Source organism: Salvia miltiorrhiza, chromosome 4 (genome assembly GCF_028751815.1).
Source record: "Salvia miltiorrhiza cultivar Shanhuang (shh) chromosome 4, IMPLAD_Smil_shh, whole genome shotgun sequence".
NCBI lineage: Eukaryota > Viridiplantae > Streptophyta > Magnoliopsida > Lamiales > Lamiaceae > Salvia > Salvia miltiorrhiza.
Genome location: NC_080390.1, coordinates 11,335,586 through 11,479,764, shown reverse-complemented (window position 1 = coordinate 11,479,764; position 144,179 = coordinate 11,335,586). Strand labels below are relative to the sequence as shown.

The 144,179-nt window shown below is 39.2% G+C and overlaps 3 protein-coding genes and 5 long non-coding RNA genes across 10 annotated transcripts in view; 5 read left to right on the top strand and 3 right to left on the bottom strand.

The window, feature by feature from the left end:
* Nucleotides 1-3,418: 3,418 nt before the first annotated feature.
* On the top strand, nucleotides 3,419-6,431 carry LOC131022718 (uncharacterized). Its single transcript, XR_009101399.1, has 3 exons — nucleotides 3,419-3,672; nucleotides 5,634-5,697; nucleotides 6,205-6,431. It is a non-coding gene; the product is annotated as an uncharacterized LOC131022718 (long non-coding RNA).
* Nucleotides 6,432-14,384: 7,953 nt separating this feature from the next.
* On the top strand, nucleotides 14,385-17,397 carry LOC131022717 (uncharacterized). The gene is made up of 3 exons (XR_009101398.1): nucleotides 14,385-14,638; nucleotides 16,600-16,663; nucleotides 17,171-17,397. It is a non-coding gene; the product is annotated as an uncharacterized LOC131022717 (long non-coding RNA).
* A 35,069-nt stretch (nucleotides 17,398-52,466) lies between these two features.
* LOC131022716 (uncharacterized) lies at nucleotides 52,467-54,539 on the top strand. 3 transcript variants are annotated; one of them, XM_057952230.1, is made up of 3 exons: nucleotides 52,467-53,360; nucleotides 53,487-53,576; nucleotides 54,366-54,539. In XM_057952230.1, exons 1-2 carry the CDS (start codon nucleotides 52,539-52,541, stop codon nucleotides 53,532-53,534), a joined length of 870 nt encoding a protein of 289 aa, XP_057808213.1. In that variant the 5' UTR covers nucleotides 52,467-52,538; the 3' UTR covers nucleotides 53,535-53,576; nucleotides 54,366-54,539. The 3 variants fall into 3 exon arrangements, with proteins under 3 accessions (XP_057808213.1, XP_057808212.1, XP_057808210.1); XM_057952229.1 differs by having other exon boundaries at nucleotides 52,468-53,360; nucleotides 54,311-54,539; XM_057952227.1 differs by having other exon boundaries at nucleotides 52,469-53,360; nucleotides 54,314-54,539.
* A 785-nt stretch (nucleotides 54,540-55,324) lies between these two features.
* Nucleotides 55,325-60,626, bottom strand: LOC131022715 (protein DETOXIFICATION 44, chloroplastic). The gene is made up of 13 exons (XM_057952226.1): nucleotides 60,165-60,626; nucleotides 59,847-59,968; nucleotides 59,216-59,365; nucleotides 58,960-59,090; nucleotides 58,354-58,489; nucleotides 57,876-57,972; nucleotides 57,672-57,772; nucleotides 57,195-57,358; nucleotides 56,914-56,985; nucleotides 56,681-56,797; nucleotides 56,109-56,204; nucleotides 55,912-56,033; nucleotides 55,325-55,834 (listed from the first exon to the last, which is right to left on the bottom strand). Exons 1-13 carry the CDS (start codon nucleotides 60,449-60,451, stop codon nucleotides 55,771-55,773), a joined length of 1,659 nt encoding a protein of 552 aa, XP_057808209.1. The 5' UTR covers nucleotides 60,452-60,626; the 3' UTR covers nucleotides 55,325-55,770.
* Nucleotides 60,627-77,008: 16,382 nt separating this feature from the next.
* Nucleotides 77,009-79,412, top strand: LOC131022714 (uncharacterized). The gene is made up of 3 exons (XR_009101397.1): nucleotides 77,009-77,117; nucleotides 78,528-78,611; nucleotides 79,213-79,412. It is a non-coding gene; the product is annotated as an uncharacterized LOC131022714 (long non-coding RNA).
* An 8,062-nt stretch (nucleotides 79,413-87,474) lies between these two features.
* LOC131022713 (uncharacterized) lies at nucleotides 87,475-89,880 on the top strand. Its single transcript, XR_009101396.1, has 3 exons — nucleotides 87,475-87,583; nucleotides 88,993-89,076; nucleotides 89,678-89,880. It is a non-coding gene; the product is annotated as an uncharacterized LOC131022713 (long non-coding RNA).
* A 23,694-nt stretch (nucleotides 89,881-113,574) lies between these two features.
* Nucleotides 113,575-122,700, bottom strand: LOC131022999 (uncharacterized). Its single transcript, XM_057952538.1, has 2 exons — nucleotides 122,456-122,700; nucleotides 113,575-114,271 (listed from the first exon to the last, which is right to left on the bottom strand). The coding sequence occupies exons 1-2, from the start codon at nucleotides 122,698-122,700 to the stop codon at nucleotides 113,575-113,577; spliced, it is 942 nt and encodes a 313-aa protein (XP_057808521.1).
* Nucleotides 122,701-143,811: 21,111 nt separating this feature from the next.
* Nucleotides 143,812-144,179, bottom strand: part of LOC131022711 (uncharacterized) — a 979-nt gene continuing 611 nt past the window's right edge. The window contains exon 2 of the long non-coding RNA XR_009101395.1: nucleotides 143,812-144,107. This is a non-coding gene — a long non-coding RNA (uncharacterized LOC131022711). The remainder of the gene's footprint in view (nucleotides 144,108-144,179) is intronic.

The window sequence follows — 144,179 nt, the reverse complement described above, 5'->3', positions numbered from 1 at the left end:
CAAAGGAATGCCATGTTAAAATGCTATCGCACTCGTCTGGGCAGAAGAGAGAAAGAATAACAGAGGGACCGGATACGCGGAAGAAGGGGAAAGTGGGCGAAGTACATGCCCCGGCAGAGGAACGACAGGAAATGGCAGGCCTATTGAAAGACAGGGACAACACAAAAAAGACCGCACTGGTTTCCACCAGCGATGTTTGCAACATGATTAAGTTATTTCCAGGGAAGGAGGGCTTCCAGACCAAAATTGGGTCTTCTATGAGCGATCAGGTCAGAGAAGAGCTCATTAGCTGCCTGCGGAAAAACGCGGATGTGTTTGCATTTAGCACCGCTGATTTAAAGGGAATAGACAGAGGGCTGGCAGAGCACTGCCTTAACGTGGATCCTAGAGTTAAGCCAGTGAAACAATGAACGAGGAATTTTGGGGCCGAGAAGGACGCTGCAATCAGAGAGCAGGTCCAAGGGCTGTTGGAAGTAGGGCACATTGAGGAGGTGCAATATCCAGAATGGATTTCGAATGCTGTGATGGTACCAAAGAAAACAAATACTTGGAGGATGTGTGTGGACTTCAGAGACTTGAACGCTGCTTGCCCAAAGGACCACTATCCTCTACCGAGGATTGACCAGCTGGTGGATTCCACTTCGGGATGCGCCTTACTATCTATGATGGATGCATATCAGGGGTATCACCAGGTAAAAATGAATAGAGGAGACATTGCCAAAACGGCCTTCGCCGTCTGTTGTGGGGTCTATGGCTGGAGGAGTATGCCGTTTGGCCTGAAAAATGCAGGGGCCACGTATCAGCGAATGATGGACAAAATCTTCAAGAAACAGCTCTCTAAGAATATCTCAGTGTATGTGGATGACATGCTCGTTCGGAGTATCAGGGCGGAGGACCATGTCTCTGACCTGGAGGAGATCTTCACTGTTGTTAGAAAACACCGGCTCATGCTGAATCCAGCGAAATGCACCTTTGGGGTCACAACAGGGAAATTCTTGGGCTACAAGGTTACTCCCGCAGGGATTGAAGTCAACGCGGAAAAGGTCAAGGCCATTATGGAAATGACACCACCCAGAGGGATCAAAGAAGTGCAGACTCTGAACGGGCGCATCACTACTCTGAGCAGGTTTATCTCACGGTCGGCAGAGCGCAGCATGTCATTTTTCAAAATCTTAAGGAAGGGAACTAAGTTCCTATGGACAGCGGAATGCCGAGCAGCATTTGAGGATCTCAAAGTGTATCTAGCAAAGCTCCCGACTCTGACCAAGCCGGTCCCGGGAGAAACATTGTATCTGTACATAGCAGTGGGGGAGGACGCAATCAGCTCTGTGCTTATCAAAGAGGAGGGAAGTCACCAAAAACCCATCTACTTCGTCAGCCGAATCATCCAGGGTCCTGAGTTGAATTACACAGAAATCGAGAAGGCTGCTCTGGCGGTCATGGTCACGGCAAGAAAATTGAGACCCTATTTTTTATCACATCGGGTAGTGGTGCGCATTGCTCTACCTTTTAGACAAGTGTTGGGGCGACCGGATTTGTCGGGAAGAATGGTCAAGTGGGCCGTGGAGTTGGGGGAGTATGACGTGGAGTATGAGCCGAGAACGGCAATTAAAGCACAAGCTTTAGCGGATTTCATACAGGAAACAACTCGCCGTCCTATGCCAGAGTTTTGGGTTGCTTTCGTGGATGGGTCAGTAACAAAGGAGGGATGTGGAATTGGGGTGTACATTACTTCACCAGGTTATGGGACATATCAATTCGCCATCAAATTCACCTGCCGGCTAGCCAACAATGAGGCTGAGTATGAGGCTGTGGTCAGAGGGGCGCATATTCTGTCGGAACACAAGGTTGAATGTGTCATCATCAAGACGGACTCCCAGTTAGTAGCTCAACAATTGTCAGGGGCTTATAATGTCAAGGATCAGCGGATGAAGGCGTACCATTGCAAAATCAGCGAGATGAAACAAAAGTTCATGGAGTTTAAAATCGAACAGATTTCTCGAGACGAGAACACAAAAGCGGATTTATTGGCGCGCATGGCCAGCACGGTGGAACAAACGTGGAATGATGAGATCATTTTACTTTGTGATACCAGAGAAATGGGGACTTCACAGGTTTTCTTAGTGGAAATCAGGGACGACTGGCGGGCTCCAATTATACACTTTCTTAAGACAGGGGAGCGGCTGAACAGAGAATCCAATCAGAGGGCTCGCTACGAGAATTACTGTTTAATCAATGATCAACTCTACAAACGATCTTTCACCCAACCTTTGTTAAAATGCTTATCTCCAGAGGAGGCTAACTTTGCTTTGAAAGAAATTCATGCAGGTTGCTGTGGTGGTCACACGGGATTCCGGGATCTCGTACGCAAAATCATTCGGGCAGGGTTTTATTGGCCTAACATCAACAAAGAGGCCAGGGAATTCGTCCGCAAGTGTGAGGCTTGCCAGAGACATGCCGGGAGAATCAACACTCCAGGAGAAACTATGGGCGTTATGTACGCTGCATGCCCATTCGACAAGTGGGGCATTGTAGCACCCCGTACTTTTCCTCATGTTGTGAGATAGTGTCTTAACACTAATAAGAGTACCGAGATGTCGAATTACGAGACTATTTTTTTTTTATGAGCAGATAAGACGGATTGTCTTTTAAATAGAGATACGAGTGAATAAACCGATGATGGAATTAGAGTGATGAGATTTGAGAAATGAGTTGAGATAGAGATGCTGATTGATTTTAAGCTGAGATTTTATTTTATTTCCAACTACCGGGAATAGAGTTACCGGATACTGATTTATTAGAGATTGACTGTCCTATTAAGAAAAATAGGAATACTGAGTTGGAAATAGAGTCGAGGAAGAAAGAGTGAGAATCTTCGATAAATAGAGTCGGTCAGAGAGACGTCTAGCTTATTTGAGCCTGCCGACTATTTTGATGTGATGTTATGTGAATTTACATGACTGAATGATTATGTGATTTTCGTGATGTGTGTCACTGTGACCGAGTTATTATGATTTTTATTTGAGACCTTAGCACTTGGAATTTTTATTAAGTTTACAAAGCAAGTGCAGTTTATTTTTATCGAGAAATCGAATGATGCCGGTTTATGAAAATTTTTCCGAGCATAATATTTTTTTAAATTATTTTTCTTCCTACGAAGAGGAATATTATATATATGTGAGTGCACTAATATGAGTGCTATAATTATTATTTTGATCACCTTTCTCACACTTTATTTTAATTTCCCATACCATATGTTATATGCCTAAATTTTGCTAAGTATAGAATTGAGAGAGTAGAGATTTAGAGAGTAGAGATTAAGAGAGTGTAGAGATTTAGAGAGAGAGAGATCAAGGCATTAATGCCAAATATTCTCTAAGATTCACAAATCTTTCCAAAGATTAGCCAAATCCTTCTATATCTTGCAAAGGATTTTCCTCTCTCTTCTCCACCCCATTTTCGATCTCTCTCCCTCTCCCTCATCTCTCACTTCACTTCCACCATTTTTCCTCCATTGATGAAACCTTCGAAGCTTCACCCAAGTATGCCAAACACATAAATCACTACTTAAATCCTCCATAAACACATCCTATTAACTTGAATTCAAGAGAATCCTTGAAGGAAGGCTTCAAGACTAGAGAGAGAAAGTTTGAGTTTTGGTGAAGAACTTGAGTAAGTAATCTCTATATTTATAGATTAGACTTGTATGATGATATATATGAGTATACTTGAAGGATTGGAGCAAGAAATCACCCCCTCCCTTTTTCTTCATAATTTTCGAAAATTTGGGTGTTCTACCCTTCAAAAATTTTTCTTTTTCTTTCCTTGAATTGAGGTGAGAAAAATGATCTATGTGATGTTTGGTAATGATTTGTGTGTGTTTTGAAAAGCTATGCTTTGTGATGTAAAAATTTGGTTGAGTTAGTTTACCCCAATTTGGAATTTTTTTGAGTTGATGATCAAGGTGATGAATTGATGATGAATATGAGTCCATGAGATGTATATGATGATGATTGATGGATTAAATTGAGTATATGATGTCAAATGATGATTTTGATATGAGTTAGTTTACAAAAATTTGGGTTATGTGTATATATATGCCCTTATATGTAAATTGATGGTATAATTATGTGAGTTTATATGACTAAAATTGATAGATATATGATGAGATTAAAGATCCATGTGAGTTTATAAAATTTCTTAGAGTTTAGTTTAATAAAAATTGGGACTTTCTTGTATATATGTCTATTAAGTGTTTTGGCTTAAAATATATGTTTTTGAGCATGATATTAGTGTTTTATTATGTATGATTAAGTCTATTGTTAACTAAGTAAAAATTTGACTTGAGATGGTTTATGAGAATTTTTGAGTTTTCATATTTTTAAGAAGTCGATGATTGATAAAATGTGGTCTATTTTGATCTATGACCATTATGTGAAAGATGTCATGCTTTTGTTGAGAATTTTATGTTGATATATGAGTTTTTCACTAGAGTTAGTTTACATGATAAAAAGGGAAATATATGTGAAAAATGAGTTATATGAAGTATGAGGTCATTTTGAATGATTGAGTGTTTTAAGCATGAAATTGAGAAGAGGATTTACTTGATACGTTGTTGAAACGTTTCCCTTGAGATTTGAGTTAAGATGTAAAAGAGGAGAGTTAATTTGAGTATGATGAGTATTTTAATGTTTTTGAATGTTTTTGAGTGTTATATGTGTTTAAATTGAGCTTTGATTGGTTTTCCTTGAAGGAATGTTAATTTGAGCATTTAAGAGTTTGAGATGAGTTTTTGATGATTTTTCGTAGGCTACTGACCTACTGTGATCGACGGTTTGTCGATGTCAAAAAGCTTTGAAAATTTTACAGAATGTCCCTACATGAGTCTTGAGCACCTCTGTAAAATTTCAAGTCATTTGGACTTGATTTACTATTTTTATAAAATGCAAAACCAAATCTGCACATTTCTGCCGAGAATTTCAGAGAACAGGGGACAAAGTCATTCATTTCAGTGACTTCCTGTGTGATCTAGCTTTCCAAATTTTTATGGTATCAACCTTACTGTATGGGCTAGATATCCACCAAATTTGAGCGCAGTTTGACAACGTTTACTATTTTTGAAAAATCAAACTTTTCGATTGCTCAAAACTGCCGAATATGGTAGACCGTGGTAAAAACGCCATATCTCCCAAACCACTTGGAGTTTCTGACTCTACTTTTTTTTAAATGAAACTAGACTCAAAGACCTTTCTTTTGGTATGAGTCTGGAGTCCAGGGGATGTCGGAGGCAGAACGTGTTAAAGTTTGAAGTCGAGTCTGTGTAAACACAGAACATGTCTTGATGATGTTTGATGGTATTTTCTTATGTGCCTTATGTGATTGTGTTGCCTAAGTGTTTGAATGAGATTAGACGAGTCTTATATGAGAGATGAACCGAGACTTAGAACCATGATTTTCTTGAAACCTATCCTTGGACTTAAGGATTTGAAATGAGTGAAGAGTTTATGTAGAGTTGGTTAAGGAGATAGAATATAATATAGAGCATGAGTTGAGGCATGAGTTTTTGTCGTTGAGTTTCTAATCGGGATTCATTTTATGACATGAACCTTCGATGATGACGATGATCCCTGAAGACACGAGCAGAGCAAGGAAGTAAGTAACTCCACTTTGACGGGAGTTTTTGAGTAAGGTCTTCAGGTGGGCAATATTTTGAGTATATGTTTATCATATGAGCTTTCTAAAATGATGTAATGATGTTAAGAACTTATCAAATGCTTTGAGATAAATGATGTTTGAGAACTGTTTGACTTGCCAATTTTTGATGTTGAGCTTGTGTGTTACCCTCTACTGATGAGACGAATTCGGTCCTGCCACAAGCGGGATTTTGTGCACAGAGGTGACTGTGAGCCGTCTTCGGGTCGGCCGGTCACGGTACTTGAGAGGGAGGCCTACTTCTCAGTACCTTTGATGATGAGTAGTGGATGTGGTACATACATGATGAATGTTTAAACTGCGCAGTTACTTATTTATGATGTTGATTATGAAAACTGCATGCACAGATTCATTGATACTAACTTATTTCTGTGTATTGCTGAGATGTGGCAAGCTTCAAACTTATAGCTCTAAGAGCGCCTTTCTTGTTTTTTGGCATTTGCCCACGGAGTATTATATACTCACGCCCTGCATGTATTTCTAAATGTGCAGGCTAAGCGAGGAGTGAGATTGGTCTGGTGCTGGTGGGGGATCGTTAGATGACGTATTTACTTTATCGTATTTCCTTTTTATCGATAAAGTCTTGATGTGAAGTTACTTTAAATATGAATCAAGTAATATACTCACGGTTATGTGTCTCCATACATGTAACTGGTTCGCCTTTTGCTGCGATACTCTGCATATTATGTTTCCTTATGAAAAATAAGCTATACCTGTTTTGTTTTTGTTCGTGAAATTCCTGATAATTAAAAAGTTACAATGACATTGACGATTTTACCCTTGGGTTCAATTAATAATATTTTTCTTAGCATGCTTTGATGTGAGCTTCCGCTTGATGTTCGACCTACTCTTCTATTCCTTTATTCTTTAAAAATAGTCGTATCGATACTCGTACCCCACTATCACTAGTGTAGGGATTTCGGGCTGCGACAGGGTGGTATCAGAGCAGGTCATCTGCTCTGAGTCTATTGCTTGACTGAGTTGAACCTTTGTTTACGGGTATCTTTTTAACTTGAGTACTAGTCTAATTTGAATTCTTAGGCTAGTTTGAGGGAGTCAGTTTGAAACGAAACCCCAGCACCCCATCTCCTCCGGCTTAACGAGGTAAGAGGTTGATGTTGTTTCTTATTGCTTTTCTGTTAAAAGCTGAGTTTGGGTTACTAATGAGTTATGAATTGTTTTGATGATGGAATTATTTGAGATGATGGAATCTGATATGAGGCAGTTGATGTGGAATATGAGGAGGAATGTTGAGGCTAATATAGCCGATGCCCCACCGTACCAAACGAGGACGAGTATGTTGTTGATTGAGATGTACCAAGTAAGTTTCGTCATCCATTTTCTAATGGATATGATGTTTTATATTACAGGATGCCGAGTCATATCGAGACAGCGATGCAGCGATGGTTCAGGGAGTATATCCCGGACGAGGATGACACCTTGGGTGAACTTCTGGCCCACTATCACCGACGATGGAGGAGGGCTATTCCCTATGGGATCGATGGCGCGGAGGCCATTACGCTTTTGATTCCACTACTGCCACTTTTGTGGCGAGACTGGGCGACATCTTTAGTGCCCCAGTACGTAGATACTACCTGGTTGGAGGGCATCAGGTACGGAGACCTTAGTGGCTTCATCGCGACGCTGAGCCACCGTTATTTTGCTCATGGCGATCCGCCTTCACCGCCGTATGGAGAGCTTGAGGGACCAGCCCAGGGAAGGGAGCTAGTTGTTGTGCCTCCACCTCTCGAGGAGCCGATTCTGATGGCACCTCTACCCCCAGCTGATCCGATTTCAGTTTCTCTCGAGTCTGATGATCCAGAGCCGATGGTTTTCGAGCCGTACTCACCTGGGATTGAGCGTGATCCGTTTGCGTTTGTATCACTTATTCCTTCTCCCAGTGCTGATTTCCCGCCTTGGGAGTTGACACCGGCGACGACACCGTTGCCATTGCCACCTGTTGAGTTGACACAGCCGATTGATTCTACTGAGTCTGAGACGCAGCATGTTCCTTCCGATCCATATCCGAGGGTTGCCCCGTTGCCTGAGCTTGGCACTTTGGCCTTCCAGACGTACATGCACCCGATTCTATATTCATCGTACCGAGACGCTCAGGAGGGAGGATCTCGGCCGGCACGCTCCGATAGTGATGAGGAGGACCCCGAGGAGGAGACTCCAGAGATGACGGTCGGCTATGGTTGGACTCAGCCACTGCAGCGTCAGACTACTGCCGATGGAGTTGATACGTGGATACCTATTCCTGAGACACCTGTCTATACTCCGATAGTGGATGAGTCAGATTATGACAGCCCGTATTGATTGAGGCGACGAGCTGGATCTCGAGAGATGATGCCTAGTGATTACGTATGTCTTGTAGACGCGTATATATGTATAGGTGCATAGTTGTTATATATATATATAGGTAGAGAAGCATAGTATAGTGTGTATGTGTGTATAGCCTAGATCTATATATGCTTAGTATGTATGATGCTTGTATAGCCAGAGCATCATTTTGGAGTTAGGACTTTTGTGCATAAGACTTCACTTTTGTAAAAGACCTCGATAGAGAGGCAATTTTCCATATATAGATATATACAAGAGATGTTTATGATTAGTGAGTTTCACTATCTTTAGCAAAGCTTTGAGAATGATGATGATGCTGATGCATGATGAAAAATGAGAAATAGAGATTGATGAGAATTTCGAACGATGATAGACGAGAAATAGACTGGATGAGAGTTTTGAGAACTTTGAGATCACAAATGAGATATAGAAGTGAAATAAGAAACGAGGATTTGTATTTTGTAAAGACGAACGGTTAGTTTAGAGATCGATAGTTATATAACTCTTTTTCCTTTTGTAGTATACCTCCGAAAAGAAGAGGGAACCAAGCATAAACCGAGAAGAAGATGAAGAAGATGAAAAAAAAAGGAACAGAGAAACCAACCGTTGAGATAATACGACGAGAGTTAGAGTTTTCATCGCGATTTAGGGACACGACCTTAATAGGACGAACGTGTTATGGAGACTTCATGGGATGCATAGATACTATTGACCAATAGTACTTTGAAATAGAGGTACTTTCACCGGGACCGCGCGTTTCATCGCTAGAGTAATCATGAGAGTAGACTTATTGAGTCCCTATCCCGCTTGGTCGTATTTAAATTTTTCTGCATCCATTTGAACTCCAACAGGAGATGAACTATTTCCTAATGAGAAAATTTTTCCAGATCCACTGTGTTTGAGCCTGAGCCGTTTGTGTTGGAAATCCTTACCCCTTGCTTAACAGTGGACAATTTATTCATTTTCCACTTAGTGGATTGTTTCTATCTTCAGTATTGATTTATTTCTATCATATCATATCTCAGTTTTTGTTCTAGATTTTGTTCTAGCTTTTGATCTTGCCTTGATTGTAACTTCTTCATTATCCTTGAAATAGCACTGGCTATTATGGAATCATTCCATTACTTGAGCTCGTCTTGTTCAAAATCAAGCATTTTTATTCATCACATCCTATTACCCTACCACATCCGACAAGAACTAGGAATGTCTAGGTAACTAGGATGGTATAACAATAAGAGTGTTTGGAAGAAACACGATATATGGGAGCAGCCATAGAATATAATTATTACGGGACGAGCATAACTTTTCGATTATGGATTCTCTTATGTTAGCCAAGTATGCAATAAGCTAACAAATTCGAGGACGAGAAGAAGTGATGCTAAGCCAGAATAGGCAATAGCAGGTTCAAGAAGATCGAGATGATGGGTTAGAGCAGATAATGTTTTCCACGATAGTAGACTGGGATGACGACTAGTATAGATGTAGCATCGTCGTAATAATAGGGGATGTTTTATTTTCGTTACGCCCCGCAATTAGTAAGAGTTCTCGAAAGAGAAAATTTTCTTATATGTCTATATGACGATGACCAGAGAGTCTCTATGCTTGAGTAGAGTTTTGAGCTGATGTTGCATAGATAGACATGAAATATGTCTTTGACGATGAGTTATGAGAATTGAGAAAATAGTATGATATTGAGTAAGAGTCTTATGATTCGTGAGTTATGAGAATTAGTTCTAAGGTTGATATATGTTCCCTTAGACTTTTACCGAGAAAGAGAAACCGATCAAAGAAAGAAATAGAGTTGATGATATGAGATAAGGTAATAAAACCGTAGCTGAATACGAACGCCAGTTTTGCGACTTGGATCGGTGTGCCACATATCGAGAAGAGATGAATGAGAAGATGTCAGTTTTGTTTCGATCAGGTTTGAGACAAGAGGTATGAGACGATGTAACGAGTCAGAATGCGGTTATGTGTACTGAAGCATTAAATAGAGCGTTTGATATAGAACTGGCCATACAGCCAAAGAACGTGATATAAGCTTCAGCACCCCGAACGAATTTGAGTACGAAAATGTGCAATCCATCCTTTCCTGGATGCGGGCAAGAAGAAAAGAGAAAATGGGACGACCGAAGTCAAGACCCCAAAAAGCCGTGGCAGAGTCAGAATGCGCCACCACAATATCAGAACTGAGACAAACAGCCTTATGTTGGCCCAACTGCCCCAGAAGCAGTAAACTTTCAAGGACCGCGAGGGTTATCGCCTTGTCAAAGAGAAATAAATTACATCTGAGAGAATGCAAGATGAGACAGAATAGCTGTTACACCTGCGGAAGGGTCGGGCACTACTCGAAACAGTGTTCGAATCGCCAGCAAAGTGGAAGCGGATGACGACCGAGTCAGTTTCGGCCGCAACTCAAGACGATGAAAGGAATCCTACCGCCACCTCTACCACAGCGATAACAACCAGCCTATCGACCACAACGATCAAAAAGACAACTACCAGCCCCGCAGGCAAATCAACCGCATCATCAGAGACTGTTCGCGCTTGAGTAGAAAGCACCGGACAAGAATCGAGGAATCGTGACAGGTAGGCAAGTCGAAGGGTATGCCTGTAGTAGTTTGTTCGACACTGAACGTAGAGACTGTTCCACAACCTCTAAAGAGTAGCCATACCCATAGACATAATTATTACGGTTTTATCCGTATGCCCTAACTTAGAATTTAAGTTACAATCGATTAAGCTCGAGATTAGAAATCTGAGACTGATGCATATGTGATACTTGGATATAAATGTGAGGAATGGACTGGTTAGAAGAAAATCGTGCGAAGATACAATGCACGGAGAGACGAATATATTTTCAGCCATTTGGCCGAGAACCAATTTCCTTCATTGGTATTGAGAGAAAATGGAAGAAGACGCCGATCATCTCGGCACTACAAGCAAGAAATCTCTTGCGAAGAAAAGATACAACCGCGTACGTTGTATATCTGAACCAGAGAGACGAATCTAAGATAAACGTGGATGATGTGTCAGTTGTACGAGAGCATAAAGACGTTTTTCCCGAGACTCTACCGGGATTACCCTAGGCCGAAAGCTTGAGTTTACGATCGATTTAGAGCCTAGCGCTGTACCCACGTCGAGAGCAACGTATAGAATGACCCCGCTGAGTTGCAAGAGTTGAAGCTGCAACTACAAGAACTTCTAGATATGGGTTTCATTCGACCCAGTGTTTCCTCATGGGGAGCACCAGTTCTTTTGTTAAAAGAAGAATGGAGACTTGAGGCTGTGTATCGATTATCGAGAGCTGAATAAAGTGACGTTAAAGAGTAAGTATCCGTTACCCTGGATCGATGATCTGTTCGATCGACTACAAGGAGCGAGCACTTTTTCAAAAATTAACTTGAGAACGGGATACCATCAGCTAAAGATACGATCGGAAGATATTTCCGAAGACGGCATCGCGTATGCATTATGGCATTACTATAAACTCAAAGATGTTTGGAAGATATGTCTTTCAGTTTGACGAACGCCCCGACAGTGTTCATGGATCACATGAACCGCGTTTTTCGCGAGTACCTAGACAAGTTCGTGTTAGTCTTCATAGACGATATCCTGATTTACTCGAAGAGTAAACGAGAACACGAAGAGCATTTGAGAATCGTATTGGAAAAATTACGAGCTGAAAAGCTTTAAGCGAGGTTAGCAAATGAAAGTTCTGGCCTGAAGAAGTCAATTTTCTCGGCCATATTGTTTCTGCGAGAGGAATTAAAGTGGACCCAGCGAAAGTCCAAGCGGTACAGGAGCAGAGATTGCCAACCACACCGCACGAGATTCGCAGTTTTCTGAGATTAACAGGGTATTATCGACGTTTTATTGAGGGCTTTTCAGAAATCGCTAAGCCATTGACGCACCTGCTAAAGAAAGAAGTCAAGTCCGTCAGACGGACGAATGTAAGCGAAGTTTTCAAGAGCTGAAAAAGAGGCTCACAATAGCCCAGTGTTAGCTATTCCAAAAGCGGATCAAGAGTATGTAGTTTATACTGATGCATCGAGAAATGATCCAAGATGTGCACTGATGCAAGAGTGAAGAGTTATAGCGTATGCTTCGCAACAGCTGAGACCACACGAGATGAGTTATCCGACGCATGATTTAGAATTAGCAGCCGTAGTGCATGCTTTGAAGATCTGGAGACACCATTCCTACGGAGTACGGTGTGAGATGTACACCGATCATGAGAGTCTCAAATATTTCTTTGAGCAAAAAGATTTGAACATACGACGAAGAAGATGGCTAGAGTTGATGAAGGACTACGATTGTGGAATAAATTATCACCCTGGGAAGGCTAACGTAGTAATTGACGCGTTGAGCAGAAAGAATCAGGGAGAGTTAGAATTTCTCCTTACTCGAGAAGAGAACCTAATCGAGGAATTCGAGAAGATGAATTTGGAGGTAGTAATACCACCACAAACGACAGAAATAATAATTTCTGCGCTGAACGTTACCCCTGACCTACGATCGAGACTGGTCACAGCCTAGAGAGTGGATGAGAAGATGGAAAGTTTGCGAATAAAGATTCGAACCGAAAAAGTAGAGAATTATGAAGAGATGTCAGATAATGCCTTTTTGTTTAAAAGAGAGTGTGTATACCCGATAAAGAAGAGTTGAGGAATGAGATTATGAGCGAAGCTCATGACACCCCTTACACCACACATGCGGGCAGTATAAAGATATGCCAAGACTGAAACGACACTTTGATAGGAGAATAAGAAGCGAGAAAGGGCATCTTTCGTAGAAGGATGTTTAACGTGTTAACACGTGAAGGCGCCACTTTGGCAACCTTATACAATTATACCTATTAGAGACTTCCACAATAGAAGTGAGACCACTTAGCCATGAATTATGGCATCGATTAGCAAAATCGAGAAAAGAAAACTCAACAATTGAGTAATTGTGAATAGATTCTGTTAATGATAGAAACGATGATTATGTGAGTTTTTCCCTATCTCGGGGAGCATGTTATTTTCGAGTTAACAAGAACTCAAACCGAGATATATAGGACCTTATGATGTATTAGAGTAAGTAGGCCGTGTAGCCTATAAACTAGCGTTGCCTCTGAGCTTCGCGAACGTCCATGACGTTTTCCATGTTTCTCAATTGAGAAAGTTCGTGTTTGATCCAAAACACGTCATCTATCAAGAAGAAGTGTCCCTGGAACCAGTTTTGAGTTACGAAGAGATAGACCTGATGCTATGCTGGACTGGAAGATTCAATAATTGAGGGACAAATCGATTCCTTTGATGAAAATCCAATGGAGATATTATAGTCAAGAAGAATCAACATGGGAAGTTGAAGAGAAGATGAAAGAGAAGTACCCAGAGCTTTTTCCCGAAGAAGAATGACTCAAATTTCGGGACGAAATTTTTTTTAAGGGGGGTAGGATGTAGCACCCCGTACTTTTCCTCATGTTGTGAGATAGTGTCTTAACACTAATAAGAGTACCGAGATGTCGAATTACGAGACTATTTTTTTTTATGAGCAGATAAGACGGATTGTCTTTTAAATAGAGATACGAGTGAATAAACCGATGATGGAATTAGAGTGATGAGATTTGAGAAATGAGTTGAGATAGAGATGCTGATTGATTTTAAGCTGAGATTTTATTTTATTTCCAACTACCGGGAATAGAGTTACCGGATACTGATTTATTAGAGATTGACTGTCCTATTAAGAAAAATAGGAATACTGAGTTGGAAATAGAGTCGAGGAAGAAAGAGTGAGAATCTTCGATAAATAGAGTCGGTCAGAGAGACGTCTAGCTTATTTGAGCCTGCCGACTATTTTGATGTGATGTTATGTGAATTTACATGACTGAATGATTATGTGATTTTCGTGATGTGTGTCATTGTGACCGAGTTATTATGATTTTTATTTGAGACCTTAGCACTTGGAATTTTTATTAAGTTTACAAAGCAAGTGCAGTTTATTTTTATCGAGAAATCGAATGATGCCGGTTTATGAAAATTTTTCCGAGCATAATATTTTTTTAAATTATTTTTCTTCCTACGAAGAGGAATATTATATATATGTGAGTGCACTAATATGAGTGCTATAATTATTATTTTGATCACCTTTCTCACACTTTATTTTAATTTCCCATACCATATGTTATATGCCTAAATTTTGCTAAGTATAGAATTGAGAGAGTAGAGATTTAGAGAGTAGAGATTAAGAGAGTGTAGAGATTTAGAGAGAGAGAGATCAAGGCATTAATGCCAAATATTCTCTAAGATTCACAAATCTTTCCAAAGATTAGCCAAATCCTTCTATATCTTGCAAAGGATTTTCCTCTCTCTTCTCCACCCCATTTTCGATCTCTCTCCCTCTCCCTCATCTCTCACTTCACTTCCACCATTTTTCCTCCATTGATGAAACCTTCGAAGCTTCACCCAAGTATGCCAAACACATAAATCACTACTTAAATCCTCCATAAACACATCCTATTAACTTGAATTCAAGAGAATCCTTGAAGGAAGGCTTCAAGACTAGAGAGAGAAAGTTTGAGTTTTGGTGAAGAACTTGAGTAAGTAATCTCTATATTTATAGATTAGACTTGTATGATGATATATATGAGTATACTTGAAGGATTGGAGCAAGAAATCACCCCCTCCCTTTTTCTTCATAATTTTCGAAAATTTGGGTGTTCTACCCTTCAAAAATTTTTCTTTTTCTTTCCTTGAATTGAGGTGAGAAAAATGATCTATGTGATGTTTGGTAATGATTTGTGTGTGTTTTGAAAAGCTATGCTTTGTGATGTAAAAATTTGGTTGAGTTAGTTTACCCCAATTTGGAATTTTTTTGAGTTGATGATCAAGGTGATGAATTGATGATGAATATGAGTCCATGAGATGTATATGATGATGATTGATGGATTAAATTGAGTATATGATGTCAAATGATGATTTTGATATGAGTTAGTTTACAAAAATTTGGGTTATGTGTATATATATGCCCTTATATGTAAATTGATGGTATAATTATGTGAGTTTATATGACTAAAATTGATAGATATATGATGAGATTAAAGATCCATGTGAGTTTATAAAATTTCTTAGAGTTTAGTTTAATAAAAATTGGGACTTTCTTGTATATATGTCTATTAAGTGTTTTGGCTTAAAATATATGTTTTTGAGCATGATATTAGTGTTTTATTATGTATGATTAAGTCTATTGTTAACTAAGTAAAAATTTGACTTGAGATGGTTTATGAGAATTTTTGAGTTTTCATATTTTTAAGAAGTCGATGATTGATAAAATGTGGTCTATTTTGATCTATGACCATTATGTGAAAGATGTCATGCTTTTGTTGAGAATTTTATGTTGATATATGAGTTTTTCACTAGAGTTAGTTTACATGATAAAAAGGGAAATATATGTGAAAAATGAGTTATATGAAGTATGAGGTCATTTTGAATGATTGAGTGTTTTAAGCATGAAATTGAGAAGAGGATTTACTTGATACGTTGTTGAAACGTTTCCCTTGAGATTTGAGTTAAGATGTAAAAGAGGAGAGTTAATTTGAGTATGATGAGTATTTTAATGTTTTTGAATGTTTTTGAGTGTTATATGTGTTTAAATTGAGCTTTGATTGGTTTTCCTTGAAGGAATGTTAATTTGAGCATTTAAGAGTTTGAGATGAGTTTTTGATGATTTTTCGTAGGCTACTGACCTACTGTGATCGACGGTTTGTCGATGTCAAAAAGCTTTGAAAATTTTACAGAATGTCCCTACATGAGTCTTGAGCACCTCTGTAAACTTTCAAGTCATTTGGACTTGATTTACTATTTTTATAAAATGCAAAACCAAATCTGCACATTTCTGCCGAGAATTTCAGAGAACAGGGGACAAAGTCATTCATTTCAGTGACTTCCTGTGTGATCTAGCTTTCCAAATTTTTATGGTATCAACCTTACTGTATGGGCTAGATATCCACCAAATTTGAGCGCAGTTTGACAACGTTTACTATTTTGGAAAAATCAAACTTTTCGATTGCTCAAAACTGCCGAATATGGTAGACCGTGGTAAAAACGCCATATCTCCCAAACCACTTGGAGTTTCTGACTCTACTTTTTTTTAAATGAAACTAGACTCAAAGACCTTTCTTTTGGTATGAGTCTGGAGTCCAGGGGATGTCGGAGTCAGAACGTGTTAAAGTTTGAAGTCGAGTCTGTGTAAAAACAGAACATGTCTTGATGATGTTTGATGGTATTTTCTTATGTGCCTTATGTGATTGTGTTGCCTAAGTGTTTGAATGAGATTAGACGAGTCTTATATGAGAGATGAACCGAGACTTAGAACCATGATTTTCTTGAAACCTATCCTTGGACTTAAGGATTTGAAATGAGTGAAGAGTTTATGTAGAGTTGGTTAAGGAGATAGAATATAATATAGAGCATGAGTTGAGGCATGAGTTTTTGTCGTTGAGTTTCTAATCGGGATTCATTTTATGACATGAACCTTCGATGATGACGATGATCCCTGAAGACACGAGCAGAGCAAGGAAGTAAGTAACTCCACTTTGACGGGAGTTTTTGAGTAAGGTCTTCAGGTGGGCAATATTTTGAGTATATGTTTATCATATGAGCTTTCTAAAATGATGTAATGATGTTAAGAACTTATCAAATGCTTTGAGATAAATGATGTTTGAGAACTGTTTGACTTGCCAATTTTCGATGTTGAGCTTGTGTGTTACCCTCTACTGATGAGACGAATTCGGTCCTGCCACAAGCGGGATTTTGTGCACAGAGGTGACTGTGAGCCGTCTTCGGGTCGGCCGGTCACGGTACTTGAGAGGGAGGCCTACTTCTCAGTACCTTTGATGATGAGTAGTGGATGTGGTACATACATGATGAATGTTTAAACTGCGCAGTTACTTATTTATGATGTTGATTATGAAAACTGCATGCACAGATTCATTGATACTAACTTATTTCTGTGTATTGCTGAGATGTGGCAAGCTTCAAACTTATAGCTCTAAGAGCGCCTTTCTTGTTTTTCGGCATTTGCCCACGGAGTATTATATACTCACGCCCTGCATGTATTTCTAAATGTGCAGGCTAAGCGAGGAGTGAGATTGGTCTGGTGCTGGTGGGGGATCGTTAGATGACGTATTTACTTTATCGTATTTCCTTTTTATCGATAAAGTCTTGATGTGAAGTTACTTTAAATATGAATCAAGTAATATACTCACGGTTATGTGTCTCCATACATGTAACTGGTTCGCCTTTTGCTGCGATACTCTGCATATTATGTTTCCTTATGAAAAATAAGCTATACCTGTTTTGTTTTTGTTCGTGAAATTCCTGATAATTAAAAAGTTACAATGACATTGACGATTTTACCCTTGGGTTCAATTAATAATATTTTTCTTAGCATGCTTTGATGTGAGCTTCCGCTTGATGTTCGACCTACTCTTCTATTCCTTTATTCTTTAAAAATAGTCGTATCGATACTCGTACCCCACTATCACTAGTGTAGGGATTTCGGGCTGCGACAGGCATCAACATAGTCGGGAAACTGCCCACAGCACCAGGGGGCAAATGCTTTCTCCTTGTAGCGGTGGACTACTTCTCTAAGTGGGTCGAGGCTGAGGCCGTGGGGAAAATCGACGAGGTGACTGTGGAGCGCTTCATTTGGCGAAATATATGTTGCAGATTTGGAGTCCCAAGGATCATTGTGTCGGACAATGGAACCCAGTTTACAGGGCAGCGAATCGCGGATTTCTGTGACCGGATGGACATCACCCAACGATTCGTCTCGGTGGCTCATCCACAAGCGAACGGTCAAGTGGAGCTGGCTAACAGGACAATATGCGATGGGATTAAGAAGAGGCTGAATCAAAGCAGAGGCAAGTGGGTCGAGGAGTTGGACACTGTACTTTGGGCTTACCGCACTAGCCCAAAGACAGCCACTGGCGAAGCACCATTCACTCTGGTGTATGGATCTAACGCGGTGATACCAGCGGAGCCAAGGTTGGAGTCATATCGGATTACAACCTACAACACTGAGCACAATGCTGAACTCCGTCGAGCAGAGCTGGATTTGGTGGAAGCACAAAGGGATGAGGCCTGGGTCAGAGCAGCAAAATGCAAGAGCATCATCAAGGCAGGATATGACAAGAGGGTCAGAGCGAGGAAATTATCCAAAGGCGACCTGGTCCTTAAACGAGCTGATGCATTAAAGGCAGTGGGCAAGTTCGAAGCCAATTGGGAATGCCCGTTCATCATCACAGAGGTCTTGGGTGGTGGAGCATACACATTGTCGGATCCAGACGGTAGAGCTCTCCCCAGGCCATGGAATATCAACACTCTCAAAAAGTTCTATGTATAACTGCTACTCAGCAGGAATGATGAAATTGTAGACCGAATACTCTTTTTCCCCACAGGGGTTTTAACGAGGTTCGGGGCCATGATATCAATAAAATTGGATACGTGGTTCTATGGAATTTCCCGGTGTTGTCTCATGTATTTTTCATTATCGTTTTTTCAAATTGCATATTTTACTTAACATGTTCATGCAGAGGCATTGCACATGTCACCAGAGGGGGGAGTAGGGTGTATACCCGTAGCCCCCAATTTACAAATTCAAAATTACTTCTCAGCAAGTCAAGAGAAAGGCAGAGGGATGCTATCGTAAGCCGCGAAAGTTGGTTGCACCCCCAGGGTCTTCCATGCTCCGCGCAGAGGGATGCTATCGTAAGCCGCGAAAGTTGGTTGCACCCCCAGGGTCTTCCATGCTCCGCGCAGAGGGATCATGTTGTCACCAGAGCAGAGGGATGCTATCGTAAGCCGCGAAAGTTGGTTGCACCCCCAGGGTCTTCCATGCTCCGCGCAGAGGGATCATGTTGTCACCAGAGCAGAGGGATGCTATCGTAAGCCGCGAAAGTTGGTTGCACCCCCAGGGTCTTCCATGCTCCGCGCAGAGGGATGCTATCGTAAGCCGCAAAAGTTGGTTGCACCCCCAGGGTCTTCCATGCTCCGCGCAGAGGGATCATGTTGTCACCAGAGCAGAGGAATGCTATCGTAAGTCGCGAAAATTGGTTGCGCCGGCCAGGCCCTCCATGCTCCGCGCAGAGTGTTCTCTTAACCGTAAGCCACGAAAGTTGGTTGCACCCCCCCGGGTCTTCCATGCTCCGTGCAGGGTGTTCTTTTAATCGTAAGCCGCGAAAGTTGGTTGCACCCCCCGGGTCCTCCATGCTCCACGCAGAGGGTTACTATTTAATCGTAAGCCGCGAAAGTTGGTTGCACCCCCCGGGTCCTCCATGCTCCGCGCAGAGGGTTACTATTTAATCGTAAGCCGAGAAAGTTGGTTGCACCCCCCGGGTCCTCCATGCTCCGCGCAGAGGGTTACTATTTAATCGGAAGCCGCGAAAGTTGGTTGCACCCCCCGGGTCCTCCATGCTCCGCGCAGAGGGTTACTATTTAATCGTAAGCCGCAAAAGTTGGTTGCACCCCCCGGCTCCTCCATGCTCCGCTCAGAGTGCTCAACCTTGGATGGGAAGCAGCAAAGGAATGTTTGGATGGGAAGTAGCAAAGGAATGCTTGGATGGGAAGCAACAGCAAAATCCTCGCCAGAGGGTTCAGCAAAATCCTCGTCAGAGGAGTCAGCAAAATCCTCGCCAGAGGATTCAGCGAAACCCTCCTTAGAGGAGTCAGCGAAATCCTTGCCAGAGGATTCAGCGAAATCCTCAAAGCAGGAGTCAGAAAGATCCCAGAGAGGAAGATCAAAGAAGCGCTTGGAACAAGCACATCGGGCCAAACCAAAGACGTGTCCAGCTGAAGAATCATGACTCAACCTAAACACCTCTAGATTGACTTGCAATAGAACAAGGACATCCTAGTGATGGTAAGTTGACCCAGTGTCATCTCTCAAGGAAAGTCTTTAAAGGCTTCTAATTGTATCGCAGGAAAAAAACAGTAAAGAAAGCAATAAAGGTTTGATTATTAAACTAAAACTTAGAATTAAAAACTTAAGTAAAAACCGAACTTAAAATTAAACTAGGCGAATTAAACTATTAAACCCTAGGCAAGATTTTAAAGAACTTAAATTAAACCTAACTTAAGAAATTAAATACTTGTAAATTAAAAACCAACTAATCTAGGCGTGAAACTAAAGTGCATAATTTAAATTGCATAATTAAAAAGAAAGCATAAACATGAATGAAAAACGTAAACATGATTAAACAAAATAAATTGAATTGAATACGAAATACCGTAAACGTCTTGAACGTGTAATTGTGTCACGCAATCACAATCCAAGAATTAAAACTAAACAAAACTAAATTGAAATCTAACTTAAAGCAATAAAAACTCGAACTAAGAAAGCAATGAAATTCCTAAGCTTTGGATGCCAACAAATTGCAAGGTGGCGTCTAAAACTAGGGCAAAAGATTGTGTATCTGAAAGAAAAACTAGGTCCTATTTATAGACTTCGAATCCCTATGGATCACCATGGAAGTTGCCATGCAAAGAAAAATTCTAAAGGCAATAGAATCGTGCAAAATAAGGCAACTTCCAGCTGGATGCGCGCTTCTGGAAAACACTCCTACTCTCGCCAACTTCGCAGCTCTCACCAAAGGAATGGATGATTTCCCTGACCTCGCCAGAGAAATGGTTTGCCAGCGGAATGATGATCTCTCTGGCATTCGCCAGAGGAACGGTGAATTCTCTGCTATCGCCAGAGGAACGGCGATTTCTCTGGCTTCTCTGACTATTGAGCGCTAGACTTTACTTCTCTGATGCTGGCGCTTCTCGGCAGAGGAATAGGTGATTCCTCTGCTCCGGCTTCTCGATTCCTCTGACTAGCGACTTCTCTGACTAGTGACTTCTCTGCTCCTCTGGCGATTGGTTCCGCTGCTCTGGCTTCCGCGCGGGGTTTTAGCTCTGGCGCGGGCCTTCTCGGTTCTGGCACGGGGGTTTTGCTTCTCTTCCATGCTAGAGCGTGCACAAACACACGATTCTTAGCCCAAATTCTCCAAGATTTGCACTCTTCATCTCGAAAACTTAAATCTCCTGCAAGGCATAAAATAGACCATAAAACGCACCAATTTCCAGAAGATTTAACTTAAAATAAGCACATGCAAACCCCTAAAATTAGAACAATTAGGCATAAATCAAATCACAAAGACTTCAACAAAAACAGAAAATCATACCATACTTTACAAAAACATACATCATAATGGGAAATCCGGGAATGCAAGCTCAACATCAACAAGCAACAAAAATAACACAAAGCACGAGGGAAAGCAGGAGTAGCACAAAAATCCAAAGGCGAGTCAAATGGTGAAGAAGTTTCATTCAGAAATGCCAAAAAGACAAGCTATACATCAAACGCCAGAGATAGGTATTAAGTTTTTACAAATTAAAAAGTTACAAGAATGTTCGTCAAGTCAAAAAAGGGAGATTAGGGCCATCAGGGAGGAGGAACGGAGGAGTCTGGAGCAGTATCAGAGGGCTTGGAGGCAGCAGCAGCAGAGGGATCCGGGACAAGGGCAGGGACAGCAGAAGACTTGGGAGCGGTGGAAGCTCCACCAGAGGAACCACCTACCTCAAGCACCAGCAATGTCTCGGAGAATTGCACCGGGGGCAGACGTTGCTCCATGTTCAACAACTTTATTGCCTCAGAAATATACGCATCCTTGTTTTGATACAAGGCATAAAGTTGTCCCACGGCGTCTGCTGAGGAGGCAGTATCCTCGAAGGCGGAAGCCTTCAAGCCAGAGGGCAGCGGGGGCTCCATGCGGAACTGAGCAAAGCTGTGGGGGCCAGCGCCAGATCCGCCCCTCAGTTTTTCCACAAATTTGGCCAGAGTTGCGCAAAAGGAGGGCTGGTACTTCGGGGAGAAGAACGCCGAACCAGGATAAACCCCAAAGGCGAATTGGGGGATGGCTTTATTCAAGACCGGGTACCACCACGCGGGCTTCGCTGGGGCCTTAGCATCAATCCCCAATAGCCTGTTGAGGTCCTCGTCCTTGATATGATCCATCAAGGCCCTCATGTCCAGAGTCGCGATCTGCTCCTCTGACGCTCCTACCATCTCCGCCGCTTTCGTGGATATCTCTCGAATAATGTGGGCGAAAATGGGCGCAAACCCCTCCAGGTAGTCGGGATGCTTCTGGAAAGCTGCCAGAGTGCCCTCCAACATGAAATCCAGGAACCGCTGGCCCTGGGGAGAGACAAAGAATTCCAGGCGTTGGTCCCTGGCCCCCAATGCATAACCCCGCACCTGGGCATTTTCACACGCCTTTTTCCACTGGCGGCAGGTGTCGTTATGCTCCCGCTGGTACGTCTCCCGAAATCGGGTAAGGTTGTCGTAACCCTCCTTTTTAGCCCTGGCCAGCTCAGAGACCAGGGACGCCTTTTCCACTTCTAGCTCAGCGACGCGAGCCAGAGAAGCCGCAGCCTCCGCCTCAGCCTTGCTAAGACGCTCCACTACGCTGGCAACGTCGTCGTCACGCTTGGCTATGGCCTCTTGCTCATTTTCTCTCTCCTTTTCCAATGCATCATAATCTTGGATGCACTGGATGGCCCCCCAAAGTCGGGACTCCACCTGCAAGAAGTAAAGCGAGTAATGGCAGACCAGAGAAATAACTTTTCGCCAGAAAAATCAAGAGGTTAGTAATTTAATCTTTAAACAAAAATATAAAGTGCAGGATACCTGAAGAGCCAACTGGCCAAGATGGCTGGCCAGAGTCTCTCGTTTCAATTTCCCTACCACCTCCTTGTCCTTCGAGTGGACACGGGCAGATAGGGCTTCAACAAACTCCTACCCCGATAGATGTGCAATCGGACCAGGAACAATCACCTCTGTCTCCTCAGCAGGAGGGGCTACAACCTTGCCTTTACCCTTTCTGGTAGCTCCTGCCCCACTAGCAGACTTCTTCGCGGGCTCCATGGACTTGCCGGCCTTCTTCAGGCCCTCTTGTTTTTCCTTTTCGCCCACAGAGATCAGAGAGCCCCTCTTCCTCTTCTTCGTGAACTCGGGAGTGGCGATGTCTTGGGCTGAGTTGGGAGAAGGAACTTCGTCAGTAATGTCCACAACAAGGACATCTTCTTCACCAGCACCGGATACCCCACCGGCGCCAGAACGTCTGCGCCTATGAATAAGGCCACTGACATCAACCTCCGGATCCTCTGAGCTGAATGTGCGCAGGGCCTCCACATTCTTCCCCTTATCAGGGCGAAAGCCCTGGGAGGGGGTGACCATCCCAGAAGTCGCTGTCATCGGGTGAGAGGTGTCCACCTCGGGCATGGCTGGTTGTTCTGAAGGGCCCGTACGGGAAGCAGAGCCTCCCGAGCCACGTTCCCCGCTGCGAGTGGGAGAAGCAGCGGCAGCCAGATCTAGCCCACACTTGGTCCTCCAAGCCATGTCTGCAAATAAAAAATTCTACACTGTTAGAATCAGGGTAACCAAAGTCAATATATTTTCTAACACATATTTTTTACCTATTGATGCCTTTGGATACAGGGGAAATAAGCCATTAGCTGCCAAAGCCGAATTGTTTTCGGCAAGGTATCTACAGGATAGGGGCTCGACATCATTCATGGCATTGAGTCGGGCTATAACCCCTAGGTCAAACTCAGAGGGGGCGCCCGGAGAAGCTGGCTTATAGGTGGTCCGAGGGCTGTGCCACTCCAGCTCCAGAGCGCCATGATCGCGCCAGGAGCCAATAAGGGTGCGCACATAGCAGTATTGAAATAAAAAATCTTTGTCATAAGAATTCAAGGAAGAAAGGAAGGTGGTGGGATATTTCTTAAGGCCAGCAAAACTATACAAATGGCTGCCTTGCATGCGGAGAGATTGGGTCTGAAAAAATAATTTGGCGGTGTTTCCAACACCGTGGGCGCGGCACAGAATGTGGAAAGCGTATAGTCTCCGGATGGCAGAGGGGGTAATCTGGTAAAAGGGAATGCGGTAATGGTTGGAGACATCAACCAGGAGAGCAGGGGGAGGAAGCCTTAGGCCAGCGTCGATCTGGGCCTTCCAAATGGCCACCGTTTTATGATCACGAAGTTTTTCTGGGGGCGTCGAGGCTTTGGAGAAGGCCATGAATTTTAGGTCTTCGGGACGACGACATTTGGCTTTTATCTTCTCCACCGCCGCGACATCAAGGCAAGATTCGGGAATAAGTTTAGGAAGTTGGGGTGCCTTTTTAGTTCTCTTTTTAGGCCTGAAGGGACTTTGAGTAGCCTGAGAATCGTATGAGGCGGAGGGGGAAGGAAGGTTTACGGGATCCTGGGGGTGGGGAGAGGAAGACGAAGAACCTTGGGGAGAGGGAGAGGGCGACCGCGAGGGTTGGGGAACAGAAGTGGAGGCCATTGTCAGAATTTTTAAAATCCTAGGGTTTCTAACACGCTCAATCAGAGCACCAACAAATCTCAAAACTACTTACACTAAACACAAAATATCGGGAGAGGAGGATACGCGAGTTACCTAGGTCAGAGAAAGATCGACGGTAAAGACTGGAACGGAAGGGTCGCAGAAAATACGCCGGAACATGGAGAGGGTCACCGGAAATCGCAGATGAAGGAATTCGGAAAAACTGAAGAAGATGAATAGTGGAAAGTAAAAATTCAAAACTGACTATGTAACGTACGCGGGCAGCTATCAGTATACGGGATGAACGACGCGTGGCCCTAAGAAGCAATCGACGGTCGAGGATTTCTACGGGAGGCGAAAGGACGCGAAGGCTAAAAAAATAACCTCGGGATACGGAAAAAGCACTGTAGAAGGGGCAGGCATTTAATGCTGATGACGTCATCCACGCGGGCGAATCCTCTGACTAGTTGCACCATTCCAGAGCAAACCAGTCAGACCAGATGGGGGAATAGCAAAAATTTCAAAGAGAAATTTACAGGGCTTACCTTTGCTTTCTTACAAATATTAGAACTTTTATGTCTTCATGATTTGCAGGGATCAAGGAAAACAGCACATCGCTGGTCTTAACATTACTTCGCTGGTTGAACACGAAGAATACCCGGTTCAACCAGACTAGAGGGGGGAGTAGTTGATGAGGAGTAATATATGTACAGCAGAAGGAATGCTTTCACCAATGGAATCACGGGAAGCAGCGAGGTAGATTTCATCAAAAGAATCATACTCGCAGAAGAATCATCCTCACCAGAGGAAGCGCACTCGCCAGAGGAACCATCCTCGCCAGAGGAATCATACTCGCCAGAGGAACCATCCGCACCAGAGGAATCTCGCTCACCAGAGAAGTCACTTTCACCAAAGGAGTTTCGCTCACCAGAGAAGTCGCTTTCACCAGAGGAGTCTCGCTCACCAGAGAAGTTACTTTCGCCAGAAAGAATCAACAAAAGCACGGTGAAATCTCCCGCGTAAAGACAAATTTACCATCATACCCTCGACCACGCAAGGTGCATGCGTGGGCACTGATTTTACTATTTTTCCCTCCTATGTAATCTATAAATAAGCCCTGAGCTCGTGCTTTGTAACTTACGTTATCTATAATTCTCAATACAGCAACAGTTTTCTCTTGTGTTCTAGCATTCCAATTACGTCTTTGTTATTTTTCGGTCGATCAAACTAGGTATAATCCACATTTATTTAATAATCTACCGAAAAATCTCTACCCATCTTTCTGTATCTCACCACAGGGCAAAAATAGGAAACACAAAAAGAATGAAGAAGTTAAAGCTTCAATCAGAACATGGTACCTGGACAACGGCTGCTCGAACCACATGACGGGCTACAAAGAATATTTGATTCAATACGTTGATAAAGCTGGATCAAAAGTTGCATTCGAAGACAACTCAATAGGCAAAACAAAAGGCTATGGTGTACTCGACATGGGTAATGCTAGTATCAGTAATGTTAGTTGTGTTTCTGGACTAAAACATAATTTGTTGTCTGTGAGTCAATTTTGTGACAGCGGATTCGCAGTGAAGATCAAAAAGGATGAATTCATTGTGAGAAACAACTAGAAGAAGGTGGTGCTAAGAGGAATCAGGCAAGGAAGTCTCTACGCCGTATCATGGGAAGATAGCCCGCCTGAAACTTATCTCATCAGCAAAAGCAACTCAGAGCTCAATTGGCTATGGCACAGAAGGCTCAACCACCTCAAGTTCAAGATGATCAACGAACTTGCTAAACATCAACTGGTAGAAGGTTTAATGTAGCTACTTTGAGGAACAGGAGATATGACATCTCTGAAAAGGTAATCACCAAAAAAGAAGGGCCTCTGCAGAGAAAAGGACGATCCTGAGATCTTTGCATTTAATGCGGCTATATTTCTAGAGTACGTGGCTTCCTTTAAACTTTAGAGGTTTAGTCCGAGGAAGAATGTTTAACTGATACTTGACTTTAGTATCAGTCCGCTAAATCCACGTGGCTCGCATTAAATAATCAGTCGTAACTGATTCTTAGACTGGTTAGTCAAATATCAATATTTGACTTTGCCTTAATCGTCACATCAGTCGGCAACTTCAGTCTTCAGTCCTCCAGCTTTAGTCTTCAGTCTTCAGAACAACAACTTAACTAGAAAAGAACTCTAACACTTGAGTTCGAACAGTTCTAGTCTATTACAAGGAAGGCCTACTGATTTTGGTATCATCAAAACAAGGAATAGGATATTTCATTAAGTTCCCAACACTTTTGTACGTCGAACTTCTAATCATTATCTTATCTGAAGCTTGTTATATGAAATTTGTCTATAGTTTGCGAAACTGGAGTCAAGTTCTAAGCATCACTCATTTGGAGCTTGAAGACCGGAGTTGAGTGATAGGCATTATTTCATTTGAAGCTTCAAATGTCGAAATTATGTTATGAGCATCATTTCGTTTGGAGCTTGACAAACCATTTCTAATTTTGTGAGCATCGTATTGTTTATAGCCAAAATACTCGTAAGACCATAACTGGCTTGTGAGTATCATCTCGTGTGGAGCTTGAAAGACTATAACTGACTTGTAAGCATCATCTCGTCCATAGTTTTATAGATTGGAGATGAGTTCCGAGCATCACTCATTTGGAGCTTGAAAGACCGTACATAAGTGCTAAGCATTATCTCATTTGAAGCTTAAAGGACCAAAATTTAGTTATAAGTATCATCTCGTTTGGAGTTTGGCAACCCACTTCTAACTTATGAACATCATATTGTTTTAAGCCAAAATTGAGTTTTGAGTACTGATGCGTCTTCGACTTTTGGGCCATTTGGCCCTATTTTTCTCTTTCTTTTGTTTTGTTTGAGTCGTCTTGGGGAGAAAACAGGTTTCAGGAGGAAGAAGGCTCAGTCCAGGGCATATGCACGAAATATGGTCAGAATGGGCATTACCGGAACAAAACTATCCAAACTTCCAGAAGTGAAACTTATCAGGAAGAGAGCTCGGCGAAGTACCCCTCAGAACCATTCGAGGCGCGAGAATCTCCGAAGTGTACCACCTGGTGTGAGGCTAACCGAAGGAAGCAGTTGGTAAGGCCATTACAGCAGTCGCAGTCAGCATAGATGAGCTATATATGAACCAGGAAGAGAGCTCGACGAAGTACCCCTCAGAACCATTCGAGGCGCGGGAATGTTCGAAGTGTACCACCTGGTATGAGGCCAACCGAAGAAAGAAGCTAGTATGACCATTCCCGTCAACAGCAGTCAGCAGCTGGAGCTATATATGGAAAGACGTGTGGAGGAGATTGCATGGAAGATTCTGGCGAATTCTAGCAATGGAAGGATCTGGAATAATGTGGAATCAACAACAAATCCGCTGGAGATCCATTATCTATCAAATCAAATCAAGGATCAAACTAAATATGGAAAGAAAATAATCTGCCAGATTTGGTCTGCCGGCTAGGGTTTGACCACTACTGAACTGCTATTTAAAGACCAACATGTGTGGCTGCCAAAAGAGGGGGATGAACGAATTTTTACACTTACACATCAGTTTTTAGTGCTCTTCTAGACTTAGACTTTTGTTAGTTCACCAAGAAAATAATTTACTTTGTCATTTTACGTTTTTCGCACCAAACACTTTATTTATTTTTCGTATTTCAATTGCGTTGTGACGAACAAAGCCAAGGTTGTTGCCTTAGGTATTTTTATATCAAGTATTTCAAATTTCCTTTCATTCATGTGTTCATTTTATTTTGCATTTATGTTTTCCATTATGTGTGAGTAGTTCCCTTGGTGAGGTTTAAGGGATGGAAATAATTGTTGTCAATATGTAAACATTCGTGAGGCATTTGTTCTTTCGGTTGAGTCTCGTGGTTGCAGACGGATCTGTGCCAAACCATGGACAGTAGGGGCCTAACGGGTGATCTCCGTTCGATAAAACGCTGTTCGTGTCAAGCAAAGGCCAGGGTATACCAGGGCGTGACAACCGGTATACCCAAGACCGAGTAGCTGAGCATCGTCAACAAAAGGCGTTGTAGATCCGGAAGGTGGGGAAAGGATTGATGGGATACACTGTCCTTCCTCAGTCTTGGGCTTCTCTAGAGACTATCCATCAACTGTGACGAGGCATAAAGCCATGGTTATCAAACGAGGAAAGCAATCTCGGCGCCGTAGCATGTCTATGACTGGTCGGCTGACAAAGCCGGAAATGGTTGTGTCCAGGAGGCATGTGTCACTCAAAGTGCGGAGTTGGGGACCTCGGGAGAGAAGGTTGGTGAGGGTCATACTTGGTGAGTAACGGGTATGACTACCATCTAAGGAGAAGTGAAGTACTGCCTTATGACCGGGGAATGTATGACCTTCGGACCAAGTGACCACAATGGGATCAACCATCCTAAGTGTGAAGTATAGCCTCTTGAAACGCCCCAATGTCTTTGGGCCACGCCTTGAGTCTATACGGATCATGGACGGATCATCAGTATGCCTATGACCGAAATAAATATTGACAACAGTTATGACCTAACCGTAAACTTTACCCCTTGTTATATTTGATCTTTGTTTAAGTTTACTTGTGCAGATAAACAGGTTGAGACCGTGACAACTCAATTTGTGCACCCGAAGAGTAAAGTAGTTCCTCACTCTCCGTGGGATCGATCCTATACTTGCTGCTAAGACTGTTCTTTGGTTGCGAGCAATAGGAGCGTGTACTGTCCGTCTGGGGCATACACAAATTATTTTTGATACCGCGCGCCGGGCGACGGGCGCGCGTCGTCGTATCAAGTACGTCTCGTATGAAATTTGATAGATCACTGATGCGTCTTCGACTTTTGGGCCATTTGGCCCTGTTTTTTCTCTTTATTTGTGTCAGTACAGGTCTGTCCAGGGGGAAAACAAGGTTGTGGAGGAAGGAAGGTCAGTGGAGCAGAAATGGAGGAAATGCGGTCAGAATGGGCATTACCGAGCCCAGATTGCTAAGTCATGCTTACCAGCATGGAGCTTCGGCCAACAAGTACCTCTCCAATTCAACTTGGGGCATGGGAACCTGGAGCAACCACCTGGTATGAGCCACACCGATAAGAGCAGTCCGTCTGATCGTTACCAGGAGAAGCAGACAGCTAGAGCCATAAAAGGAAAGGTCAATTTCGGAGATCTCGAAGAAACAAGTGGAAGAAAGAAGAAGAAACTGGAAGGATCGAAGGAATGGGAAAGGTTGACTAAGTTTGCAGCTGGACGCCATCTTCAATCAGGATCAATCAAAGATCGAGCTAATTAAGGAAAGAAGATCCCAGCGAAGATTTGGAACCGGCGCAGCTAGGGTTAGGCCTCTACCATCCGGCAGTATAAAAGACTAACGATGTGCAGCGTGCACAACTTCTTGGCACCCAAAAAACTCTTGTTTTACTTTAGTTATCATTTTAAGTTCGCCGTGTGTGTCATTCAAAACAATTTACATTTCCGTGATTTCCCCTATTTTAGTGTGTGTTTTCACTTTGGAACAAGTTCGAGGGCTTGAAGCCTAGGTACTATTTATCTATTTCAGTATTTCTTTTCGCTCTATCATGTGCTCAATCCATTTTACATTTATGAATTATGTTATGTGTGAGTAATTCTTTAGGTGAGGTTTTAGGGGTGGAAGTAATTGTTGTTGACATGTAAACATTCGTGAGGCACTTGTTCTTCCGGTTGAATCTCGTGGTTCCGGAAGGATCTGTTCGAAACCATGGGCAGTAGGGGCCTAACGGGTGATCTCCGTTCGGTAAAATGCTATCCATGACAAGCAAAGGCCAGGGTATACCGAGGTACAACAATCGGTCTGCCCAAGACCGAGTAGCTGAGCAGCGTCAACAAAAGGCTTTGTAGATCCAGAAGGTGGGGAAAGGGTTGATGGGATACACTGCCCTTCCTCAGTCTTGGGCTTCTCTAGAGGCTATCCATCAACTGTGACGAGGCATAAAGCCATGGTTATCCAACGAGGAAAGCAATCTCGACGCCGTAGCATGTCTATGACTGGTCGGCTGACAAAGCAGGAAATAGTTGAGTCCAGGAGGCATGTGTCACTAAAAGCGTGGAGTTGGGGACCTCGGGAGAGAAGGTTGGTGAGGGCCATACTTGGTGAGTAACGGGTATGGCTACTATCTACGGAGAAGTGAAGCACTGCCTTGTGACCGGGGATTTTGTGATATTCGGACCAAGTGACCACAATGAGATCAACCATCCTATATATGTGAAGTATAAACCCTTGAAACGCCCCAATGTCTTTGGGCCACGCCTTTGGTTTGTATGGATCATAGGCGGATCATCAGTGTGCCTATGACCGAATGAATGTTAACAACAGTTATGACCTAACCGAATAACCTCACCCCTTTATTATTATTGATCTTGTTTATTTATTGTGCAGCGTATACAGATTGAGAATTGGGACACCTCAGTTTGTCGTAGGAGAACAAAGTGGTTCCTCACTCCCTGTGGGATTCGACCCTACACTTACCGCTAAGGCTAAGTTCTTATTGTGAGAAGTAGGAGCTTGTATTGTCTGTACTGGGCATACACATGTATTTTGTCCGCACCGCACGACGGGTGTGTGTCAAAATTGGCGCCGTTGCCGGGGAGTGACGCGCAGCAATTTTGTTCTCTCCTCACTCCATTTTCCGCTACTGGTGTATGCGTGGAACTCGTAGAGCTGTAAGAGCATTGGTGTTTGATCCTGATATTGATCGTACAGAAAGACGACTGCGCGCAGGAGCACGAATAGCGAGACGCGAAGCTATGGCAGAGGCTGAACAAGCAGAAGCCGTACCGGAGCAGACCCTCCGACAGTTGGCGTACCCAACTAACCTCAACCTGAGGCCGAACGGAATCACCCTACCCGCAAATCTGTTCGCACCTCGTCGGTATGACATGAAGCCCTCACTGCTTCAGATCTTACCGAAGTTCAATGGATACCCAGGAGATGACCCTCATACCCATCTCCAAGATTTCGAGATGACAATCATGCACCATTCAACTGATGAGCAGCAAGAGTATGTCAAGTTGATACTCTTCTCTTTTACCTTGGTGGACAACGCTAGAAGATGGATGTATGACCTACCCGAAGGCAGTGTCACTACATGGGCACAACTGCAACAGGCCTTCTTGGAAGAATTCTTCCCAGCAACACGAGTGGAGCGGATGAGATGGGATATCCGCAGCATCAGGCAAGATGGGCTAGGATCCTTCTACGAATACTGGACGAGATTCAAGAGAATGTTAAGCAATTGCCCCCATCACCAAATCTCTCCGGAAGATCAGGTGGAGAGCTTTGTAAAGGGCATGCGGAGGAACGATCACAGTCTAGTCCTAGCAGCCTGTAATGGATCATTGATGAGCAAAACCCCGCTGGAAGTCTTCCAACTGTTGGGCACCATGGCAGAAGAATCACGCGATGAAGGGCATGAAAGGAATCTGGAGAAACCAAGGAAAGCTGAAGAGAAGGAAGGGATGTCTAATCTGGAGAAAACTATGGAGAAGAGCATGAACGAACTCAAGGAACTTCTTTCGGGATTGACTATACCCAAGAAGATTCGCCAGTGTGGCCTTTGCGATGCCACTGGACATCAATCTAAAAATTGTCCAAATTTTGGTGAGGATATTGTTGATGTCAATGCCATTGGAGGACATGATGGGAATCCACGGAAGTACGATCCTTATGCAAATACTTACAATCCTGGGTGGCGAGATCACCCCAACTTTCGGTGGAAGCAAGATGGTCAGCCCCAACAGCAGAACAATATGGGCGCACCAGTGCAACGTCCTCAGTATAATCAGAACCAGCATCAACAACAGTACCAGTTAGGACCACCTCAACACCACAACCAGAATCAGCAACAACCTCCTTACCAACCTCCACATCGGAGAGCACCTTGAGAAGAAGCAATTGAAAGCATGGCTAAGGAGAGCGAGAAGTTTCGCAATGAAATTCGTGCCGGTATGAACCAAACTAACCAGCAAATTAGTCATTTGACTAAGGCAGTGGCCAAACTAGAGGAGAACGCTGGTAAACTCCCAGCCATGGGAATCAACCCCAGAGAGCATGCCCAAGTGGTACTAACCGAGTTTCCTGAGGGAGAGGAGAAGGAGGAAGAATTGTTAGCAGAAGCTGAATTGCTTCGAGGAGGCTGGAATAAGAACGGGAAGGGTCCAACTGATGAACAAGCTGGAGGTAGCAATCCAACAGAAGCACCCTACCCGGGACGCTTGAAACAGAAAGCTAGAGAGAAGGAAGCAAGTGAAATGATGAAGATGTTTCAAAAGGTTGAGTTGAGCATACCTTTACTCGATGCTATCAGGCAAATCCCCAAATATGCCAAATTCTTGAAAGACCTTTGTTCAAGAAAAGTCAAGATGGAGGAAGAGGTCCGCTACGTGATGGGAGAAAGTGTTTCGGCGGTGATCCAACGGAAGCTACCCACTAAGCGAAAAGATCCGGGGATGTTCACCATTCCATGCAACATAGGAGGAACAAATATGGATAAGGCAATAATGGATCTGGGAGCCTCCATTAATGTGATGCCATTGGCTGTATACAAGAGACTGAATATTGGCGAGATGAGGAACACCCGTGTGGTCATACAGTTGGCTGACAGGTCCAACGCTTACCCTGAAGGAGTAGTGGAAGACGTGCTGATCAAGGTTGGAGATCTGATTTTCCCAGCAGACTTCTATGTTCTAGATACCGGACCTGAAACTGGAGAGAATGCCATACTATTGGGAAGGCCGTTCATGATGACCGCCGGAACCAAGATCGATATGAAAACCGGAATCTTGACATGTGAGTTCGACGGAGTTCAAGTAGAATTCAACATCTATGAGACCATGAAGAGGAAACAAGCAATGGAGACGGTGGACATGGTCGATGTATTTAAACCCTTGGTGCAAGAACAAAGAATTACTTTTGGTTCCAGGGATACCACAGAAAAGGTGATTCAATATGGTCTGACTGATCGGGATGCCGAACATATGGAGGACGAGGAAATGAAGGAAGCCATCATGGAACTCTACTCTCTCCGAGAAAGCACCTTAGAAGCCGAGGTGGAGGTAGACCAGAAGATCAAGGAATTAATACAGGAAGTCTATCTAGCTGGGGGAACAGAGACAAGCAAACCAGAGTTGTTGGCTCAGTATGGGCAGAACAAGAAGCTGCTACCTTCAATCCAGAAAGCACCCGTTTTGGAGCTCAAGCAATTACCTAAGCATTTACAATATGCTTATCTGGGACCAGAAGAGACGCTACCAGTTATCATCAGTTCTGATCTAACTGTCGTGCAGCAAGACCGATTGGTCAGAGTATTACGAGAGAACAGGGAAGCCATCGGTTGGACCTTAGCTGATATAAAAGGCATCAGTCCTACGGAGTGCATGCATCACATTTACCTTGAGGAGGGAGCCAAACCCGTTCGAGATTCTCAAAGGAAGATGAACCCGATCATGAAAGAGGTAGTGCTGAAAGAAATTCTCAAGCTGTTGGAGTTGGGAATCATCTATCCCATATCCGATAGCCAATGGGTGAGTCCAGTCCATGTCGTACCGAAGAAGTCAGGGATACACGTTGTGGAGAATGATCAAGGCGAGCTTGTGCCCACCCGATTGCAAACTGGATGGAGAGTTTGCATTGATTACAGGAAGCTGAATGATGCAACCAGGAAGGACCACTTCCCACTACCCTTTATCGACCAGATGTTGGAGAGATTGGCCGGTAATGCCTTTTACTGTTTTCTAGACGGATATTCTGGATACATGCAAATTTTTGTGGCACATGAAGACCAGGAGAAAACCACATTCACCTGTGTGTTTGGGACATTTGCATACCGAAGAATGCCGTTCGGACTATGCAACGCACCGGGAACTTTTCAACGGTGCGTGATGAGCATCTTCTCCGACCTATTGGAGAATTGCATTGAAGTCTTCATGGACGACTTCACCGTATATGGGAACTCTTTCGACATATGTTTGAAGCATCTAGAACTCGTCTTGAAAAGATGTGTGGAGAAGAGCCTTGTCCTCAATTATGAAAAGTGCCATTTTATGGTAAGGGAAGGAATAGTGCTTGGCCATGTGATTTCAGAAAGGGGAATTGAAGTGGACAAAGCGAAGGTTGATTCCATCGCCAAATTGCCTTACCCGACTACCGTAAAGCACATACGGGCTTTCCTTGGCCATGCAGGTTTCTACCGGCGATTTATCAAAGATTTCGCCAAGATTGCCCAGCCTATGACCAGACTTCTTCAACAAGATGTGCCGTTTGAGTTTGATGATGATTGTAAGGAGGCATTCACGATTTTGAAAAACAAGTTGGTGTCGGCCCCCATTATTCAACCGCCGGTGTGGGACTTACCGTTCGAGATCATGTGCGATGCCAGCAACCACGCCGTTGGAGCAGTACTGGGACAGAAGAAAGGCAAAGAGAGTTGCGTGATTTATTACGCATCTAAAACACTGAATCCAGCACAGTGCAGTTATACCACTACTGAGAAAGAACTCTTGGCGGTGGTGTTTGCCATAGAGAAGTTTCGTTCCTACCTTTTGGGAATGAAAGCGGTGGTCTACACGGATCATTGATCACTATTTTTATTAGCAACAAAAATACCGCAACTAACACGGTGTAATCGTAGTATAAACAGTAATCGGATATCGTATCCACAGGGATTGTAACACGAAATCACTTTATCTATTTCCTACACAAACTTTCACAGTATGCAAGTAAAACGAAATTGAAGGTGACTATTGAACTAAATTAACTAATTAAAACTAAAGAGCATAAAAACTATGACGATTAACTCAAATATAAGAAAAGTCTGACCCTAGGGATGTATTTTCACTAATCAACTATATGCACTCAACCTATTGATTCAATTACCAATTTTAATCCAACCCTGATGAAAGATCACTATGTTAATCACAAGCGTCTCTAACGACCACCTATGAATGTAGATTAATTAATCCCTTTTCGCATTCAAGACTCCAAGGAATACATTAACTCCCAATAGCACATAAAGAATAGCTTCCTATAGCTTCACCTATCGCATTCAAGACTCAAGGCTAACACTATATCATGCATTCCTGAATCGGCTGAACAATTATCACATTCAAGACTCAAATTGAACAGCTAGACATGTAAATCATTGATCAGATAATTCACAAGAGATTAAGCACCAGGAATCATGAATCATAAGTTGGAGGGCAAATTGATATCAATAAATCAAAAACACATAATCAATCAGCTATATACAAACCCTAGGTTCAGATTAAAAGAATTAGCCAGACATAATAAAATCAAACATAAACGTAATTAAATTGAAAGCAATTGTAAAAACAAATTATATAAAACCCGTAATAAAACGATTGTAGCGACTTGAATCTTCAATCCTGATCCAAGCCTTGAAAACTGGAAAGCTAAAAAGTTCTAAAGCTATGAAACTGAAATATGAAAGTTGAGAACTGAAAAACTAAAGCTGGGAACCCTAGATAGGTCTAAAGAGGACCTATTTATAGTCTTAGGGTGAAAAACCAAGTTCTAACCCGAAAAGAATTCGAAAAAACGTAAAAACGCGGAAGAAAACAAAACACGCGGACAAATCGGCGACCCGTTCGGCGGTCGCCGTTTTGGTCGCCGATTTTTGGCCATTTAACCCTTGAAAACGGCGATCGCCGTTTTTCCATCCGAAGAGTAAATGTCCAACAGAGATTTCGGCGACCTGGCCGGCGGTCGCCGTCTGGGTCGCCGTTTTCCCTCTTTAAATCATCAAAATTCGGCGGTCAACGCCCTTTGACCGCCGAGTTGCTCCTTTTCCGTCCCGACTCCAGAATCTTCGTCTTTTCTCGATTTTTGGGCTCGAAACTCTCAAAACTCTTTTCTCCAACATGTTCCTTACACTCCATGCTCCAATATCACTCAATTCTGCATCCAAACAATCAAAACTACACCCAACCGTGAAATCTCGAAATAATAGCAAATGAACTCCAAACAATAATAAAACGGGTGTAAAATTGACTTAAACTACAGAATATACACCATAAAAACCATGCAAAATGAGTGTTTATCAATCATGCCGCGTTGAAATATTTGATGGCCAAGAAGGAATCCAAACCTCGACTCATCCGGTGGATCTTGCTACTACAAGAGTTCAATATAGAGATAAGGGACAAGAAAGGAGCTGCGAACCTCGTAGCGGATCATTTGAGCAGGTTGCAACTGGAAGAAGATGACGGTATGCCCATTACCGATACCTTTCCAGACGAGAGACTATATTCCATGAGCATCCTAGAGGAAGAAGAAGAACTGTATGCTCTAATCAAGCAGGAGCCCTGGTATGCGGATATAGCTAACTATCTGATTACCAAAGAGTTACCATCAGGATTGACAAGATTCGAACAACGGAAGTTACTCGTGCAAGCACGATATTATTACTGGGAGGATCCATATCTCTGGAAGACTGGAGCAGATCAAGTCATACGGAGATGCATACCTGAGGATGAGCATGCCCAAATTTTGGACATGTGTCATGGAACAGCAAATAGCGGACATTTTGGAGGAAAGCGCACGGCCCACAGAATCTTGGAGAGTGGATTCTACTGGCCCACCATATTTGCGGATGCAAGAAAATAGGTACAGAGCTGCCCGAAGTGCCAGATGACTGGAGGTATTACCGCAAAGGATGAAATGCCACAAGTTTCGATCATGCCGGTCGAAATTTTCGACGTATGGGGGATTGACTTTATGGGACCCTTCCCAAAGTCAAAGAACTACGAATACATTTTGGTGGCAGTGGATTACGTATCAAAGTGGGTTGAAGCCAAGGCAACCACAAGCAATGATGCTCATACCGTGGCAGGATTCCTGAAGGAACAAGTGTTCGGGAGATATGGTATACCCAAAATTCTAATCAGTGACCAAGGGTCTCATTTCTGTAATGCCATTATCAGAGCACTAACCAAGAAGATGGGGGTGACACACAAGGTCACCACTGCATATCACCCCCAAGCAAATGGCCAGGCCGAGATTTCCAATAGGGAGATAAAGAGCATCCTGGAAAAGGTGGTGCACCCCAACCGTAAGGACTGGAGTGACCATTTGGGGGATGCGTTATGGGCATACAGAACTGCTTTCAAGACACCCATTGGAATGTCCCCGTTCCGCTTACTTTATGGGAAAAGATGTCACTTACCTGTGGAAGTTGAACATAAGGCGTACTGGGCAATCAAGCAAATCAATCTCAGTATGACCCTAGCTGGAGAAGCAAGAAAGTTGCAGTTGAGTGAGTTGGAAGAACTTCGGTTGGAGGCTTACGATAATGCGGTGCTCTATAAAGAGCGAACCAAAAGGATCCATGATGCCAAGATCAGGAAGAAGAAATTCTTGGTGGGACAAAAAGTCCTACTTTTCAACTCATGCTTCAAGATGATGGCTGGGAAGCTTCGTTCAAAGTGGTCAGGACCATTCGTGATCAAAGGAATCTTTTCAAATGGAAGCATTGAAGTATATGATCACAATGGAGTTGATACGTTCGTGGTGAATGGGCATCGCCTAAAGCCCTATCATGAGCTTGCTGAAGTAGGAAAAGAGAAGGAGGAGTGCCACCTTCTCGACCCTGAATACGAATGAAGAGTGAAGGAAGGTCGAGCTCAAGACGAGAAACAAGAGCGCTTGCTGGGAGGTAACCCAGTGTGGTTACTTCGGTATGGTCTATACCGAATTTTCTTTTTCTTTAAAGTTGTTTTGTTTTTGTTTGGATGCACTAACATGCAGGAAAGTCGGGCCGAGATAATTTGGAAAGAGGCCCAGAGGTTGATCCAAGCCCACTTTGCGTTGCAAAGTGTATAGGTGGAGAGTTAGGGATTGGAACGGTCTGGAAGAGGGCTTACAGAGGGAGATGACGCGAGCATGTCAGAGGCAGGCGGCGATGTGACTGCAACTCTTTGGTTTCCGCAGAAATTTGAATTTCAAATTTTGGCCAAGTTTTTTTATTTCCTTAAAAATTCTTTTTCTGCCATAACCGTCACACTTTCCATATTCAAAGCCTCAACCCACGATCTCCTTCCCCACAAACCCTAACCTCCGAAAAAAAAACTGCGACACCACGATCACCACTCGCCTCAAACCCTAAATTCCCATAATTACCGATCCTCCTTCTTAAAGACCAACCTTGCCTCCAAAAACCCCACAAAATCCGAAACTTCTGCACAAATCCTAAGTATTTTGATCTCTGCAAATCGCAATGGCCAAAACCAAAGGAGGAGCAGGCTCCGGAAGCAACCAACCGCCGAAGAAGAAATGCACCAAACTCCCACCTCCAAAGCGTACCACAAGGCAAACCGCTTCGGAGGAGACCTCCACCAAGTTTACTGAAGATCCTTTGCTGACGATCCAACCCGAGGACAAAGGGCGTGCCGAAGTCCTCCAACAAGAGGAACAAGAAATAGCAAGAGCAACCGCCGAGACGATGCAACCGGAAGAAGGGGAGCCCGAGCTCACCCCTCCTATGAAGAAACCAAAGAAGGCTCAGGCGAGCAGAGCAACTCCGGCGCGGTCCACTGTCGCATCACCGCCTATTCAAGCTCAACCGCAACCGCAAATTCCAGAAACCTCCGTGCAAGAGGGAAGAACAGCTTTCGAGGATACGGAAGAGGAAGAACAAAAGAAAGCGGAGGTGGAGAAGAGCGAAGAAGAGAAGGTGGACGAGGAAGAGGATGATGAAGCAGAGGAAGTTGAGGCCGTTCAGGAAAAGGAAGTAGAAATCCCGACACCCCAGAGCAAGAGACCCGGAGTAAAAAGGAAGTTAGATGTTGCCAAACCCCCACTACCAGTTAAGGCCAAACCGACACCGGCAGGCAGTAAGACTCGAACAAAAACTGAACAGAGTAAGAAACCAAGGAAACCCACTGCAGCCGAAAAAGGGAAGGCCAAGGAGATGGAGGAGCCAATGGAAGTAGACCCAGAGAGAACTGAGACCGTGGATAGCTCCAAATCTGAGGAGGTTTTGGCGCCAAAGAAACCCACCTCCAGTACAGCCACTACTGCAAAGCCACAACTTGCAAGGCAAAAGGGGCTGATACGCACCACTGCTTCAGGAGTGGTCATACCGAGAGAAAGCCAGAGGTGTGGCGTCCTACAAAACAGAGAAATTACCCCTTGGTATTTTCTGGTCACTGAAGCTTTGGAGGATTTGGGGATCAAGGAGAAAGTAGAGGGTTATTTTGAAGGGATTGGTTGGAAGAAGATACTGGAGTGGAACCCTAAAGCATACCAGAAGTTGACGGAGGAGTTCATGGGAACTGTCGAGTTTAAGCCCAAAGGAAACTACACAATTGAGACCCCAGGTACCTTGCGGTTCCAGATGCAAGGTAGGATATTCCCGCTCTCGATCAACGAGCTGAATATCCACCTGGGGGTGATTGAAGCCACAGAAATCTACGATGAGGAGTACAAGCAGGCAGAAACCATAGCCACACCGGAGTGGAGGAGTCGGATTGACCATTACTGGTCACTGCTGTCTACCGGAAGCAAGTATGTCAAAAACATCAGCAAATCGAACGAGATCAGGGATCCCGCCCTGCAGATCTGCCACAGGTGGCTGGCCTACAACATCTACGGCCGGCTGGAAGGTTCCAATGTGGTCACCCAACAGGAAGTCTTCCTGTTGTGGTGCATGATGGAGAGGAAAAAGGTGAACTTCGGGCTCACCGTGGCGCTTCAATTTCAGTATGGGGTAACCCATACCAACAAGTACCTCTCGCTCTGCCCACTGGTGACCATCTTGGCAGAAAAGCTCATTAAGTTCGATACCAAGAGCTCAGATGATGCAGCCCTGGCCGAAAGTCGCTTCCTGGACTTGGGCAGGTTCGTGCGTTGGAGGGTGGTCGAAGCAGACGAAGGCGGGAGATACCGTTTGGTGTATCCTGAGAGAGCAGCAGCAGCTAGACCAGAACCGAGGAGACCACTAGAGCCAGAGGGACCCCGCCTTGTCAGCAGCGAGAGCGTAATGTTGTTGGCGGAGATGAAGGAAGTGAAAGACGAGCTGCTGATGCTGAGTGCGGAGATCACAACCCTGAGGGAGGCTATGGAAGCTGGCTTCAAAGCAATCATGGACCGGCTGAATGCGGAGGCAAGGTCCTCCGACCAAAACGACTAAGTTTTTTCCCCCTGAACTCGTAGATTAGGTTTTATTTTATCTTTTGTTTTTCTTGTTTTAGTGTCTGTTTAATCTGTTTTTGAGTCGAGTCTACTTGCATTGTTTGATGGTGAAAGATTGTGCATGCTGATTTCTGTTTTGGTATGATTGGTGGATTGAGTTTGAAATGCATGATGGTAGTTGTGAGGATACTGAGAATACCCCACCGGTGAGATCAGGGCCAAATTAAAAAAATGCATGTTTATGAAGAGAATTTGCTGTGACTAGGAAATCCAGACTTTGTTTGAGGACTCATTTTGCTAGTTCATGACTTGTGTGATTTGGGCACGATTCTTTGATTTAGGGCCCCAGATTTTTCTTTGATATGCAATGTGAAAAATAATCCCTTGTATGCCAACTTGAGCCGAATTCATTCTTTCTTGAGCTTTGTTAATGCTATATCTAGGAGAAAGAATTTATGAAGTGAATAAAATGGTGAACAAGGAATTACAGGAAAGAAAGAAAATCTGGGCACAAAAAAAAATTGTATAAAAATTATTGCCCACAAAGAATCCAAGGAAAGATGAGCCCCATTGAAAATGGGGGAATAAAGGGTTAGTTGTAGCTATACTGAACGTGTATATTGAGTAAAGGTGATACTGAAATTAGCCACTGAACCATATATACCTCACCTTAGCTCCGTATGCCCCACTACAACCCAACAAAGACCCTTTGATGAGTCATACTAGTGTGCTTAACTTGTAGTCTTCAATCAAACTCTTAGAGGAACTAGCACAACAAATTATGAGTGTAAACACTTAGCCCGGTGCTTGAGCGAGAAGAGAGACTACCATCACACTTTATGCATGTTCATTACTCTGGTTTGTGGTTTGTTTGAACTGAATGATGCATGTTGGTATGATCTGACCCTGAAATCTATGCAAGTTTCGTGTCTCTTAGTTTTATTTCTCTTCTTTCTACCTTTTCGTCCGTGTCTTCTGTGAATCCACCTACATACTTGAGGGCAAGTATGCTTTAAGTGTGTAGGTGTGATGCGTCTTCGACTTTTGGGCCATTTGGCCCTGTTTTTTCTCTTTATTTGTGTCAGTACAGGTCTGTCCAGGGGGAAAACAAGGTTGTGGAGGAAGGAAGGTCAGTGGAGCAGAAATGGAGGAAATGCGGTCAGAATGGGCATTATCGAGCCCAGATTGCTAAGTCATGCTTACCAGCATGGAGCTTCGGCCAACAAGTACCTCTCCAATTCAACTTGGGGCATGGGAACCTGGAGCAACCACCTGGTATGAGCCACACCGATAAGAGCAGTCCGTCTGATCGTTACCAGGAGAAGCAGACAGCCAGAGCCATAAAAGGAAAGGTCAATTTCAGAGATCTCGAAGAAACAAGTGGAAGAAAGAAGAAGAAACTGGAAGGATCGAAGGAATGGGAAAGGTTGACTAAGCTTGCAGCTGGACGCCATCTTCAATCAGGATCAATCAAAGATCGAGCTAATTAAGGAAAGAAGATCCCGGCGAAGATTTGGAACCGGCGCAGCTAGGGTTAGGCCTCTACCATCCGGCAGTATAAAAGACTAACGATGTGCAGCGTGCACAACTTCTTGGCACCCAAAAAACTCTTGTTTTACTTTAGTTATCATTTTAAGTTCGCCGTGTGTGTCATTCAAAACAATTTACATTTCTGTGCTTTCCCCTATTTTAGTGTGTGTTTTCACTTTGGAACAAGTTCGAGGGCTTGAAGCCTAGGTACTATTTATCTATTTCAGTATTTCTTTTCGCTCTATCATGTGCTCAATCCATTTTACATTTATGAATTCTGTTATGTGTGAGTAATTCTTTAGGTGAGGTTTTAGAGGTGGAAGTAATTGTTGTTGACATGTAAACATTCGTGAGGCACTTGTTCTTCCGGTTGAATCTCGTGGTTCCGGAAGGATCTGTTCGAAACCATGGGCAGTAGGGGCCTAACGGGTGATCTCCGTTCGGTAAAACGCTATCCATGACAAGCAAAGGCCAGGGTATACCGAGGTACAACAATCGGTCTGCCCAAGACCGAGTAGCTGAGCAGCGTCAACAAAAGGCGTTGTAGATCCAGAAGGTGGGGAAAGGGTTGATGGGATACACTGCCCTTCCTCAGTCTTGGGCTTCTCTAGAGGCTATCCATCAACTGTGACGAGGCATAAAGCCATGGCTATCCAACGAGGAAAGCAATCTCGACGCCGTAGCATGTCTATGACTGGTCGGCTGACAAAGCCGGAAATAGTTGAGTCCAGGAGGCATATGTCACTAAAAGCGTGGAGTTGGGGACCTCGGGAGAGAAGGTTGGTGAGGGCCATACTTGGTGAGTAACGGGTATGGCTACTATCTACGGAGAAGTGAAGCACTGCCTTGTGACCGGGGATTTTGTGATCTTCGGACCAAGTGACCACAATGAGATCAACCATCCTATATGCATGTGAAGTATAAACCCTTGAAACGCCCCAATGTCTTTGGGCCACGCCTTTGGTTTGTATGGATCATAGACGGATCATCAGTGTGCCTATGACCGAACGAATGTTAACAACAGTTATGACCTAACCGAATAACCTCACCCCTTTATTATTATTATTGATCTTGTTTATTTATTGTGCAGCGTATACAGATTGAGAATTGTGACACCTCAGTTTGTCGTAGGAGAACAAAGTGGTTCCTCACTCCCTGTGGGATTCGACCCTACACTTACCGCTAAGGCTAAGTTCTTATTGTGAGAAGTATGAGTGTGTATTGTCTGTACTGGGCATACACAGGTATTTTGTCCGCACCGCACGACGGGTGTGTGTCAATCACCTCTGACTTTTTAACATTATCTCGTCTGAAGTTTGAAAAATCAAAAGTGAATTTTGAGAATCATCTCGTCTAAAACTATAAACAAACACATATATAGCGAAAATGCTTATAAATCAATTGGTCAATTTATATTGTCATTAATTTAATACAACAGATAATTTAGCCACGTTGAATAAATAAAAAATTTATGCAGATATATCAAGATGAATTAGTTTTAAATATATTAAGTATATATATTTTGATTTACTTTACTGTAAATTCTTATGAATTTACAAGTTAGGTATATATATATATATATATATATATTTAATTAAAGTATATAATAAATAAGCAAATTCTTAAATCTTCAATCCACAATAAATATAAGTATTACTTAATTTGAAGAAGTATTTTCTGCAATGAATATCATAAAGAACTGCCTATACGATCGGATGAGAGATAAATAAATGAATGATAATTTAATTGTATATAAAAAGAGATTTTTGATAGTTGATCATGCAAATATTTCCATCAATAAAAACGCATAGATTTTAATTCTATATACTAGTAATTTTTTTAACGTATTTCATATTTAATAATATGTTTATATTTTGTGCCCCCACAATAAAATTTTTCTAGATCCGTCCCTGGTGATGAGTGGTACTTAACGCAAGTTTGGTTTAATTAATCAACACAAAAAAAGGGTCAGAATTTAACGACTTGAAGGCAGAGCAAGTTGCAACATTTTAATGTAATAAGCAAAAAAATAAATCTCTACCAATATATAACGTGACAAAATGGGAATCAAGAGGAAGCTACAACTACTGAAATGAACCTGTCCTTCATCACATTCAATACAGACCCTTAAAATGTGATACAAACAAGAATGAAATGATACATCACATTCAATACAACTACAACTTCACATGTCACTCATTTCTGCATCTTAAATAATTCAAGAAAACTGAGAAATTACCTTAGTTCTGCGTTCTGCCGGAGACGGGAAGAGGCGGGCAGCGCCGGTGGGCGGTGGTGGCGACCGCGCGAAGAAAGAAAGCGTCGAGGGGGTGGCGACGTGCGAGCGCGAGGCAGCGGAGACGGGCGGGCACGATGCAGCGTACTCTCAGGCGCAGCCGCGCAGCAGTCAGCAACGTCTTTCACAGCAGCGTACTCTCAGCGGCGGCGACGGGCCGGCGCGGGGCAGCGGCGTTGGCGGCGAAGTCGAGAAGGGAGAGAGTCAAGAGACAATACTTAGGTCAGCAGGAGGCAGCAGCCAACAGGAACGAAATAGACGAAAAATTAGGGCTAGGAGGAGTTTTGGGGGTTAATTCCTAAAATCCTAAATAAAATTATTAATTTTAATTTTATAATGTTAAATCTGCGGGTAATGCGGGTATCCGCGAGTATACCCGAGGGTACCCTCTACCCGCAATTTTTGAGGATGCGATACCCGCACCCGACCCTCCACCCGAATTTTGCGGGTATCGGGACGGGTGAGGGTATACCCGATACCCGCAACCCGATTTTCTACATCAAATAATTGAATTTTTCAACCCGATTATTGGTTAATCCAGTTAAACCAAGTAAAATATTTAGTTCTAAAAAAATCAATAACAACTAATTCGTACTGTAGTTGGTTGGTTTGATTTTATAATAAAGAACAAAACTAAATTATTTGATCTTTCTTAAATATAACTGTTTATTGGCCAACTAAACATCTTCTTTATAATAAGATAATTTGACTAATTAATTAATTAGTTGACCAAATAAATAGTTATATTTTTTTATCAAAATTTTTAATTTAATTTGACTAATAATAATTTAGCCAATAACTAAGTTTGTCAAACATGAAGTCCCTATATTAGAACAATGAACTAATAAATTTAATTTTTATTAAGTATGAATTTTAATACGCTTATCATTGATAGAATACGCTTATAAAAATTGATTTGCTTTACGTAAACTAATATACTATGTGATATTCAAATTGCATCATTTTATTTAGATTTTTAATTCGTAAAGTCTAATGAGAAATTGATGTGTAATTAAAAAAATCTGGTTAAAGATTACAAAATATATTATTCAATTTAGATTTTGAATTTGTAAAGCTTTATGAAAAAAAGATTTGGGATTGAAAATTTGTTTAATAAAAATTGTAGAAAGTATATACTTTCGTTTAGGTTATGAACTGAAAAAAGTATCAGAAAATTAAATATGAGATTCAAATTGCATCATTTTATTGTTATAAATCGAATTTTTTATAGATTTTACATTTGCTAAAATATAGTAAAGCTAAATAGTGATTATAGAATTAATAAATATAAATAACATAAGAAAAATATAATTTATTACGTCATTATTTTAATATATAAACTCACATTATTCATTAAACTTTTATTTGCCAAAGTAATAATAGATAAGTTAAATTATTTTTTAATAAGAATATAACTATTTTTTTGGCCAACTAAAAGTTAATTGACCAAATTAAATTGGCGCTGCAAATATATAAAGGATAAGATACTACACACAAGTATTTATATAGGCTTTAGTCAAGATGGAGTTTGATTAAAAATCAATGTGGGATAAGAACTGTATAATACTACATACAAATTTTCATAGTTTAATTTCATAGAATAATAGTCACCATCTTAATTGATTGAACTATGATTGAGGATGAATATAGTGCAGTCAATATGTTTTATTTTTTAATATAACTAATAGAAGACATAGTATATAAATAAAATGAATAACAAAATACAAAAAATCAAATTCAAATTTTATATTTAGATATTGTACAATTGATGAAACTCATATTGAAATTACAAATCCATACCCGTAATAATTTGAAAATTAAAAAATATATATTTTACTATATGTTTTGATTTCGGACCAATTTATAGTAATACTCACAATTACTCAACTTTATTTAAACTTATAAAATATCTAGATAATCAAATATAATCTCTGCCTGAATTGATTTAATCTCAACCAAATTTCAAACAATACAAAATAAATATTTAATATAAATGCATAAATAATAAAGGATTAAAAATGATGACAAATTTAAATAGAAATATCAACTAACATGATACTACAAACTCTTGAATGCGTATACTAAAAATTTTAAATAAAATTTTCTATTTTATTTTTCTTTTCAATTCTTTGATTTTTGTCTAGAATGTATAAAATTAAAACTACAATTTCTAATACAAAGTATCTCAAATTAATATATTCTCTTGTGAAATCGAAGTTGAATCTTATTGTTTTTTTTTATTAAGTTATCTAAATGATTAGGTCTACTAAAAGTATGACGTGGGACCTAAATTTTTTGATGAATAAAAAAAAATATAAACTTAATTGTGACATATTTTCACCATTACTATTTTTGTAATTATTTTTTTAATTATATATATTTTAAAGTCTAAATATATGAATCTACCCACTTTGATAATATGTCTATAGAAACTACCCACCCATATAATATGTCTATGGAAAATACCCAAAGTACAATTGATGTTGATAGGTAGGCATTGAATTTTGCAAAAGTTCTTACACCTTTCTTACACAAGGACAATTGTGTAAGAAAATGTGTAAGATAGGTAGTTAAGAATTGTTCAAAATCTGAGAAAATGACATTAATTGCTAACTCACGTCACTTTCATGCACTGTAGGTTTGAAAAATTTGAAAAAATAGGCTACGTTTGTGCGTTATAAAATATCAATAAGCAGGCAAAAAATTTCCTATTTATGTATATTGTGAACAAAAAATATTTTAAAGCCAATGGAGTAACAAGCCTCCCATAAACCCTAGCCGCCTGCATAAGCCTCGGGGTATTTTCACGCGCGGCTTCTGTAGGAGGCTAGGGTTTATGGGAGGCTTGTTACTCCATTGGCTTTAGAATATTTTTTAGTTGACAATATACCTAAATTTGAATTTTTTAGAATTTTTATTAATGTTTTATAACCCACAAACGTGCCCTCATTTCGTATTTATTTTTTTATATATATATTTTCTAAAAAAATACATATGAGTGATCCAAAATGATGATATTTATATAAATAATTAAATAGATATAATCGAATATATATATATATATATATATAACAAATACGAAATTAGGGCACGTTTGTGGGTTATAAAACATTAATACAAATGCTAAAAAAATTCAAATTTAGGTATATTGTGAACAAAAAATATTCTAAAGTGAACAGAGTAACAAGCCTCCCATAAACCCAAGCCGCCTGCAAAAGCCGCGCGTTAAAATACCCCGCGGCTTATGCAGGCGGCTAGGGTTTATGGGAGGCTTGTTACTCCATTGGCTTTAGAAAAAACAATTTGTTCACAATATACCTAAATTTGAATTTTTAGCATTTTTATTAATGTTTTATAACCCACAAACGTGCCCTCATTTCGTATTTATTTATTTTATATATATATTTTCTGAAAAAATACATATGAAAGACCCAAAATGATGATATTTATATAAATAATTAAAATGACCCAAAATAATTCACGGATATATATACTGGAAATAATTCACAACAAATAAACAAGAGGAATCCACATTGATTTGTAGTAATCCACATTGGAATAAAAAAAAGATAAATGTACGCCTTTTGAGATAGATTGGACAGCTCAAGCTCATGGGTTTTGCAAACAAGAATTTGACCCAATGAGTACAAGAGGAATTCACGGCTTTTGTAATTCACGGGTTTTGAAAGAAGAATCTCACGCCCACAGGATGCAAAACCCGACGATTGACCTCACGATCGAGGTTGGTTATTTTCTGAAGCAGTTTTTACATTTAATCATTTTTTTTACTTAATACTAATATTAAAATATGTGCAGGTTGTTGATATGTACATGATGACGTTGAGGCATAGGTTGATGGCGCATGCTGACTTGATAGATGGGATTGATGACAGGACCACTGTCATATTGGATACAGAATTCTTCGTAAGCATTAATTATTCTGCGCTTACAATCAAATATTCCATTAATATAATGGTTTTTTTTAAAACAGATATATTTGGAAAAGGAATTCAAGATCCTCATGGATGCTGCTTGTGCAATGTTCCCCGATAAGAAAGAAACAAGGATTTTGGAAAGTGACATGCCTTATAGTAACTGGCTCCCGCACCCCAACCGCTTGTATGCAGTGTATGGCCAACGAACCTCGTCGACTCAAAATGATTGGATGGATGCCACACAGGTACTCATATATGCCTACATTATAAATGCTTTCGAAGCTGTTGATCAATGAAGTGTTAACCAATTGTATTTGCATGTGCATGTCATTATGCCTATATTGATAGACGACCGTTTCATTACCTGTAGAGTGGATATGCTCACGGGTATCTGTGACGTCTTCGACGCTCAGTGGTTCAAAACGTTGGCGCAACCGCGCCGGACCCTGCTGATCCAACTGAAGCCGCTGCAATGCCTTTTTAGTAGGCTGCTTGACGTGGCTTACTGGTTTGAGAGGACGAGGATTGTCCATAACCCAATAGAGAACCTCAGCTGGCGTAAATTGAACATCTGCTACGCCGATATGGCTGAAGTGTTTCACCAGCCTGACCAGTGCAGCTCTGGTGTCTATGCGTGCATGTCTGTGGAGCATTTGATTTCAGGGCCGCCGAGCATTACGTGGGGCGATCAGCATGCCACTGACTATAGGCGCAAGATAGGCAGTAGCATCTACGAGTTTTGCGTACCATTAGATAGTTGATTATGTAGTTTTGACATTTTTATGACTATTTTATGAAAAAACAATCCTAGTTGCATGATATTTGAATATCTGTAATTCAATATTTCATTTCACTTTTTTTATCAATTGCATCTTACATAAAACTGAAAAATAAGCTCAAAACACCAACAAGCCTCCCAAAAATGAAGATCCGGATGCATAAGCCGTTGACCAAAACGTCAAAGGCTTTTAGCGCCGGCATATCATTTTTGGGAGGCTTGTGGGTTTTTTCAGTTTTATGCATGACAAAGGCTTCTTAAGTTATATTATGTCATGTACTCAACTTTTGTTCTAAAGATTATATGTTTGTCAAATTTCTCAGTCATAATTACAACTCATAGTTGTCATGACATGTCAATGGTGGTCATAACTATAGAAGTCTAATTTCTATTTACAATTTGTAAAATCTGAGTGTTGAAAAACTTCTAAAACATCATAAAAACTCCAAAACTCCAACAAGCCTCCCAAACATTTGTGTTCGCGATCACTAGCCGCCCGTAAAATTATGAACGGCTTTTGCTCGTGCACTCAACTTTTTGGGAGGCTTGTTCAAGTTTTAGAGTTTTTATGTTCCCTTACATATGTTGCAATTGCTGATCCAAAAGAAAACCATTTATTATCCTTCATGAACATATCAATTAATCCAATAAGTGTGAATATCTGTAATGTTATTTTTCACTTGGGTATCGATTGAATCCTATATAAAACATGTAATTAATATGAATTAACCAACAAGCCTCCCATAAATGAAGGTCCTTCGGCACAAGCCGTGAACCAAAAAAGACAAAGGCTTGTTCTTAAGTACTATCATTTTTGGGAGGCTTGTTGGTTAATTCATATTAATTCCATGTCTTACACATAATAAAGGTGTAATAAGGTATTTTTAATCCAAATGAATAACATTTATCGTACTTAATAACATCAACATAAACTAAATACAATAGGAAATTCATCTACTCATCGCCAACCGTACCCTTGCATGCTCTACGTGTGTGACCAGACTTGTTTAATATCTTCATAAAATACTTTTATTATTAAAATAATAACTTATTTCATAAATATAATGTAAAAATAACGATACATATGTTATAAAATATCAATATGAAGGCAAAAAAAAAAATATTTATGTATATTGTGAATAAAAATAAAATTACAAAGACAACAGAGTAACAAGCCTCTCATAAACCCTAGCCTCTTGCAAAAGCCGCACGTAAAAATAACCCGCGGCTTATGCAGGAGGCTAGGGTTTATGGGAGGCTTGTTACTCATTTGGCTTTAGAATATTTTTTTTTACAATATACATAAATAGGAAGAATATGAGATAATCACCATGAATATAATGTAAAACATGCTATTTTCATTAAAACCAACATACAATCAAACATGAAAACGATAATTTATACGAAGAATATGAGATAATCACCTTTTGAGGCAGAAATTCAACACAAATTGCACCACCTCTCGCAAAAAACCACTTCTCAAATCTTTAGGGATCTATTCTTCAATTTCTTCTCTAAATTCACGAAAATCTATGAGTATTTGAATTTATGTTTTCTCATTCACACATGCAGCCTTTATAAGGACTAATATTAGATTCCTTAGTACAAATTCACGTGAAATGTATTGTTCATTTAGTACAATTCAACCTATTATTTCATGTGTAATGGAATGCATGCATAAAGTGAGCATTAAAGCCTCACTACCATCCAACCTTTTGCAGAGTCACCTTCTCTTACATTTCATGTCAGCATGTACTTTTTTCCTGAAAAATTAACAAAAAATAATACAAATACAAAATAAGGATATGTATGTTACGATGAAACATTCGTGACAATACGAAAAATTACAAAATAATATATATTGTGAAACTAAAAAATATTTCCTACCTAGCAGACCAACAAGCCTCCCAAAAATCGTTCGCCGAAATCACTAGCCTCCGGTGAATTTACACGAGGCTAGTGACGCCGGCTAATAGTTTTTGGGAGGCTTATTACATTTTTAGCTAGATAACATTATATTGGTTCAAAATATATGAGGTTGGATATTTTTAATTGATAATTTCCTATTATTTTATGTGCAATTCTATAATTTTATGTGTAATTCTATTATTTTATGTGCAATCAAATCATAGATAAATTGAATATTATTACCCCACTATAATACAAATTTTGGCAGATTCACTCTCTCTCATGTTTCACATCTATGTGTACTTTTTGTACTATAAAAAAATGAAACTTAAAATTTATAAAAATAACGATACATATGTTATAAAATATCAATACGAAGGCAAAAAAAATAATATTTATGTATATTGTGAACAAAAAGAAAATTACAAAGGCAACAGAGTAACAAGCCTCCCATAAACCCTAGCCTCCTGCAAAAGCCGCGCGTGAAAATACCTCGCGGCTTATGCAGGCGGCTAGGGTTTATGGGAGGCTTGTTACTCCATTGGCTTTAGAATATTTTTTGTTCACAATATACCTAAATTTGAAACTTTTTTCCTGCGTATTGATATTTTATAACGCACAAATGTAGCCTATTTTGTCAAATTTTTCAAACCTACAGTACATGAAAGTGACGTGAGTTAGCAAATAATGTCATTTTCTCATATTTTGAACAATTCTTAACTACCTATCTTACACAATTGTACTTGTGTAAGAAAGGTGTAAGAACTTTTGCAAAATTCAATGCCTACCTATCAACATCAATTGTACTTTGGGTATTTTTCATAGACATATTATATGGGTGGGTAGTTTCCATAGACATATTATCAAAGTGGGTACTTTAAAATCCCACCCTATTTTAAATATGTCATTTTAAATCTAATAAATTTATATTTTGCAGCCGTTTAATTTATATTATAAAGAAAGTCATAGTTAATTAGTTATGTGACAAACACACAATTTTAATTCACTTGATGGATACAAGAATTTATATTTTATAGTATTCAAATTTTCCCATGATAAAGTTTAATATAATATCAATGTGGGAATAATGAATGTCTAATGTAGGAATGATGAATGACCTTTTATTTAGGTAATGAATTGCTAAAATTTAATATGTTTTTAGGAATGATGAATGACCTTTTATTTAGGTAATAAATTGCTAAAATTTAATATGTTTTCAATGTGAGATAAAGGATTTAAGATAGCAAAGAATAGTGAATGGAGAAGATGCCACCTATAATTGAGGATGAATGTGGTGTCGTCAACATGTATTCTATTATATAGATAATAATATAAACATCTCATTAATTCACATGGGACATTATATAATGATTTCAAATTTTCAATAATAAAGTATTAAAAAAAAAAAACTATTTCAATTTTCATCGCTTCAAAAATCACACACACAACACACAGTAGCGAGCAAACCAACAATGGACGTTCCGATCGACAAAATCCAGATTTCCGGCGCGTGCCTAGCTTCCCTCCTCCACCGCGCCTCCTCCGCCATCGGCGACACCCACGGCTATCTCTTCGGCCACGCCGCCCTCTCCATCTCAACCCCCCTCTCCGACCACCCAACCGCCGAAGCCCCCACCTCACTTCTCACCACCACCATCACCTCCTTCCTCTCCCTTCCCTCCCACCTCCCCCTCCCGCCGCCGCCGCCATCCGCTGCCTCGCTCCTCGGCTGGTTCTCCGCCCGCCGCAAAACCCCCCTCCGCCCCTCCCTGAAAGACTCCACCGCCTCTCTCTCTCTCTCCTCCTCCCCCTCCCTCGCCATTACCCCCCAAAACTCGACCCTCTCTCTCCCCCCATCTCTCTTCCTCCTCCTCACCACGCCGTTTCAGGATCAGCTGATCCACACACACGAATACAAGGCGTTTCGGTACAGTGGCAGCTCCTTCGAGCCCAAGAGCTTGTCAATTGTCAACATCGGGCCCTCCTTTCGATCGCAATACGATTCCTTCAGCCCTAATTCGCAGTTTCCGATGATGGATTGCGAATTAAGGGGTCCGAATGCGATGGTGGAGGACGAAATCGACGAGAGCTTGGCCGGAAAGAGGGATCAATTGAGGAACCAGAAGCAGCTGGATCTGTGCGCGGTAGGGTTTGAAATTGGGCGGCTGGGTAAATTGATGGGCTCCGAAGCGGCGTACACGGCGGAGATGGAGGATTTATATGACAAAATGTTGGCCAAAATCGACGCCCTATCGAAATTGGTGGAGCAGTCCAATGCTAAAGTTCTTGAGCAGGTGATGAAATTTCAAACTTTTTTGCATCAATTGAATTTCTGGAATGTTAATATCAAGCTACTGAAATTTCGAGATGGATTGAGGAGAATGCTGTTTGATGTAATATTAGGGTTTTATATTGTGCAGGAGAATCGTAATATGAGGTTGAGGAGCAGAGTTGCTGGTTTGGAATGAATTTCTTCCATAATTCTGTGGTGATCTGTTTTCATAGTTGAGGTAAAATTATAAGTTGATGATTTCAGCTTTATTTCTTTGTATGTTTTTCTCTTTGTCTAATTTATTGTTCTTGCATAGCATAGTTGCAGACTTGCAGCATTCTCATGGAAAAGATTGCCATTTTTGTTAAGTGTTTTGAGATATTAGGGATAATATATGTAACCATTCAATATGTAAATTGGTCTGCTCCAGAATTATCGGCTTGTTGACGAATGTTGTATAGATTTTATCTTGATTTTATTTGCATGCAATCATAGAGTGTTTTCCCACAGTTTCCATAGATGCATCTATTTAAGGATCATACCATAACTTGGAGACTTTTGGAAGCTTGTCTCAGCTGAGCGTGTCAAACGAGAAATTATTTAGTCGTTGAGTCCCAAGAATATTAAGTTCCCTTTATCTATAGCTGGAGTTTACTGTGAAATGAGACTCTTATCAAGATTTTAGTTTTACCTATTTTCCTTGGATTGCTTTCCATCTTAGCCTTTTTGCTTTCTGTTTTTTCCTTAGTAGGAGTAATGTTTGTGCTTAGGAATATGCATGTCGAAATCAAACTTGTAGTTCGTGCATCTAAATCTGAAAATCTTTGACATCTCTTTGTAATTTATCCTCCCTAAAGAAGGGTGAAATCTAACCGCAATAAGTTGTCACTATGATAGTCTAAAGTTTTGATTCCTCGCGCCAAATCTTGTTTGTATTGTGTTATTCACTCCTTTTTCCGGCTGTAAATGTAGCAGTTTTGTAGATTGCCTGGGAAGCTTTAAGGAGGATGAACTTTTTTTGTTGCAGCGCGACGAGATGTTTATTGTTGCTGTTTGCTGATGAACCACCTTAGATGAAACTCTACCCATCTCTGTTCCTCCTTTGATGTATATTAGTAGTGAAGGTGTTTGTGTAACGTACTTGAATCTTCTGAGATTTAAATCAGAAAATCAAAATATGGGATGAGGGATTTTCCAGATATCTATTACTACTAAACATCTGTTGGTCTGATTTCAATAGGGAGTTTATGCATTTGATGGACTACAGGATGAGCATCCATCGTTTATTTAGGCGTTGTGGACATATTTCATCTAGTGTAGCATCTAAGCCGGAACAATCTGACTGGTCATTTTCTTATCATATTTTTCCTTCATGCTCATATGTGAATATAAGTTTGATCTAATTGTATATCCAAAAAATAATATTTAAACTTGAATAGTTTGAATCAAATATCATGACTGATAGTGTATACTCATCACCATTTAAGTTTTTGCACAAGAATCTATACTAATAGAAAAAAAGCCTAAGGCATAACTTGTGGATTGCCTATTATTTTAAGGTTATTTTACATATTATATATTTATAAGAATATATTACTCCCTCCGTCCCGCGAAGCATGACACGTTTGAGTTCGGCACAGGAATTAAGGAATTGTAGATTAGTGTTTTAAGTGTGTAATTAATAAAGTATAAAATTGATAAAGTAGGAGAGAGAAGGTAATAAAAGTGATAAAGTAGGTGAGAGAATATAATAAAGGTGATAAAGTAGGAGAGAGAATGTAATAATTATTGACAAAAAAGGAAACGTGTCATGCTTCGTGGGACAACCTAAAATGGAAAGTGTGTCATGCTTCGCGGGACGGAGGGAGTAATTCATTAGATATTACACTAAATCTATGTGATATATATATCTATAGCTATTGGTAAGGCTTATAGATAAATATATCCATTCAATAAGTTATCCAATAAAAGTAATGAATTAATAGATTTTCTAAAATAATAGATTATCAAATAAAATAATACTATTAATTACACGTACAACGTACGTTCTTTCTGCTAGTATAGATGAAAAGAATTAACACTTGAGAGATCAAGCCTTGTAATAAAAGTGATACGGCTGCAAATATTCATTCATCCTTACTCTTCACAATCCCCTATCAAAACTGTGCCAAGTCTGGGAACTCGTATCCTTAGTCGTTCGACGATGCACCCAAATGGATGGTTTGCACCCTAGATGCACCTTAGTTTCATCACATTGTGGTAAGTCAACTAGGGAGTCGAAGATCTTGTACCTGTATCGATATGTTCATATGTCGCCCCTGCGAGCCGCCCTGAGGAGAGAACTCGGGGTTGGCTACTCATTCTTATGTTCGTTCTGTCTGAATAGTGGGGTCGTCTGAATACACGGAGACTTGGAGAGGATTTCTGGCAGTTTAAGTAGTATCCTTCTCGGTGTCAGACAAGAGCAATCTCCATGGTCCAGTTTTGGTGCTTATCCTAAGATCAACAAGGAACTCAACACCCTTCGAATGCCATAGGTTCGACTAATAGAATAGAAGATATATATAGTTTACCTGGTGATTCCAGCTGCCACTCGCAAAGCCATAAATAGAAATAGTCCACCCCATACGCCTGCAACGCCATACGAAGGGGCAGCTACCAGTATGAAGGCTGAGGAGATCAATGCTACAAACACCTGGAAAAAAAACATGGGTCCAATTAGTCTCTTATAACCATGAGTGGCAAGCATCGAGTAATTTTGCAGCATTACCATGGAATATGCAGCAAATCCAAAGTCTGAAACCCCATAGTATAGCCCGTCAAGAACAAAAGCAATAGCATTCAACGGTTGAGATGTAGCAACAAACTGTATCGTCAGGAAGGAGGGGGAAGTAAGTGACTAGGCTCATGTTCATTTTGGAAAAGATTAACCTGAGCTCATATTTATGACATCATCAACAAATATACCACCTCTGAATATCACACTAATGAATGTATTAGTATTAGTTCACAATAAGTTTAGACCATTCAATCAGATATATGCATGCATGCTTCATAACACTTGTGTCAGAATAGATGTACAAGTCCTCTGCTTTAAGGCCAAGGAATGATCGTTTTTCAGACTAACCAGTTAAATCACTTGTGACTACAACGCCCTAATAATATGTCTCTTTCTAATTTATGATGTTACCCGAGCCAAAACCAAGGCTGCAGAAGTGCAAGGAGTACGTCTAATCAGCATGCTAGAAGGCCATATTCCATTTCCCCCGAGCAAGAACGTGTAATGAATACAAAATCAATGTGAATTCATTTACAATTATTTCAGTCGTGGCAGATTCTCACCAAGGTTCCAGATCTTGCAATCCCCAAAACTTCCTCATCAGTGCTAAACAGACTGGAGAGTGCACCAAATCCAAGATACAAAATTACAGCCAAAGCTACTCCCATTATTAAGCCGATCTGTTTTAAGTCACAGACATTGAAAATCAGTGAAGTAATCACTTAATGATAAATAGAGATATTGATTGCAAGACATACACAAATATTTATGCAAAACTGAGAACAGAGTACTGAACCTGTAGGACTTTGTATGTCACCTGGCGTGCCAAACCATAGCTCCCTTGGGAGTAGTCACTAGCAAGGAGAGTCTGCGAGCAATGTCAACAAAGGAGAAGAAATTAAGGCAAAATAACAAAAAAAATGACAGCTATGATATCATTTCAAAGACTTGTATTATTTTTAGGATTGTTACAATTGTGTGTGTGTGATAGAGAGACAGCAGAGAAGAAGCAATTAAATCATGAGAGGTTTCCCGTTTCTGTAACTAACCCTATAATTATTAATTCTCATTAGTTACCTGACCAGCTAGTGCTAAAGCATCATTTAGCAAAGATAAAGCCAACCAGACTTCAAAACAGATCTGAAAGCCAGCCATTTGTATGGGGCCCTCTCGTGCTGCCATAGATGTGGCGAGAGTTGTGATTGTAAGGACTGCTACTGTTCTGCCAGTCAGAAGGGCACCTGTGCATTGAAATTAAGAGCTCATCTCCAAGCATGCTAATTGAAACAAAATTACATGTCTCCGACTGATTTTAGTGTAGCACAGGCATAGAATTTTAAGTTCCAATATAATGCTGATTTTATTTGTTTTGTGATCAAATTTCTTTATCATCAAATGATGAGCTATGTCTCAACTTTAGAATATGGAGCATTCATTGCATCTCTTACCGGCTTTCGGGTACTTGAAAGACATGATTGGAATATATATACTTCCATTACTAGACGTCAAGCAACATGTAGTATAACCATAGATCTGCACATTCTTAGGAATTACCAGATTTAAGATACTTAGCAACCCTTTGCCCACTAATACTTGGAGTAACAAGCAACAATTTGTCACTCAGCTTCCACAGAAGTATTAGAGCTGTCAAGTACCTGTTAAAGCCATACATGGAATTCATGTGAGCTAAGGAAAAGTCTATTTTATCATACTATGTTTTATGCAAATATAGTGATAGTTTTACCACATCTGACGTACTCAGAAGTCACAGTAGCAATGGCAGCACCACTAATGCCAAAACCAAAGTAAAATATTAAAATTAGATCCAGGAGTGCATTGAGTAAATTGCCAGCAACTGAAAAAGGTAGAAATAATTAAGGTTAGCAAGATATACGAACTGTAGTTTTGGACTACAGACAAATTAAAATTGTAGAAGTCATTGAATCATAGTAAAAGCATTAATTCATTTACCAACTCCTGCTAGAAGGGATGATGCTTGGCCACCTTAACTAGAGAGGAAGGTGGGGGTTCAAATCGTCCCCCACCTCCACTTTCAATATGTCAGAATCCCTTTATTTTCAATTAAAATAGTAAACCAACTATCGGGCCAAAATTACTAACTTTTCAGTTGAGAAGTGGGTGAATCTTAAGTAATTTTTTATGTTCGCAATATGCCTTAATGGAATGAAAAGAAGCAGTTGTAGCATGTAACAAACTATTTGGATGTAATACTTGCCAACAGCATACAAAGGCGTCTTTGTATCCTTGAACCCGCGAAAAGCTCCTTGAGCAGCTAGAGCTACAACAATTGGTGGAGCACCAAAGGCCCTTAGTGCAAGAAACTGTTCAGCTGGCACACGCATTGGTGAGTCCTGTAGTACGCCAAATATGAGTGAGGTTAGCCATACAGTCTGCTCTAGACAATGATACATAAATCTGAAATAATCAAGTAGAATTTATGCAAGAAGTACAGCATCCATGGTGCTATGATTTAGGAAATAAAAAATGACCAATGAACAAATTAAGGAGACTTCATTTTGTGCATGTCCTTAGTTATGATGAACAAGAACAGATATGATCAAGTATTCCGCCGGAGATCATCATCATTAACATGAGAGATGTGCCTGACTAAGTTGATCTTGCTAACAGAGAGGTCCTATGGAATGCATATTTAACAGACTCTTACTTCTGTTAGAAACTTCTTGTAAGAAGAAATCAACTCTGCTATGCTTTCAAGTAACATGTAAAAACTATCACAAAATTATTTGCTGAATGGAAATAAAGAGAGATATAGGGACCCAATGCCCATAGCAGAGTTTTCGGTTAGCTAAAAAAGACATACAACAGGTATACCCATGGTATTCATTAAAAAGCTTGAGCCCATGAAGAGCGCAACAGCTTCAACGACGCCAAGGGCAGCTGCAAGCATTATAGCATTTGATACTGAAGGAAGAAATATCTTGTTTTGTTGCTCTGCAGGCAATCAAACGAAAAGAACCGAAAAGGAGGGGAAAAAGATCTGTTAGAAGATGAAAATACATCATACCTATAACATGATCATTGTAGATGCAAGATAAATGCACTGATAAAAATAGTACCTTTGGCAGTTTCACCCGCAGCCTTTAAAGCAGATGCCTGCTCTTCAGCAACAAAGGATGTTGTGACATTGAGCAGCGGGACATTGAATAGTTTAGAAACAAGGTTAAAAACAGCACCCGACACACCAACTGCAGCCAGTTCAGCAGATCCTGAATAACATGACAGATAAAGTTAGTCTTACTTAAGCAAGGCATTCTAGGAACAACCTAAACTTGATTTCGAAGTCCTCATATAGCACTTCTTCCAATCCTGGATGAGGGATCACTTGTAGGAATGACATAATGCTAATGCATGTTCTACACAACCAAGGAACCATCGGGTTTTAATCTCATTATGACTTGGTCGTTCGGAAGAGCACTCGATTTTACAGTTCTGGGAATGTAGGATGAACCACAACTGACATAGTTCAGATACAAAAGGGAAAGAGAGAGATGCAGCATGCAAATTTTCATCTCTCGATCTAATAGTCGAATAGCCTCAATAACAACAAGTCAGCAAACAAAATGCAGCATATATATCATCATATGCAGTCAAAAGCAAATAAAATGAAGGCCTAGATACTAAACTCAGGCTACATGAAGTCGGGATAAGCAACAAAACACCAAATATCAAATCAAACAGCAAAAGTACCTATATGACCAACGAAACCAGTATCAACAAGTGAAGTAATCGGGTCAGCTGCAAGAGCCAGAGCTGCAGGAAGTGCAATCGAGATAATTTCCATACCAAGTCCATCTAGTCTAATTCCCGCCCTACAAAATCACAGTGCACAGATAAATAAACAATGTAGAAACTTCGAAGAAGTGATTGAAGGCTATCAAAAACAAAATAATTTTTACACACAGCTGCGGATTAATGTATGTCAACAGCAAAAACACCTAATCTCGAAAAGAGACTAAGCATAAGTTGCATAACATAATTAAAATCAGCATCAAAAAAGTTAACTACCGAAGACGATGCATAACGGAGGAAAACAAATTCCGATCAGGATACGGTTCCGGATCCGAATCATCGATTCGATTTCCTTCAACCGGCGGCTTCGGCTTCTCCGGCATGGTGCTCGGATTTTTATTTGTTGATGATTTTGCGACCGTTCGAAATCGAATCGAGCCATAGCCATTGGCGCATTTCGTCGAGCACCTGTAGTGAATCGGCGAGTGGTTGTTGGTGCTGTAATTTGCATGAATGGAGAAAAGGTGGCTGAGTTGGTGCTGCGCAGCAACACCAAACGCCATAGCTGAAATAAGCGACGAAGAATTTTGCAGTTTTTGTATGAATGAATCTCGGATTCAGAAAGCGGAAAATCTATGAAGATTGAAACAACACAGTATTGAGTTTTTGTTTGATTATGTGCTCAAATTTTTAATGGCTGTGGTAAGAGCTCAGTTGTGAAATATCTCACACTTTTTCTTTTTCTTTTTTCTTTTTTCTTTTTTGTGAATATCTTCCGCTTTTGCTGGAACTATTTGGAGCTTACTAAGCCACAAAAATATGTAAATAACACTAATTAATTTCCAAAATTTAAAACTTAAAAATTAGTTATATCAACATGCTCTAATTATTCATACCTGCCCAGCCAGGAGTTGTTTTAAAAAATGATTTTCTTTTTATACTACCATGTTATATTGATTTCTCTTGATGTATTAATTATTTATTTATATTGTTGTTAATGTTTAAACTTAATTTAGCAATTGATATTTAATTGTTAATGTTTTTACACCCCGTGCAATGCACGGAAAATATTTTTTTTATTTTATATTTATATAAAATTGATATCAACTCAATTATTATATTTATCAATATAATAAACAATTAATTTTAATTAAATATATTTGAGTTAAATATTGAAAAAATAAATAAAATAAGAAAAATTCACAATACTAAAAATTAATATTATGAAAAGTCAAAAAAGTTACTCCGTAAGTTGAGAAAATAAAAATGAAAATAAAATAGAAAAGAAAAGAAATGAAAAATAATTTTAAAATGTAATATATTTATTTAAAGATTAACATTTTAACATTTAAAGTGTCATTTGTATGTTGAAGTAGTGTAATTGGAAAGTCGGTTTCTCAATGAAACTGATTTCACAGGAGTTTTGTGTTTTAATATAGTATAGATTCATCAATTGTATTAATCCTATATTACCTTTTCTTTTTTTCTTTAACCAATTGTACATTTTCTTATAATTAAAATTTCATGTCATTTTCCCTCTTTAATGATGAAACTTTTTTAAGATTAAAAACATATAGTAGTATAATTCACTTCATAAAGAAAAGAATACATATAACTTCATTAAATTTTGGTGCCTCTTTTTAAAAAATAAAAGAAAATTAAAAATAAATGGTGCTTCGGTTTTATTGCTTGGATTATACCTCCTCAACCATACACTAATCTATATATTATATAAAAGAGCAATATAACGGTTATATTCTTCCGCCACCTTCTCCCTCCAAATTTTTAAAATTTGTGATTGAACGAATTTTTAGAAAATCATGATGACAGCTAGCATTTTAAAAGAATTTGTGCCTAAGTTGCAGAATTTAAATTTTTGCGCATATTTTGAACAATTATTTTGCAACACCCACGATTTCATGATTTCCACTAAGCCATATCTTTTTAAATTTATATCAATAAAAATATTAAATGTGACCATTATACCAATTAAATTCTACGATTAATAAAAATAATTAGTAAATTAAAAAAATAAATGTCTTTGAAATTTATAGATTATCTACTTTAGATCAACTAATTTAGAGGTCTACCTTAATTTATAAAATAATTGAACTTTGTCAAGGAATTTGTTCTCTATTTGTTGTAAGGTTGTAACAGATAAAACTTCACTATGCACCAATTTTAGTTTGTTTATTGGGAAACGAAATCTCTAAGAAGGTGATTGGTATGATGGAATGCAATAAGGGTAGAATGAAATGGAAGTAGGAATGGAATAAGGGTGGGAAAGAAATGACAAATCTTAGTGATTCCTATGCTTGGTATGCACAAATAATACCAAAGGAATGGAATTGTGATTCTTTGTTTAATTCAATTCCTATAATTGGTAGCTAGAAATAACGTTTAGGAATGAAATGAAATTATTTTATTTTATAATATCAATCCATGTATATTGGTGAAGAACAGAATCATTCATACCCAACAAAGTTAACAAAACAGTCGAAGAAAGAACCTGAAGTGAGGATGGTGTTTTAACTCAAACGTTTCTTGATGAATAATTCTTCTTTAGATACAATAGGTGTTTCAATATGAGTGTGCTATCAGAGAGTAAAATCGGAATCCTCCCTATTATTACAGACTCGGTATTTATAAGTGATGAAAATAAGGGTACAATTGTCTTTTATTCCTTCGCACATACTCGATCATGCACGGTATGATTCTGGTGTCACTATCGCAGTTCCTTGCTTTAACGGACTTGCAGCCTTTCACTTTTATCAGAAGGTAGTTGTGAGGATCTGCGCAAGCATCTCCTCAGTAGGCAACGTAGTCTTTCTCATATGGCTGTGTAGATACATCTCCGAGTAACCGTGGAGGTTGAGTTCCTCAGGCTGCGCTGTCTTTAGTGGTGAGAGTTGAATTCCTCGGGATTGCACTGTCTTTAGTGGTGGGGGTTGAGTTCTTCGGGTTGCGTTGTTCTTTAGTGGTGAAGGTTGAGTTCTTCGGGCTGCGTTGTTCTTTAGTGGTGAGGGTTGAGTTCTTCGGGTTGTGCTGTCTTCGGGATAGACTTGTTTTCACACCTTTGGTTCTACTTCCTTACTTGCGCTGTTAGTTCTTCAATATGTACAATAATCAACATAGGAAGTGGATATCATTTAACTATGAGGTGCTTATTGACTCCTGCGAAGGTGAGGATCCTATCCCTCATCAGCTACTCCCCCTAGTCTATGAAAATAAGTGAATTTTCAATATGAATTTTCGTAGACGGGAATTACTAACCTTGCCAGCGCAGGATTATATATGCACAATTGTCCCATCGCATTTAATGCTCTGACATTTTGCCTCCTCTAGAGTCTCCGTTTGTCCTTCCTTGCCTTTTGAAATGCTTTGATCTCGTCCCTTCATTTGTAACCGCCAACTCGAGACACGATCTGGGCCATTCTTGTCACATCACACATTCCCCTCCCCTAATCATTTCCCTCTCTCTCTTCTTTTGGAAACCTCCTATAAATATTTGAACTTTCCTTCTTCCCTTCTTCGTTCTTCTTCTTCCTCCTGCTTTCCGCCATTGACGAATTATTTTCTTCTGCTCTTTACGATCCTCCGCCATTGTTTGCTCCGCTCCTTACTCTTCGCCCGACTACTTCTGATCCCAGGTACTAGGCTTTCTTTTTCTCCTCCTTCATTATTATTTTTATTTTAGGTTGTTCCGCCCCTCTCTTCCCCTTCTGTAAACTGTAAGCCACCATGACCACGATCGGAGCTCGCCAGCAGGCGAAAAACAGGGACGACGACATGACTTGTGTTGGCTTCCCTCGATCTACCACTTCCACCTCTCAAATACAGGAGATGCGACAACTTTTGCGTATTCCCCTTGACGACCCTGAATTACAAGTCCGAATGCAACGTTCTTCAGATGACATGCTCGACGGCGACGGTGGTGGTCTCCCGACACTATACCCATCTAGGTGGCCCAAGTTAAGGCCGAATTATGATTACCCCCTTCGCATTTTTTGGTAGATATCTGTGAAAAATGCGGTGTTCCCTTCTTCCAAATTTCTCCTTCCTCTATTCGCCGTGCCCATATCCTTCGTATTCTCTACGCAGTCAATGACTATCGTGACAGCACAGAACTATTCCATAAGACTCATATAATCAAAAAGACCAGGTGTCATTATAACTTCACCTCTAGGCAGGGCAACAACATGAAGTTCCTAGCGGGTTTAAATTCTATGGACAAGAAATTCCATGATAAATATTTTTTTGTTCAAGTAAGAAATGGTAGTTGGGCTGGGTATGCTAATACCGTAGAGGTGGAGTGGCACCGCACTAAGCATATTGTTCATGCGAATAAATCTCGTATAACCGACACTGAGCATTGTTTAATCGGAGCCTTAACTACCGCCTTCGAGGAAAAGGCTTTCGATGTTTTGGACCTTGTATCTACACCCTCTATTTTAGCCAGCGCAGGATTAATCCTCAGATATCTGGCATCAGTCATTCGTATAATTTTAGCTTCATAATTTTTCTTGGTCATTTTTCTTCCATGTTTGTGCTGTATTTTACTGTTGCCTCGCTTGTCCTCTTCGGTTGTGATTTTGTCGTATAAGAATTTGTTTTACACTGCGCAGGAATGTGGAAGACCAAAAAGTACGGGAAGGTTGACAGTATTCAATTCTTCTCCTAGCTGGATGCTCCTGAAACTGCGCAGTCAGGGTTCGGTGCAGCTCAACAGGTTGATTCGGGTTCCTTCAACCCTGGTCAACTTCGTCTTACCGGTGCAGGCTCGGGTGGTATCTCGCCTCATCTAATAGATGAGGCTTCTAAGGATAAGGTCCCTCTTCAACAGCGCAAGCGTCAAAAGTCTCGTCAGACCGCCGGCGCTAAGAAGAAACTTGCGCAGGTTATTGATGAAGAGGATTTTTATGAAGTCCTTCTTTCTACTCCCCCTCATCGCACCACTGAGGAGCGCGGTGGCAATGAAATACTTTATTTGGAATTCACCAGACCCTGCGCTCTTCGAGACATGATGGGTGCAGAATGCCAATCATTGATGGAGGCTCAAACCACTTTTGTCGACCTTGAGAAGTATGACTCCGCCGATATGGTGGAGTTCACTGATGACTTGTGTTTATCCGTTCAGACGGTATTTATTCACTTCTCTTTTTCCTACGCAGCTTGTGATTATTTGTTTGCTTCCCTTACCTGCGCAGTTTGTGATATTGTTCGCTTCCCTTGTTAATCTGAATTCTCGTTGTCTTGGTCCTCACAGGAGAAAGTGAGGTACTTGGCCACTGCTCGCCATCTCAAAAGGGCGGCGGCAGCCCTAAAAGCAAAAGAAAACGACCTCCTTGCTACGCTGGGGAGGCCTACTAGCCTAGAAGAGGAGCTCTGTCAATCTAGGGCGGCGGAGGCCAAGATGCAAGTGGAGCGGGATTCCCTTCACTCAAAGATGGCCAGGATGGCCAAAGGCAAGGAGGAGGAGCTGAATGCCCTGCATCGATCTCTTACTGAGGAATTTCAAAGGCATTTGAATGAAGTGAAAGATTCTCTGGTCGGCAGGGAGAATGAGGCCTTCTTCAAGGGGATCGATGCGCATCGTGTCTCTTACTTCTTGACTGCGCAAGGCCAGCAATTTCTGCGTATTATGCTGGAAGAAACTCTCAAGGTGTTTAGCCAAACTCCGAAGGTTTTGGAGGTACTTGCACCGAGGATGCAATTCTTGGTGGATGATACTTGTTGTGTCTTCCTAAACCTGGTCGGGGCTACTCAAGAGCAGCGCAGTTTGTATGATCTGGATGCTATGCTGGATCAAGTTGATGACAAAAAATCAGATTAGATTCTGGGCATTAACTCTGATGCTCCTGAGACCCCCAAATGGTGGATCCCTGTGCTGGACAAAGCCCTTCAACTCTTTATGAGAGGTGAATACGCGGGCACTATGCCTGTGCGGCCAGTGGTGCGGTCCCCATTTCTAGATCATCTACACCAGACTTCATGTCGATAGGCTAGGGGAAATTATCCCGAAGCCACGATAATCTATCATCCCCCTTCCTCGGTCCAAAGAGTTGAGATGGCAGCACCGGCTCCAGCTGTGGAGCCAGCGCAGGTGTCGGAAGCGATGCAGGCTGAAGAGTCTGCGCAGGTGGATACGTCCCTTGACAAGGGTCACGGAGAGCAGACAGATAAATAGATAATTGTAGAAGGACCCTAGTTCATCTTTGTTATAGGCTCTTTGTTATAATACTTTGTGATTTAGTTGTATTGAACTTTTAGTATTTTTATTTTTGTTGTATGGACTTTGATTATCTATGCTACGACGAGTTTGTGTAATTGTAGTATTTTGTTTGTGTTATTACTGATATCATTTCTTTTTTACTTTTTCCACATAATCACACGTATTGGTATCCCTCTGCAGAAACATAATTTATACCAACAAAACTTGGCGTTTTATAAATGATACGTGTTTTGGGGTTTCCAAGTTATAGTGTATATGAAATATCCGCGCTGGCTTACATTTGTTATTTCAAATCTTATGAGAATAGAAGTTATTACAAGAGCATAAAAGCATAGTTTCCCTCCGCAATGCGACTAAGTTACCTTTAAGAAAAGGCATGAATTCCCTCTGCAGCACGGCTAAGTTACCTTTAAGAAAAGGCATGAATTCCCTCCGCAGCGCGGCTAAGTTACCTTTAAGAAAAGGCATGAATTCATTCATAGACAGTGCAGGTGTGTGATCAGATAATATGCGAGCAAGAGCAGGTTTTCCTAAACCATGAAATCCATTTTATTAAGATATCCATGGCCCAAACCTCGTTAAAACCCAGTGGGAAAAAGAGTGTTTGGTCTACATGATGATAATGATGTAAAAAGATTACACATAGAATTTCTTGAGGTGACTGATGTTCCAAGGCCTTGTGAGAGGCCTTCCCTCCTAATCTGATAAGTAACAGGCCCCACCTCCCAATACTTCTGTGATGATGAAGGGCCCTTCCTAGTTGGCCTTAAATTTTTCTGTTGGTTTTAAAACATCGGCTCTCTTAAGTACTAGGTCTCCTTTTCAAATCTGCGCAACTTCACTTTCTTGTCGTAATCAGCCTTGATGATGCTTTTGTATTTTGCCGCTCTCACTTGGGCTTCTTGTCTTTGTATCTCGACCAAATCCAGGTCGAGACGGTGCAGTGCCTCATTCTGTGTAGGGTCATAAGTGGTAACTCAGTGGGATTCCAACCTTACCTCGGCGGGGATCACCGCGTTTGACCCATATACCAAAGTAAACGAGACTTTTCTTGTTGCTGTCTTTGGACTAGTCCTGAGTGCCCATAGTACTGTATCCAATTCTTTGACCCAACGCCCTTTACTTCGTTCGAGCCTCTTCTTGATCCCTTCACATATAGTGTGGTTTGCCAGTTCAACTTGTCCATTGGCTTGGGGGTGTGCCACTGACACGAACCTTTGTATGATATTCATCCGGGAGCAGAAATCCTTTATTCTCTTGCTTGTAAACTAAGTTCCATTATCCGAGACCAGAATCCTCGGGACCCCATACCGACAACAGATGTTTTTCCAAAAAAAAAATTCCACCGTGCAGTCATCGATCTTTGTAACAGCCTCAGCTTCGATCCACTTAGAGAAGTAATCCATCGCAACTATAAGGAAACATTTGCCCCCTGGAGCGGTTGGCAACTTGCCAACGATATCAATTCCCCATTTGTCAAAGGGGTGTACAACGTACATAATTCCCATGTCTTCCCCTGGTAGATTGATCCTTGGGGCATGCTTTTGGCAAGCCTCGCATTTCTACACAAAGGCCTTTGAATCTTTGTTAAGCCCCTGCCAGTAGAATCCCGCTCTTATGATTTTCCTCGCTAGGTCTTTATAACCGGCGTGATTTCCACAACATCATCAGTGCACTTCCTCAAGTGCAAACTGCGCTTTCTCCGGGGCCAAGCATTTCAAGAATGGATGTGTGAATATACAATTGGAGTCCTCCAGTCATCCTTGGTTTCAATGGTGTAAACCTGCGCAACCACTTCCCTTTTTGGTTCAAATATCACGGTGATGTCTTCGTGCCAAGCTTGTTCGACTGCACTGGCTACTCTAGCCGGAAGATCAGCTTTTTGATTTTCTTCTCTTGGCACTTGTGGAATTTCCATACTCTCGAATATTTTCCCCATCTCTTGCATTTTGTCAAAGTAATATTTCATTCTTTCTTCTCTTATCTCGTAACCTCCCAACAGTTGTTGCGCTACTAATTGAGAGTCAGTTTTGATCACTACTCGATTAGCTCTAAGTTGGCTCAAGATGTGGGCGGCTCTCAAGACTGCCTCATACTCAGCTTCATTGTTGGATAATTTATCTTCAAACTTGATAGCGAACTGATAAACTCCCTCTTCAGGCGACGTGATGTATATTCCCACTCCGCATCCCTCTTTTGTGACTGACCTATCGGCTTGTGCTGACCATGGCCCTCTCATGGGCCATCGTGTTGCCTCTTGGATAAAATCTACTAATGCATGCGCTCTGATGGTGGTGCGGGGCTCGAATTCAACCTTGTATTCCCCCGGCTCGATCGCCCACTTTACCATTTTCCCCGCTAAGTCAGGTCTTCCCAAGATTTGTTTGAATGGTAGCACCGTTCTCACAATAACCTTATGCGATAAGAAGTATGGCCTTAATTTTCTCTCCGTAATCATGATTGTGTATGCTGCCTTCTCAACCTCAGTATAGCTGGATAATTTTGCTTACGAAGTATACTGGCCTTTGGTGTCGGTTCTCTTCTCGTACTAACACAGAGCTTAAGGACTTTGCCCCCACAGAAATGTACATGTATAACGGCTCTCCTAGTAGAGGCTTGGTGAGCACTAGTAACTTTATTAAATAAGCTTTGAGATCTTCGAAGGCTCGTTGGCCCTCATTGCTCCATATAAATCGGCTTCCCTTTCTTAGAATTTTAAAAAATAGGAGGCTTCTATCTGCTGATCGTGAGATGAACCGACTCAGAGCGGTAATCTGGCCATTGAGTGTTTGAATTTCTTTGATGTCTCTAGGTGGTGTCATGTTCAAAATAGCCTTAACTTTGTCTGTGTTGACCTCAATTCCTTCCGGGGTCCCTTTATAACCTAAGAACTTTCCTGATTGCACTCTGATGGTTCATTTGGCGGGGTTGAGCATAAGCTTATTCCTCCGAATGACCGAGAAACTTCCAAATCCGCCACATGTGAATTGGCTTTGACGTTGCGCACCAACATATCATCGACGTAGACCGAGATATTCATCTTCAATTGCTCTTTGAAAATTTTATCCATCATACATCGTCCGGGTGCATTTTTACTTGGTGATATCCTTGATAGGCGTCCATCATTGATAATAGTTCGCATCCCGAGGTGGCATCTACTAATTGATCTATCCAGGGCAGCGGATAGCAATCCTTCGGACATGCAGCATTGAGATCTCTATAGTCTACGCACATTCTCCATACTCTGATATTTTTCTCTATCATGACTGCGTTGGATACCCACTCGGGGTATTGGACTTCTATGATATGCTCTGCGTCTAGGAGACCTTGGACTTGCTCTCGGATAGCAGCGTCTTTCTCAGCTCCAAAATGTCTTGTCTTTTTCTTAATGGGTTTGACTATTGGGTCCACATTGAGGTGATGTTCAGCTAGATCTCTATCAATTCCCTTTAAATCGGAAGTGCTGAATGCGAACACATCCCCATTCCTGCGCAGGCAGACGGTGATTTCTTTCTATAGAATAGATGCCACTCCTGCCCCAATCTTAGTTGTGTAGCCCTATTTGTCCGAAAAAAGCTCGATGAGTAGGCAGGCGTCACTTGTAGAGACCAAGGGTTATTTTTCGGCTCCTTCTCTTAGTTCCATGAGTTCTCTTCGTTCTGGTGCCTATGCCGTAACTGTTTTCTCCTTCCCTTTTCTTCGGTCATTTGGTTCTTCAGAGGTTCTTGCTCGCTTTTGCCTTGTGGTGTTTAATTCACCTCTAGTATTTTCCCTTTGTTGCGTTGCATGCTGAGTTAAAACTTGCACATGACATTGTTTGGAAATAGCTTGATCTCCCCATACCTCTCCAATCCTCCCTTCATCTACCGGGAACTTCATCTTAAGATAAAGTGTGGAAACGATCGCTTTGAAAATGTTTAAGGCCGGTCGCCCCAAGATAATGTTATATGAAGACTTTGGAGCATCAATGATTAGAAATCGGATCACCTTGGTTTTGTAATCACGTACTCGCCCAAGTGTAACTGGCAACTACACCATTCCTATTGGCGTTATTGACTCTCCCAAAAATCCGTAGAGTGGTGCATTTGTTGGTTCAATAGTGGCGTCTAATCCAATAGCTTTCCAGCAGTCCCAATATAAGATGTTCACCGCACTTCCAGAGTTGACAAAAACTCTGTGGACCAGGCAACCCGCCACCTCTGCTAAAAATACCGAGGCATCATCTTTGGGAAACATTAATGGCATGGCGTCTTCCGGCCCGAAAGATATGATGGGCTTGTTGGCTGCCTTGTCGATTGCCATTACTGTTCTGTTGTAATGCCCAGTTTTCACAGCCCTGGCAAGTTGATTCTTTGCTCGGTTTGACATGGGTGTCCCATTTTCCCCTATGATCATATGAATTTCTCTCCTGAAAGGTGGTCTCTGGGAGGCGTCTCGTCTTGGTTCCTCCTCGCGTCTATCATCTGCGCCATTTTTTCTTCTCTCATAATCTCTCCCCATTTCCCTGTCATCTCGTCTACGACCATTATTGTTGTCATTACGTTGCTCTATGTTCTCTTCTCCTAGAGGTCCTGCGACAAATCTGTCCAAGTGCCCCTTTCTTACTAAGATCTCTAGTTGATGTTTCAAGTGCCCACATTGCGCAGTAGAATGCCCATAAGCATTGTGGTATTCACATAGTAGGTTATTTTTCCCAGGCTTGGGATCACCACGCGTATAATCCCAAGGGGCCCGGAACTAATTTTCGTCTTTAACAAGGTGAAAGATTTCGTCTGCAGGTCTGTTCAACGGATGAAGCTTGCGCAAGCTATTCCCTCTCTCTTCGTGCCGATCGTCCTGCGCAGGTTTAGGTGAAGGAGACCTTGTCTCCACTGCCATGGATGGTATTCTTGGTGGTAGACCCTTGTACGGTGCCCTCTGCGAATGTTTATCATTGTGGTTCACCCCATCCTCGTTTTTCTTTGCTCGGTGTTTGTCAGCTTCGGCCCTTCTTGCGGCCTTAGCATTTTCCAATTGTAAGTACCCGGGCAGTATGGTCATGATATCATCAAACTCTTTTGGTGGTGTTATCTGATGTGTGTCGAAGAGAGGCCCTTGTTTCAGCCCCCGGACAAACGCATAGCATTTGATATGTGACTCTGCTTCCGGTGTATCCAGCGCAGCTATATTGAACTTAGCCACATACTCTTTTAATGTTTCATGTGGTTCATGTTTAATGTCTGTTGGGAACTTTATGAACTTTATGGAATATCTTAATGCTTGTTTTAATGATACCAAAATCCATAGGCTTTAATTGTAATAGACTAGAACTGTTTGAACTCAAGTGTTAGAGTTCGTTTCTAGTTTAGTTTGCGGTTCTGAAGACTGAAGACTGAAGGACTAAAGACTGAAGATACCAACTGAAGTATCAGTTGAAAAATCAGTTCGGAACTGATTACTTAATGCGTGCCACGTAGATTCATCGGACTGATACTAAAGTCAAATATCAGTTAAACATTCTTCCTCAGACTGAACCTCCAACGTTCAAAGGAAGCCACGTACTCCAAAAGTACAGCCGCATTAAATGCAGAGATATCAGGATCATCCTTCTCTGCAGAGGTCATTCCTATTTTGTGGCTACTTTATCAGAGACGTCACCTCCTGCTCTTCAACATAGCCGTTCTCACCAAACAAGGAACCTCGAAGATTGAAGCCTCAGCACAAATTCAAAAAGCTCTCCAACGGAAGAAATCTTGAAGACGTTCTCCGCCAACGGATCTATTCAAGACCTCTCCTATAAATAGCACTCGAGGATCACTTCAATCTTCACCGATTCAACGACATAAGCTGAAACTCTGCCAAAATTGTTTCTCAGCCAAAGCTTAACCTCTCCAAAGCTTAAATCGAAGAAGAGAATTCCAAAGCCAAAAATCAGTCACTGCTGATTACACACATTCTCTTAGACCTTAGGCAAACCTCTGTTCACCCAGAAGCCTAGGTCAAACTAGCTCCAAAGAACTTGTTCTTTGAAGTTTAGTTGGCAAGATTTCAAACCTCCATTCGAAAGATAGAATCGAGTGTTTGAGTGAAAAAGAGTTCAGGAAGGTACTCTGACTCCGTGAGATCCTAGTGCAAGGTCGTGCTAGGAGTGAGAAATCCAACGCGAGTGAAGTGTTGGTACTGAAGATTGGATCTTTAGTTGATTCGGTTGTGTGCACCCGTCTAAGCACACAGATAGGTTTGCAGTGCACCAGTTAAGCACTTGCAGAGTGGATTGTTGGTCTGATCAACCGACCGTGGATGTAGGAAGTGTTTTCCGAACCACGTAAAATTCTCTGTGTTATTTACAGCTTTCAGTTTTACTTTCATACTTGTGTTCTTACATTTGATAAACTGAATTCTGAGTAACTGCAAAGAGAAACCTAAGACTAACAACGTGCTCAACCGAAGCTATTACGAAACAAAGTTATTTCCGTTGCGTATGTTATCAGTCTGACTGATCTATCATCTGATAGTCAGGAAGACTTGTAACATCTCTGTCTTAGCAAACTCGACTGAAGCCTTAACGTGCATCAGTTAAGTTCCAGTGACTTAACTGATAACTCCTTACTGAAGAGTAGTTCAGTATCAGTCGTCAACCCTGTTTGGTCAAAACTCCATTCAGTTAACAGGTGTCTTAGTTTGCTTGTAAAGTTTCGTTTTGATCTCTATCTTGAGATCCCTCTGTTTTAGAGAAGAAAAATAGCCCATAGGTGTATTCCCCCCCCCCCCTCATACACCTATTCGAGACCCTCCGGACCTAACAATTGGTATCAGAGCAGGTTGTTCGCAAGAACATTCTGTTTCTGATTAGGTTCTAACTGAACTAGATCCTCTTGAGGGTAACTTTCTTTTATCAAAGTCGTCTCGAGATTTTTCTTGAGTTTGCATGTTCTGTATGTCTTTCTTTTGTACCCTATGTGTCTTCTCTTCTTCTTATCATGAACAGGATCAAGAAAGACTAGGGGTGGATCTAGAGGTGGCCATCCGAACCGGAACCGTGAACCGAAACCGGGAACCAGACCGAACCGCACGGTTCCGGAACCGGAACCGTTAGATACGGTTCCGAACCGGGAACCGAAACCGGTTCAATACGGTTCGGTTACGGTTCTATTTTTTGGAACCGTCGGTTCCCGGTTCCGAACCGGAACCGGAACCGTGGAATCGTGGAACCGCGAACCGCCGTACTTGAACCGTGAACCGTAAACCGCCGTATTGAACCGTGAACCGTACCAAAAAAAAATTGATCATAAATTATAGATAAAATAAAGCTTGTTTACAACTAAAAAACTTAGTGCATGTCAATTGTACGAAAAATAATTTACTATTAAAGAGCTTGGTGATTGCGAATTATTATGATTCATTAATATCTGAAGATATTGTAAGATAAAAGATCATCAAAAAGAAAAAAAAATATACTATAATTTTTTGGCTTGAATTATTGTTTTGTCTTAAATTGGAAAATTTAAGACTAAATACATGACCAAACCAATTATTTGTGCTAAATTAATCATTAATTAAATTGGGATACTTCACACAAAAAAAATATGATTAGTTGTGAGTTTCCCTTAAAAATAAAGTAATTCAGAGTCAAATTTATTCTTGGTGTTAAAATAAACATATTTATCAGAACGATTCGCAACTTAACCTCCTTTTTATTGTAAATTAAGAGGTAAAATTTAATTTATATTTACCTCGTTCCAATTTAATAAGCCACAAGGTTTGGACACAAATATTAAGAAATGAATAATTTATAATAAAATTTAAGAGGTAAAAATTAATTTATATTTTCCTCGTTCCAATTTAATAAGCCACAAGGTTTGGACACAAATATTAAGAAATGAATAATTTATAATAAAATAAGAGAAATAAGGTAATTTTTTTGTGGATATATTTGTCTAAAAAGTAGGCGAGATAAATAAAGAAGAGATAATTATTTGTGAGGTAAAATGACATTTGATGTAAATAATAAGTTATGTATAGGATATTTATTATGTATTGACTTTTTATTTTAGGAAGTCACCTATTGAATTAGGGTACATGGAGTATCTTTTTTTATGTTAATAATGTCTAATTTATTTTTACTATTTTAAATTGATAATTTTAATAGTGTACTCCAAAAATAATGGTAAAACTATAAGAATGATTATTTCTTAATATAGATATATATATTTTTATCTTAATGCCTATTTTGTTTACTATTTAAAGTTTAAACCACTAATATGAGTCTGAAACGTAGTGGCCGTGTGTATAGGTCCACTATTTAAATAGTGTTTGATTTACTATTTAAACCACTAATATTTAGGTCCACTAATATGTATAGGTGCATGCAGTGCCTCCAAAGTCTTGAGAAGTGTGCCTTATCATGGATAGCTTTGCAGGCCTAGGGGGGCGTCTGCTACTCTGCAGTGAATTTGAATTTCAAATTCAAAAACATAATTCACCTCAACATCTTCCTATAAATACACCCTTAATTCCCTTCATTTTTCTCACACCAATTATCATCTCTTCACTCTTTCTCTGCAATTCTCTCTACAAAAACTCTCTCTATATTACTTTCTTGCTCTCTATATTACTCTCTGCATTCTCTTTCTCTCTATATTACTCACTTGCTCTCTACAAATAATCTATTTACTACTCTCTCTGCACTCTCTCTACTACTCTTCTTCTTTCTTTCATTTATCATCCTCACTACAAAAATGGCTGCTTCCGGTTCCGGCTCTGGTCGTAGTGGTGGCAAGGGAAAAACACCCGTTGACTACACTGCTACCATTGGAAATAAACCACGTGCCCCTCGTCGTCAACGTGGGGTTGTTATTCGAGATCTCGACGAAGCAACCTATCTTGGAGTGAGAATCCTACTTCTCAATTCCAAAGGGTGCCCAATCGCCGTGAACGAGAAGAGGAACAAATGCGTGCCGATGCGGAAATGGCGGAGCGCCTTGCCCAACAACAATCCGATGAAGAAATTCCATCCACATACCAAACTGAACAAGCCGATGCCGAAGCCATCGATTTGGAGGACGAGATGGACGAGATGGGACCACTCCTACCTAAACGATCGACAACGAGCAAGAAAGAACGAGCTCCGCGGTCCAACGTCTTCACGGTGTACTTCAAAAAAATACAAGTGAAAGACCCCGAAACCGGCAAAACTGTCACGAAGGCCGTGTGCAACCTTTGTTAAAAAATCTTATGTTTTCAACGCGGGGAATGGTTATGGCACCTACAACAAGCATATCAAAAGTGTGCATCCTCCCACCAAAGGCAAAGGTAAACAAACGCAACTCACCTCTACCCTCGGCGAGCAAGGTACGCCCGAAATCTCTCTTTATAAGTTTAACGATATTGTTGCTAGGGAAGTTATGGCTAGATTTGTTAGTACCGAATCTCTTGCTTTTCGATTTGCCGATAGCATGAATTTTGAAAATGTCATGAAACAAGCATATAATCCATTAGCTAAGAATCCCACGTACAACTATGACTAGAACCATAGTTAAATTAGCTAGACGATATAAAATTCAATTGCGTAATGTTTTGACTACTTTACCACATAGAGTTTCTGTGTGCTCCGATATTTGGACATGTGCATTTCAACATAATTCTTATATGGGTATGACTGTTCATTGGATCGATTTGCAATGGAATTTGAACAAACATGTTATTGCTTTCAAAAAATTCAATTGTGCTCATACTGCCGAAAATATTGCTCTTATTATCTTGAAAATTTTGCAACAATTCAAGATTACTGAAAAAATCTTTTCAATTGGTTTTGACAATGCAAGCGCAAATTGTAATGACCCGACTTTTTATTAAGGATTATATACTTTTAAATTACTGATTTAAGGATTGATTATGGTAATTAGGGATCAGCATCCATTAATAAAATACGAACTTATATGAATTTGATAATTTATATATGTGATGATTTATTTTTTTTATTTTCAATAGATGATGCACTCAAAATATATTCTGAGTCCATTAATTTATTGTGGAGAATTTAACACTGAAGTGTTAAATATGAATCTTTTATCGATTGTTTACTTAAAGCCCATGAGTAATTTAATTTATGTTAGAGGCAAGCTCGTTGTCTTATGCATTACATAGACAAATCTGCTATGCTGTAGTACCTCAATGAAGGTTCTCTAGTTTTATAAATTCAATATGAGAGGTTTGCCACATATTTGGTCATGGGAGAAGCCCACAGCTTCTCAGAAAGGAATCAGCTATCATATTCTAGTGAATGCTCTTAAGTTCCTGATGGTTCTGTTCTTGTGGGATTTTATCAAGCACTGTGCAAGGATTTGTGAAAAGTGAGAGATTTGGTGGATGTCTACTTATCATCTTATGTAGAGGAGCATCTTACGTGATAACTTAAGATCTTTCGCCAATTTAAAATCCTAACATTTTGAGGCTTGAACTTTTTGCTATAATTGTTTAATCAAGATCTCTCTAGTTTGTATTGCCAATCATAAGAGGGGGAGTATGTGACGGATACCTACTGTTTTGTGATGGATGTCATTACCATACTGTGGAATACTCTGGGGCGAGATATTTGTCGTATCTCAGTTCATGGAATCTTGCAAAGGTGGCTTCCTTCGCTGAACTTGAGAACTGGAGCTCTCACCTTTGTATGGCACTGGCATGGTGTGCGTCAAATCTTCATCCCCATATTGACAAATTTACATTTCACAATTTTCTTCACCTACTACTTCACAATTTTCTTCACCAATACGTTCACAATTTTCTTCACCTACTACTTCACAATTTTCTTCACCTCTGAAGTCAATCTCCAAATAGAATTTTGCTTCTTTAAAACCTATTCCACTATCTCAACTCACCCATTCCCATCTCTGCAGCAAGTTTTATTAAGTAATAGAGTGAAGATTATTCATCTCATTCAATTCTTCTTCACAATTGGCTTCTAATCTATGCCATATATAAAATCTGCAGAGACTAATACCATACACCTATTCAAGGTATTCCCTTTTTATTCAATATCAGAGAACCACCAAGTGAATGATCCAAAAGAAAAGTTTACACGTATTAACATATGAACTGTAATTCCATAGAGTTTTATTTGCAAGAAAAGATATTTAGATCCCCTGCGTGTCGCCGGGCTGTTTCTTCGCCGACCGGCCACTAGGCTCTGAACCGAGAACGTGTACTCGTTCCTCCATCTTCAGGCTACCAAACCCAACAATCGAAAGGCCGAAACCTTCTCTATATTTTCCCGACCAAAGGCCACAATATCCTTCGGAGGCCAACGTCGAATTCCCGACTTAGCCACCGGCCAACTTACGGCCTTCGTTTCTCACTATCCTTACGACGAAAAAGGATCGAGAAACCACCGTTGTGTAGCCTGATCTACCTCGCACGAGGGAGACTAAGTCGTAGACCTTCGCGGCTAAACACCATAGCGGAACGACGACCAGAAAAACCCCCGGCGAACAACTTCCATTAGTGCTCACTTGGACAAGGGTAAGTTGACGCCCTTATTTCGATGCATTCCCATTTCTATTATATTATGGGAAATTTCTGGGGTATAGATGGGAGTGTGGTGAATATTTGTACAAAGTTTCATGTTATTTGAACTTCGTTTACTACCATTTTAAAATTTGAGAAGTCTACTGCCCGTATCTGTTGAAACTGTCGTGAGGCAGATGATTAAGTTAACTATTTCAGTAACCATATGTTGATATTTAGCTCTCAAATTTTTATGGTATAAATTTATATGCGTTATCTATCTGCATATAAAATTTGAGGTCATTCCGGAAACGTTTGCTATTTTTCAAAGATCTGGACTTTCAGTTGGCAGAAACTGCCGAATCTGGTAGGCGATGGGAAAATCGCTATATCTCTTAAACTACTTGGAGTTTTTCAACATACTTTTTTTTCAATTAAACTAGACTCAAAGAGGTTTCTATTGATATAAAATTCGACTCCATACGAGTTCGGAGTAAAAGCAGTTTATTAGTTGAAGTTGAATCTATACAGTTTTGTTGAGATGGAAATGATTCAAAATAATTCCTATTAAGGATTTTAAAGTTTTATTGTTGATAAAATATCACTTTTAGTTTATAAATGAGCTATTGATGTGTATGTATATATATTGGAGATTGGCATTATTAAATGGGGAAAAGGAAAACGTTTTATGTTTATAGAATTATTCTTTATTTATAATAGATAAATAAATGAATAAAATGGAATTTCCTACATCCTCAAAGGTACATGAAGTATTTTGATAAAGGAAGAACGATTGTATATGAGTTAGATATAGTCGTTTAAGGAAATATGGGTAGTTAGAGAAATGAGTGAATAGTGATTCACTGCATTTGTTGTTATCTTTTCTATTATTCACTCGAACACATGTTTTCGTGTTATCAAAGGTTCAAATAAACAAAAGCGTCTGAGTAACCTATCGCGCTAAGGAAAGAGAATCGTTGTCTTAAGTAGCAAAACACTGCAATCAGGTGGGCATTACTTTTACTATACGTATATAGAGATCCCCTGCGTGTCGTAGGCCTCTTATACGAATGAATGCATGAGATGGTTTAACTGTTAATTTCAGTTTTATATATCTATCAAATGAGTTTAATGTTACATTTGAGCAAGTTATTTCGTTACAAAATATTTGAGTTAAAGTTATTTCAAGTATTGTCTTGCCATAAAATGTTTAAATTTTAGTATGATATCTATCTGCTTTGGCTTTGCCAATGATGCAATCGAATTCGGGTCCTGAGCAGTTGATAGCTATCCTGCCAGGGCTAGTGTACACCAGTGACCGTGAGTCATCTAGCGGGTTGGCCGGTCAAGTGACCGTGAGAGGTGGCCACCTCTCCGGCACACAGTTCCAGATATGATAGATTACAAGAGAACTTAGTCTGCAGACGAACTTTAAGAATCACAAATGAACTTAGTAAGCTTGGGCCTTTTTAGCGAAAAACTCCCTTGCTGTACTGTTTATGATGGCATGACAATTTACAATTTTGAAGCATGTATTTTTATACCTAGGCATACGTGCCCACTGAGTGCTTTTGTACTCAGCCCTGCATATGTTTTCTAAATGTGCAGGTTGAGCTGATGTGATGATGGTGCTGCAATGAGCGGAGTCTCCAGGGTTGTTAATAAATAGTTAACCTGTCTAGAATATGTCTTCATACATATGTCTAGCTACTTTCCGCTGCAAGATGTTGTTGATGTTATAGTATGTTATGTCATACTTTGAGTCTTAAGAGAATGGTTTCATATGATGTATAACTTGATTAATGATATTAATTAAGTTTTATGTTGTCCTTCATAGACTATTTTCAATTGAGTATTCATGAATAAAAATGACGAGTTTTATTAAGATGAGTAAGTTTTACGGCTATAAATGACGCCCCTTTTCTTCCCCTTCTTCTTTAACCCCATCCCTAGTCGTAGATCACTCGGCTTAACTATTCTTAGTTAGGGCGGGCTGTGACAAAGTGGTATCAGAGCGAAGGAAAGCTCTGAATTAGAAGTCTTGAGTTTAGTCTAGAATGAGTCGCTAGACTAATAGTTATTAACAACCGTGAGCTCAGCGCACCATCACACCAGGCTCAACGAGGTATGTAAAATTTCAAAGTTTATTTGACGTTAAATTTTGAAGAGCATGATGTTGAGGTTATATGATGAGTTATGATGTTACACTTTAAAGGTGCATAGTTTGAGTTTGAGGATGACAACATGATTAATAATGAGTTATTATGTTGTAAGAGCATATGTTGATGTTACATGATGAATCATGAGAGCGTTTATATCATATGATGTTATATGATTGAGGATGCATAATTATGAGTTATGATGTGATGTATTTGAGATGTTTTGTGATGAGAATTGTTTGAGCAGTTGTGATAAGTCACGATGATTTAGATGAAGGAATCTAATGTCATTGTTAAGAGAGATTTTTTTTTTTACTAAGTAGAAGGATGAAATGAGAACTTAGAGCTAAAGCTTGAGAGAATTAGCAATTGCTTTAAGTACTTGTTGGTTTGAGTTATGAGTTTGAGTTATGAGCTTGAGTATAATAGCATGATTAATGATGAGTTATTAGCATGCTGCAATGAGATATTGTACGATATGTTGAGTTATTTTGTGACGCGAGTTTTGCTCACGCAACCTTAATGGTACTTGAGGAGGTATCATGAGCCATAGTCTTTGGAGATGGCTTTGAGAGAGAATTGTTGAGTTGTCTTACTGAGTCACGATGATTTAGATTAAGGGATCTAATATCATTGTTTAGAGAGATTCCCTACTAAGTAAAGACGGGACGAGATGAGAATTTAGATGTTTTGAGCTTGAGTTTTAAGATAACAGTACTACTTAATAGGAGTTTTGCTAAGTTATGTTTTGTTTATTTTTATTGCTGGAGCCAAGTAGAGTTAGTTCCTAGAGTCACCTTTAAGTTCTCCTTATAGGTTGGCCAGGACTGTTGGCACTGCACGAAAGTGGACTGTTGTGAGATCGAACTCAGGAAAGATCGGATACGAGGACGAGGCGTACAGTATGTGGTACAGAGATACCCTAGCAGATTTTCAAACACATGTTCATAGACTATGAAAGGATGAAAGCCTTATGGTTGTTACTAGACTGGATGGCATCGTGCACCTAGTCCCCGTGCTACCAATCGAGTGGTAGGATTGAGCAAGGAAGAAAGCCACTCAATATGATGGGACATGTCGTCTTGAGCATTGGATCCACAGGAGATGGGATTTGTTACAGATACCCAGATTTTCTATGCGGATCTACTGACCGGATGCTTGTTTTCTACCAGGGACTCTAGAAGAATGTAGTAGATATCGAGTCGATCCTTGAGTATCAGTTACCAAAGATGATAAAATGATAAACGATAATGAGGATGAGAAGTAGCCGAGGAGGGCTAGAGTTGATGAGGATGAGAAGAGAAGTCGATGTAGGCTAGAGCTAAGGATGATCTTGAGAGTATGCGCGGTACACCCTCGTTTTTGATTAGTTGCAATTACATTGCGATGTATATAACTTACTTAGGAGATACTGGTACTTGAGATTTTGACATGATGATAGATAAGCATGCGAATTTAGTACCCTACTGATGTTAAATAGATGGATGTTCCTAGTGTGCTAAAGTAGCAACCAGATGAGTTAACTGGTAGCAATTACCGTAGGAGGTCCAGACCGAGACATAGTACTATTAATGGTGTCGATTTAGAAGGGACATTACGATAGATACTATGGTTTTTGTAGGGTTTAAATAACCCCTTTATGTAAGCCCTCTAAAAAGAGGCATGCTACTGATGGATATATTAGGTTGACCAGAGTGGTCTTTTTGTTAGCATTTCGTGAGTGCTTATTGCCTTACAGATGAATGTTAAGGTGACCGTGAGGGTTTCCTTAAAGTTGAGTTAGTAAATTGAACTTGAGTTTTGAGGATGCTTAGAGCGTTGGTCGAGTTGAGTTTTCCTTTTGTGATTTCAAAAATGCCTCAAAGATGTCATCAAGAGTGTGATGTGAAGGATAGACGGGATAATACTCCGCCACCACCACCGCAACATGAGAGGAGAGTCGAAAAATATTGAACTTTCGAAACAAGAGTCTAGAACATAGGACCCTGAGTTTAAGCTTTTAGCTTGCTGGTGTGAACTTAAGTTTTGTTATGTATAGTATGATGAGAATTTAGAAGACCCAGAATTACCAAGTTCGGGATGATGTTTCCCGTGTAACTGGGAAGTGATTATGTTGGACCTGGCCAGTCCACATGATCCAAATCTCAGTAGACGTCTTTTGGGTTTATAAACCCCTGTATTTCAACTTCAGTTTAAAAAAAAAAAAAAAAAAAATCAGATGGGTTCTCACTCTAGGTCATTTTGTTCGACTTGGTAGTTACTCCTTTCTACCCTCTGGTTATTTATTTGAGTCTCTTGAACAAATTTTCTGCAGCACTTTATATCATTCGAGATTTGAGCCTTTGCAACTTTTGAGTTGTTCTAGTAGATTCTTTTAAGGTATACGACTAAGAAGTGTTAGTATATTGACTTAGTAAGTCACCCAAACTATAGCATGGTTAATTGACTTTCAGTTGTGTCTAAATTAGTTGAGATTAGTATTTCTCCTCTGATTATTATCGACCACTCCTTTTGTTAACAATTTATAGTACAAACCGTAAGGTTGAGAATAAGGACTTGAGTTATTTTGTCTATGCTGATTTCACGATGGAATCATGGAAAAAGTGTTACACATGTGATATGAGAAAAGGAATGTATTGATGATCGTTTTTTTTTTTTAAATAGAATGTCTGGTAGATGAGAAGCTAGAAATGAGGTGGGGACAGAAATGAACCATCACGAAAGATGGATGAACTTTTTCTCGAGTAAAGATTGTTTTATCAATGAAACTAAGAATCCAGTTGAGGGTAAACTCTAGATTAAGACGATGAAGAGAATCTTTGATTTTCTTTGTACCGCACCAGAACGACTTCATATGTTGCATTCCAGTTGACTAGATCTACAGATTTTGGTGGGAGGCCAAAAGAAAAGCAATGACTCAAGAATGTTAGCAAACTTGTCTTAGTAAGACTATAAGACGGACACATATTACATATTTTTTTTTTATATCTGCGATAAGTGGAAAGAAACGAAAATGTTCAACCTCAAGCAAAACAAGATGTCTATGACCAAGTACGACCAGATTTGCTGCGACATATCCGTTATGCCCCACAATAGGTGGACATCGATGAATAGATGCTGAAGAAGTTTCGACCTGGCCTAAAGTATGAGATAAGAATGGCATTCGCCAACCACGGTGAGTTTACGTACTTTGAATTGCTCAACAAAACTCTAGACGCCAAGGTAGTTATGCTCGGGGATCAACCGACACAAATTCAAACTGAACAAAGTGGTCAAGACATGAAAAAAAAAAAAAAAAAAAAAAAAAAAAAAAAAAAAAAAAACTTTTCACCCGTAGAAGGGACAACGGTAGTAACGCGTAGTTATATGAACCTGTAATTGAATGTAAGATCACTTAAGGTGGTAGCGAATAACTTGATGTTATACCAATATGGAACGTAGATGTAACCCTAGGAATGGACTGGTTAGCTGAGAATTATATGCTACGATTTATGCATTAAATGAGAAATCTCCTTCAAACCTTCAAGAATAGACGCATTAAGTTTTCAAGAGATAAGTATAAGGAGAGAATATCAGTTATTTCATACATACAAGCCATGAAGGTGATAAATAAGAAACATTACCAAGTTTTCCTTGTATACCTAAACGGATGAGCTAGCACAGAAAGGACAGTTGAGGACGTAGAAGTTATACGTGAATTTCATTATGATTATCCGGAGAACTTACCAAGACTGCCACCCAATAGATAAGTAGAATTTACCATCGACCTAGTACCAGGATCGACACGTGTATCAAAAGCATCGAACAAGATTACTCCAAGGGAGTTGGAGAACCTAGAGATCCAATTGCAGAAAACGACTAGACCTAAGTTTAATCATGTCTAGTGCATTCCCATCAGGAGCGCATATTTTGTATGTTATGAAGAAGTATGGTACTTTAAAAAGTCGCACAGACAATAGAGCGTGGAACAAATTAATACTCAAGAATAAATATCCTTTAGTGAGGGTAGATGAATTGTTTGACCAACTCAAAGGTGCAAATGTGTTTTCCAAGATCGATTGAGGATCGGATGTCATCACCCAAGACAACTTTTAGAACGGGTTATGACCACTACAAGTTTGTAGTTGTGCCATTCAGGCTAACAAATGCCCAGATATATTCATGGGCATCATTGATAGAGTATTCTACCTTCACCTGGATAAGTTCGTCTTAGTGACTCCAAGAATGAAGATGAACATAAGGAACATTTAGGGACCATGTACAAAAGTACTATTGGGTGAACGAATTTATGCCAAATCAGTAGGTGTGAGTTTTGCTCAAGAAAGTGGCATTTTCTGGAACATATTGAATGATTTGAGTTTATATATGTGTTTATATTTATTAAATATTGCACGTATAATTTACTTAGATTAATTTAAACACCAAGGTTCAGATTTGATGAAGGCCGTGAGTCATAAGGCCAGAGACGAGCGATGCTCGATTTTAATTGAGTTATTTTGAGCATGCCAATGTGTTTAGTTAAAAATATTTGTATTTAAATTTTTGGAATTTATTTCCATTAAATACAAATTTTCTAACTATTCGATGATTTATTAAGTTGAGATATGTGGAGTATGTGAAGTCATGTAAGTGAACTAGCAGTGCATATGAGTTAATGCTATGTTAGTAAGACTATATGAATTATTTGAGTATTTATGAGATGAGCATGATTAGTAAGTTATTGAGCTTTTTGAATTACATGAGAAACGCATATAAAATGGCTAAGTATGAGAAATTAGCATGGATTAGATTTATTAGTTTAAATGAGGTAAATAAATTAGAGAAGCATGTTAATTAATTATAGTTGGAATTTAGTATTTAATTACAAAGTCCGAGATTTAATCGAGAACTATGAGCATGATAAATTGTTAAGATATAAATTATTATTTGAGTTTGATATCGATTATGTGTCTAAATGGAGTGAGTGTGAGAGTTATGAATAACGCACATAAATGTTGGTATCTGACACTCGAACAATTGGTGTCGAGTATAAATGATAGTTTACTGATAAAGAGTTTTGATGATTTTGAATTGTAGTGCTAGAAATTCTAAAACCTGATAAGGAATTTGTAGTAGCTGATGAGACAAAGAGGATGGGTTGAACCCGAAAAAGATTATGATTTTGGTATTAACCATCACATGGACAAGACCAATGTAGTAGATGATACAGTGAGCCGGAAGGCCTCGTCTAAGATGTGATAAGATGATGATAGAAGTGATTAAACCACCCAGCTTGAGGAAAATTGTGGTAGGAGCACGAAGGAAGGATGAGAAGTTAAGAGTAAGAATAAGGATAAGAAGTTTCAAGAATTACCACGAGGAATCAAATAATGCTATCTTCTTTGAAGGGAAGATATGCATCTCCATGACAATGAACTTAAGAATAAGATAAAGCCACGACACCCTTATACTATCACCAGGAAGTACTAAGATGTATTAAGATCTAGAAAAAAATTCTAGTTAGGAGGAATGAAACGAGATGTAACCTCATTTGTTGAAATATGTCTTGCGTGCTAGCAAGTGAAGGTTTTATAACATATCATATTGTTACTTTGAGTATTTGAGCTCATAAAGTCTAGCTTAAAATCGTGTTTGGGACAAACCGAACCCTTAACGAACTAATGGATTTGTCGAGATTGATTTTTCGAATCCTTAAGACTTAAGCAAAGGTTGTCACGAAAGGGGGGTAGTCAATGCCCACATGACTCGAGATTCCTTCAATGAATGAATAAAAGTTTATAACGGCATTTTAAGCTAACTGCTTACATGCTCGAAATGGTGGGTCTCCTTACAAACTGTTTAAGTTGCTTTAGGAATACTTTAGAGATATTAGTCGTTATAGTTCCGCTTAAATGACATAGAAATTACTAATAAGGTATGTTAAGGACGACTGAGCTAAACCGGGGTGAAAGCTGAGAACATGTTTTTGCCACTCATTGTGAGAGATATAATACCAGTTATCAATCGACTATCGATAGGTTGGCAAATGAGGCGTTACACGTGAGAAAATATAGATCACCACTTTGTTGGGATGAAATGACTAGATGATTGAAACCATCCGTCAAAATTTGATAGTGAATAAAATAGGGGCCATGATTGACAGAGTCATATGTTGACAAATGACAAATTGACCTATGATGTGAAAGTGGAGAGATAATTTCCATAAAAGTTTCTCCATCAAGAGAAATCATTGGACTCAATGTGAAGGGTAAACCTAAACCCCGTTTTATAGGCTCATACGAGATTGTAGAAAGGATAGGCCCAATAACTTACTGTTTGGCGTTAGCGCTAAGCTTTGAGAATGTGCGTAATGTATCCCATGTGTCGCAATTAGAGAAAAATGTTTACGATTCAAAACATATGATCCATAAGAACAACATTGTTATTAGTCAATATTTGAGTCACGAAGGAAGATCCAAATCTATCTTAGATCGGGAAGTTCAGGTACTAAGGACTAAGTCGATACCGATAGTAAGGGACCTATGAATATATCATGGTCAAGAATAGACTACGGTCTAACAAGAAAGTGAAGTACTCAGAGTTGTTTTCTGCGGTACAAATTTCGGGACGAAATTTCTTTTAAGGGGGATAGTATGTAATGACCCGACTTTTTATTAAGGATTATATACTTTTAAATTACTGATTTAAGGATTGATTATGGTAATTAGGGATCAGCATCCATTAATAAAATACGAACTTATATGAATTTGATAATTTATATATGTGATGATTTATTTTTTTTATTTTCAATAGATGATGCACTCAAAATATATTCTGAGTCCATTAATTTATTGTGGAGAATTTAACACTGAAGTGTTAAATATGAATCTTTTATCGATTGTTTACTTAAAGCCCATGAGTAATTTAATTTATGTTAGAGGCAAGCTCGTTGTCTTATGCATTACATAGACAAATCTGCTATGCTGTAGTACCTCAATGAAGGTTCTCTAGTTTTATAAATTCAATATGAGAGGTTTGCCACATATTTGGTCATGGGAGAAGCCCACAGCTTCTCAGAAAGGAATCAGCTATCATATTCTAGTGAATGCTCTTAAGTTCCTGATGGTTCTGTTCTTGTGGGATTTTATCAAGCACTGTGCAAGGATTTGTGAAAAGTGAGAGATTTGGTGGATGTCTACTTATCATCTTATGTAGAGGAGCATCTTACGTGATAACTTAAGATCTTTCGCCAATTTAAAATCCTAACATTTTGAGGCTTGAACTTTTTGCTATAATTGTTTAATCAAGATCTCTCTAGTTTGTATTGCCAATCATAAGAGGGGGAGTATGTGACGGATACCTACTGTTTTGTGATGGATGTCATTACCATACTGTGGAATACTCTGGGGCGAGATATTTGTCGTATCTCAGTTCATGGAATCTTGCAAAGGTGGCTTCCTTCGCTGAACTTGAGAACTGGAGCTCTCACCTTTGTATGGCACTGGCATGGTGTGCGTCAAATCTTCATCCCCATATTGACAAATTTACATTTCACAATTTTCTTCACCTACTACTTCACAATTTTCTTCACCAATACGTTCACAATTTTCTTCACCTACTACTTCACAATTTTCTTCACCTCTGAAGTCAATCTCCAAATAGAATTTTGCTTCTTTAAAACCTATTCCACTATCTCAACTCACCCATTCCCATCTCTGCAGCAAGTTTTATTAAGTAATAGAGTGAAGATTATTCATCTCATTCAATTCTTCTTCACAATTGGCTTCTAATCTATGCCATATATAAAATCTGCAGAGACTAATACCATACACCTATTCAAGGTATTCCCTTTTTATTCAATATCAGAGAACCACCAAGTGAATGATCCAAAAGAAAAGTTTACACGTATTAACATATGAACTGTAATTCCATAGAGTTTTATTTGCAAGAAAAGATATTTAGATCCCCTGCGTGTCGCCGGGCTGTTTCTTCGCCGACCGGCCACTAGGCTCTGAACCGAGAACGTGTACTCGTTCCTCCATCTTCAGGCTACCAAACCCAACAATCGAAAGGCCGAAACCTTCTCTATATTTTCCCGACCAAAGGCCACAATATCCTTCGGAGGCCAACGTCGAATTCCCGACTTAGCCACCGGCCAACTTACGGCCTTCGTTTCTCACTATCCTTACGACGAAAAAGGATCGAGAAACCACCGTTGTGTAGCCTGATCTACCTCGCACGAGGGAGACTAAGTCGTAGACCTTCGCGGCTAAACACCATAGCGGAACGACGACCAGAAAAACCCCCGGCGAACAACTTCCATTAGTGCTCACTTGGACAAGGGTAAGTTGACGCCCTTATTTCGATGCATTCCCATTTCTATTATATTATGGGAAATTTCTGGGGTATAGATGGGAGTGTGGTGAATATTTGTACAAAGTTTCATGTTATTTGAACTTCGTTTACTACCATTTTAAAATTTGAGAAGTCTACTGCCCGTATCTGTTGAAACTGTCGTGAGGCAGATGATTAAGTTAACTATTTCAGTAACCATATGTTGATATTTAGCTCTCAAATTTTTATGGTATAAATTTATATGCGTTATCTATCTGCATATAAAATTTGAGGTCATTCCGGAAACGTTTGCTATTTTTCAAAGATCTGGACTTTCAGTTGGCAGAAACTGCCGAATCTGGTAGGCGATGGTAAAATCGCTATATCTCTTAAACTACTTGGAGTTTTTCAACATACTTTTTTTCAATTAAACTAGACTCAAAGAGGTTTCTATTGATATAAAATTCGACTCCATACGAGTTCGGAGTAAAAGCAGTTTATTAGTTGAAGTTGAATCTATACAGTTTTGTTGAGATGGAAATGATTCAAAATAATTCCTATTAAGGATTTTAAAGTTTTATTGTTGATAAAATATCACTTTTAGTTTATAAATGAGCTATTGATGTGTATGTATATATATTGGAGATTGGCATTATTAAATGGGGAAAAGGAAAACGTTTTATGTTTATAGAATTATTCTTTATTTATAATAGATAAATAAATGAATAAAATGGAATTTCCTACATCCTCAAAGGTACATGAAGTATTTTGATAAAGGAAGAACGATTGTATATGAGTTAGATATAGTCGTTTAAGGAAATATGGGTAGTTAGAGAAATGAGTGAATAGTGATTCACTGCATTTGTTGTTATCTTTTCTATTATTCACTCGAACACATGTTTTCGTGTTATCAAAGGTTCAAATAAACAAAAGCGTCTGAGTAACCTATCGCGCTAAGGAAAGAGAATCGTTGTCTTAAGTAGCAAAACACTGCAATCAGGTGGGCATTACTTTTACTATACGTATATAGAGATCCCCTGCGTGTCGTAGGCCTCTTATACGAATGAATGCATGAGATGGTTTAACTGTTAATTTCAGTTTTATATATCTATCAAATGAGTTTAATGTTACATTTGAGCAAGTTATTTCGTTACAAAATATTTGAGTTAAAGTTATTTCAAGTATTGTCTTGCCATAAAATGTTTAAATTTTAGTATGATATCTATCTGCTTTGGCTTTGCCAATGATGCAATCGAATTCGGGTCCTGAGCAGTTGATAGCTATCCTGCCAGGGCTAGTGTACACCAGTGACCGTGAGTCATCTAGCGGGTTGGCCGGTCAAGTGACCGTGAGAGGTGGCCACCTCTCCGGCACACAGTTCCAGATATGATAGATTACAAGAGAACTTAGTCTGCAGACGAACTTTAAGAATCACAAATGAACTTAGTAAGCTTGGGCCTTTTTAGCGAAAAACTCCCTTGCTGTACTGTTTATGATGGCATGACAATTTACAATTTTGAAGCATGTATTTTTATACCTAGGCATACGTGCCCACTGAGTGCTTTTGTACTCAGCCCTGCATATGTTTTCTAAATGTGCAGGTTGAGCTGATGTGATGATGGTGCTGCAATGAGCGGAGTCTCCAGGGTTGTTAATAAATAGTTAACCTGTCTAGAATATGTCTTCATACATATGTCTAGCTACTTTCCGCTGCAAGATGTTGTTGATGTTATAGTATGTTATGTCATACTTTGAGTCTTAAGAGAATGGTTTCATATGATGTATAACTTGATTAATGATATTAATTAAGTTTTATGCCGTCCTTCATAGACTATTTTCAATTGAGTATTCATGAATAAAAATGACGAGTTTTATTAAGATGAGTAAGTTTTACGGCTATAAATGACGCCCCTTTTCTTCCCCTTCTTCTTTAACCCCATCCCTAGTCGTATATCACTCGGCTTAACTATTCTTAGTTAGGGCGGGCTGTGACACAAATACCGCTAGTGTGCCTTCTTTAATTTGTGCATGTAATCCTTCGCTACAAGGTAAGTATTTTCATACTCGTTGCATTGCTCATATCTTAAATTTGTGTGTTCAGGATGGCCTTAAGGCTTTGGATAAATCAATAAAATCAATTAGGCAAGCTGTTGAAATGTTACGTGATAAGCAAAAATTACATAGGTTATGGCTAAAATTTTGTAAAGCTCAAACGGTACGTAGCAAGTGCTTTAACATAGACGTGTGCACTAGGTGGAATTCAACATATGATATGTTGAATTCAACATACGAATTTAAGGATTTATTAGTAAATTTTTTTACAAGTGAAGTGAGCTCTATGATTTTATTGCCATCTTATTGGGATGATTGTTATGATCTTGTGCAATTACTTAAAGTTTTTGAGGCCGCTACTAAAGATTTATCGGATGTTTATTATCCTACTTGCTCACGTGTTCTTGTTCATTGTACAGTGATTATGGCTCAATTAAGTGTTTGTAGTCATAAACAAAAGTTACAAAGATCCGTTACTTTTATGGTTTTGAAATGGTTAAAATATTTCAAATATATTCCAAACGTTTTTTTAATTGCAAAATGTTTAGACCCGTCTTTCAAATACGAAGGTGTTTGTGGCCTTTTAGAAATTTATTATCAAATTTTTAAAGATATAGCCTATAGCGAGGGTGTTACTTATGATGCTTTGGATATGCCGAACTTTATGGATATCAAAACTGGTCTTTATTGTGATTTACAAATGCTTTTTCAAGATTTTACTTCAAAATATGGTCCAAATATTTCTCGAAAACCAACTGTTAGGAGTACCGGGTCTTCTTCTTATGGATTTGACACTAGTACTCAAGCGGGTATGATGCTTCAAAAAATTTTCGCCAACAAAGGTCATAGTGGTAGTCAAACACAATTTTCCGAATTAGAAGAATACCTTAGGGAGCCAAAGGGAGGAGAATTGCTTAATGCAGGGCCAAATGACGTGGACGTGTTGAATTGGTGGTCAATTAAGCAAGGCCAATACCCCATCCTTGCAATCATGGCGAAAGAAGTCTTTTCCATCCCCGCATCAACTGTAGCGGTCGAGCAAGCTTTTAGCGAATCGGGATACATGCTCGATGAACGAAGATCCCAAATGGCACCGCATAATCTTGAAGCCCAACTATTGCTCAAAGATCATACATTAGCCGAAGCAAGAGAGCAAGAAAATAAATGGGATGATTTGTTCGTAGAGTACCCCATATCCACGACCGAAGGTGACACCACCGATGCGAGCGAGTCATCTCAATGCACCGAAGGCGAAGACTTTGACGATGACTTCGACTTCGACATGTAGAAGACTTCATGATTATGCGGTGTCACGAAAGGTAAGACGAAGGTAAGAGAACTACGTGGACTTTGATTCCTCCGGGATACGTAGGCAACTTAATTATAACTTAAATGTTATAATTAAGATCAAGTCCTATTTCCTTTATTTCTTTTTTCCCCCAAATAACAAGTTGTAAATTAAGAGTTGTAATTTTATTTTAGCATCCAAAAGTTGTAATTTGTAAATTATACTAATAAGAGTTGTTATGTGCAACTTTGTAACTTAAATTATATTTGTAAGAATTGTAATTTATAAGTAGTTGATTCAAATAAAGTAATTATGCAATTTATAAGAATATTTGTAAGAATAGCAACTTTTATTTTATATTTGTAAGAATTGCAATTGCAATTTTTAAGTTAAATATATTTGTTAGAATATTTGTAAGAATATATTCTTTGTAAGAATATATAATATAAGTTAATTATATAAGAATATAAGTTAATTATATAAGTTAAGAATATATAAGAATATATTCTTTGTAAGAATATATTCTTTGTAAGAATATATAAGTTAATTATATAAAAATATAAGTTAAGAATATATAAGAATATAGTAGTTAATTATATAAGAATATAAGTTAATTATATAAGTTAAGAATATATAAGAATATATTCTTTGTAAGAATATATAAGTTAATTATATAAGAATATAAGTTAATTATATAAGAATATAAGTTAAGAATATAAGTTAAATATATTCTTTGTAAGAATATATTCTTTGTAAGAATATATAAGTTAATTATATAAGAATATAAGTTAATTATATAAGAATATAAGTTAATTATATAAGTTAAGAATATATAAGAATATATTCTTTGTAAGAATATATAAGTTAATTATTTTATATTTGTAAGAATATTTGTAAGAATTGCAATTTATAAGTTAAATTATATTTGTAAGAATTGCAACTTTTATTTTATTAAAGCATATTTTATTTAATTAAAGCATATTTCATTTAGTTAAAGCATATTATATTTGAATAAAAACAAAAAAAAAACAAAATCACGGTTCGGAACCGGAACCGGAACCGCCGGTTCACGGTTCGGAACCGGAACCGTGGAAGTTATAAATCGGTTCGGTTCCGGTTCCCGTGTTCGGAACCGTGGAACCGCCGGTTCCGGTTCGGTTCGAACCGGGAACCGGACCGTGGCCATGTCTAGGTGGATCGGTACGGTATGCCGAAATTTTTTCGTCATACCGTATACCATACCGTAAATTGCGGTATGAGAATTTTTATATCGTTGCCGTACCGTACTTTTCGGTATACCGAAGATCGGCATACCGAAAATTTTGGTATGACAATTTCCATACCGTTGTCGTACCGATAATGCGGTATACCATACCGAAAGTCGGTATACCATACCATACAGTATATCGAAATTATTGGTATATTAATAATTAAATTGAGATTTATTATAAAAGAAAAAAGAAGAAAAATCCCTTGAAAGCACAGAGACGCAGACTAAGGGCACAAAGCTCAAAAAGAGAAAGGAAAACTACGGAGCAAACAAAAATTAATACATGAAATCATGAAAATCATCCATTTCATCCGACCAACGTCCCTGAACGACCTTATTCATTGCATTCATACTGGGCCTATTGGTAAGGTCGACCACAAACTCCCTTGGCTTGTATCCCATTTCCTCCGCATTTCTAAGTCTACTTTTAATGCAGCCTTCCGGAATTGCATGTACAGACTCTCTGCCATTTCCTGATCCCTTTGGTCGGCCACGTCCGCGCTTCTGCTCTGAGAGTAACTGCATTCCTTGATTAACTTGCTCCTCTAACCGATTTATACGATTCGCAATATCCTCGGGAGCGGACTGATTATCCCCATTCACCTTCTTAATTGGAGAATTAACATGCTGGCCCTTGAGACCTTCTACCCCAACTACCAATTGCTGCTCTTCTCCAATCACGCCCGAAACTGAGGACTTATTAGCGTCACCCACATCCACATCGCCTAGAACATCTGCAATGATCGTCTCCTCCTCTTCAGAGCTACACTCTTGGAGAGGCTTGTCATAAACCGAATTCTGGACCGGTTTTGCGATGGCCTCCAATAAATCTGGTCCTGTCATCGTAGCCGCATCCGTCCCATGACTTGAATCCTCAATAGCAAGAACGGCAAAACTATTGCCTTTAGTAGGAGAAGTTGCCCTCAAAGCCGGAGAACCCACAACCGAATTTTGCACCACCAGTCCCCTCGGCGTGAACTGCTGTTGCTCCTTCAAAGGAGCAGCCTGCTGCTGCTCGGTCTCTGGCTGAGATTGTGAGCCATCTGCAGCCTCCTAAATCGCATCAACCTCCTGCCATTGTCGTCCAACAGGAGGCTGATGCTTAACTCCACCCGTGTCCATAGCGGACTTCCTTCCAACCACAGCTTGTTTCTTTTTGCAGTTATCAACACTATGCCCAGTGATCCTGCAATGTGTACAGTAAAGAGGTAACTTCTCGTAATAGAATTCCACGTGATAAGCCATATCATCTCCTTGAACTTGCATCGACTCTTGCAGCGGAAGAGATAAATCAACTTCGACAAGCAGCCGAACATAATGCCCAACATCGGCATAGGCGGACGCCCCATCAATTTTAATAGAAGTGCCAACGACGTTGCCAATAGCTGTGATAACTTCAGGATGCCAGAACTCCACAGGAAGATTATATATTCTTACCCAAACTTGGCTCAACGAAGAAACTTCCTTATAGGGATTAAACCCTTTCACCCACTCCCTCATACGAAGGGATCCCTTCGACAAATCCCATAACTTTCGAGCCTTAACAATGTTCTTATCCTCCATTGTATCAAACTTCAAGATATAAAAGCCCTTACACATTGGGATCAACTTCCACTCCGAGGAAATCTTCCATATCGATTGTAGTTCCTGCTTAAGTTCAGCGGTAGGACGAGGCGTATCACCTTTTTCCAATAACAGTTTTCCAATCATCGCGTAGCGATATTCCTCAAACCGTTTCTTGCAAAATTCAGAAGGCAAAGAAAGAGTAAAGCCATGACCTGATTCTTGTGCCTGAAGCGCCGTGAACTTATGACTAAAAACATCTGGGCGCGCAAAAGGCGGGGAGCAACCGCACCCGCGTAAGAACCACGTTGATTATCCGGGAGAAAATCTCCCTTCGCGCCGGAGCCACCAGGACAGCTGCTCTTTGTCGTAGCAGCATGAGAAGCGTGCTTTCCCGGAGATAGATGAGTGTCTAGTACCGTCGATTGCACCCCCGTAGAGGATCTGGCATCGACAGTGGCAGAAATCAGATCCTTTCCCCGAGCATCAAGCGGAGGCAAGGAATCAGCCGGCAGGTTTGTGACTCTGCCGGCGGCGACACCCGACGATACCCCCGGAGAGGACCTGGCGTCATCAGCAAGGAGACGCTGTGCGTGAGTTGAAGGTTCTATGTTTCGGAAGGCATGCCGGTTTCCCGAATCACAGCGGACGAAGTTGTTAGAGATAGGGGGGAGGTTAAGACCTGACCGGTCCGGCGAAGCGCCAGGGGACCTGACCGGAGGGCTCATGGAAGGTGGCGGCTAGGGTTCCATTCTCGTCTCAACTACAGTCTTGGTATATTAATATTAATATATATAATATATAATACGTATATAGTTTTTTATTATATATAACATAATATATACGTAACCCTATAACTTTTAAAATATTTTAGTACACTATAATTAAGTTAAATTATCAACTTAGATAACAATGAGGTTTCGTACTTAGGATCTTTGAGAATAGAACTTAGATAACAATGAAATTATATATATTATGTATCTAATACTTAATAAATAGTTATATTATTATTTATCTTTTTATGAGATATATTGTTAAATAATGCATTATATTGTTTTTATTTATATTCAAGGATTTAATGAGTATTGAATAATAATTTAATGAAAATATAGTAAGTATTTCATTGTTTGATATTAATTGCTTTTATTTATATTAGAAAAATAACATAATTATATTTTTTTCCCTTAATTAAATGGATCAAATATTTTTGGTTTAGTTTGGTATTAAATTCAAATTTTTGATATTCGAATACGAAATTTTGTGATTAACTCGAATACAAATATGAATATATTGTTTGATTTGATTAGTTATCAAATATGATTCGAAAATCATAATGCTCGATTCAGTATTTAAAAATAAAGAATAAAATAGATATAAAGTAAAATAAGTAAAAAATTAATATTTACTTAAATTAAAAATAATATTAATCAAAGTATTAAAAACATTGATTTCAAATTCAATTCATACGAAAGTATTTCATATTTTGAATTAAATAGTAAGAAGTCAAATGAAATAGTAGGAAGTATTTCGATTTATATTGTTTAAAATATACTTGTAAAAAATTGAAACGGATATTTGATTCGATTCGAATATTCGCGAATCAGTGTACGAATCGAATATGAATAGCAAATAAAATTTGAAAGATATTCGAGTAACCATTGGAATATGCAATTATTTTTACGAATGTGAATCGAATCCAATAATATTCGCTTCAATTCGATTTGTTTACTTTACATTCGTAGAATTAACTTATTCTAAAATTATAGTCTACATATATAATATAACTATATAGCTCACACTTATATATATAGTTATATATTATAATTGACTATATATTGATATTCTAGTTTCATCAATAACCTAGTAAATCTTGTCATTATTGTTTGAGTTTTATATTTACTCAATTTATTTACTTTTCAAATTTTACTTATGACTTATTATTATCTATTAGTTATTTTTTTATATAACATGAATGTAACTTATTCTAGAGATATAGTTATTCTAGAATTAGAATTATAGTATGTAGACATATAAATATAGATATATATGTAGCTCATAATTGTATAGTTATGTAATATACTTTTATACTTTTCAAAGTCCTTTAGTTAAATAACATAGATGCAATTTATTTTATATTTATTCAATTTATTTACATATTTTTAATTATTAATAAATATATATTTTATAAGTTGTCATTAATTTTTCAGTAATTATGAAAAAAACTTTTTAATAATTTACCACTAATTAAATATATATATATATATATATATATAATTTATTCTGACGGTATACGAGTTTTTTCGGTATATACCGGAACAACGGTATATACCGTAGAACGGTATATACTGAAACAACAGTATATACCGGTTTTTTGGCATATACCGCGGTATCGGTATACTTCATTATGAGGAAAATCGATACCGTTTTCGTACCAAAAATTTTCGGTACGGCACAATACCGTACCGAAATTTTCGGTATACCAAAATTTTGGTATTTTCGGTATTTTTTCGGTACGATAAGTGCAGTATACCGATTTTTCGGTATTTTGCTCCACCCCTAAGAAAAACTCCTCCAGCGATTATGTCCATACATACTTTCGAGGAGTCAATGAACTTGAGATTGGTGCATTAGATTCTGACCACGACGACAGATTCATCTTTCCAGAAGAAAACCAGAATCCAACCCACTCACAATCAGAAGGAACTAGCAGATATGATCAAATTCGACAAGAGTATCAAGACCTAAGAATGAGATTTGAAAATCTCCTTAGGGAGCACAGACAGATCATCAGAGAGATCAACTATGTGCAAGATGCTCGAAGGATCATCATGCGCTATATATCAGACGAAGAGGAAGCTGATCGAAGAAATATACAAGAGCGCAGACTGATCAACAGACTGAAACTGCTCCAGTCTCGAAAACAAGTACTTCTGCCACGTCTTAAAGAAACAAAGATTGACTTCAAAAGGGCGTCAGAAGTATTTGAAGAAGTGATTCATGGAGAAACACTTCAATTCAGAAGAAAGATGAAACAAGAGAAGAAAGTGCAGCAACAGTCGACAACGAAGTAGCTGAAGGAGAACCAGTCATCCTTTTAAGGGGGAACTTCCACAACAGTCAACGACTAATCAAGTGCTAGTCACTGTGTAAGTTTCTCTCAACAAGGTCATATGTCTTATTGACTGAGTTCCTTTGCTTTTCTCTACTGAAAACTATTTTTAGACTGATGTGTCTTGATCATTATATCTTCATATTCTCCTAAATGACACGTAGAAATTCCGTTTAAATATAGATGTCACACGTTCGCACGATCCCGCCCTTTTTACTAACAAGCTAATTAATCCATGTGCCACGTCTCCATTTGCACGGATTTCAAAAGTTTATTGAAACCGCCTTTTGCACGATCTTCCACATTCTCTTTAAAATCATTTCATCTTCTGAAAAGATTTACTCAATCTCTGAGAAATCATTTATGCCAAAATTATCGAGTGTGCTTTCTCTCCAAGACTAACAGTGAATTCCACAGTTCAATCTCTGTGAGAACAATTTCTAGATTCTTGCAGAAATCTCTCATTTCAAAATCTTCACATGGCAAAATCCTCAAAATCCGTCTCTCAACAAGCAGTATGTTACGAGCCCATTGTTACATCCGAGGCTCTTCAGAGTCTCACTGAACATGTCAAGATTTATGAGATCTTGGAACGCCATGGATGGACAAGGTTTCTTCAAAGCTCGCCAGAATTCCTTCTCGACAAACAGATCATCAGAGAATTCTATGACAACATCAAGATTGATGAGTCAACTGGTGACTTCACAACAAATATCAATATCTTCACCAACGAAGATTTTTCAGAATCGACGAAGTTCACCATCAACGTCTCTCGAGCAGCAAGAGAACTGTTCAATCTTCCAATAGAAGGACCAGCTCCATTTGATTTATGCTTAATTGTGATAAATTTTGGGGTTTGTATGAGCTTAATCTTAAGATAATCTTCTGGAAATTGGTGCGTTTTATGTGTTGTTTTATGCTTTGCAGGAGATTTAGGTTTTATAGATGGAAGAATGCAATTTTGGAGATTTTTGGGCTAAGAATGGTGTTTTTAGCGTAGCTCTGTCGCCAGAGCTGAGCCGCGAGCTAGCCAGAGCTGAGCTACGAGCATAGCTCTGTCGCCAGAGCTGAGCTGCGAGCATAGCTCTGTCGCCAGAACTGAGCTGAGAGCATAGCTCTGTCGCCAGAGCTAGCCAGAGCTAAAAGCCCGCGCCAGAGCTGAAAGCCCGCGCTGCAGAGCAGAGCAGAGACGCTCGACAGAGCAGAGCTGCGAAGATAGCTCTGTAGCAGAGCAAAGCCGACATCTCCAGAGCAGAGCCGGAATTTCCAGAGCTGACATCTCCAGAGCAGAGCCGGAATTTCCAGAGCTGACATCTCTAGAGCAGAACAAGTGTTACAGAGGAGAGCTAAAATACACACCAGAGTAAACCCGGAAGAGCAGAGTCAACTCGCCAGAGCTGACTTTTCAGCTCTGCCCATCTCGCCAGAGCTGACTTCCAGCTCTGCCACGATCGCCAAAGTATTTTGACAGCACAGAGCTAAAGATCGACGGAGTCAACGTTTGCAGAGCTGACTTTTCAGCTCTGCACTTTTTCAGAGCTGACTTTTAGCTCTGCCTTGCCGAGGCAGAGCTGCGAAATTGGCCAGAGTAGGAGTGTTTTCCAGAGCGCGCATCCAGCTGGAGAGTTGCCTTATCTTGCACGATTTTGTTGCCTTTAGAGTTCTACTTTGCAAGGCAACTTCCATGGTGATCTAGGGAAATTTGAGGTCTATAAATAGGGTTTAGCTTTTATTGTAAAAAATAAACCCTTTGCCCTAGTTTTAGACGCCATTTTTGAGATCTGTTGGCATCTGAGACTTAGGAATTTTATTGCTTTCATAGTTCTTCAAGATTTCGAGTTTTAGTTCTAGTTTCTTTTTAAATTCGTTCTTTAGTTTTTGTCGAAGGTGTAATCACGTGACAGATTCCATCCTCGTGACGTTTTGGTATTTCGTAATTCAATTCTATTTATTTTGTTTAATCATGTTTATGTTTTTCGTTCATGTTTATGCTTTCTTTTCCATTATGCAATTTAGATTATGCACTTTAGTTTCACGCCTAGATTAGTTGGTTTTTAATTCACAAGTATTTAATTTTCTTAAGTTAGATTTAATTTAAGTTGTTTTAATCTTGCCTAGGGTTAATAATTTATTTCGCCTAGTAATTCTAAAATTTGGTTTTTTATTCCGTTTCTAATTCTAAGTTTTAGTTTAATAATCAAACTCTTTACTGCTTTCTTTTATTGCTTTTTCCTACGATACTACTAGAAGCCCTTAAAGACTTTCCTTGTGAGACGACTTAGGGTTAACTTACACGTTACAATAGATCTCGTACTATTGCGAGTCAATCTAGAGTAGTGTTTAGGTTGAGTCACCATTCTTCACTGATGAAGAAGCCACCAATCTCATGCGAGATACTCTGATGAATGATGCATCCTCCGATTCCAACATCACAAATGTCTTGAGCATGTCAAGACTGCATCCCCATCTCAGACCAATCGCCAAAATGATCAAGAAATGTTGGTTTGGCATTTTTGGATCACCTGGTCATCTCTCAAGACCACACAAATTGGTACTGGTCGCTCTACTTCAAAAAGGCCCATTTAACTGGGAAATGGCCTATCTTCAAACCCTGGCTGAAGAAAAGAATGAGTCTCATTCCTCTCGACATCTTCGTCAAGGAACAAGAGTTTCATCTTTGATCCTTCACAGCGTGAAATGAATTCAATGTTTCTGGAAGTACACCACTCAAGTGTCTTCAACAATCCGTCTCTTTGAAGGATAGAAGAGCTCATCCAAAGGGATCACCGGCCTGGTTAGTGAAACTCCTGGTTCTACTGTTGAAGCACACTACAGAACTCGAGGTTCAGTCAAAAGGAACCTTGAGAGCTCCTCATCCCCAGTCAAGATCTTACTTGACTCTCTCAACATCCACTCAATGAGATTTCTGAAGAAGCTGCACAAAAGACTACAGAGGAAGTGCAAATTTCAGACACCGAGACTTCTCATCAACAACCGCCATCATCCACTGTTCCTCCACAACGTCAAGAAGAACGACAACCGAAGGAGTCACAAGCAGCTGACAAAGAAAGAGTTCATTCAGAAGAAATCGTTCCTCCTCTCAAAGGATTCTTCCACTTCTGTCTGGACGGCTTCAACAAGAAGGTCAAGTTTGCAGAGCCTGCTGATCTCAATGCTGCATCCTCATCTTCAGTAACTCTGCTCGCTCTTCTCAAGAATTATGTGACAATTCTGGCTCAACACTGTGTCACAACCACCTTTCCCTTAATCATGGCATCGAAGCATGCTGAAGAGTTTCAGGACCTTGTCAGCTACTTCTTCTTCATCTTCGTCAAGACAATGCCCAGATCACAATTTCAGGGGATTGACGAAGTTCTTACTAGTGCTGAAATGGATGCTCTAGAGAGCAACGTCTTTGAAAAATTCAAAGTCACTAATCTCTGGGATGCTATCCATGACTGGTCTCCCAACTTCAAATCGTATCTAATCTCCAGAGGTCTTCTCAAAGAAAATGACATCAATGGTACTGAAGTTCACCCTGAGTCTCCCCCTCGTCAGACTGCTCCCTCCGACACAAGGGATGAAGACTCAGCTGATGAAGATCAAAGATCAGCAAGGACTCTCACTGATGAAGAAATCCAGATGCTGGATGAAAGGCTGATCATTCAAGAAGTAGCAACTTATGAGCTAAAAGTCAAACTGGCTTTTCTTGAATCTACAGTCATGCATCTTCAACAGCAATTGGGAATTCAGACCAAATCCAGCGCTATTCCTGAATCTCTCCACAAAGACAAACAAGAAGAAGACAAAAAGGGAAAAGGGAAGAAAGATGAAGAGTCAACTGAAAATCCTCAGAAGAGACAAAGCAAGAAGCTTCGCATCAACTAAGGACGAAGGAAGGTCAAGGAATGTCAACTGATTTAAATTTTCTTATCTGTAAATGATGTTCTTGTTTTGTTTTGTCGACTTCCATTTGTTCAGTATCACTTTATTTTTTCACAAATGTTGATGAATTTAAATCTGCCTTATTCTTGCTTATCCACAACTCTCTCCATAGTGCCTTACTGATTTGTTGATAAATGATTATCAAATCTAGGGGGGACGTTGTTTAGTTTTTATCAGTTATTGATTGTTTTCCTGACTGATTGTTGGGAACTTGCTCGAATTAGCGATAACTTTGACTGATAAGAGAACATGATCATTGTGCCATACTGTAGACTGGTGACTATATTTTACTCTTGGACTTATCTTTTCAAATCATTGCTTAAATGGTTCACCGCCTATATTTCATGATTTAAGAGATTGCATCGAATATTTCTCATCATTTTGAATCTCTTATTTTAAGGTATTTTTCTGACGGGCATTAATTACGGACTTCAAAATTCATTAAATACGATTTGGCGCGTGGATTTCAAACCGCCAATGTCTTTTCAATTGCCCTAGTAACAGTCCATCTTCCACGACCCTACTGCATCACCACGTCTTGCTCACTGTCTCCACTACTCACATCTTTCACTCTCCCTTAATCATCACATCTTCACCTTCTCTTTCGCATCACTACTAACCATCTTCCACAGCCATCAACAGTGAGAACTCTCTCTTATTTCCAAAAACTCTCTTTCTACAGATTTACAGAATGTCTAAATCCGACAAAGAGAAGTCTGATACACAGAAGAATGACTGCCTTACTAAAGGAGTCAGATACGACCAGTCATTGGATTATCCCTCACTCGAAAAGAAATAAGAATATCCTAAAGTAGAGGAGATACTGACTCGACATCAGTGGAAGACCTTCGTAACAAAGGAAGCTGACTATCTTCTCGTCGAAACTGTTCGACAATTCTATCAGAATCTGAAATTCAATGATTCCGGTGAACTCTTCTCCGAAATCACTGTGTTCAGAACTCCGGACTTTGCAGACAAACAAGAAGAAACGCTTAATGTTACTGAAATTGTTAGAAATCTATTCAAGCTTCCGAACAATGGTGCATACCCTCATCTCTTTCAGATGAAGAAGCTAATGCCATTCTCAAAAGGGCATTGAAGAATCCAAACAATACAGCTGAAGGGACGCTTGTTCTATCCCTTCTCGAGCCTGAATGCACTCTTTTAGGCAAAATTATACAAAAATGCTGGATAGGCTCAACAGGAACGCCAGACAAGGCTTCTCAGCCTCAGAAGAACATTCTGGCTGCTCTCCTGAAGGACGGACCCTTCAACTGGGAAGAGGCGTATCTCAACCACCTCTTCAACGAGCGTCAGAATACAAGGCCGGCAAATCTACTTCGACAGGGAAACAGGGTCTCCCAGATTATCATTCAAGGAACAAAGTATCTCCCCACTATCTACAGGCCGGAGATGCTGCCATTTTCAGACAACTACCGACTTCTCAAGGTTGCAAAAGGTGGACCCAAACCTTCTCCTAAAGCGAAGGTAATCACTCCCTCCTCTACTGAGTCAACTGAATCAGAAGTCCTTGAACCCTCTACTTCAAACCTCAACATCCCCACAAATGTGTCCCGTCGATCTCGTTCTACCCTTCCAAAAGCAACATCCAAGAAAATCTCCAAATCAAAGCCTAAAACTGCCTCAAGAAAGACTATCTCTCCGAAATCCAAAGGCAAGGGTGTTTTAGAAACTATCTCTGAACCAACTCCCACTGGTTCATCTGATAAAAGCCAAGCAGTCGTAGAACTGCAGTCCGAAGCTTGACAAGATGCAACGAATCACCTCCGACGTCTTCTTGGTGATTTTGATACATCTCTAGAAGTCTATCAGAACCTTCATAGACTTCTCACCTACACTTTCCTGAAGACGGCACCCTGCCCTCAAGTCAACAGTCTTCAAAATGCTGAAACTGAAGACTCGTTTGAAATTGAAGAGGCGTCCTTGATCAGTCTCTTTCAAATCACAAGAGTCTGGGATATCATCTATGGGTTTGATAAATTTGCCATGGATTATCTTGATTCCATCGGCTATTCCAGGCGCTCAATCTCCTTCAACAACGAAGCTGGCACATCCAAAATCTCAGAAGAGTCTACAGTCCCTGAGCCTGTAGATGACTTACCCTTTGCATTGCCACTTCATCAGGATCCAACTTCTGAGATCCATCTCCGAGAAGCTTCTGCATCTGAGACTGCTCCTCAAGCGGACTCTACAGCTGATGTCACTTCTCCAGAGCAACTGATGACTGATCCGATTAGTCAGTTGCAGTTTGAGACTTCAACTGTTTTGCCATCCTCCGTTGAGGATATTCAACCTGGTGACGTTGATATGACTGAACCTCCTTGCTCATCACCCGCAGCAGAAATGAAATCAGCTGACAACGCTGATCCCTTGTCTCCGGAAGGTCAAATTGAGGATATCACAGAAATTCCTCGACCATCTTCATCACCCTTCTTCAACACTGATGAGCCCACCTCTTCAGAGGGCCTTAACATCAGTCAAGAGCGTATGTATGCTCCCTTGCCTACTGAAGAAGAAGCTCTTTATTCTACTCCTCCCGCTGATGCTGTCACCACAACCAATGTTTCCTCAGCCACTGATGAGGCTTCTACCTCCCAAGGACCAGCGCAGGCACCTCCTGCTCCCCTTGAACAATCAGAGCAAATCGTCGATGCTCCTCCTGAGCAACCAGAAGAAATCATCAATGCTCCCCTTGAGCAACCAGAACAAGTCATCGATGCTCCGCCTGAGCAACCTGAGGAAATCATCGAAATCTCTCGCCGACCCAGTGTCATCCGATATAACTCGGATGTCGACACAGATGGATTTCTAACTGAGTGGAAAAAGAGAGAACCAGTCAGGACTAAGTTCCAGATTCATGAAGGAACTGAAAATCCGATTGATGCCTTGCTCGAGGTTATCATCAGCAATTTGCAATCGAGACACTCAAGCATGAAAGGGAACGACAGGACATCTATGGCGCAAAGTTCCTTAGGCATCTCAGAGTTGTTGAAGCTCAAGCCAAAGATGACATGATCCATCACGATGCTCGCCTCATTGATCTCCAAGCAAGAATTAATCGAGCCGAAATCAGTCATCTCACCTTCCAAAGAGACCTGCTTCGAGACGACTTACCGAAAATTAAAACAGAGCTCAAAGAGCTTCATCAATTTGTCTTGGAAGCTGAAATCAAAACCAAGCAGCAACTCCTTGATATTCAAGAAAAACTCAAAAACATGCTCGTTGAGTTCATGACTGAATTCATGACTTCTACAGATGCCCAACTGATGATCGCGCAAGAACTCCGACCGATCCTCATTCGCTTAGCTAAAGTTAAAAGTGAGCTGAAATGTGTTCGAGAGTCTTCCAACTCTTCGATCATGCAATCAATGCTGAGTGATATCAAGGATCTTCAGAAGAAGGTTAGCTCTCTCCCTCGTGATGATGCCGAAAAGGGGAAAGAGTATTTGGAACCTTTCTTGCCCAAAGAACTGGCACAAGACTTTGCCAGGGCACAAGCCATCTTCTCCGGCGCTACACAAGCCCCCTCTGTCTCAAGAGACCTCAGCAGAAAGAGACCAAGAGAAGAAAGCTCCTCTTCAGAACCGAAGGCCAAGAAAGCTCTCTCCTTAGACGAAGAAACCAAACAACCCTTTCAACAGAGGCTTCAAGATCAACAAAGAATAGTTCAATATATCAGTGAAGGCCTCTTGGCATCCCACCTGGATAGATGTGAACGACAAGATCGTTGGATGCCTTCCGAAATGAATGAATGGTGGGAAAAGCTGAAAGAAAGCTACACCAAATGGGTTATCTTCGTAAACCTCGACAGGAGCAGAGAATTCTAAATTGAAGCTTGGAAATACTTCCTTGTCAATTGGCCTGAAAGAGCGATGGTTGAAAGGATGCAGGATGCTCAGAGAAAAGCTAGGATTTCGACTGCAAATACTCTGAAGAAGACTGTTTGTCCTCCAAGGACCAGAAACGGCGTGAACAGAGATTCCATCAAAAGAGAAGTCGAAAGCATCTGCAAAATCTGGAAGGTACCGACTAATGTCCATTCAGAGCCTCTTAACAATATCAAGAATGCAGTTTTCAGCTTGTATGGACAGAAACCTTAGATTTCTGTTCTGTGTTCTTAAGAAGTTTTTCTTTTCTTGCTCTGTAATTCAAACTGACGTCTTATCAGTTTCTACTCTTAATGAAAAGAACTTCTTTTGATCTCAACCTGAAGACAATGACTCTTTATCCAAGCTCTGATTAACGTTTTTCTGTCTTCTCCTCGTTCTGTGTTAGAACTGTTGTGTTCTTTCTCTAAGTAGTTATTAGGTTCTATTGTTAAGGGGGAATAGTATTCACCTTGTTTTAGAACTTGTGCTCTGAGTTCAGTCTTTTGTATGTCTAGAACTGTTGTGTGGTTTTGGCATCATCAAAAAGGGGGAAATTGTTGGGAACTTTATGGAATATCCTAATCCTTGTTTTGATAATACCAAAATCCATAGGCTTTAATTGTAATAGATTAGAATTGTTTGAACTCAAGTGTAGAGTTCGTTTCTAGTTTTGTTTGCGGTTCTGAAGACTGAAGACTGAAGACTGAAGATACCAACTGAAGTATCAGTTGTAGAATCAGTTCGGAACTGATTACTTAAGGCGTGCCACGTGGATTCAGCGGACTGATACTAAAGTCAAGTATCAGTTAAACATTCTTCCTCAGACTGAACCTCCAACGTTCAAAGGAAGCCACGTACTCCAAAAGTATAGCCGCATTAAATGTAAAGATATCAGGATCATCCTTCTCTGCAGAGGTCATTCCTATTTGGTGGCTACTTTATGAGAGACGTCACCTCCTGCTCTTCAACATAGCCGTTCTCACCAAACAAGGAACCTCGAAGATTGAAGCCTCGGCCCAAATTCGAAAAGCTCTCCAACGGAAGAAATCTTGAAGACGTTCTCCGCCAACTGATCTATTCAAGACCTCTCCTATAAATAGCGCTCGGGGATCACTTCAATCTTCACCGATTCAACGACATAAGCTGAAACTCTGCCAAAATTGTTTCTCAGCCAAAGCTTAACCTCTCCAAAGCTTAAATCGAAGAAGAGAATTCCAAAGCCAAAAATTAGTCACTGCTGATTACACACACTCTCTTAGACCTTAGGCAAACCTCTGTTCATCCAGAAGCCTAGGTCAAACTAGCTCCAAAGAACTTGTTCTTTGAAGTTTAGTTGGCAAGATTTCAAACCTCCCTTCGAAAGATATAATCGAGTGTTTGAGTGAAAAAGAGTTCAGGAAGGTACTCTGACTCCGTGAGATCCTAGTGAAAGGTCATGCTAGGAGTGAGAAATCCAACGTGAGTGAAGTGTTGGTATTGAAGATTGGATCTTCAGTTGATTCGGTTGTGTGCACCCGTCTAAGCATACGGATAGGTTTGCAGTGCACCAGTTAAGCACTTGCAGAGTGGATTGTTGGTCTGATCAACCGACCGTGGATGTAGGAAATGTTTTTTGAACCACGTAAAATTCTCTGTGTTATTTACAGCTTTCAGTTTTACTTTCATACTTGTGTTCTTACATTTGATAAACTGAATTCTGAGTAACTGCAAAGAGAAACCTAAGACTAACAACGTGCTCAACCGAGGCTATTACGAAACAAAGTTATTTCCGCTGCGTATGTTATCAGTCTGACTGATCTATCATCTGATAGTCAGGAAGACTTGTAACATCTCTGTCTTAGCAAACTCGACTGAAGCCTTAACGTGCATCAGTTAACTTCCAGTGACTTAACTGATAACTCCTTACTGAAGAGTAGTTCAGTATCAGTCGTCAACCCTATTTGGTCAAAACTCCTTTCAGTTAACAGGTGTCTTAGTTTGCTTGTAAAGTTTCGTTTTGATCTCTATCTTGAGATCCCTCTGTTTTAGAGGAGAAAAATAGCACATAGGTGTATTTCCCCTCCCCCATACACCTATTCGAGACCCTCCAGACCTAACAATGTCCATCAAAGATATAGCGGTTCCTCCCACCCGCTTAGAACTTGCGAATTGTCTCTTGAACATGAGATATAAGTCTCCATATGAGTAGATGGAATTACACTGCAAGTTGTGGAACCATCTTTGAGCCATTCCTGACAATGTGGTTGCAAAAATTCTGCACTTTATACCTTCTCCATACTGATGTAATGCTGCGAGGCTTTCGAACCGTGCCATATGCACTTCCGGATCGGTGGTTCCATCATAGTCTAAAGAGATTGATCGATAATTGATAGGCAAGGGCTCCTGTAGAATTTCATCGGAAAAATGACAAGTGTTTAATCGGGGTATCAGGCGGCGAGAAGTTCTATGACCGTCTTTCCCTTTGGAAAGGCCAATATCCGTAAATCTGCATCGATTTTTCTTGCGTGGTTCTTCCCTCTGGTCCTCAGATGAATGTTCCTCGTGGTCAGAAGTCTCATTTACCTCAGTCTCTTGTACATTCTCCTTTAATTCTATTTCCAAGCTCTTCAGTTGGCTTTAAGAAATTATACAATTTCCCTTAGCTTAGTATTCTCCCTCTGAGTTCCCAGGCTGCGCCGTGGGGTAGTACCACTAGTGGAATCACCTACGTCTTCTATCTGGACGCTATCAGTGACAAACTTTCTCTTGTTCTTTCCATTCCCTTCTTCGTTATTCTCCATACCCTTTTGAGTAACTGGTTTTGAGGTGATAGGTGCTTCACCTCCCTTCTCCTGCATTGGTGCGGTGGTGATTTTCTTATGGATCATAAGCTTATCTTCCCTTGGTGTAGCCAGTGTAATAGTAGGAAGGTGTGCCCCTACCAATTGACTCATTGTGGCATAGTTAAGCATTGCCAACATCTGTTCAGTAATCGTGATATTAAGAAGTCCCGGTGTAGAGGTAGACATCACATTGGCTTGAGCCGACGTTCCAATCAAAGACTGTGCTGTTCCTGGGTAGTAATAGCGAGCCCCGGAGTGGGACTGTTACATGTAGGAAATCCCGGTGGTGTGAACTCAGACAAGTTGATACCCTGTGTTGAAAAGACCCCTGCTTTTTTACTCCCTGAATTCCCCGCGGCCATGTCGAAGTCTTTGGCCAGATCCCGTTGGGGATCGTTGATCCCCATATCTTTTTTTTGCCCCCCTTATGATCACTGCCTGAGATGGTGGGGCCCGTGAGAAATCCTAAGAATACCCTTGAGATAGAAAAATTCATAGAAGCCCACAAACTCCGGTCCATAATATGATTTAGGATCAAATGTACGGTTTCATTAAAGAGAGAAGTTGCGTAAAAAACCTTTCCTCGTGAATATTTATGAAGAGCATCAAGTTTTTCTGGGAAATAAACCTAGAAAAGCTATCATCCCATCATTTTTCCAGAATGAACAAATACCCTTATGAAGATAAGGAACTCAATCGCATAATAAACATCATTACAAAGGACAAACGTTAGTTAACAGTAATATCGAGAAAGCAAGAATTTGAGCACTTGAAGCAACCTTTAACTACGCACTAATCAGAGAACTCACAACGATTTCGCCATATGAACATTACTTATCAAAAGTGTAGAACGTGGGTATTACCTTTACCCCTGTTACGGCTCATACTCCATATATGAAAACAGAGCAGGCAAGAAAAAGATCTCCCGACAAAATAAACTCAGAATCACCAAAAGAAGATTTCCACACAAGAACTTATTCAAGACAAATCCGCAAAATCATGAAACCATTTCCAGATAGCATATCAGAAATCACCTAAGTTTATCATTTTCGAAACCCATCATATAATGGGAATTCCCCCTTGGCAGCACCCAAAGAATTTTTCATGCAAAGATTTCAAAGAACTTCAGATTCAAGCACATACTAAGAGATCTACTCATGGACATGTTCATACACCTCAGATCCACACCAAAAACAAGAAACAGCAAGAAGGACAGAACATCAAAATTATCTAAACTCACGCCTTAACACAGTTTTTCCACAGACGGCGCCAGTTGGTGAAGAATAGAATCATTCATACCCAACAAAGTTAACAAAACAGTCGAAGAAATAACCTGAAGTGAGGATGGTGTTTTAACTCAAACGTTTCTTGATGAATAATTCTTCTTCAGATACAATAGGTGTTTCAATATGAGTGTGCTATCAGAGAGTAAAATCGGAATCCTCCCTATCACTACAGACTCAGTATTTATAAGTGATGAAAATAAGGGTACAATTGTCTTTTATTCCTTCGCACGTACTCGATCATGCACGGTACGATTCTGGTGTCACTATTGCAGTTGATTGTCCTTGCGTTAACGGACTTGCAGCCTTTCACTTTTATCATAAGGTAGTTGTGAGGATCTGCGCAAGCATCTCCTCAGTGGGCAACGTAGTCTTTCTCATATGGCTGTGTAGATACATCTTAACCGTGGAGGTTGACTTCCTCGGGCTGCGCTGTCTTCAGTGGTAAGGGTTGAGTTCTTCGGGCTGCACTGTTCTTTAATGGTGAGGGTTTAGTTCTTCGGGCTACGCTGTTCTTTAGTGGTGAGGGTTGAGTTCTTCGGGCTGCGCTGTTATTTAGTGGTGAGGGTTGAGTTCCTCGGGTTGCGCTGTCTTCGGGATAGACTCATTTTCACACCTTTGGTTCTACTTCCTTACCTGTGCTGTTAGTTCTTCAATATGTACAATAATCAACATGGGAAGTGGATATCATTTAACTATGAGGTGTTTATTGACTCCTGCGCTGGTGAGGATCCTATCCCTCATCATATGTGATTGTGTAATGCGTTGCATCAATTTCAATCCATGTATTAGACTATTGCTTACATAAAGATGATAATATTTTATTTTTTCTAAAAAAAATTTATTCAAAACTTTTTTTTTATATTTTGAGTAAATAATAATAATAATAATAATAATAATAATAATAATAATAATAATAATAATAATAATAATAATAATAATAATAATAATAATAATAATAAAAAAATAATAGTGCACGTTTCATACAAATATACATGTCAAAACATAATTTTACAAGGATTAAGAATGGAATGGAATGGTTAATACCATGGTAGATGGAAGAATGGTGATTCCTACCAAAAAAAATATAGCAAGCATAGGAATGGAATGAATGTAGGAATCACCATTCCATTCCCACCTTCATTCCATCATACCAATCACCTCCTAAGGGTGTGTTTAATTTGATGGATAAATTTATCCAATGAAAATGATGGATAACAAAAATTTATGATTTTACATGTCTTCTTTCTTTTCCTACATTTTACACAAAAGAAAAGTTCATCATTTCTCCTTCTTTTTTTTTTCACTTCAAGGATGGACAATATATAGATTCTTTTTAATTTATATTTTTATATTTTCTTATAGATTAATTTATTATATATTAATCATGTATACAAAATTATGGCATATTAATTTATTATAAATTTTTCATAATTAACTGATGGGCCGATAAAGTTTCAAAGATACATGTAAAAATGTTTTTTGTTATTTTTATTTTTTTATTATATATTCTAAAATAGTGATATTTTAACCTTAAATTATAAATATTTTTAAAAAGAATCATAAATTTAAAAGAAAAAAGAAACTTGATGGGTCGAGAGTGTAAATAATGGGCTATTGGGCTGCTCTTAACAATTTTTTCACTATTTTTTTCACTTTCTTCTCTTAACAATTTTTTCACTATTTTTTTTCATTCAATATGATAAGATGTTTAATATAGTATTCTTAATTAAATAGCGGCTATTATTAAGAAAAGAAAAAAAAAACCTAGAACCCTTGAAAGCACAGAAAACGCGACTAAGGGCTGAGCCTTATAAAAACATTTTAAGGGAAAACCGGACAAGATGTTTAATATAGTATGAAAATCAACACAAATAAATTTAAAACTAATGAGTTTTGAAAATTTGAAAATATTTTATTTTCTCTCTCTTCGTTAAAATTTTATACTAACTTTAATTATTTATACTATAACAATCTCCCGTGCGATGCACGGCGAGTATCGAAATTAAACGACATCAATTACTCAATAAAATTTTGGATTTGAAAACATAAATTTTCAACTTTGTATAAAGTGTAATGACAATTATAGTTAATAAATAATTAATAATCATTTGATAATGAAAATTAGCTTTATATTTTATTATAATTATAAAGTATGATGCATCATAATAAATAAATATAAAAAAATAATTTGAAATTATATTTTTTTAATATATATACTAATTTCATCTACAAAGTTAAATTAACATTAATACAAAAAAATTATTTTAAACAAAGAGTTATAAAATGAACCAATATATATTCCTTCACCACTATTATAATTAAAAAAAATATATGTAAACACAAACACATGATATTTACTTATTTTTATCTAAAAATACAAAAAAAAAGTTATTTAATATAATAGAAAAAAGTAAACATGTCACTAAAGAGAAAATTAACACTCATTAAAGCAGAGAGGAAAGAACAAAATACTAATATTTTAAAACTTTAAATTATCATAACTTATTCATTCTAAATTAATTTTTTTTTATCAAAAGATGAAGATAAGAGATAAATTTTGTAGTAAAGAGAGAGAGAGAGAGAGAGAGAGAGAGAGAGAGAGAGAGAGAGAAATATAATAACAACAATTATTAAATTACAATAAAACAATTTCGATATAATATTAATAACAACAATAATAATAGTGCAAAAAAAGGAAGAGATAAAAATATAAAAGAATGGAGAAAAAGAAATAGGAGAGAGAAAAATAATTACCATAAATTTTTTAATTACAATAACTTATTTGTTTCAAATTCATATTTTATTATTTTTATACCAAATTAAAGATCTTGTCATTATCTTTAATTTAAGATACATATAGAATATCTTTCCATATATCAATTTTAATTTTTTTTTAAGAAAATTACTTAAGTATGAAAGAGAGAGTAGAAGAGAGAGAAATTGTATGAAAAAAATAGTGAAAAAATCGTGTGATAGAGAGAGGAGAGAGAAAAAGTGAAAAAATGCATAGTGGAAGGAAAGAGAAAAATTGGCGGGAACAAAAACTGGTGTTTATTAAAATGCAATTTTATTAAAAAGGAAAAGAAAAACCTAAAAAAATCCTTGAAAGCACAGGAGAAGCAGACTAAGGGCCGAGCCTCATTAAAACCTTTCTACAGAAAACCCCGAGGAAAAAACCGTAGAAAGGAAAAAGAGTACCCGTCTAAAAAACGAAAAGAAGGGGGGAGAGAGCGGAGGGGTAAGTTTCCGGAACTCCGGCCTAACCATCGTCCCCAAACCAACCCGGCTCTCACCCCGCAAAAAAGACCGAACAGGGGCAACTGGCCGGTGAGACGCCGTCGCCAAGTAGCCCAGAAAGGAAAGCTATACGGCCGGTTAGACTCCGTCGCCGTTAGCTCGAACAAAGAAGACAAACAAAAGTAAGCAACACGGCCGGTTAGATGTCGTCGCCGTGAGATTACCACAGAACCAAGATCAGAGCTAAAATGATAAAACATCGGCCGGTTATACTCCGTCGCCGAGATTACCACCCAAGCAAAAACCGAAGAAATAAAATGAATAGTTTCGGCCGGAGTGAGGCCGTCGCCGGAAACTAAAACGCTGTGAAAACTCCGATTGCGCGATCTGTCCAACAAGTAACGACCACGCCAAAAGCAACTCCCCCAGCTTATCAACGCAGCCCTTCCAAAACGCCCACGATCGCCATCCAAACAAAAGCTTCCAGCAAAAACACTCTAACAAGAAGGTGGTGAAACAGCCGTGGGCCCGAAGACAGAAACCACGCAGGGTGCCAAGAGGACGGCTGCCACGCAAGCTGTCGAGCAGCTCAGCCTTGACATCCGCCGACAAAACCAACTCGAAGGCATTCGCCCCAATCCAAAAATGTAAACTCCAGCTCTCATGAATCAGGTGAGCCTCCACGCTAAAGACCCCCTCCAACTGTTCGATCAAAGTCCCGGAATACCACCCACCCGCGGTAAACTGGAGGAAGAGCCTTCTAGCCTTTGTTGCCTCAGAACTCAAGTTGGAATACCACCCAAAGCTCCTCTTCCAGCCGCTGAGGAGCAGTTGGAACAGACCATCAAAAACCGCCAACACCCAAGAGCTAGAAAAAACGAGCAGCCCCTGCCAGGCTCGTCCACCAACCGTTTGAAAAAACGACCAAAAAACCATGAGAGAGCTCAATGAAGAACCATGTGGATATGGCTATGTGAGGACATATCCAAACGCACCGCAGCCTTGATAGCATCAATCTCGAAGTCCCAGCAGCCCTCTACCTAGTATCCGCAGCCAGGATGTCCGCCACCTTGTTGCCTTCCCGATATATATGAGAAACATAAAGATGGAATTTATCGAGAAGCACAAGAATCCTTTTCCACGAGGCCATGAAACGCCAAGGAACAAGTAAAGAACGATCTTGGATAAGGCGAACAATATAAGTAGAGTCTGACTCCAACCAAAGATAAAACCAATTGCGGTCATTAGCATATTGAATAGCGGTTATTACCGCAAGAAGTTCCGCCTCGAACGCATAGCCAATCCCTCTTTTTTTATGAAAGCAACCACGCACCGTACTATGATTATCACGAAAGACTCCTCCAGCAGCAATCTTTCCCGGCGCCCCCAACGCAGAGCCGTCCGTATTAACCTTGATCCAATGGTTAGAAGGAGGCCACCAGTAAACATTTATAAAGTCCGGCGGAATAGCAGCACGACCTTTTATCCCAATCTTTTTAAGGATCGAGAGATCCTCCCAAGTGTTTGCCATAGCACCTAATTTAAAATTCTCCTCCATTTCCCGAAAAGTCACCTTAATCGAGTGAAAAATCTTTTTAGCCTCAAATTTGTCGTCATCAAAGATACAATTGTTACGCTGCGTCCAAATGCTCCAAATAAGAGAAATAATACCAGCCTTCCAGAAACAAGCAAGTTGGGAACTAAACGAGTAACCCCAGGCAGCCACCAACATGCTGAAAATATCCGAATTATCGATGTCATGATTACAAAAACTGGTGTTTTATATTTTATATATATATATATATATATATATATATATATATATATATATTTGTGTATAAAAATATTTATGTATAATGCTAATTTTTATTATCAAATGATTTAATAATTATAATTACTTTATACAGAGTTTAGAATTTAGGTTTTTAAATTTAAAATCTTATTAAGTAATTAATGTGAATTATTTTATTTTTAAAATATATACTCCCTCCATCCATGAAAGAACTTCCTAGGAGGGAGTGGCACGGGTTTAAGAAAAACTATTGTTGAGTATATTGAGAGTGGATAAAAGGTAGTTGAGTGTATTGGGAGTGGTGAAAATGTGTTATAATTAATATTGAGAGTTGTGAAAAGTGAAAAGTAAGAGGATTATAAGTGGTGGGGTATAGTCCAAAAATAGGTAGGAAGTTCTTTTGTGGACGTCCCAAAAATGAAAGATAGGAAGTTCTTTCGTGGTCGGAGGGAGTATGTTGCATTCATATTCTCCGAAATACGAAACGGCGCGTGGTAGACGGCAACAGCGGTAGCTGTCAGCTAACAGCAACCCACCATTTCGGGAATGATAGTCAAAGCCCTAGACAAAGCTGGTAGCTGACGACGGCAACAGCGACTCTTCTTCTCTTCTTTAGGATGCTGTCAAACCTTGCGGGTCGGCCCGGCCCGGCCCAAAATTTCAGCGGGCCTTGAACATTGAAGCCCAGCCCGGCCCTATATGGGCCGCCGGGCGGGTCGGGCCAAAACGGGCCAAAAATTGATAAATTAATATATATATATATATATATATATATATATTTAGTTCCAAAAATTAATAAATTAAATCAAATTTAAAGAAAAAAATTGAAGACAAATTCGATGAAACAAAAAAGGCCTTAAACAATCTACATCTAAATTACGTAATTGACTAAAATTAAATGTAAACAAATATGACTAAAACTAAATGTAAACAATATGAATACAAGTAAAAAACAAAAACTAATTGCAAAAACAACAAAAACTGAAAACAATTTATTCACAAATTAATTAATACAGTAATCAAATCAATTGGAATCAGATAACAACCACCAAAAATAAATAAATCTTTCAAGTAAAAATAATTTAATATTGATTGCTAATTTAAATCCTAAGTTAGATTTCGACTCGTCATTGTCGTCAATTGAAGAAATTGACTTAGATTGGGTTGGGTCCATTGAAATTTTGGAGGAGATATAAATTTTCGAAATTTTCACCTTCTATATTGACGGGCCGATTTAGGCCCGAAAGCCCGGCGGGCCGCATGGGCCGGGCCAGGGAGGCCCGATTTTTTTTGGGCCTTGAAAATCCTAGCCCAGCCTGGCCAAAACTACGGACGGACCGGTCCATTTTCGGCCAATTTTGACAGCCCTAGATGGAAAGTTTGCTTTCTGATTTTCCCAGGAGGTCAACATAAAAAAGAAAGAAATTGGGTAATTGAAATTGGTAGCCCCAAATACCAAAATGGGCTGTATCGATGGGCTGGGCTTAAAATTAAGGCCCATTTCAAATATTTATTTCCGCGGTTTACCTTAAAGTTATATTTTTCATGATAAGATCTGTTTACCATACTAGGAAAATTAATAAAGGGGTGATGTCATGTAAATTCGTGAATTTTATCTACTTTTTTTTATTTTCTACTCGTACTTTAAATTATGCGTATAAATACTTTAATTTTGTTAATTATTTAATTTTACACTTGACGACGAATTACTTCTAAACCACATTTGACATGATAATATAATTTTTGACGTGACACGCACGTGTCTTGAAATAATTAAACGACGTTGTTTTGCATCTGATAATAAGGCACGTAAATTATTCTTTCACCAATTCGTACAATTATCGTTCGTCGAAGACAACAATAATTTTTAACGCGTCTTATTATCAAATACTCCCTCCGTCCCAGCTGAAATGTCTTGTTTCTTTTCGGCACGGAGATTAAGAAATGTGTATAAAGTAGATAAAGTGGGTTGGTGGAAATTATTTAAATATTAAGTAGAGAGAGAGAGTGTGTATTGCCAAAAAAGGAAACAGTACATTTCAAGTGGGACAACCCAAAAAGGAAAACATGACATTTCAGTTGGTACGGAGGGAGTACAAAATAATATCGTTTAACTATTTCAAAACATGTGTGTGCCACGTCAAATATTATATTGTCATGTCAAATGTGATATGAGCTATTTCGGCGTTGGGTGCAAAATCAGATACTCCCTCCGTCCACAATTTAATGCCCTACTTGCCTTTAAAAATCTGTCCACAATTTAATGCCCTATTCTGCTTTTTGTACCATTTTACTCTTCTTCTTTTCCTATATTTACTACCCTTTACCATTAAAGGACCCACCTTAAAACACCTTTATCATTTGTATATTCTATATTTACTACACTTTATCACTAGTGGACCCACTCACAACACCTTTATCACTTTAGTCAACTATCTTTATCACTTTAGTCAACTACCCTTATATTTCATCCACATCACCTTTTTAAGCTTTCTTAGTCTCCGTGCCCACACCCAAATAGGGCATTAAATCATGAACGGAGGGAGTAATTAATAAAGTCTAAGGTATTTATGCCCATAATTTTAAATATGAGCGCAAAATGATAAAGCAAGTAAAATTTGAAAATTTACAGGTATTACCCCTTAAATAAATATCAAATGATTCTCATTTGTTATATTTTTCACGGGTCAGATAACTTAATTGCCTATTTAGCTTCATTTATTTTATCTCTTACTATTTCGTTGCATAGGACGAATATAATAAGGGGACGTTTATTTTGTAGGATTAGTTTTAATAGATAAAAATAATAAGATTAATTCCTTATTTTCTTTGATGGTTCAAATATGACTAAATTTCCATTATATAGAGGGGTATTTTTTTAATAATTAGTCTATATAAATAAAATTAATTCGGGCTAATTCATTATTAATAAAATAGACTTGAAATTAATAATTGATTAATTGTAATAAAGATTTTAAAGTTCATGTGCAAAATGAGAATTTGTTGAAAGTTCGATAATTATATGCAATTAATCCTTTAAAATTTACCAATGTTCTTGAAAAAAAAATCAAATTTTTTATTATTTGAGCTAAGTTTGATCGGCTCATATCCAATCAAAATGATATCATTAAAAAAATCTTAATATAAGAATAAAAATATTCAATAATATATTTTATCAATCGTAAATTTCTCTAAAAAATTATCTAATCATGCATGTACGATACAATGTACTTATCTAATCATAAGTAACATTTATTTTTTTGCAATACTCCATATCCATGTTTGGTGAAAGTTACAATTACATATGTGAAAAAGAGGAAAAAGAAAACAACAAAAATCAGAAAGTGAACGGAACCTAGCAAGAATTGGCATGTACACTAAAATAATTAAATAAACCTAAATCTTACTTAATTTTGGAAAGCTAGCTACACTCTCTAGCAAGATAAGACTCATCAAATCTATTATATAATAGGATTAACCCTTAGCCTATGTGGCATATCTAAAATCTCACCATTTCAAAATTTTCCATATATAATCTTCATCATTTATTAATTAATTAACTATTACATTCTATATAAAGATTCATTAATCATAATAAATATAACTAATAATAAATGTATATATATAATAATATTAACATTACATATAATCTAAATTAATAAATTTTATTATTTATTTTTTCTAGATAAAAATTAGATTTATATGTCTGATAAGAAAAAAATTATAATCTATATACGATAAATTATTTTAATTGAATGTTAGTGATTAGATGTATATTTGTTATTAATTTTATATTTCTCAATAGCGTACATATTATATGTATATGTTGCAATATATTATATTGTGTGTGTGTGTATATATATATATATATATATATATATATATAATATTTATATTCTTAATAATTTTCAATAAAATTGATTTTAAATTAAGTTTGAATTGAGACATGCACATATATGTAAATTATAAACGGGTCCGGTCATTGATTTACATGTTTGCATAATAAGGCACAAATTCTATAAACTGATTAATTTAAAATAAAATCTTATTTTATGTCTATCAAAATAATTAAAATTTTATTTTTATTTTTTATAAAATAAATCCATACATTTTATTTATATAGGGAAGAAAAATATATTTTTCATTTCTGCAAACTTTATTTGTTTTTGTTCGTCCATTACTATAATAATAATAATAATAATAATAATAATAATAATAATAATAATAATAATAATAATAATAATAATAATAATAATAATAATAATAATAAATTCTATAATACGATTAGACCTTAGCCTACGTGGCAGGCCTCAAATTCTTTCTTTTCAATCTCAATCTCCAACGTGGCATTTGAGAATCCAATCTATATATTCTCATTCTCACTTTTAAAACAAAAGTCACGCCTCCCTCTTCCTCACGCCTGCCTCTTCCTCACCCCATCGCCATCGTCCCTGAATCCGGTCGGCGTCGTCTGCCCCTTCACTGTCTCTCTCTTCCCTCAATCATTTTCTCTCTCTAAAGTCGATAATTCCTTAGTTAAATTCTATAATTGCATACCTAGATTTTTAGCTATAAATTCCTTAGTTAATAATGATTTACGCTTCATCGTGTTTTTTCAGCCAACACAAGGTACTTTTGTTCTTTTTTTGCTGTGTTTAGGGAGCAAAGCAAACCTTTTGCTGTGTAATTTTAGTGCTTCGTATTTGAATAAAATTTGTTTCTGACTTGTGAAAGATATGTTATAAGCCTTTCGACGGAATATGTAAATTACAGTTGATTGGGTCCATATAATACCATTTTGAGTTGCTAGAGTAAAGCTTAAATAGCAGAGTTGTCATAGCAGAGCTTCTAGAGCAGAGCTGCCAGAGCCAGAGCAGAGCTTCCAGAGCAGAGGGTCAGAGCCATGTTGCTAGAGCAGAGATACCAGAGCAGAGCTAACCAGAGCAGAGATGCCAGAGCCAGTGCTAACCAGAGCAGAGTTGCCAGAGCAGAGCTGACAGAGCCAGAGCTAACCAGAGCAGAGGGCCAGAGCCAAGTTGCCAGAGCAGAGATTCCAGAGCTAAGTCATTAAAGTCAGAGCCAGAGCCAAGTCGCCAGATCCAGAGTCAGAGCTAAGTCATAAGAGTCAGAGCCAGAGCCAAATCGCCAGATCCAGAGTCAGAGTTATGCTATTGGAGCCAGAGCGCGGAGCCACACGCTAGAGACAATTCGCCAGAAGGCGGAGCTACTTAGCAGAGCGGAGCCAAAGAGTAGAGGTCTGCCCCAAGGAAAGAAATCCAGAGCTACTAGACAGAGCGGGATGATGAGGACAGAATCCAACTCTGTAATTAGGGGACAACGACCTGACAAGTTATAATCTAATAATAGCCTTAATTAGTTTAATGACGAGCATGCGGAATAGATGACCAGACGAATTTACTACTTTACCCCAACTGTAATGCCTATAAATACTTACGATGATGAAATAAAGCACACGCTCTCTCTTTTACTGCTTTAAGAACTCTTCTATTTCCTTTCTCTCTAAAGTTTGAACTAATAAAATTACATATATAAATAAAATATCTAAATTGTTAGAGTTATGTTTGTTAGATAGTTGACAATTGGAGTCATGGTTGAATATAATTTCATATTTGATGATGCTCTCTCAAACTCTAGATGAGATGATGCTCAAAACTCCAGACGAGATGACGCTCTTTCAAGTTTTAGACGAGATGATTCTCTTTCAAGTTTCAGACAAGATGATGCTCAGAGGTTAGAGGTGATCTGTCAAGTTTGCGACGAGCTGATGCCCACAACTTGGTTGGTCTTAAAACTCCAAATGATACGATGTTGGATAAATCAGTTATGTTCTTTTAAATATCAGGTGATATTATTTTCATAATTAGTTATGCTTTTAGAAGTTCGGAATTATATGATACCTATGTCAAATTTATATGTATTTCTACTCTTTTTTTTTTCTTACGCGTCAACTTTTTATAAAATTTCATATGAAAACTAATGGGTATTTTTATGATCTCAACAAAATTAATAATTTAATTGCTAAAAGTTGATGACATTAATATAATTTAAAATGTATTACTAATTTAATTTAATTTAATTTAATTAATTATATAAATAATTTACATAAAAAATTATTTTATATAATTATCATAAAAATAACATAAAATATATAAATTACAAGAAAATATGTACCCGTCGAATTTCGACGGGTAATACACTAGTGTATGTATTATTGGGTATCACTCCATTTTCCTGATTCGCATAAAGCAGATTCCGTGTACCTACCCACCCAACTAAATGTTCTAATACGAAACAAAACAAAACAAACAAAACAAAACAAAAATAATAAAAAGAAAGTAAAAATAATTAAATTATGTTATCCAAGAAGAAACGTATATTGTATCGTTTAATTTGCAATTTATGCTATTGCTTAAGCTCGACTTATATGTATACTGGGGGTTTCCACTTATACTTGTGTTTGTGTGTGTTATGGATAATACCACTTAAATAAATAATACTACTAATTAAGAGAGTATTAGATTATAAATTTATTTTAATATATAAATTACGAACTTTATGAATGTACTATTAAAATGGTATAAATTTAAAAAGTAAATTTTTAGTTCATAAATTTTGAACCTACGATCATGAATACATCAATGAAAGTGATAAATTCATGGTAGATTTTCGTTACGCATGATATGGACGGATCCAAAATTTATCAGGGGAAACTGAATTTGTTGAGCTATAGTGTCTGAAAATATTTGCACGGGGTTCGGAGACGGGAGCCCCGAGCCAATTCTTTTTTAACATTTCGTACAGTTTATTTTCATGCATTTTTTTAACAGTCGCTTAATATAATAAATATTTGTTCATAATTCAGTTAATTCAACAACGAGTACATTGAAAGCATATAAATACATACTTCTATATATATATATATATATATATATATATATATATATATATATATATATATATATACTTAAAAAAATATTCCATCTTCTAAAAAAATAAATTATTTTTCATTATTAATAGTTCATAATTTTATTTTAACATAATTTACTCAAATTTAATATTAAAAATTAATTAAGAAAAGAAAATAGGATAAAAATTACATAAATTTAATAAATTTAACAAATCAATGTAAAATATTAAGCCATTAACCATGGATACTATAATTATTAAGACAATGTAATACTAGTATAATTTTCCAGCCCCCTATATCTGCCACTGTCATTACCTAGGGACAAGAAATGAATTATAGTTTATATGTCAAAATGAATTTTCATTTTAATTATCTTTACTAGCTAAATGTAAAATAAATAACTTAATTGTTATTTTCAGCTTGTCCACAAAAAAATTACCATATTTATTTATATTAGTAGAATTCAAATAATTTTATTCAAATCTAAAATGGATCCTTAATATAATTCACCTATAATTTTATTCATATTTTATTAATAAATTGCGTCGTTCTCAGTGTGATAAAAATTTTATTGATAAGAGAGTAATTATTAAATTGCGATTTTATTAAAAAAGAAAAGAAAAAACCTAACGAACCCTTGAACGCACAGAAGAAGCAGACTAAGGGCCGAGCCTCGTTAAAACCTTTTCACAGAAAACCAGTGGGAAAAACCGTGAAAAGGAAAAAGAGTGCTCGTCTAGAGAAAATAAAAGAGAGAAAATGGGAAAGAGCGGAAAGGAAAGTTTCCGGAACTCCGGCCTAACCATCGTCCCCAAACTATCCCGGCTCTTACCCAGCGAGAACAAGCTAGACGGCCGGTTATGCGCCGTCGCCGTAAGCTCGAACAAAATCAAACAAAAAAACAGGAGAACTATACGGCCGGTTATACGCCGTCGCCGTAAGTTCTCAACAAAGCCCGTCACCAAAAACCTCATCAAAAAGGGAGCTACACGGCCGGTTATACGCCGTCGCCGTGAGCTCGCCGAAATACCCGAACCCAACAAGGTCACTACACGGCCGGTTATACTCCGTCGCCGATAGTGTCCCATGAAACCAATCCCTCCCTTCGCTACATGCAGCTGAAGTTGCCTTCCGCTGAAAGACCAGAACCGAAGAGAAATCCGATCACCAAGTGATCGATGAAAAGTCCGAACGAACTGAATATTGCGAGCCAGCTGTTCGACAGATGTCTTGAGGAGCTCGGCGCGATCGTTACCATTCCCTCGCAGCATGTAAAGAGCTGCTATCACATCCAACTCACCCATCAGAACCATCAAAGCATCGGCCATAAAGCTGGACTCCGAATGAGGTTCCGAACAGATCCTCGAGCTTCCAGCCGTATATAGAAATCTGCTAAAATAGCAGCTCAACACCCAAGTCCCGATCAAGCGATAAGTGCCCATGAACCTCTCCTTGCAAGCATAGATACGTGACTCCCACTTAAGACAATCCAACAGCTCACCACCCTTCCGCAGACCCAAAGGTCGTGTGATCCCCGGGCCTCGCGCTCTACATCTTGAAGCGAAGATGACTATGTACTGCCATATCCGAACGAACGGCATTCTTAATCTCATTGATCTCATGAGGCCACCATCCCTCAATTCTGTCGTCATTCGCCATAATATCCGCCGCTTTATTTCCTTCCCGGTAAATGTGAGATATTTGGAGATTGAAATCGCCAAGCAAATTCAGCACCTCCCTCCAAGCCGCAAAGTATCTCCAAGGAACTGAGGTGGAACGATTATGAAGAATGTGTACAATATAAGCTGAATCTGCTTCCACCCAAAGATGTAGCCAACCCCTCCGATGAGCAATACGTATAGCATAAATGACAGCCAGAAGCTCCGCTTCAAAAGCATAACCAATGCCGCCTTTAACGTGGAAGCAACCACGAACCCAAGCCCAATTGTCCCGAAACACGCCCCCAGCCGAGATTTTACCAGGCGAGCCTAAAGCCGATCCGTCGGTATTGACCTTTATCCAGTGAGTAGCAGGCGGCCACCAGTGGACGTTAATAATTTCCGGAGGGGGCGCTGCTCGAGAACCAACCCCAAGTTGCCGCAGAATAATATAATCAGTCCAAGTATTATGAATATGTCCCATGCTAGGGAAGACAGCTTCCGTCTCGAGAAAAATGGAACGAAGGATTTTAACAGTAGTAATTCTATTCCACTTATTATTCTCAAAGATACATTGATTGCGAGCATTCCAAATTGCCCAAAGCATGGTGACAATTCCAAGCTTCCAATAAGCTCCAATTTGAGGACTAAGGTCTCTGTTCCATTGATAAGAGAGTAATATATAATATATAATTGAATTGTTATATATTGGTATGATGATAATGATAAAAATGATCATCTATATAATATATAAAATATTACTATATATATATAATAGGAGTTCAATGGCTACTTTTTTCCGCCATAATTTAAAACTATAATTAATTTTTAAATTATGTTATTAAACTACATTTCATCTCATTTCTACTGCATTTTTCGTGAAGGAGCAGTTTTGTTTTTTCAAATTAAACTTCTTTTACTTTTTTTTCTTTTATTGTTTATTACTTTTTTCTTTTTCTTTTTTTTTAAAATCGTGTAATTTGAGCAGCGATAAAATATTCAATATGCATATCAAATTAAAGTTTATAGCTTGAACTTTCAACAAATTTTGGTTTATAGCCTCAACTTTAATTTAATTTTGGGTTAATAGCCAGAAAATACACGAAGTTTCATATTTGTATTTTGCACATGACTTTTAAAATTAGCTCCAGAATACACGAACTATTGATTTTATTGCAATTTGCACATGGCGAGAACTCCGGCCATAATTAAAGTTGACCGGCAATGACGTGGACTATACGCGTGGCATTTTTATTGTAGGTGGCGATACGCGTGGCATTTTGTTGGGAACTTAATGGAATATCCTAATCCTTGTTTTGATGATATCAAAATCCATAGGTTTCATTTGTAATAGACTAGAACTGCTCGAACTCAAGTGTTAGAGTTCTTTTTCTAGTTTAGTTGTTGTTCTGAAGACTGAAGACTGAAGAACGAAGGATTGAAGACTGAAGACTGGAGAACGAAGGACTGAAGACTGAAGACTGAAGTTGCCGACTGAAGCAGCAGTCGAAGAATCAGTCTTGAACTGATTACTTAATGTGAGCCACGTGAAATCAACGGACTGATACTAAAGTCAAGTATCAGTTAAACATTCTTCCTCGGACTGAACCTCCAACGTTCAGAGGAAGCCACGCACTCCAGAAGTATAGCCGCATTAAATGCAGAGATCTCAGGATCGTCCTTTCTCTGCAGAGGTCATTCCTACTTGGTGACTACTTTATCAGAGACGTTGCATCTCCTGCTCTTCAACATAGCCGTTCTCACCAAACAAGGAACCTCGAAGATTGAAGCCTCAGCCCAAGTTCAAATTACTCTCTAACAGAAGAAATCTTGAAGACCTTCTCCGCCAACAGATCTATTCAAGACTTCTCCTATAAATAGCGCTCGAGGATCACTTCAATCTTCACTGATTCAACAACATAAGCTGAAGCTCTGTCAAAATTGTTTCTCAGCCAAAGCTCAAATTCCCCAAAGCTTAAATCGAAGAAGAGAATCCCAAAGCAAAAAATCAGTCACTGCTGATTACATAAATTCTCTTAGACCTTAGGTAAACCTTATTTATCCAAAGCTTAGGTCAAACTAACTCTAAAGAACTTGTTCTTTGACGTTTAGTTGGCAAGATTTCAAACCTCCCTTCGACCGATAGAATCGAGTGTTTGAGTTGCAAAGGAGTTCAGGAAGGTACTCTGACTCCGTGAGGTTCAAGTGCAAGTTCGTGCTAGGAGTGAGAAATCCAACAAGGTGTGTTGGTACTGAAGATTGGATCTTCAGTTGTTTCGCTTGTATGCACCCGCAAGCACACGTTTCGGTTTGCTGTGCACCCGTAAGCACGAGCATCGGTTTGCAGTGCACCCGTAAGCACTTGCAGAGTGAAGTTGTTGGTCTGATCAACCGACCGTGGATGTAGGAAGTGTTTTCCGAACCACGTAAAAATCTCTGTGTTATTTACAGCTTTTAGTATTTAATTTCTTACTTGTGCTCTTCCTCTCTTCAACTGAAAACTGATTAATTGCAAAGAGAAACTTAAGACTAACAACGTGCTCAACCCAAAAGGCTATTGCGAAACAATAGATTTTCGCTGCGTATGTTATCAGTCTGACTGATCTTCCTCTGATAGTCAGTAAGATTTATAACATCTCTGTTTATCAAACTCGACTGAAGCTTTACGTGCATCAGTTAAGTTCTTGTAACTTAAATGATAACTCCTTACTAAAGAGTCTTTCAGTATCAGTCGTCAACCCTGTTTTGGTCAAAACTCTTTTCAGTAAACAGGTGTCTGAGTTTGTGTTTGTAGTTTTGTTTTTGATCTCTGTATTGAGATTTTCTGAAAAATAGCCTATAGGGGTATTTCCCCCCACCCTCCCCCCATACACCTATTCGAGACCCTCAGGACCTAACAATTGGTATCAGAGCAGGTTGTTCGCAAGAACAATTCTGTTTCTGATTAGGTTCTAATTGAACTAGATTCTTTTTTTTAAAGATCTCGAAAAAATTTCTCTTTCAAATTGTGCTTGCTATTTGCCTTATCTGTTGTTACCTGTTCTCTCTTTTTTTATGGAGACTAACCACAGCAGAATATCCTCTCTACCTATGTTTAGTATTGAAAAATATGACATATGGAAGTTTCGGTTTGAAAGCTTCCTCACTGCTCAGCATTGCCGAATGTGGGAAGTCATCACCAACGGACCAATCATCATCACTGAGATTGTCAAAAGAGTTCCTATTGACCCAGCTCGGGATCCATTCGATGAGGTCCAGATCAAGCAGAAGGCAGATTTCACCACAGAAGAAAGGAAGCAAGATGGGCTTGACAACCTCGCCAAAAGCATCATCTACGGCACAGTTCCAGACAAGCATGTCACCAAGATCATCAAGTTCAAAACTGCAAAGGAGATGTGGGACATTCTTGAAAGAATGTGCATCGGATCCGAGGAAATAAAGGAGAACAAGTTGTCCATAGCTTGTCAGAAATTCGACTCCTTCCTCATACTCAAGAATGAATCTGTCGACGAGATGGAACTCAGATTCAGCCAGATCCTGAACGAAGTTCAATCCATCTCGAAGGACAAGTACACTCAACGAGAAATCAACCTGAAGATTCTTCGAGCACTTTCGCGAGGAGATTGGTAAATCTATTCAGTTGCTCATCTGAACAAGCCTGGATTCAGTCACCTCCCAACAAACAAGCTCTTCTCTGACCTCTTGGCAAATGAGTTCGACATCCAGAGAAATCTTGGAATCAAGAGGGCTGGAGGACCAGACGAAGATGGTCCATCAACCTTAAAAGGAGCAGCACTGAAAGCTTCAACAAAAGAAAGCAAGAAGCACACAAAGGAACCGACAGAACTCAAGCCCGAAGGCTTCTTCAGTCAATATGCTTTGTTGACTGAAAGATTCAACAAAATAGAGTCTAAATTTTACAAGTACAGGAGATTCCACAAGCAGCATTACAAAGGGAAGGAAAGAGAAAGCAAGTCCAGATATTCCACTGACAGAAGCGGAGAAAGAAAATCAACCGCTTTCGACTTGAAAGATGTGGAATGCTTTGGGTGCAAAAAGAAATGGCACTTTCGAAATGAACGCCCTGAACTGACGCAGTCTGAGCGCAAGGAGCTGAAAGCCAAGAAAGAACGCAAATATGCGAAAAAGAAAGCGATGGTTGCTGACGATGCAGGATCCTCCGAAGAAGCATCAGAATCATCCGACTTCAACTCTACCAGCTCAGATGATGAGAGCCAAGCACTGATGGCTAATGAAACCGAAAGCGTGGCAGATAACAACTACGACAACAGAATGAACGGCTCAGAGGTAAACTCTCACTCAAAAACTCCTTATACTGATAACTCCCTGGTGTTTTCAGGAGATCACTTAGAAATTGGAGAAAGCTCAGCCGATGAAACTGACGAGTTCTATCAGCTCATGACTGATCACTGTCAGTTAAGGAAAATGTTCGAAGATCTCCTTAAGCAGAATCAGAAAATGGAAAATGAGATCAATGATGAATGAGCTAAGAATCAGACAATCATCTACTTTTCGGATGAAACTTGTCTTGATCAACTGATCATGGAGAACAGTCGACTGGAAGAGAAGCTCAGAGTTTCTACTTCAGAATGTGACAGAGCATCTCATGAAATCAAGAGACTCTATCACAAACTGGAAGAAACAGTCAAGGACTGCATGACGAAGTCTCCCATGATGACCAATTTTCCTTCAAAAGGTCTCGTTGAAAGCATCGGAGGAAAGGTTGCTCCAAGTGATAAAGGAATGAATATCATGATCAAAGAAGCAGATGACGCTTCTGAAAATAACACCTCAGAAGAATCAAGAGATCATGATATGGATGAAATTCAGAAACACAAGCTGATGGCAAGAACGAATGTTCCTCCTCCACAAAGCTACAGACGAGCCAAGGAGGCCCCCAACCAGATCATCCTACTAAGAAGACTGGAAAACAGGTTTTAGTCAAAGATTGGGTAAGGAACATCAGGACTCAAGAAGAATCTTCCTCACCAGTCCAGGGGGAAGACCAACAACATCAGTCAGAAACTGAAACCAGTTCAGTTCTGAAGAAAACAACATCCATGGAAATAAGGCTATGATAAGTCCAGACGAGCCAAACGCCAATCACGACGACAAGCAACTGGACACCATATGACTCATGTTCCACAACATCAGTCAAGTCTCCATCAGTCAAGAATGACTCAAGTATCTCAAAGGAGATACTCTGCAGAACAAAGAAGACCTCAACAATTTGCCGAACAAAGCCTCTACAAGAGTGAGGCTCTTAGAAAGAAAGCTCAACAGAAGATTGCTCATGTGCCAACTGAAGCACCGACTACTTCAATCAGACAACCGGCAAAGCGCAAGGGATCAGCACCAAGACCAGTTCTGAAGCAGATATGGGTTCCAAAAGGAACACGAGCTAACAATGAATGACCCAAACATTGATTGGGCACTTAAAATTAACTCTTCCTTGCAGGTCAAAAATAGGAAACACAAAACGAAGGAAGAAGTTAAAGCCTCAATCAGAACATGGTACCTGTATAGCGGCTGTTCGAAGCACATGACGGGCTACAAAGAATATCTAACTCAATATATTGAGAAAGCTGGATCAAAAGTTGCATTCGGAGACAACTCAATTGGAGAAACAAAAGGTTATGGTGTGCTCGACATGGGTAACGCTAGTATCAGTAATGTTAGCTATGTTTATGGACTAAAACATAATTTGTTGTCTGTGAATCAATTTTGTGACAGCGGTTTCGCAGTGAAGATCAAAAAGAATGAATTCACTGTCAAAAACAGTTAAGAAAGGTGGTTCTGAGAGGGATCAGATAAGGAAGTCTCTACGTCGTCTCATGGGAAGACAACCCTCCAAAACCATGTCTCATAAGCAAAAACAGCTCGGAGCTCAACTCAACCACCTCAACTTCAAAACGATCAACAAGCTTACTGTGCATCAACTGGTAGAAGGTTTACCTTCTATTGTGTTCCAGAAGAAGCAAGAATGTGAAGCATGTCAAAGAGGAAAGCAGACCAGGACGTCATTCAAGTCAAAGTCAGGACACTCCTCTGAAAGAATTCTTCAACTACTTCACATAGATCTGTTTGGCCCAATCTCACCCAGAAGTTACAACGGTAGGAAGTATACCTTAGTTGTCGTGGATGATTATTCACGATATACTTGGGTTATCTTTCTCTACACCAAGAGAGACACTGTTCGAATTGCCAAAGCTGTTGAGAAGACTAAGCGTTGAAAAGGAAGTCAACATCATCAGCATCAGATCAGATCGAGGGACTGAATTCCTTAATGCTGTCATTCATGACTATTGTGAAGAACAAGGAATCAGTCATCAAACTTCTGCAGCAAGAACTCCTCAACAAAACGGAGTAGCAGAAAGAAGAAACAGGTCTTTGAAGGAAGCAGCAAGGACGATGCTAGCCGAATCAAAACTCCCCTTGAAGTTTTGGGCCGAAGCAGTCAACAACGCATGCTACACGCAGAATCGCTCCTTCCTTACTCAAAGACATGGGAATACTCCATACGAGCTATGGAAGAATAGGAAGCCTTCAATCTCATATTTTCATGCTTTCGGTTCTAGGTGTTTCATCCACAACAATGATAAGAGGAGATTAAACACATTTGATAGCAAGGCTGATCCAGGAATCTTTCTTGGATACTCTGAAACTGAACAATCCAGCAAAGCCTATCGAGTGTTTAATTCTCAAACTCTTTATGTTGAAGAAACACCACATGTTGTTTTTGATGAGTCTACTGATGATTTCAGGAAACAGGAAACTGAAAGAAGTGATGAGAACACTGAAGTTTCCAAAACCGAAATAAACAACACCGAACATTCTACAGTCTTGGTGTGGGGACCAGGAAAAGAAGAAGATACTGAAAAGCTTCAGTATCAGAAGATCAGTCAAAGGTCTGAAGCTCAGACTGGAGCTACTGCAGATGGCATCAGTCAAGGGGAAACTCCAGTAGCCGAAGAACAAGTTGAACCTGCTGAAGCAACTCCAGTTCAACTCTCCCCTGCTCAAGAAAATGCTCAACGATTCAAAACCATTTTGACTGAAGAACCTCCACCATCACCAGAAGAGATCAAGAAGAATCGAAGATGGTTTGAACTCCATTCAAAGGAGAACATCATTGGAGAACCATCAGACGGTGTAAAAACTCCAAGATCAATGTGCAACCTCGTCTATGATATCAACCAGAACTGCATCAACGAAGATAAGAACTTCAGCTGTTTCTTATCATCTACAGAGCCCAAGGACGTTGAAGAAGCTCTGAAGTCCACTCAATGGGTCATCGCAATGCAAGAAGAACTAAATGAATTCAATCGGAATTCAGTTTGGGAACTCGTGGATCGACCAGACGATGCAAAGGTGATTGGTTTGAAATGAATTTTCAAAAATAAGAAAGACAAAGAAGGAAATATTGTGAGAAACAAAGCAAGGCTAGTAGCAAAAGGTTACAGTCAAGAAAAATGAATCGACTACGATGAGACTTTTGCCCCAATTGCCAGATTGGAAGCAGTTAGGCTCTTCTTAGCCTTTGCAGCTCACAAAGGATTTAAGGTACACCAAATGGATGTGAAGTGCGCATTTCTCAATGGAGTGCTCACCGATGAAGTCTACATGGAACAACCTCCAGTTTTGAGGTTGCAGGACCAGAAAAGGTGTACAAGTTGAGAAAGCGCTCTATGGTTTGAAACAAGCACCAAGAGAATGGTATGATACTCTTTCTGAGTATCTTGTTGAACAAGGATTTAAGAAAGGATCAGTGGACAGAACTTTGTTCACTCTCAAGGAAGGAGAAGATCTTCTACTTGTTCAGATCTATGTCGATGACATAATCTTCCGATCCAAACCCGAACGCATGTGCAAGAAGTTTGTTGATATCATGACCAACAAGTTTCAGATGTCCATGACGGGATAAATGAATTTCTTTCTTGGATTACAAGTCAAGTAGACTAGCGGAGAAATACTGATCAATCAGTCAAAGTACGCCAAAGAACAGATCGCCAAGTTCGGTATTCAGCACATGAAATCAGTCAAGATCCCAGTGAACACAAACTGGAAAGTTGATCCAGGATCAGAAGAAAAATCTGTATCGTCAACCAAATACAGAGAAATCATTGGATCATTGCTGTATTTGACTGCTAGCAGACTAGATATCGCGTATGCAGTCGGGGTTTGTGTAAGATATCAGTCAAATCCAAAGGAAGCTCATATGGATGCTGCAAAATGAATTTTGCGATATCTCAAAGGCACACCCAACTTAGGATTGTGGTACCCAGCTGACGATGACTTCAAGCTCACTGGATATTCAAACTCAGATTTTGCAAGATGCAAAATTGATCGCAAATCAACTTCGGGAACTTGTCAATTCCTAGGCAACAAGCTCATCTCATGGTTTTCAAAGAAGCAGACTTCAGTCGCCACCTCCACAATTGAAGCTGAATATGTTGCTGTGGGACGCTGCTGTTCACAACTCCTATGGTTAGTCCAACAATTGAAGGACTATGGGATAGAAGAGAAGGAAGTCACAATCTATTGCGACAGCTCCAGTGCTATTGCAATCTCACATAATCCAGTTCATCACACCAGAGTCAAGCATATTGCTATCCGACATCACTTCATTCGTGATCATGTCAAAAAGAAGGATATCTCTGTTGAATGGATTCCGACCGCAGTTAAGAGAGCAGACTTGCTGACCAAAGTTCTTCCTGAAGAAAGGTTCAACGATCTGTGTGGAAGGATCGGCCTCATCAACCCAGAAGAGTGATGCTGTGTTTGAAGATCTCCTCAAACAATCACGATGACTGGTGGTCAACCAACTGGTGCTCCACAACTGCTGACGTGGAAAGCAATGAAGACAAGTCTTCATCTGAAGAGAACTCATCCTGATAAGTCAACCAGGATCAGTGGTATCAACTGACTACAATGATCAGTCGATCAGTAAGTATCTTCAACTTACTATTTAAAAATCAGTTATTTCAGTTATGAGTCTTTTGTCTGTTTTTAAAAGTTTTCTCTAACTGATCAGTTTTCTTCAAAATCTTTAACTGATTGTTGGAAAATGGAATATCCGAGAAGGACAAGTACTTTTAAAAAGGAAAATCTGTATTTGATTTAACTTGTCCTGATCATTTCTAAAAATCTTTCCAACCTTTTGCCTCTGATATGAAAATCTTGAGAATCTCATTGATTTGACAAAATGCAATGATCTTTCTCACCATTTGAAGCTTCCGTCCTCTGCAGTGACAGCGGACGTGAAATTTTCCTTCAAAAACATTTTAGGCACAGTTTTCAAAAAAAAATTCATCTTGCTTCTTGGTAAAATTATCTATTTATACCTTGATGTCTTCGATTGTTTTCTGCATCACTTAACAACTCTCCACAGTCTTCACTGTGAGAAAATTTTTAATTTTTCAAAAAGTGCATATAAAATTTTGTTCCGACAAAGGAAAAATCAATGACTGTAAACTCATAGAGTGGGAGAATGACGCTCACATATTTGGTCTTCACCGGACCCTTCCACTTGATCTCAACGTCTCTCCGACGTCAAAGCTTGCTCCATTCTCACTTGTATCCAGCGACGCGAGTGTCTTCCATCCTCATGCCCGGCCCATACGGTTTGAAGTACCTGTCTCACGAAGACGGACTTCACCTGGTTCTCAGGCGATCCTCACACCTTTTTGTGAAGCTTTCATATGGTGCAACAACAATGAGCAGGAGCTCGTTGTCAGCCGGCGCAATATCGACAGTGTTAGTCCTCACGACTATCACTGATTCGATTTTTCTTCCCTACATCCATTCCCCACAAGTATGACGAATCGCCTTTTGCCCTACTTCTTTCACCAAAGGCTCGTCATGCATTTCTTTCATCTTCCTCCTCACTTCTATCACTCATCTTCCTCACCACCTCTTGTCTCTCACCTTGTCCCTTTAAGGTTTGTGTGCATAGCTGCATCTCATGAATATCTCCAAGATGCTATGCATACTTTCCTTTCCTTCACACTGCTCTTCTTCATCTCTCCGTCTCCTTCACTTCTCCGTGTCCCTCCTCACCTCACCCCACACTGGCGTCTTCCTCTTCTGCATCTCTGGACTCATCCTCTTCTCAAGTCCTTGAGTCCTATCCGATCATAGCTTCCATCATCAGCTCTCTTTTTGATGTTGCCAAAAATGGGGAAAGTAGGAAGTTAGAGAAAAACCTTCTCGAAGGTAGTTCCCTGCATCTTCTCGAAAGACTGAAGATGGTAAAGCAAAAGGATCACCAGAAGTTGTAAGGATGACGTTTCAGTAAAGACCTCAAGTCAACGGAAAATAAGTGTGAGTGGAACAAGCTTAGGAACATGAATACTGAAGATGAAGATAAAGAAGTTCAAGGCGCAGACAAGCAGACTGCTGGAGTCCATGGGTTTCCCATGTATTTTGTTTTGTTGTTTTTACTCCCTTGCAAGTCTTGCCCTGTACTTCGACTGATGTCTCATCAGTCTTTGTTTTAATGGAAAGAACTTCTTTTGATCTCAACCTGAAGACAATGACTTTTTGTCCAGGCTCTGATTAATGTTTTTCTGTCTTGTCCTCGTTCTGTGTTTAAACTGTTGTGTTCTTTCTCTAAGTACAAGTTTTAGGTTCTATTGTTAAGGGGGAATAATATTCACCCTATTTCTTTTAGAACTTGTGCTCTGAGTTCAGTCTTTTTCTTGCTTAGAACTATTGTGTGGTTTTGGCATCATCAAAAATGGGGAAATTGTTGGGAACTTAATGGAATATCCTAATCCTTGTTTTGATAATACCAAAGTCCATAGGTTTCATTTGTAATAGACTAGAACTGCTCGAACTCAAGTGTTAGAGTTCTTTTTCTAGTTTAATTGGTGTTCTGAAGACTGAAGACTAAAGAGCGAAGGACTGAAGACTGAAGACTGAAGTTGCCGACTGAAGCAACAGTCGAAGAATCAGTCTTGAACTGATTACTTAATACGAGCCACGTGGAATCAGCGGACAGATACTAAAGTCAAGTATCAGTAAACATTCTTCCTCGGACCGAACCTCCAACGTTCAAAGGAAGCCACGCACTCCAGAAGTATAGCCGCATTAAATGCAGAGATCTCAGGATCGTCCTTTCTCTGCAGAGGTCATTCCTATTTGGTGACCACTTTATCGGAGACGTTGCATCTCCTGCTCTTCAACATAGCCTTTCTAGCCAAACAAGGAACCTCGAAGATTGAAGCCTCATCCCAAGTTCAAATTACTCTCTAACGGAAGAAATCTTGAAGACCTTCTCCGCCAACGGATCTTTTCCAGACTTCTCCTATTCAATAACATAAGCTGAAGCTCTGCCAAAATTGTTTATCAGCCAAAGCTCAAATTCCCCAAAGCTTGAATCGAAGAAGAGAATCCCAAAGCCAAAAATCAGTCACTGCTGATTACATAAATTCTCCAAAGAACTTGTTCTTTGAGGTTTAGTTGGCAAGATTTCAAACCTCCTTTCGACCGATAGAATCGAGTGTTTGAGTTGCAAAGGAGTTCAGGAAGATACTCTGACTTCGTGAGATCCTAGTGCCAGTTCGTGCTAGGAGTGAGAAATCCAACAAGGTGTGTTGGTACTGAAGATTGGATCTTCAGTTGTTTCGGTTGTGTGCACCCGCAAGCACACATTTTGATTTGCTATGCACCTGTAAGCACGAGCATCGGTTTGTAGTGCACCCGTAAGCACTTGCAGAATGAAGTTGTTGGTCTGATCAACTGACCGTGGATGTAGGAAGTGTTTTCTGAACCACGTAAAAATCTCTGTGTTATTTACAGCTTTTAGTATTTAATTTCTTACTTGTGCTCTTCTTCTCTTCAACTGAAAACCGATTAATTGCAAAGAGAAACTTAAGACTAACAACGTGCTCAACCCAAAAGGCTATTGCGAAACAAAAGATTTCTGTTGCGTATGTTATCAATCTGACTGATCTATCCTCTGATAGTCAGTAAGATTTATAACATCTCTGTTTATCAAACTCGACTGAAGCCTTACGTGCATCAGTTAAGTCAAGTTCTTGTGACTTAACTGATAACTCCTTACTGAAGAGTCTTTCAGTATCAGTCGTCCACCCTGTTTTGGTCAAAACTCTTTTCAATAAATTGGTGTATGAGTTTGTGTTTGTAGTTTCGTTTTTGATCTCTGTATTGAGATTTTCTGAAAAATAGCCTATAGGTGTATTCCCCCCCCCCCATACACCTATTTGAGACCCTCCGGACCTAACACAATTTAATTGATCTGGCAATACACATGTCATTTTTATTAAAAAAGACATAAAACAAAAACAAAAAATCATCTCTCTCTCAAAAATCGCAGTCGCGTCCTCCCCTTCCTCAAGCTTCTACACCACCGTCGGCCAGCTCTTCCACCAAAATCAGGCGTCAGACCTCAGGCGCAGCAAAAAAACCCAACTCAATGGCGGCGGATCTGGAACCCTCCGCAGCTTCCTAGAAAAAGGCGGCAGATCTGAAAGCAAGTCTCACTCTCTCACTCTCTCACGTTTTTTGTTTTCGACCATTTGTACACTGCACCACCGCCTCTCTCCTTTTTACCTCTGACCTCGCGCCGGAGTTGCAAGAATCAAGAGAGGGAAAAGGAGAGGAAGAGAGGGAAGGAAATGGAGATCGTTGACTGAGAGAGAGGGGTGGTTGTGGTTATGGATTTGGGGGTTTTGTAGAGTTGGCGGCGATTGTAGGGGATTTGGGGGTTTTGCAGAGTTGGCGGTGAAGTGAAGGTGTAAGGCTCAATGGTCGGCGGCGTTCGTGAACGATGGTGGTGGAACACGGCGGTTGGAGACAAGGCCGCACTGTGCGGTGTGGTGGAAGTGGAGGTGGTGCTCGGCGTCTGGAAAAGACGGCGGATCTGGGGCGCTGGCCTGAGCGATGGTGGCAGCAGGGTTCGTCGAGGTGGGGCAGAAGGTGGCGCTGGAGTGATGAGAGATGTAGGCAGAGAGGCGGTGCGCGGTGGTCGACGAACCGTGCGCTGACTGGAGACGGTGGAGAACAGAGGTTGGCTAAGGCAGACGTCGACGTTCCATTTTTTGATTTTATTTTTTAAAATTTAAAAGAGCTTGACAAAATGACGTCATTTTACTACATCGAAAAATCATCCACGTCGACAAAATCCGACAGCCACATCACCACCGATCAAGGTGTTAGTCAACATGGGTGCAATTTGCGATTAAATTAAATGGTGATGTATTTTGGGGCTATTTTTGAAGGTCATGTGCAGTATGCAAATCCGGTGAAAGTTTGTGTATTTTTCGGCTATTAACCCTTTAATTTTTGTATAGCCTGAACTTTAAGAAATTATTTAATTATAGCCATAATCACATCATAATTATGACATTAGCTCTTCTTTGTCAAAATTACATATGAAATAATGACCGATTTTCAAGAAATTAGAGTTTAATGTATTCTACACGAAAAGAGATTTTCAACAATAGGTAGCCCATCGTCATATATGGGACCACCGATGAAGTCAGAATCGTGTCTAAAAGTTTATATCATTTTACTAATTTTATGGTGCGATTTCGAATACACCGGTGGTCCGATGACGATGTGCTACCTACTGTTGAAAACTTGTTTTCGTGTAGAACATATTAGACTCTAGTTTCGTGGCAATTGCTTATCATTAGTGCTGTAATTTTATTTTATTTTTAGCTGGCAAAAGAAAAATTTTATAGAAGCAGCGGTACCAATAGTACCAAAAAACTCAGGATTACAGAGCTCAAAAAAGAGAGCTTCCCAGCCTAAAGACTAGATGCAAATTCCTGCTGCTGCAATCCACCTCCTGTAGTCACTTGGAATTTTTGGTATATTGTGCACCATCGTCCAACTCCAGATACGCGATTTGAGGTCATCTACAATACGATTTTTGTTCCATTCTCCTTGTTGGAATTTACACTCGTTTCTCTTCTTCCATAAACACCATATCACTCCAGCCTAAACACCAAGCAAAAAACGCTTTTCTTTCTTGCAACCCAAATTAATAAAAGCATTAAAATGTTCTCTCACCTTGCATTGAAAAGTTGTTTGCTTGCCAATCCATAAAACCACATCATTCCATATCTCGGTTGAACTTTCACATTTGAAAAAGATATGATCTGCCGACTCCACCTCCGCCTTACAGAAAACACACATCGACTCCATAGGTTGGATGACAACATTTCTTTTCAAAAGATTCTCGCACGTAGCCAGTTTTCCTTTCAACGCCCTTCATGCCGTTGTAAAGACTTTGGGAGGCGTCGGTGCTCTCCAAATGGTAAAAAGCTCTGCTTCATTTCCGGGATGCTGTGAGGATCCGCGATGAAGATAGAGAGTCTTATACGCCGATTTAACTAAAAAAACACCATCATTCGATGCTTTCCACCTCCACTTATCAGCCCTCCCTTCTGTTAGTCTCGCTTGACTAATGACAATTAGTAGTTGTTGAACCTGTTCTTTTTCTCTATCAAAAGGATCACGGCTCCATCTAGGATTCCAGACCCACTCACCCTCCGACCACTCCCCCATGCTTGAAACCGTCCCTTCCTGATTGCGGCTGAGTCGGCATAATCTTGGGAAAACTTTCGAAAGCCTAGCCTCCCCTACCCAAATGTGATTCCAAAAGGAAATGGAGGCTCCATCTCCCACCTGCTGTTCAACATTTTCTCTAAACCATTTTCCATCCAGACCCCAACTTAACCTCAACATGTTGCTCCACCATCCTGCTCTCTGCCTCCCCGCCGTTCGAAACCCGCCAGCATCCCATTTAATTTTCCCATGACAGGCCCGTACCACTCATATCCATAGAGCATCACTCTCGGTGATGAATCTCCACAGCCATTTTGCCAAAAGCACCGGTTTAAACCAATCCAGATTTCTAATACTACAGCCCCCATCCCTGCCCTCTCGGCACAGCTCCTTCCACTTTATCCAACATATTTTTTTTGCTTCTAAATCTCCTCCCAGAGGAACTTATAAAGCAAGGATCGAATTTCTGAGAGAACTTTCTTCGGTATTTTAGCAAACAACAGATGGAAAATAGGGATAGAAAGAAGTACCGCACGAATGAGAGTAATCCTTCCGGCAAATCCTTCCACTCGTATCTTCTTGTTTTTCCACCCACAAATCCCCTTCTTCACCTTTTCCGTCACGTAAGACCAATTTGCCGCTCTTGAGAACTGGCCTCCGAGGTAAGTAAGAGGTAAAATACCCACGTTATAGTTAAGGAGCTCTGCCATAGATGCTTTCGTAGATTCCTCAATATTGACCCCCGCTAGAGAGCTTTTTTCGAAGTTCACTGTCAATCCCGATAGCACCTCAAAGATCTTCAGTATACACCAAATTGCCCGGACATTCTCGGCCTTCTCCGATACCAAGAAAATAGTATCGTCTGCATATTGTAGATATAACACGCAAAGCTCTTATCTTCCCACTTTAAACGGCTCCATCAAACCCCTCTAAACCGCTCTTTCAGTGAGAATATTCAACCCCTCCGCTACAATCAAAAACAAAAACAGGGACACCGGGTCCCCTTGTCTAATTCCTCGCTCGAGTTTGAATTCCCCCGACGGGCTTCCATTGATAAGAACATTTGTGGTTGCCGACCGGAGACACTCGGTGATCCAGCTCCTCCATCTTGGACTAAAGTTTATCAACTGTAGCAAATTATCCAAGAAATCCCAGTCGACCGTGTCGTAAGCCTTCGCAAAATTGACTTTTGAAGAGAACAAGACCTTTTCTTTTATGTTTAGCAAACTCAATCAACTTATTTAGCACAACCACACCATCGAGGATGTACCTGCCCTCCATGAAAGCACTTTGGGGTTCGGAGATTATACTCTTGAGCACACACTTGAGTCTGTCGGCTAGTACTTTGGCTATAACTTTATAGAGACAGTTAATAAGTGAGATTGGTGTGAAATCGCGCAGGTCCGAAGTCGTTTCCTTCTTCAGAATTAACACCAAAAAAGAGGAGTTACACCCTCTAGCCAGTTTTTCGTTCGCGTGAAACTCATTCAAAACCATAATTAAATCCCCTCTAATGATATTCAAACATTTCTTCATAAAAAGGAAATTAAAACCATCTGGCCCGGGGCTCTTCCCGTTATCACAATCCCATACCGCTGCCTTAACCTCCTCTTCCGAGAACAATCGGTCCAGCCACTCCCTATCAAAGTCTGAGATTTTTCTATCGACAAAATCTTCAGGCAAGCTCGGTCGTACTCTGATCCTTTCCTGAATTGAGATTGGAAATGAGTTTTGACAGCTCTTTTCACTTCACTTGGCTCCTCAATCCAAACTCCATCCACATTTAAGCCCGAAATTTCGTTTTTGATTTTTCTTCCATTGATAACCTTGTGAAAAAGGCTAGTATTCCCATCTCCGTCTTGCAACCATCGGCTGCGCCAATATACTGTCTCGGTGATGCAACTGTATCATCAAATTCGCCTATGCCTCGCTTCTTTTACCCGCCTCTTCCTCCTCCAAGCCGAAAGCATCATCGATCACATCCCATTTCAGGATTTCATCCCTAAGTTTTGAAACATTTTCATCAACAATACTGAAACTTGTCTTGCTCCACGCCCTAAGATCATTTTTCAGTCTCTTGATTTTTTCATTGAAGATGAAACTGCTCCATCCGGATATCCCGCCCCGTTGCCAAGATTCCTTCACCACCGTTTCAAAATCCGGGTGCCTTGTCCAAACGTTGAAGAACCTAAAGGGTTTTGGGCCCCAGTTCACCTTTTTCGTATCCAAGAGTAGTGGACAGTGGTCTGAAACCGTCCTTTGAAGGCCTCTAACCTTAGTGTGATCCCAAACTGCCAACCATTTTTCATTCAACATGAACCTGTCCAGTTTTGATTTACACTGCCCTTGTGGTTGATACCACGTGAAATTTTTCGCTTGAAGTCTAATTTCGATGAGTTTACAACTTCTCACAAACTGGTCAAAACACTGGTCTAATTTCGATGAGTTCACAACTTCCCACTCCTTGCTGTAATTATGATAAAGAATAGACTACTAACATAATTTTTGTGCAATTGTGGCTATAATTAAATGATTTCTCAAAGTTCGGGCTATACAAAAATTAAATTAAAATTGGGGCTATAAACTATAGTTAACCCTAAAATATATTTAAGATAATAAAGATATTGAAATATAAAGTTTCAAACTACATTGTTTTCTCTCTTTTTTTACTTCTTTTTCTTAAATGATTTATTTTCATTTGATTGATTCTATTTTATTTTCGTTACATCCTTTATTTATTTTTTCATTTAGATTTTATTTTATTTTCTTTTCTTTTGTTTTGTTTTTCAGTTTTATCTTATTATTTATGTGCATAACATGTATAAGTAAGATTTCGTAGATGTAATTGTCTCTTTTTTGCTATGATTTCATAGAAATTTTTTAGAACTTTTAAAACTAAAAAAAATAGAATAAATAAGTTATTAATTTAAAATTTTAAAACAATATCTTTTTATATTTCCTCTCTACTCTGCTTAATATTTTTTTATAAAAAATCCTCTCTCCTTAATGACAAGTTTACTTTATATATATATATAAATAGAAATTATATATATATATATATATATATATATTTATTTCAATATATGTATTTATTTTTATTTTTGTGTTTTTAAAGAGAAAATAAATAGGTATCAAGTTTTGTGTTTTACATGTTTTTTTAATTATAATAGTTTATAATGTAACAAAGGTGAAGGAGAATATATTGGTTTATTATATATCTCTTTTTTTTAAAAATAATTTTTCTTTATTAATTTTAATATAACTTTGTAGATGAATTGTTAGGTCCTGAGGGTCTCGAATAGGTGTATGGGGGGAATACACCTATGAATTTCTCAATCAGAGGGATCTCAGTCAGAGATCAAAACGAAACTTTACACGCAAACACAGACTCCTGTTTTACTGAAAACAGTTTTGACCAAACAGGGTTGACGACTGATACTGAAAGCTCTTCAGTAAAGAGTTATCAGTTAAGTTATTGGAACTTAATGCAAATAAAGGCTTCAGTCGGGTTTGCTAAAACAGAGATGATAACACTCTTCCTGACTATCACAAGATAGATCAGTCAGACTGATATCATACGCAGCGGAAATTAAACTTAGTTTCGCAATAGCCTCGGTGGAGCACGTTGTTGGTCTTTAGGTTTCTCTTTGCAGTTAATCAGTGTTCAGTTTATCAATTGAAATAACACAAGTAAGAATGTAAAACTGAAAGCTGTAAACAACACAGAGACTTTTACGTTGTTCGGAAAAACCCTTTCCTACATCCACGGTCGGTTGATCAGACCAACAATCCACTCCGCAAGTGCTTAACAGGTGCACTGCAAACCAAATCGTGTGCTTGCCTAGTGCACACAACCGTACCACTGAAGAAAACCCTTCTTCAGTACCCACGCTTCACTCGCGTCGGATTTCTCTTGCTCAGCACAACCCGTGCACAGACTTCTCACTCAGAGTCAGAGTACCTTCCTGAACTCCGAATCACTCAAACACTCTTTTGGGGGGGAGGTTTGAACGAGTGTCAACTATACTACAAAGAACAAGTTCTTTGAAGCAAGTTTGACCTTTGGCTTCTGGGTAAACAGAGGTTTGCCTAAGGTCTAAGAGAATATGTGTAATCAGCAGTGACTGATTTTGGCTTTGGAATTCTCTTATTCAATTCAAGCTTTGGGGAGGTTAAGCTTTAGGCTGAGTAGCAATTTCGGCAGAGCTTCAGCTTATGTCGTTGAATCGGTGAAGGTTGAAGTGATCCTCGAGCGCTATTTGTAGGAGAACTCTTGAATAGATCCGTTGGCGTAGAACGTCATCAAGATTTCTTCCGTTGGAGAGCAATTCGAATTTGGGCTGAGGCTTCAATCTTCGAGGTTCCTTGTCTGGGTGGAAACGGCTCTCTTGATGGACAGGAGATGTGACGTCTCTGAAAAGTAACCACCAGATAGGAATGACCTCTGCAGAGATAAGATCCTAAGATCTCTGCATTTAATGCGGCTGTACTTTGTGAGTACGTGGCTTCCTCTGAACGTTGGAAGATCAGTCCTATGAGGAATATTCAACTGATACTTGACTTTAGTGTCAGTCCATTGCGCGCATTAAGTAATCAGTTCCTAACTGATTCTTCAACTGATACTTCAGTTGGTATCTTCAGTCTTCAGTCTTCAGTCCTTCGTTCTTCAGTCTTCAGTCTTGAGTCTTCGACACCGCAAGCTAAACTAGAACCGAACTCTAACACTTGAGTTCAAAACAATTCTAGTCTATTACAAATACGACCTATTAATTTTGGTATCATCAAAACAAGGATTAGGATATTCCACAAGATTCCCAACATGAATAATTAGTTATATATATTGAAAATATAATTTCAAATATGATTTTTCATCTATGTTTGTGTATGAAAAGATTTAGTTATTTAATAATAATAATAATAATAATAATAATAATAATAATAATAATAATAATAATAATAATAATAATAATAAGTCATGCTAATTTTATCAAATAATTTCAGTTGTTTTATAACCATAATTACCACCACATTTTATATAAAATTGAAAATTTATATTTTCAAATTTGAGTTTTTATTGAATAATTGCTTTTTATTATTTTATTTTATTTTTAAAATATATTTAATATTTATTTATATTTTAATTCTGTTGAATATTCATATTTATTTAAATATATCATTAATTTCGATACTCCCGTGCATAATTACTTACCTATGAAGCGCGAGTTACATCCTCATCTCGAATCTCGATCACTTGACATCTAACTAAATTACCAAACGAATCCAAAATCTGTGAAAGCTACCTTTCTCAGAATTTGATTAAATCGCCAAAGAGACCACAACTTTTTATAATATTACTACCCAATCCCTCCATGAATTCAACGTGTGCAAACAAATTACAAATATATATCAACTATTCAACCTAAAAGAAAAATTACAAACATATAAATAATATTACTTTTCGTTCATAAAAAATGATCTAGACGGAGACGATACGAGTTTTAATAAAAATAATTAGTGTTAATAAATGAAAAAAATATCTCACTTAAATAATAATTTTAATAACAATAATTAATATATTATGATTTGAGAAAAAAAAACTCATTATATGAGAGAAAAATTTTGAAAATAAAAAATAATTAATTTTTGTAGGCATTTTAAAATGACAAAAAATAACTATTTTTTGTGGACTAAGATAGTAGTATAAATGTGTGTGTTATCTTAATAATAAAATGGTAAAATAATTAATATTAATTTGATGTACATATATTTTGAATCGGTCCTTAAAACTTTATTTTTCCAACAAAAGAAAGGATAGTGTAATTTTCACAATTAAACTCCATAATAATTGTGATTTTCATATATCTAGTCATATTTATAGATACGATTGCAATTTCCACAAATTATGTCTACAAATTTGACCGTGTTTTTTTTCTTTTTTATAAGAGAGATGCTACTAATTATTTAGATTTTTTATAATTTTAAGGCATTACTAATTACAGCAGATAAATCTAATGCGAATTCTGAACCACCGTTATTTAATTTGAGATTTTTCGACCAAGCCGCAATTTCTCTCCGCCCACGAAAATATAAAAATACCAATTAAGTGAATTAAATCTCACCGACGCCACCAATAAAGTTATCCATAGACATCTAAAAAATTTCTTGAATAATAATGTTTACTATAGGTCTATACCCATACTAAATTAATTAATTAAAAGTGAAGGGAAGTGAGCTCATTTGAAATATAAATTGTGCACATGAATTCAATTCAACAAGTATCCTTTTATGGGGCAATGGGCGTTGGTGCAAGAAAAATAATATAGCTTCTCTTAATGATAAATAATAATAATCGCCGGAAAAAAAAATTATTAATAATAATAATAACGTTCAACGTGAAGTGGTATATGCAATTAAATAAATTACACACCAAACACGAAAAATTGTAAAAATTACTACTCCTTCGTATACACAACTTCAATTTTTTTCCAAATCCATAAAATTATAAATATGCAAAAGAAATAAAAATACAAAAAGCCCTCACATAGTCACATTGGAGTAGATGATCGATCATTAAAAAGGAAAACGTACAACTCATTACTCACTCCCAAGGTACCACCTGCCAGCAGCAGCTCCTGCAAATGAAACTACTACTATTAAACAAACTACAAAAACAAAAAAAGAAAACAATAAATCAATAAATAATT

Excerpts from the sequence above, each read along its gene's own strand:
- LOC131022999 (XM_057952538.1), bottom strand. The coding sequence starts at position 122,700 with ATGGGCACTTATCGCTTGATCGGGACTTGGGTGTTGAGCTGCTATTTT. Across the intron at positions 114,272-122,455 it reads CAGCTGGCTCGCAATATTCA|CATGTTGGTGGCTGCCTGGG; the intron begins GTTCGTTCGGAC and ends GGATATTTTCAG.
- LOC131022715 (XM_057952226.1), bottom strand. The coding sequence starts at position 60,451 with ATGGCGTTTGGTGTTGCTGCGCAGCACCAACTCAGCCACCTTTTCTCC. Across the intron at positions 58,490-58,959 it reads ATACCATGGGTATACCTGTT|GACTCACCAATGCGTGTGCC; the intron begins GTATGTCTTTTT and ends GGCGTACTACAG. Across the intron at positions 57,973-58,353 it reads GACGCCTTTGTATGCTGTTG|TTGCTGGCAATTTACTCAAT; the intron begins GCAAGTATTACA and ends TACCTTTTTCAG.
- LOC131022716 (XM_057952230.1), top strand. The coding sequence starts at position 52,539 with ATGGACGTTCCGATCGACAAAATCCAGATTTCCGGCGCGTGCCTAGCT. Across the intron at positions 53,361-53,486 it reads ATGCTAAAGTTCTTGAGCAG|GAGAATCGTAATATGAGGTT; the intron begins GTGATGAAATTT and ends TATATTGTGCAG.